The sequence below is a fragment of the Uloborus diversus genome, chromosome 1 (genome assembly GCF_026930045.1).
Source record: "Uloborus diversus isolate 005 chromosome 1, Udiv.v.3.1, whole genome shotgun sequence".
Classification (NCBI taxonomy): domain Eukaryota; kingdom Metazoa; phylum Arthropoda; class Arachnida; order Araneae; family Uloboridae; genus Uloborus; species Uloborus diversus.
In genome coordinates this window covers 76831787-76940166 of record NC_072731.1, presented here as the reverse complement: position 1 = coordinate 76940166, position 108380 = coordinate 76831787, and the positions used below count along the sequence as shown (strand labels likewise).

General features: G+C 33.7%; 1 protein-coding gene across 1 annotated transcript; it reads left to right on the top strand.

Moving 5' to 3' along the window:
• Positions 1-8399: 8399 nt before the first annotated feature.
• Positions 8400-98503, top strand: LOC129234662 (protein lifeguard 1-like). Its single transcript, XM_054868704.1, has 13 exons — positions 8400-8644; positions 50820-51134; positions 51865-52013; positions 52198-52262; positions 54904-54957; positions 59326-59376; positions 59943-59982; positions 70852-70889; positions 71021-71108; positions 78313-78402; positions 94358-94405; positions 95974-96168; positions 97635-98503. The coding sequence occupies exons 2-12, from the start codon at positions 50834-50836 to the stop codon at positions 96124-96126; spliced, it is 1077 nt and encodes a 358-aa protein (XP_054724679.1). The 5' UTR covers positions 8400-8644; positions 50820-50833; the 3' UTR covers positions 96127-96168; positions 97635-98503.
• The last annotated feature ends 9877 nt before the right edge of the window (positions 98504-108380 follow it).

Here is a 108380-nt window from a genome sequence, read left to right as displayed (position 1 = left end):
GGTTGATTTCAAGTGAATAAGAAAGCTTTATTTCTTGAGAATATCATACAAAGTTAAAACTTCTTTCTCTGTTTTTTTTTTTTTTTTTTTTTTTTTGACAAATAAACTGACTAATGAAGTTAAGAAGACTGAAAAAAGAGTTGTTCGGTAAATGGCCAACTTTTTTCTTTTGAACATTTGTTTGTAGTTCAGTCAATGAGTGCTCAAAACAGGGGTGTAGCGTGCATGGAATATGCAATAATTTTTGAACTTCAGAATATTGTTAGGGATGTTTAGTAAGCAAACATACTAAAAGTCCCCGACCCTGGGGGGTGAGCTGAAGATGGGAGGGAGGGGGGGAGAATTTTGGGTTTTTCGAGAAAATGTCGGAAACGGTGGAAAAAATTTGTTTCAAATAAAAATTCAAGCTAAATAAACTTCCTATGAAACTGTTTCTACAGATATTTGTCATATTTCCAATAACTTTCTGGGTATATGTTATGAAAAATCGATGATTTTCGGAAAAATTCTCTCTTTTTGTCAACTATTGCCTCCCAGGATCAGTATTCGTGAAAATTGTCAATGACAAAGTTGTAGAACTTTTTCCTTCAATTCGGTATGCTATTTTGTTATATTTTATTCAACAAATCAAAAGTTACAGAGTTTCAAACACGCACTTTCGTGGCAGAAAATGGAACACTTGCCATTCACAAATTTCAAACTGAATCAAAAGGATCGCGCACTTCCTCTTTCATAAATGAATTCGACAATCCTGATGGACAATAAGGAAATATTTGTGGATTACTACAACAAAAATGATATTTAAGGGGGGGAAGGGGGATCGTGAAGTTGTGACTTTGTGACATAAGGAAAGAGTAAGAACTGTGACATAATTTTTTTTTTTAATACGAATATGTTTTTAAAAAATAGTTTATGGAAAGTACTTTGTGACAAATGTGGAAGGGGTCAAAAAAGTTGAAAAAAAGTAACATCATATGGACACCCCTTACCAAGTAAGTAATCGGACGGAGATTTGCAGAACTACCAGCTCCATACTATGGCATTATTTAACGAAAGTGAACTGAGGAAGTGCAGAAAGCCAGCACTTCCTCAGTAAGGAATTCGTTAGGTTGCGTTCGACGAGCTCGACCGAGAGCGACCGGTTAGTTAATCACGTGACAACTAATGATCACGTGCTCCAATCAACCAATCAACTGCTTAGAATGGTAACCGCCGTGGTAACCGGTTGATCATAGAACGATTCGGTTAGTAACCAGTTATTTACCGGTCGACCGGTGAGTTTCGTCGAACGCAACCTTAGAAGTAATTAATAAGCAAACATACTGAAAGTCCCCGACCCTGGGGGAGGGGGGGAGTTAAAGGTGGGAGGGGGGATCCAAATTTTGTGGTTTTCGATTATATCTCGGAAACGGCAGGAGAAATGTGTTCCGAATAAAAGAGAAAGTTAACTAAATTTATCGTGAAATTGTTTTCATACATATCACATTTCCAGTGGGATTTTTCGGTATGCGTTCTTAAAAACCAATACTTTTCGGGAAATCAAAATAAAATAATTCGGTAATTCAAAAGAAAATCTCGTTCTTTTTGTTTCAGGGTGTTTGTGCCAAGCAAGCGCTCAAGGAATCTTACGCAGTAATTATGTGACAAGGAAGCTAACGGTTTTCTGTGTCTTGAAAATCCACCGGCTGAATACTTGAACTGCAGATTCAAACCTAATACCTAAAATAACCCCTTCGACATAAAACGACGTTTTTCGATGTTTGCAAAAAATTTCTATTTTTCTCCTAAATTGCATATTCATTACAAAATAAACGCTTTTAGTTATGCTGAACTATAGCCCGGTCAAAATAGACCAAAAAAAAAAAAAGCGAAAGTTCGGAAAAATTCCCATAAAACTGAAAATTGGTACAGACCTTGAGAACATACATGAAATGTCAAAAGTCCTCATCGATCCCAGTGGAGCTAAAAATTTTATGCAAGGTCAAAGGTCAAAAAATCAATTTTTCATATATGTCTCTTAAACGATAATTGTTAGCGAAAAAATGGAGGTTAGAAAGTTTGAAAGGTATGCAATTGTGTACAAACAAGTGGGGATTCCGAGGATGGGTCATGGGGGTCATACCTTCCACCCTAAAGCTACTAAATATAGGTTAAAATGGCATTGGAGACATATTAAAAAAAAATTCCCTTAGACCCCTTATTTGTACCCCTATTTGGTACTTTGACTATGAAATTAACACAAATATAGTTAAGGACAACACTAAAGTGAAGTGTCAGAAGTCCCCATCGATCCCGGTGTAACTAAAAATTTTATTCAAGGTCAAAGGTCAAAAACCGATTTTTCGCAACTATCTCTTAAACGGTAAGTGTTATTGTAAAAGTAGGGGATACAAAGATTGAAAATTAATAGATAACTGATAAATAATTAATAGATAATTATGCACAAACGGGAGGGGATTCAGTATATGGGCCAAGGGGTCATACCCCCCTCTCCTTAAAGCGATAAAATAAAGTCGAAAACTGCAGTTCAGGGACTCAAATTTCTAAAAATTCACCCTAAAATCCCAATTTTTGTCCAATATATTGCACTTTGACTATGAAATTACCATTGAAATAATTACAGACATCATTATAAACGAAATTTCAAACGTTCCCTACGAATCCCAGTGGAGCTAAACGTTTTATTCAAGGTCGAAGCTCAGAAAATCAATTTTTCACAAATATCTCTTAAACGGTAAGTGTCTTAAAATAGAGGATACAAAGTTTGAAAACTATGCACTTATGTACATACAAGCGGAGATTTAGAGGCTGTGCCTTGGTGATCTTACCCCCCAGCCCTCCCCCCCGTAAGCGACAAAATTAAAGCTGCATTTTGATGACGTATTTCGTTGACTTTAAACCCCCTATTTGTGCCCTAAAATTACTTTGATCCCTTTCTGATAACGAGTACTTCCAAAACCAGAAGCTGGATCTGCCCTAGGTGTTAAAAAAGTCCAATATTTGTGCCCCCCCCCCCCCAATAAATGATAACATTCATAAGGTATCGCAGTTTTTGAAACTTGGAAATAGTATTGAAGCTCTTTTTCTTTCTTTCGAGTGACCTCGAGAAACTACACTTGACCCCTATGCCTATCCCCTCTTACGATTCACACACCCCCTTCAAATTGAAAAGATCAAATTACATTCAGGGGAGAGTGGATGCGCTTGGATTCCTTTGCATGAGCAAAGTCAGTCGCACAAGTGCTCCTATTAACAGGGAGTGATTCTTAGTTGTGAAAAGTCGGGTTTATTGATACTATTTTTGATATGAATACGTACCCTTAACAAATAATTCTTCAAAGATGCCGCAAGATTGCTTCATTTGCAATAAATCTTTGACTGACGGTGAAATTGTTACTGTTGAACGCGGACTAAAATCTTTAATTGGTTCAAGTAGTGCAAGGAACGATGGGTTTGTTGAATGCTTGAAAGACAAACAGTCGGTGGATCAGTTCATGTAGTGTCGCAAAATGTACAACCGAAAGTGGGCATTGCGGCAGCTAAAAGACAACAAGAGACAGAGAGGCCAGTACATCTCTGAGTAGTCCACCCGTACTAGAGTCCTATCAGGTGAGACAACATTTTGTTTTAAAAAACTGTTGCTTATTTTGTGGTGATGAAGCAAATGAAGAGACTGAAAAGAAAAAACAGCAGAATATACGGCGTAGAATTTGTCAAATTGCTACTGTTTCCTTTAAAGATAATATTCTAAAGATTGCACATAATCATTCAGATGACGTAGCAAAAATTGTTATTGCACGCATACAATATGAATACGATTTAGTTGCTGCTGAAGCCGGAGTACCATTCTTATTGCTACACTTCATTTCTAAAGCGTTCTGTAGATCTTTAAGCAGGTCGTCCTAAAAATCCCGCTGTTACTATGGCGATGACAAATATTTGATTATATTGAAAATAATGATGATTGTCAGTTTTCACTGTAAGAACTAAAAAATATTTGTAAAACTGAAATCCCAGATGATAAAACAATCAAAAACTGATTAAAGTTAAGGTATGGCAATAGAATGATTATAACCGAGAAACGTGGAAGTTTAGCAATGATTTGTTTACACTCAGCACGATGCTATACTGAACAAAGCTTGGTACGAAAAAAAAAAAAAAAAAACAGCAAAAGACGAAAGATTTTGGGTACTAAAGACTGCGGCAGAAATTATTCAAGAAGATATTCAATCTGTCGTGTGCGATACTAACAATTATCCCCCGCCATGTCAAATGTTTGAAAATATTAATAGTGACATTCCGGAGTCATTGACTTATTTTTTGGAGCAAATTATCTTAAAAAGAAAACGATCTAAATTGGAACATTTGAAATTAATATGTACTAGTGTCAGCCACTGTATTATAGCTGCTGTTCGTCCTAGATCTTTCATCTCGAGATTACAATCGGGTCTCTCAGTTTTTTTTTCCATCGACGATTTGGATCTAAACGTTTGATACAAATTTTCTCATCTTTTGGTTTAAGTGCTTCGTATAATGATACTATGGCGTATGAGGCGGCTACAGTTTTTAACCATCAGCCACATATTTTACCACCAGAAACCGGGACATTTATTCAATACGCAGCAGACAATGCTGGTATTAACGTACACACTTTAGATGGCCATAACACTCTACACATAATGGGCATAATCCAAATTATTACTCCTAGAAGTTCAGTTTTAGCAGAAGATCCTTTATCGCGAACGAAACAAATTATTTCAGCGAAAGATTTTGCAGAAAAAGCTCATGTGCCAACAAAAGAGTACCACAATAATGGTGTAGTAGGATATAGTAAAATAACTGTTCAGAATTTTGCTTATGAAAGTGATACAACTTCTTTCTTACTCCGGAAAATAGATTTGTTATGGTTGTATGGGAAATGGAATAATTTATCGCTATCAGTTTGGAACGGTTATATTGAAGGTTTAATAAAGAATAATATGGATTTTTCAATGTCTAGAATTTTGTTCTTACCATTTATTCACCAACCTGCAAATGACTACAATAGTATATACACTACTTTACTTTGTGCTTTGGAGAATACAAAGCATTACTGGTTACTTTTGATCAACCTTTGTATGCAAAGGCTAGAGAAATTGTTGCTGCTGCACCTGAAGAATCTGATTAGGGATAATAGGTACTGAGAGGCATCTTATATCCGTTAAATAAGGGATAATGTTGTACTTGTTTCACCATTTTCACCTAGCTTGAACCAGAAAAAGTTGAACTTCATATAAAAACGTCTTTTCAACATATTGTATAATTTACAAATTAATATGCGCTTTTTATAATAACAGTTATGTTTTTGAAATAATTGCAAAATAAAAAAAAAACTTTTTTTGACCTTTGACCGTGCATAAAATGTTTATATTAAGTGGGATCGATGAGGATTTTTTATATTTCATTTATAATTGTGTATTTTGTGTCTCTGCCAATTTTCAGCTCTATGTGAATTTTTCCAATTTTTTAAGTTTTTTTGTTTATTTTGACCTTTGACCTTCCATAAATTTTTTAGTTCAAGTGGAATCGATGGGAAATTTTCATATATCATTCACAATGATGCATTTAAAGTCTGTACCAATTTTCAGCACTGTACGAATGTTTTCAATTTAAAAAAAAAAAAATTCAATTTTGACCTTTGACCTTGCATAAAATTTTTAGCTCCACTCGGATCGATGAGGACTTTTGACATTTCACTTATAATGATGTTCTTAAAGTCTGTACCAATTTTCAGCTTTATGGGAATTTTTCCGAACTCGAATGTCTATTTTGACCGGGCTAACTAGTCAAAAAAGTCAAAACAAGAAAAAAAAAAAAAAAAAAAAAACGATTGTCTTACATAAAACTGGTGAAAAAATATACTTCGACATAGTCCTATATTTTAAGAACCGTATCCGTTATCAATCGGGATTCAAAACGTCGATCTATGTCGGTCCTATGTCGATATATTTTTTTGTGCTACTGGAGAGAAGATAAACCATATTATTGAAACACGAAAAAGGGAAAGATTTTAGCTATATTATTAAACATTTTTATTTTACATGCATGCCATGGACGATAAAGTAACTTTCAAAAAATCCTAAAACATTTTCTGAGAAAAAATACGGGATGTGCTGTATATCAACTTGTTAAGCATTAAAAGAGGTTCAAATGAGCCAATTTTTAGATTTTTAAAAAATGTTTTTTTTTTTGAGTAATCTCACTTTAAAAGTCGCTGGTTTTTCAAAATTTTCAAATTTTATTTCCAAGGCTGTATGCATCTACGTATTACAGTCGAGTCCCGACTTACACGAGGGATTCGTTCCACGACTCCTCGCGTAAGTCGAAATTTCGCGTTGTGGAAAAATATAAGTATACAATAGTTTTAGAAGCATGCCAAATTCTTTTAGACAGTTATAGACACCCCTCAAACTGCTTTAAAGCATTACTTAACTATACACTAGTTTCTTACTTAAAAACCTGAACTTTTATTGTATTTAAAAAATAAAAAAAATGTTTTATTCAACATGAAATACTTTAAAATGCTCAAAATAAAGATCAATTGGAAGGAAAGACATAAAATAAAACAACACGGTACGTGCAGTGGTGCAGTAAGTAGTAATAATAAAATGCTGCACTATAATAGTACTGTACAGTAGATACAGTAACAATATTTATCAGTTAAAACATGAAAATAATGATGATTTATGCTTTATGATCAGATCGTTATTTTTATCTAATACATTTTTTAAATACTGTTCCTTCACCTTTTCTTTTATAACTTTTCAATTTATGGCAAACAGCTCCTCTTCCTGGTCTCTTTATTCCAAACTAGAAGAGCAGCTTCCATTTTCATAATATTTACTTTGATAGAATACTCTGCAAGCTTCAATATTGAAACTAGGTTCTGAACTTTTACCGATATCTTTTTTTTTTTTGCTTTGACTTTTAATTGTACGTATGGAAGATTCATTCATACCAATTGTCGCGATACCGTCGACGTTTTGTAGTTGTTCTAGCATATTAAAATATGATATGAAACTATCATACAAGGGCTTTAGACTGCCATCATCTCCGTTTAGTAAAAAAAGAAAAAAAAAAATTTCACGGAGAAAAAAAAATCATAAAATCGGTTAAAATACAGTTTTTTCGCCCCCAAAATAATTTATTTTCTTCATCAAAAAACCTAATAACTAAAAGTTCAAAAACGATGTTTAGAGGATATATGGGTCCTTATTTATTTACAGAACAAGAATTATTCAAATAGATTAAATACATTTGAAACAGTATCCGTTTCAAATGGAGTGTTTTGCTGGGGTTTTTTCCAAAATGGCGGATTTTGTGCAGAATTTTAGTAGGCTGTAACTGAAGAAAAAAAATTTTTTTCTTGCAAAATCCTTTTGGGATATTTCATATGTCCCTTAGTTGTAACTACTGTAATTTTTTCAAAATAATCGGTGATGGTCATGTGACAGGCCATGCCTGATCTGAAATGGAATGACTCTCACCAAAAATTTGTTTAGGGTTATAGTTTTAACATTGTGCGAGCAAAGAGCCCTTGGCGAGATTTCGCATGTCAGTTGTAAACCATTTTTATTTTTTATCATGTGTGGAATAAAATGGTAGAAGGATGACACAATTCGATAAGTTTAAAGAAATAATGGAAGACGAATTAAAAACAAAACTACCACTATGTATCCATGAGAATTTTATTGATGATGCAGGAGAGAATTAAATCATAATTTAGAAATTAAAAACATACGAAACAGAAAAAATTTTTATTATCCGATTCAGCAATTTGAGAAATAACTCAGCTACAAATGTTAAACAATTAGCGCTAGCCGAACAAGACAAAAGAGTATCATCTTCCTCTTTTGATAACACTGGTAAACAAAGGTTTTATTACATGAAATATTTTTAGTGTTCTTATGGCCACAATGAAAACGTAGATCCACGAAGAATTAATAAATATCGAATTCAACATCAGGGAAATTGCTGCTTACAACTGTAAACTACGAAATTTGCATTAATTTCTAACGTTTAGTAATGTTTATTGAATTCTCATTTCTTTCTACGTGGGCCAGAATATCCACAAGACTTTAAAAACTAATTTTAAAAGAATAAAACAAAAAAAGTCATGCATGCAAGCAAAAACTAGGCTTATTAACATTTTCTACGCTACGGCGTGCGTTTGTTTTACCTTTTTCATCCGCCATTAGACGGTGACTGCAGTGTCTTCGATTGGAGTTGCGAGTTGCTTCGTTGGAGTTGCGAATATGAACGCGGCTGCTGCATAGGTTAACAGCGGTCGATCGGTTGCTCTATGCGAACATACCCCATGACGTAATCATCGCATTTTTCGACGTCACCCGATTCTTCTTGATTGATGGTGTAGTTTTGCCTTCCGGAGAATCTGGCACTATGTTGATACCTTTGCGTATCCATTGATTTAATATATCGATCTGTTTTCATATGTCGTTTCTGGGTTTGAGGCAACAAGATACATTCAACTTTTAAATGTAGAAACAGACAAATGCAAAAAATATTATTTAATCTTGTTTGACTGACGTATTTCCAGGTACTGACGAACTGACGCAAGTTCAAACTCCTGTTCTTGCTTGAAGAAGTAATGTATACTTGGTTTGTTTGAAAAAATTCATGTATCTAAATACGATTTTAGAAACAAAAATCTGTTATTTACTCATCTTAAAGTGACTTATATTTTCAATTTAGCTTTAACTTTTTTCTTATATCTTATATTCTAAGAGTGAAATAAAGTTAATTGTTTTAACTTTGTGCTTAAAACGAAAGTATTACAGACATTTAAATAAGGTGAAAAGTATATATGACTAATGACAAGTTATATAAGCTTGAGTGATTCATGCACACGTCTCGTCTCCTTCAAAGTTTGATTTTAAACTCTATTACTTTTTATCGAGCATCAATGTTGGGTCTTTTCTTGAAGCTGTCTGTCTCAGTTTCTTGAAATGTTAGTCAAATAAGACATAATGTGATGGAAATAAAACATTAGTAAAGTGTTCGAATTTTTTCCGTGCGTTGATTGTTTGAAGTGGTTGATTGAAATTTAACATTATTTATTATGTAAAATGGGAGGGTTTAGTCTGCTTTTAGCATATATGTGTTGCTATCGCCACGGTTGTCCGGATTTTCAACCTATTAAGAAAAAATCGGAAGAGTCTACCCCTGACAATATATCATTTCGTCCACTATGTTTCAGTAACCAAGAAATTTTAGACTAAATAACTTAGAAATAACAAATAATTTTTTCAATTCTTATGCTTAAAGAAACATTTTTGCATGAAAATATCATACATTCAATTGTGTGAAATATTGATTAGTTTATTTAAAAGCTTTTTTTTTTAAATGGTTGCTTGAAAACAGAACATTAAGTTTTATTGCATTTTGTTGTAATCGTAAAAATGTGCCATTTGTTTTAAATTATAAAAATTACAATGTATCCATATCAAATATGAAATATCATATAAGAAAGCTGCGTTAATAAAGAAAACATTAAATTGAAGTAAAATCAAGTTTGTTATGACATTAAGTTAATTTAAATTAATTTATAGCTGAGCTTTTTTTTTTTTTTTTTTTTTGGTTCAAAATTTTGTTTACTATATTTTTACTTTTGGTTTAATATCAAATTTAACTTGAAATGAAACTTCTTGTGGTATGATATGCATTTCCAAGTGTGTTTATATTTTTTAAATATTAATCTTTTTAAAAAAAATTCCAACATTTTAAAAATTAAAGTCTGTAAAATGCAATAAAAAATATTAATTTAAAATGATTACATTACAATTATTACATTAAATTACATTACAATTTGCTTTATAAAAAAATTTAAACAGCATACTCCTTACGTGAAATACACCACCAGCTGAGTCATTTCCAGCCGAGGACTGCAGTTTCGTACTTATTAGCACTCAACCCCGCATAGGAAACTGACTGAGCTGGAGATGGAAAACCTCTTAAGGAAGCCAAGATTGCGAAACAAACTGGTAGTTAATATAGAATTAGCAGACCAGACGAGTGACCGAAGCAATGGTTCGGTTCAACTCAAAGATTGAACGCAAGGCGAGGTATATTCAGTAAATTACCACCCATTAGCCAAGGCTAAAGCAAAAATATGTGAAATACACCACCAGCTCAGTCATTTCCAGCCGAGGACTGCAGTTTCGTGCTTATTAGCACTCATCAGCCCGGCATAGGAAACTGACTGAGCTGGAGATTTGGTCACTCGTCTGGTCTGCTGATTCTATATTAGCTACCAGTTTGTTTCACACTCTTGGCTTCCTTAAGAGGTTTTCCATCTCCAGCTCAGTCAGTTTCCTATGCCGGGCTGATGAGTGCTAATAAGCACGAAACTGCAGTCCTTGGCTCGAAATGACTGAGCTGGCGGTGTATTTCACGTATTTTTGCTTTAGCCCTGGCTAATGGGCGGTAATTTACTGAGCATACTCCTTATTTGGACTATGCTATTCAGTTTTGTTCGCCTTATCTGAAGAAAGATATTTCTGTATTTGAAAAGGTTCAAAGAAGGATAACTAGACTAGTAAGGGGACTTTCAGATTTAGACTGTGATACCAGATTTAATAGGCTTAATATGTATAGTAGACTGCCCCAAAGTTGTGTAGGGGCAAAAAAAATTTGGAATTTCAACTTGCATACCTTGGATAATTGTGACATTTTATGCAATAACTGTCTTGTAAAATTTTAAACCATTTGAAGAGCATTAAGTGACAGCTCAACACCCTTAAAAGTTTTTAAAACTTTTAAGGGTGTTTAACCTAATTTATTGAGAAATATTTTGTTTCTCCAAGTTTTGTAAAATTTACACAACACAAAAACTTTCTCTTATACTTTTCTTTTAATAATGCTCAATAATTAAAATTTTAAATCTTCTTTTTGCTAAAATTACTTTTAAAAATTTTTAAATTCTACCAACAGAAATTCTATCAATTTTCAGTTTGATTTCCTCCATTTGAAAAATGTGTTGTTCTTCATCATTAGTAAGTTTCAAATTAAAATCTCTTGCTAATTTAACTGCTCGCTCAGCACAATCATTTACTACCTTCATTGCCGACACTACTTCCTTTAACTTTATCATTTCTTTTTGCTCAGTTATGAAATTAGTATAAAATTTCATTACAATAAACAGATTCCAAGTTGGTTCTGTAACAAAATCCAACAATAGTTCACTTCGAAAAGAATTAATATCTAAAATCCTTTCTAGATTTTTGTTGCTGTAAAGCTTCAACTATCACATCTTTTTTCTTTGGAGGCGCGAGATTTGAGAAAAAACCTAATCCAACTAAATCTACCCATAGGTACCAAAAGTTGTCCTTTAAATTTTTTAATTGCTAGAAGAGTCACTTCACTATTAGTTTCTTTATAGTTCTGGTATTTGTAGAAGATATAAGTCATTATGCGGCTTATTGCAGCGACTGGGGGCATTGAATCAAATTTTTACATGGATTTGTTGCCATGAGCAGACATTCTTTTTAATGCTTGAATCTCATATGATGCTTGAATTCCTTGCGAAAGCACAAAATCTTCAAGAAGTAAATTCCTTTTGCCATCCATTTTGCCCAATGAAAAGCACCAGGTGAACTAAATGTACTACAAAGAATGTGATCAGCCTCACTAAGAAGAATCAGTGATAGCTTTAAAAACTAAATAATCCTGACGAAGTTGGATTTCCTCTTTTAGTTGTTGCCTAAGGAACTATACAACATGATTTTGTTTATTCTATAACCATTGCTTTTCATTTTTTATTAAAACATAATCAGTAGTGTGTTTATCAATTGATTCATAGTTTTCTTGGCTAATAAAAGGGCAAAAATCTTTTAATCGAGCAAAAATGGTAATTTGTGGTCCTGATGATAGAATACATTGGCGTCGTCAGCTGAAATTTATTGTGGGGGGGGGGGGGACCATTCTGACTCTGTCATTTTCAAATTGCGTTAAGAAAAATTCGTGTATATATCTTAATATATAAAAATCTTCTGTGCTGACGTTTGTCACCATAAAGCTTTTAAACGGCTGGACCGATTTTGGTCAAATTTTTTGTGTGTAATTAAGTTGTGGCAAGCATGGTTTCGAAGCACGATGGATAGAATCGGAAACGTTTTTGTTAAGTAATTAATTAAAACATTGGATGCTTATATCTCCCAAATGATAAATATTTATTTTAACCTATTGTTGAGCGAGAACCTGAAATAAATATTTAACCAGTTGCCAAAGGACAATAAGAAAGCCAACTCTGCTTTTTGTAATGAAATTTCCTACTGTGATATGTCAATAATTGAGAATAGATAAAACATAGAGAGAGTTGAGCCTTCATTTCTTGAAAGCAGCGATTTTAGGTCCAGTGATATATTTTAAAGTAAAGTACTCGGAGAAATCGGATTTCTTTCACTAGGTTCACGCAAAACGTGTAATTTTCGTCGTAGTTAAACCAAAGACCATGTGACCGGATCGGTGCTTTAGGTTTTCCTAACCAAATGATCGGATAGTACCGTACATAACAACATTTGTTTCTTGGTTCAAATCCATCTGAGTTTTGGCACCAATGGCAAGAATACTTTAAGGATTATCAAACTAATCAGTACATAATTAAAAGAAAAGATGGTGGAACTTGAAGACGAAACAAATTATATTTTTGTCCAGATAAATTACAACAGGGTATTTCTGTACACACAAAATCAGTGCAGTGGAAGATCTTTATCTTTGGTAGAAAGAACAAATTAGGCAAATATATGAAGTTTTCGTTCAAAAGATGGGATCGCTATAGGTCGGAGTTTGCTTCGCTCACTAAACGGCTAGATTACAGGAACGTGGTGGCTTGGTGACATCGACCATAACAATACAGTTGCTTGATTATTCGTTTACTACTGTTAATGTAATTTATTGTATTTTTTGTTCATTGGGAGAAATATTTTAAATTGCAAAGAACTGTGTTTGGTGTTTAAAGAATGTTTAGTCATTTTAGTTGACGTTTTTATTTTACATCAGGAGGGGGGTGGGGGTGATTTTCGCTTATTCAGGATACTGTTTTTATCTTTATCATTTTTTTAAACGATATCCATTCGATTGTTTTATTCTTTTTCATATGAGGGACGTTGCAGCGAGATTTCCCGTTTTTCTAGATGGGTAGTTAGTTTTTTTATACTTAATATCGGAGGATGATTTTTATCCTTTGGGTATGGCTGATGGAACAAACCGTACAATCTATGAAGATCTTTCAAGTATGCGAGAAAAAATAGTTGATGAAGTAACCACTCAGTGTGCCCTAGATAAATCAAGTTGTAATAAATATACGCATTCTGACACCAGGCAGCTTAAAACATTTTCTATTTTCTTATTTTTTTCAACAAAACGGTTCAAACACTTGATAGTTGATTGAAGTTTTTCAACTTTTCAATTTACGAAGTTTGATCAGAACAACCTCTGTTGGGTCCTCTAGTATTTATATATATATATATATATATATATATATATATATATATATATATTAGGGTGATCCTTATTTATATGGGGAAAAAAAAAATTTGGAATTCAACAAGTGACGCCCCCTAGTTTTGTGACACTATAATAAAAAGTAACATGTGCAAAATTTGAACTCGATCGGTCAATAATAACACGTGCCCCTAGGCTGTTGAACTTTAACACTTTTGATAATTTTCTCACAAATCTTCAAAATTTTACTTCAGTCTCAGTACATCGTTTCTCCTAGGTTTGCAAAATATTTTTACAGTGAGGTAGCACTAAAATTAATCTTTATAACTACTTTATATCATCTAAAGATTTTCCGTTGAATAAGAATGAAATAATGCTTTTGAAACTTTCCTTAATCGTACACTTTTCTCAATGTATCTCGATAGTGTGTATTTTTTACGTTAGTCTTGGACGATCTGTAAAATAAATTGTTTTTTTGTGAATCATATTCAGTAAATTAGTTGCGAAATTCTTCGATTAATATTGTGCTACTCTTTCAGTTGTATCATTCACAATTTTCAGTATTTTAACGATCTTTCTTCCCTTTAAAGAGTTTCCTTCATTTTGCCGTAAATCAGGATCAAATAGAAAAAAATCTTTTAGTATTTGTAGCTTATCAAACAGTTTTATTGACTCATAATTGATTCTATGAAGAGGAAGATTTTTACCAAGAAATTATTCCAAATCGTCTACAGTTATCTGAAATTTGTTAAACAGTCATCAGACACGTCTTCCTTATCACAAGCATTTTTTGCACTAGTGTTTTCTTATCTTCAAAATTAATTCCTTCATCCAATACGGACAAAGCTACTAGTTTATCCCCTAAATACCATAAATGATTCATAAATTTTCCAATCACTGCTTCTGCTGCATGTTTGTCGTCATTTTGTACGCTGCTAGTTTTTCAGACATATTATATTATTCAAAGGAGCCTCAATTGGGTTGCTGCGAAAAACCATATCTTCATACATCATTTAATTGCGAAACAGCATTGAAGGGCTTTCTTTTCATGTAAGGTCAATTTAAATTGTTTCCTAAATATAACAATTTTCAAACAAATACTCCTTTTGCCACCTATGTGGCTCAGGGATAAGCTCCAGGTTGCCAAAAACATATCCCTGTAGGAGGAAATTCACTAGGAAATATTATTACAAGTTATGAGAATTATATGTAATCTTTCTTAATTCCGCTTTTTACAAACAATAAATAATATGTTATCAACTTCGGCTTTTAGAATTTAAGTGGTATGTGTACTTGATTGAAATGTTATAAGTTCTGAATGATGGAGATCTTTCAACAAAATTTTGAAGCGCTTAAATAATTGAATATCTGATCTAGAGAACTAAGAAAGGCAAGAACTTCTTTAAAGACACACTCTACTGTACGATTTCAAGTGCATGATGATGGCAATCCTAATGTAATATATAACCGTTCAGTTTTTGCTCTAAAAAATTGCATGCACAATTCATTGGTATTGCAAGTCGTTGTATCAAACACTACAGCTAGAACAGTTAGTAATTAAGAGCTATCATATAAGATATTATAAGCAACTGAAGAAATATCTAAGGAATTCGGTGTAGCTATTCAATAGTAGGACCTGAAACTATCAAGGTAATCCTTTCGGCGTTCTTTTACCAGTTGCAACTGGATGTAGCTTTGTATCCCAGTGAATAACTACAAAATCTAAATTTAAATTCATGAAATTTAATTTTACCACTCGAAGAATTTCTCTTGCCCTCTTAAGGAATGTACCATTGATCACTAGGTCATTTGGATTCAAATTTATTGCATCTATATAGGCTGTAAATAAATGAACACCATCTTTATCCCTAATATAGCATTTGTCTAACAGTGATGAAAGGCGAGCAGATATCAATAGTTGTCAAGCTTTTTTGCATTGAGGTAGACCAGCTGTAGGCTAGAATTTGATGATAATAAAGGACTATGTACTGAAGTAGAAGAAAAATAATATAAAGTATAGATTTCTACATTGTTCTGATCTGGATATTTTTTTAAAATGTATCTTTTAGCTATGGAAAATACAGTATATTTTTATGTTAGGAATAATCGAGGATTTTTCGAAATTTATATTTTAAAAATTGTATAAGCATTTAGGTATGTTTATAACAAATATAATTGCAATTACTTATATTTATAGCATCGAAGCCTTGCGACTCTATTTGCCACACCTATTATATACACAGTGAATTTTGTAAATCAACACCCTCAAAGCCTAGAGGAGGCAATTTGTTGCTGTCAAAGATCATTCATTAATGGCCTATAGAATCCCTTGTGGCCATCTTGGTGGGAAGAAACGTTCCCCTGCTGCTGGGTTCGAAGCGCAGAAGAGCGGTACGTTTGACCCAAGGCCATTGGTGTACATGTACCCGCTGTAACATGTTAAATTTTACAGAATGAAGGTGAGAAAATGGTCGGTCTGGAAGTAGCAACACCTGTTGAGGTTCAAATTTACTTTAAATATAAAACGTTAGAATTATTTTTACTTAAAAATGAAAAAACCCGCAATTTTTTCTTCGAAACTCAAAAAAGGGGGCCCTAGGGGCACGTGTTAATATTCATGGATTGACTTAAAATTTTGTAGGAATCATTTATTTGTACAATGGAACAAATTGAGGGGGCGTCGCGTAAAATATCTGAAACTTTAAAAATAAGGACCACCCTAATATATATATCTATATATATAAAAATCTCGTGTCACAATGTTTGTTCGGGGTAAACTCCAAAACTACTGAACCGATTTTTATCAAATTTCATAACTATCTGTAATTTGGTCCAACTTAAAAGATAGGATGGTTTTTATAATTTTTAACTGCAAATAAAACGTTAATTACACATAAATAGTGAGTATTAATTGTTTAGTTCTGTAAATTCTTAATAGATGGCGGTCTAAGTTAATTAATCGATATACCTCTAACATCGTTTGACCTACTACTAAAAACACTATAATAAAACAAAAACCTCCGAAACGTTGCATATTGTTTCCATATAACGTTTCCGGATTTTACAGGTTTTTATTCACTTTCTGAGGAAGTCAATTATCTTTGTCAAGAAGTTTCCTGAAATGCTACAAATTGCAGATTTCACACAGTTGTGAAAAATATTTTTGTCCACCAGTATCAAGATTAACTGAACGTATTTATTTGGTGTATCGGTTTAAGCTCGATAACGGTCAGTCCAGATTGACTCAGCTCCCAATGAGAGTGAAATGATAACTGGATCACGAAGTTATGCAAGAGTTGCACATGAGTTACATTCGAGCTACTTGCTTTAGATTCTGGATTAGCAATGATTGCATTTATGCTTCGAGTTCTTAGTTGGGAAAGAAGGAAGGGGTTCCAGATTATTATATTAAACCTACGTTAGGCTTCTCTGAAGATGCCAGAATCATAACTGGCTTTAACCAAGAAGACTACTGAATTCTTCAAAAATATTCCAGGATAATTTCTGGAAGGTTACTGAATTTAAAGGGGAAAACATTTATTTTCTTTATTTTTTCCGCCAAGAGATTTTTAATAACATTAACTCTTGCAAATATACTTTCGCAACAGAAAATTGCAGTGACATTTGCATCGTCAAGCATTGCTGCTACTTTTTTTTAGATGGTAGACGAACAGCACATTCAGCTTTAAAGTTGCCCATTACATATTTATAACAAACCAAACGCAACCAAACATTTAAGAAAAAAACGCGGAACGGCTGTAGTGTTGCAAAAGAGTGCAATTATAGTTTGGGATAAGTGTACTGTGGCTCATGAGCAAAAAGCATTCATTCGAAGCACATCATAGGATTATGCAAGATTTGGAAGGCAACGATAAACTTTTAGTATTATTGCCTGAATACTGTCTGGGGACTTCCGGCAGACAATACCAGTTATTCCGATGAAATCAACGGGTGTTTAAAACAATCGTTTTTATAGCGTAATATCGAGATGATGCGATTGACCACGAATATGCGAGTACAAACGCAAATGATGTATTCGCACAAGTATTTTCTAAGCAATTTCTGGGTATTGCAAACATTGAAACTGAAATATATCAAAATACACAGTACATCAATTAGCCCGACAAGTTCTGCACTGCAATTGAGACGAAAAATGAACTAATTAAGAGTGTATTCCCGAATAAAATATATTTTTTTTTACTATGACTGTCTGTGTAATCACGCTATTTGGGAAGCAAAAAAGTTAATGTAGACCCAATTAACTTTTAAATGCAACAGCTGTTGCCCGTTAATTTGAAAAAAAAATAAATCAATCGATACAATTGCTGATTAGAACAAATCAGGAAAGTTTCCAACTGAATTTTAAATTATCTGGATATGACAGGAACGACACTACACAATTTCCAGTTGAAAATAAATTCACGAATTAATCTTCTCCAGAATTTAAACACACCTAGGCTTTTACAAATATACACGTTTAGTTGTCAAAAGGGTCACTGGAAATGTTCTTGAAGCAGCAATTTTATTGGAAAAGTTTAAAGGAGGAATTATCCTGCTGCCATGCATTCCATTAATATCGTCAGAATCTCCAATACAGCTTAGAAGGCTTCATGTTTCGCTTTGCTTCGCCTTGGCGATAACCATCAATAGATCTCAAGGCCAAACAATGGCGGTTTGGACTAGGAAAATAGGTGTTTCTCCCATGGGTACAACTACATGTAACCTGCTCATGTGTGGAAAACCATCAAATCTGTTCGTCTTAGCAAAAGATTAACCAAAAATATTGTGAACAAATTAGTACAAAGATAATTTTCAATTTTAATAATTTAAAATAATCGAAACAATTGTTCGAAATAAATGTTATCTACCTTATTCATAAAATTCTACTTTTATAGCTTATCAATTTATGTATAAACTGTGCATACAAAATCTGTATATTGGTTAATGCTTAATTTCAACATTCTGATACTTTACTTACCACTTTCAAGTTATTTTGCACCTTTGGACGATGTGAGTACACTTCAAAAGATTTCCGAAACGTTTAAGGATTTCAGTGGTTTTTATACACTTTCTAGAAAAATCAAGTATTATTGTCAAAAAGTTCTCTGAATTGCTACACGTTGCAAGAATGCAGTTTTCTTACTTTTGTGAAAAATATTTCTAGCTTCCAGTTCAAAGATTAACTGGTCGTATTTAAAAAGTGTATGGGCTTTAGTTCGATAATGGTCTGTCCAAGCTGATTAAGTGCTGATAGGGAGCAAATAGGCATGGACGATGTTGTTTTGCAAGAATTGCAGGCGAGTGCAATGCGCGATACTTGCTTGAGATTCTTGCTGGACTTCGGCCATGTTTGCAATACTGCCGATGGAATAGTTTCAGGAATGTTACTTAATTTTAGCGGAAAACATTCCTGGTATTTATAAGGTATCTTAATTGTAGAAATTGGGCATATCAGCTGCCCATCATTTTCCAGGAACATTTCTGAATTATTTTTACAGTGTACTTACTAAATTTAATGAACGCAAGTATAGATAGTAATGGTTTTACTATAGAAAATTTAGTTAGTTCCTACTTCGGGCAAACACGACCATTCTCATTTCCCAATCGCAGCGTTCCTATATTCCTATATTTTCCTATATTTCTGGAAAAGGTTCCTATTTTCCTATAATTCCTATATTTTCCTATATTTTCAGTTTCCGCTTCTTTTTTTTTTTACTTTTCCCCCGACTTTTTGCTACTGCATTTCCGCGAGCGACGCGCAGACGCCATTTTATCTAAGCAGGGCTCCCAAATGGTCCGCTTTTCCCGCCAAAGTTCGTTTTTTATGGTAAAGTCCGCTTTAGACCGCTTTTTAACATTTCAGTCTGATTAGTCCGCTTTTACATAGTTTTTACTTAAATATCACATTTTAAAAGTTTTTCCATTTCGTTAAAAGTTACTGTACACCCAAACACGCCGCCGCAGCGCGTGTTAAACCAAGTTCGTACGCCCATTAAAAAAACCTTGAAAGGTTATTGGGAAAAAAAGGTCTTTTTTTTTTCAAGTGCTTGAAAACCTTGAAAATGTATGAAAAGTTTCTTTATTACTTGAATTCTTTAAAAAATCATTGGATTGTGTTTCAATAGTGCAATTTTCTGAACATATATATATTCGGTTTGATTTATCGCGAAAAATTGCTTTCGTGTTTAAGGTTTCAATCCCTTTGCATCTTGTTAATATTTTGATGTTTTTACAATCCAAAGTGATTTTGACATGACCTTAGCTTAGCTTATTTTTCGTTTAATTTCAATAATTAACGAAGGAATTATTTTGGAAACTATGGCAACATTGAACTTACTCGGATTTCGCGGAAAAATGCTTCTCGCGTTTGAAATTTCAATCCTTTTGCATCTTGTAAATATTTTGATGTGTTCCACAATTGGAAGTTATTTTAACATATGCTACCTTAGTTTAGTTTATTTTTCGTTTAATTTTGGTAATTAAAGAAGGGAAAAATTTGGAAACCATGACAACATTAAACTTATTTGTACTTCGCGGAAAATTGCATCTCGCGTTTGAAATTTCAATCCTTTTGCATGTTGTGAACATTTTGATGTTTTTGACAATTGGAAGTTATTTTGACATATGCTACGTTAGTTTAGCGTATTTTTCGTTTAATTTCAATAATTAACGAAGGAATTATTTTAGAAACCACGGTAACATTGAGCTTATTCGGACTTCGCGGAAAATTGCTTCTCGCGTTTGAAATTTCAATCCTTTTGCATCTTGTAAACATTTTGATGTATTTGACAATTGGAAGTTATTTTGACATATGCTGCTATAGATTAGCTTATTTTCCATTTAATTTCAATAATTAACGAAGGAAATATTTTTAACCCATGGCAACATTGAACTTACTCGGATTTCGCGGAAAAATGCTTCTCGCGTTTGAAATTTCAATCCTTTTGCATCTTGTAAATATTTTGATGTGTTTCACAATTGGAAGTTATTTTAACATATGCTACCTTAGTTTAGTTTATTTTTCGTTTAATTTTGGTAATTAAAGAAGGGAAAAATTTGGAAACCATGACAACATTAAACTTATTTGTACTTCGCGGAAAATTGCATCTCGCATTTGAAATTTCAATCCTTTTGCATCTTGTGAACATTTTGATGTTTTTGACAATTGGAAGTTATTTTGACATATGCTACGTTAGTTTAGCGTATTTTTCGTTTAATTTCAATAATTAACGAAGGAATTATTTTAGAAACCACGGTAACATTGAGCTTATTCGGACTTCGCGGAAAATTGCTTCTCGCGTTTGAAATTTCAATCCTTTTGCATCTTGTAAACATTTTGATGTATTTGACAATTGGAAGTTATTTTGACATATGCTGCTATAGATTAGCTTATTTTCCATTTAATTTCAATAATTAACGAAGGAAATATTTTTAACCCATGGCAACATTGAACTTACTCGGATTTCGCGGAAAAATGCTTCTCGCGTTTGAAATTTCAATCCATTTGCATCTTGTAAGTATTTTGATGTGTTCCACAATTGGAAGTTATTTTAACATATGCTACCTTAGTTTAGTTTATTTTTCGTTTAATTTTGGTAATTAAAGAAGGAAAAAATTTGGAAACCATGACAACATTGAGGTTATTCGGACTTCACGGAAAATTGCATCTCGCGTTTGAAATTTCAATCCTTTTGCATCTTATAAATATTTTGATGTGTTCCACAATTGGAAGTTATTTTGACATATGCTACTTTATATTAGCTTATTTTTCATTTAATTTCAATAATTAACGAAGGAATTATTTTGGAAACCACGGTAACATTGAACTTACTCGGACTTCGTGGAAAATTGCTTTTTGTGTTTGAAATTTCAATCTTTTTGAATCATGTAAATGTTGAAATATTTTTCCCAATCGAATGTTATTTTCCCATATGCCACCTTAGATTAGCATGTTTTATGTTTAATTTAGTAGAAAATAAATGTTTTATGGGAAACATGCCAACATTGAACTTGGTTCGTGAAAATATGCTTCTGTGAGCTTTCAATAGTTTTGCATCTTATAAATATTTTTATATTTATGACAATTAGAAGTTATTTTGACATGATACGTTTTAATTTTTATTTAAATAACTAAAAAATTAATAATTTTTGTGTTTAATTCGAGTTTATTTAGTTTTTCAAACTTAATTTTGATTATTCTTTGCTTATTTTCGTTTATTACTGTTTTTTTGTGTGTGGGGGGGATATTAAATTTAAATAATTTAGTACATAGCATTTTAAAGTAGTATTTGTATATGAAACAAAGTTGAAGTATGTAATTTCATCAAGTTGAATTTGTGTACATCATTTCATTGTCATGATGCCTGCTGTTGTTCTCATGTGCCAGCTAGGCTGGCAATTTGGGGTGCGCTGCTTCATTTTTCCAACCGCACTGTCATTTGGTGTGAAGTCCGACTTCCACAGTACACACGTCATAAGGACCAGTTTATAGGGTAGGCAATTATTCACAGCATAACATTAGATTCACACAAAGAAAGGACAAAAGAAAGTACGTCCATGCCCGAGCCGGGATTCGAACCCGGACCTTCCTGTCGCAGTCAGACTTCTCTGACCACTAGACAAGGCAGGCGGCATGATGCCTGCTAAGGGGGGATTTGTTCCCCCCCCCCCCATAAAAGTTCAAAGCACTCATGGCCCTGCAATCATGGAGTAATTTTTTAATGTAAGCTTTATGATTCTTGAAAATATACTTTGAATATGAAAATTGCAAAACTAAGCCTCATGTGATCTACTTCCCTTTGTGATTGAGCATTTCAGACATTTTTAGGAAAACTTTGAATACAGTAGATCTGTTTGGTGTGTGATAGATTCATATCAGTTTTGAAGGGTATAATGCTATTAAGAAGCATTACAAGACAGAAAAACACAAAAATAATTTTAAACTAAGGAAAGATGAAGCACAGCTTCATCTATCCTTCTGTGGGACTACCAGCAACCCCCCCCCTCCCATCCAAATGTTTGTGTAAATAATATTATTATTCAATGGATAAAAAGAACAGTTGTGCAGAAGATAAAGGAATTGTATCATTAAAAATCTCAGTATTATGGTTAATTAACAAATTATCTTCATGGATTTAGCAGCAGGCAGCTAATTTGCCTTTTGGTGCTTCCTTGAAATTAAATGAATGGTCCTCCCAAGGTCATCTTTTTAATCCTAACTGGTCCTCTTTTTAATTGAAAATGGTCTCCTTCCTTTTCTAAAGCTAAAACCGTGTTTCTTCCTGAGTGGAGCAGCGTTTGACTTTAGCTCGTCTCTGCAGCTCAATTCTGAGCCCATGAAGCTCCTGCGCAAGTCCTCAAAACTTCACTTTCGAACTCGGCGTCGATGAACTTGGGCGATCATGATGGGCGCATGGGCTGTGTAGGTTTTGATGATGTCATTCTAGGAAGGGCTCTCCGGCCACTTACCGTTTCAGGTCTCCACACGCACGATTTTTTTTCTTTTTTTGGAACTTTGCGTTTGGCTACGGTTGCAATTATTGTTACTTGCGGGATAGCTCATCTCAACTTCGATTGTTTTGGTTTTAATTGTGTGGAATGTAGGTGCTGCAGTTCGCGTATCAACTAAACGTTCATTTTAATAATAATGCCTCCGAAGAGGCCGCACAGCCAAGTTTTCAAAAAAGAATACGCAAAGCTGTTCTTGATTTTAAAAGAATTGAGGAAGTCGGAAAGACATGCACACTTTGGGGTCGTTCCAGACACAAATTGGGTCCGCTTTGCGGCCCCTTCACAAATTTACGCATCGTAAAAGCGGCCCCATTCACAAAATTCCATGTTCAAAAGCAGCTCATTCACAAAATAAATATACAAACAACATAATAGGGTAAATCTGGAGCTATCATTTTTTTCCAACCGGAAAGCTACCGGACCAGCAGCTACGTGTGAAACATAGTCGCCATATTTGGTCATTCACGGGATGGAATCAGACAAGATGCTTAAGTGCTTAAAATTCTAAGAACAAAGCAGAATTGTATTTTTAGACTTATTTATGCGTATGTATTGCACTTATGTCAGGTAGTGTTATTACATGTTTGTAATCAAATAGTAGTGCAGTCGAACCTGTTTATCTCGAACCTGCCTATCTCAAAAACCTCTCTGGGTCGAAGTTTTTCATTTTCCCTGCACATAAAGTATTAATTCAATGTTTTCCCCCATGTTTGTCTTGAATGAAATTTTCTGAAAACCTGCATAACTCGAATTTCGACTTAAGTGTCTTTCTTGAATTCCATCCACAACAATCTTTATTGACTGGAATTTGGAGACAGAAAGCACTTTTCTTAATATTAGCAGTCACATAATCCTCCAGAATTAAAACTTTATGTACAAAAAGCAAGTTTTCCAGCAATTAAATCCATTCTGAAACTGAAAGGAAGGGGACAATGTTGATTAGTAAAATTGCTCCCAAAGTTTTACTTTCGAGTCATTGCTCCAATTACTTATTTTTAGAACTTTTTTCAAAACTTCTGTATCTCGAAGCCTCCATATCTCGAATTTTTCTTATGTGCCGTAAAATTCGAGATAGACAGGTTCGACTGTATTGCATTTTGAAAAAAAAATGTCCTACTGGCCTGCCTTGTTATAAGAATTCCTGTATGTCCTCTTTTTATTTTCAAAATGTTCCTATATTATTTCGAAAAAATCCTATATTGTTTGCAAAAAATTCCTATATTTTCCATCAAATTCCTATATTTTTTTCAGAAAATTCCTATATTTTCTATCCAATTCCTATATTTTTTTCAGAAAATTCCTATATTTTCCTATATTTTTGTTGGCAAATGTCACTTCTATCCCTGCCAGTGATTTAAAATCAACGGAATATATTAATTTGATTGTACAAAAATAATTTCCATTCTCAGCCACAGCAACGCGTGGCTGGGTCAGCTAGTATATGTATATATATGTGTGTGTGTGTGTACACTGGTGTGCAAAAATTAAGGACAAAGTCGAAAAATTAGCATATCAGCTGAACGAAGAGGCAGAGCGGACAGAAAGACCAATCAGGAGATTAAGTAAGGTGATGTACGGTAGCACATGCGCAGATATGCAGGCAGACGTAATGGGGGAGTGTCTGAGTAGTATAAAGCATCACGCCGAGTTGCTGCCTCAGGGAGAAATGGCGAATAATCAATCTGTTAGACGACATCTGGATGCTTTTATCGAGGTTGAATCATTGGGAAGTTGGAGGAAGGCCGCAGTGTGACAAGTTTGGTTGCAGAGTTCGGAATTCCTCACAGCATCGTTTCACGACATTGTAGACAATTTCAAACTACAGGAACAGCTATCCGGGGGTTCGATAGTGGTCCTCCACGAGGAACCACACCCGCAGATGACCGGTATATTGTCTTACAGGCCAGAAGAAACAGGCGGCAGACAGCGGGAGAAATCGCTAGACACGTGACACAGGCGACTGGACGACCGATATCGCGTTTTACCGTGGCCAGAAGACTGCATGGTGGTGGTCTGTTTGCACGACGCCCTATACGGTGTGTACCTCTAACGCCTGCCCATCGGAGAAGGCGTTCTCTGTGGTGCCGGGAACACCGGAATTGGAGAGACAATGAATGGGGAAGAGTACTCTTTACAGATGAGAGCAGATTCAGTCTGAGTAGCGATTCTCATCGCATATTCATCTGGAGAGAGCGGGGAAGCCGCAATCATCCCTCGAACATCATTGAAAGGGACAGGTATGGAGGTCGCGGTGTTCTCGTTTGGGGAGGCATCGTGCTTGGTAGTTGTACAGACCTTCACATCTTCGACGCAGGTTCAGTCAACAGGACCCGTTATTGTAACGAGATTCTTCTTCCATATGTGCGTCTTTTTAGAGGCGCTATGGGTCCGCAGTTCCTTTTCATGGACGACAATGCACCATGTCATCGCACAGTAGCTGCCGAACAGCTCTTAGAGAGTGAGGATATTGAACGTATGGATTGGCCGGCACGATCTCCGGATCTCAATCCCATCGAGCATGTATGGGATTTTCTAGGCAGACGCTTGGCAGCTCGTACCATACCACCAGTAACGATTCGGGAGCTTTGATTGGCGCTGCAAGACGAATGGGCAGCAATGCCTCAACAACTCATTGACACCCTCATTATCAGCATGGGCAGACGCTGTGAAACCTGCCTAGCAGTCGGGGGAGATCATATCCCGTACTAAAGACCGGATGTTTCTTGCTGGACGCCCATCACAGGGATGTTTCGGCCTTCAGTCGCATTGCGCCATGCTAATTTTTCAATAAAGCTTCTTTTTATCCCTCTGATTTCTCTTTTAGTAAGTGTTGCTTACATTACAGATGTCCTTACGTATTGGGGATCTTACGGTATTAATTGTGTTAATTTGGAAAGCTTTTGTACAAAGTTATATTGAAAAAACCGTCTCGTCCTTAATTTTTGCATACTAGTATATATATATATAAAGAGAGAGAGAGAGATAAAAACTTGACATCAAATAGAAATGTGTAATACAATACTTTTAAACGGGTACATCTTGATTTACATATTACACAATAAGAAAAAAAAATTAAATACCAACAAATACATTTTTTCTAGACTGCACATGGGAAACGAATATCCGTGCCATTTTTTTTTGTGATCAATTTCGTCCAAGATGTGTTTGTGAGCGTAACATAAAGCAGCATGATTGAACCACTTTTGTGTCATAGTCGACCTTAGATACAATTTCAGCTTTCTCAGCGCACTGAAGCTTCTTTCAGCTTTAAACGACGAAGGGCGGCACACCAAGAGTAGCCGCACCAAATTTTCAACATTTTGAAGCAGTGGACAGTTGAATTAACCGTACTTAATGAATGAAATCATCAAAAACGAAATCCAGCTTTATTGAATCAGCCACTTTATGGAATCAAAGCTGTTTAGAACAAAATGTGACTCATATAAGCCGTGACAACTGTATAATTAAATATTTATATTACATAGTGATAAACCCTGCAGCTCTAAGTTCTTGGCACAAGTTGGATACGAAGGAGTTTAATTTGATGTTTCTTAATTAAAAAATTAAAGTATATAATTCACCGTTATGACATTCACAAACCTACGAGAAACACAACTACAAAAATAAAATAAGACACAAATAATTAAGCTCTCATGATATCATATTTTAATAATGCAACCTTTTAAAGTATTTTCTTAATTTTTCAGGTTTTTTGTAATAAATGCGCCAAAACTTTGCTTTTTTGTTAAACCCTCCATACACTCAATGCATATGAAACCAAAAAAACAGCAAAAACCATGCCCATGTAAATACATTAATTTCTGATTTCTCAAAATCAGCAGGGAAAGTGCCCCTCCTGATCCTCTTTAAGTGACATTCCTGCCTTAAGAGGCATACCCCACAGATGGAAAAGTACTGGCCTACACAGAGAACAAACAGCATTTGGTGTATAATTGAATTCTGATCAGCGGACAATGGGAAAGAGATAGAGAAATAAACTGCTTTTTTCTGACACTTGACAATAAGTTTTAAAATGGTTATTTCAATAAAATTTGTTCAGTAAAGCAGGATTATTAATGGATAATTTTCTGTTAAGCTTTAATAATTAAAAGGAGTATTATTTATTCCATTAAAATTCATAAAAGATGAAACATTTCACAAAAAAAAAAAAAAAGGAGAAAGTTGAACACATTAGCTCCGATAGGACTCATAATGTCAAAATATTGACTGTAAAGCATACCTGATTAGCAGACATTCGGGGACTACTCGATAGGAGGTCACTGTGAACTTTCATAAACTTTCCTTTCCAAGAAAATTTTGTCTGACGAGTCTTCAAATTTGGAGTAGTTTTTTGTGAAATATTGCATTTAAAAGATATTTTCGTTAGATGTAGTGATGTGGGTAATTAGGAATTTCATTTGGAAAATCGAAAAGTAACCCCATCTGAATAGTATAAAATCGGGGTGCCCCTGCATGTATTACACTAATCAGAATGGTACTTACCTATCACGGTCTTTTGACTTTTTGAAGATGGTTCCGTGGATGTTGATGATGATTCAGTAGTTAAAAATTGCTCAGGTTCGTTTGATGTAGGTGATTTGCTACATTTTCCCGTTTCAAGCCACCTCTCCGTAGCCGTAATCGAATACGTAAAGAAAAAAGTATTTTTACCAAAATAGAAGCGCTCTTCAGGTTACCTGCCAGGGGTCTGGCCAGAGGATATTTGGGTCCGTTAACGGATCCTTCACAAAAATCCGATCAACCAAAACGGACCTTTTACAAAATCCCGATCAAACAAAATGGACTTTTCACAAAATCCTTATCAAACAAAACGGACCCTTCACAAAATTCTGATAAACAAGATCGGATCTTTCAGAAATTGTTTATTGAAAGAGCAAATCTGAAAGCAAAATAACGCATATTTCTGTGTATAAACCGATAATTTTTGGAACCTTTTTTAAAATCAAATTAGAGGGATCAGTTTATACAAAATCGGCTAATTTTGAAAAAAAAAAAAAAAAAAAAAAAATCGGCACTCTTGCGATACTCCTGCAAGCAATAAATAATTGCTACTGCCAAATAAATGTAATGGTTGTTTGTTTTATCACCGCTGCTAATTAGCAGCGGTGTTGTTGTAAACTTTTCTGAAAAGGCATTGGTAAGCACTTTTCTCCCCACTCGTGATTTAATAAACAATAATAATATATATCTGCGAAATGAACTTAGAACTGCAAAGGGATAGGGAAAAGGGGGGATATGGGTGGGGGAAAAATATGATCGCTTCAGATAGGGTTACCAACTTCAAAATTATCACCACTTAGCGGGCGTTGAACCTTTATAATGACTTGATTAGAAAATATTCTCATCATTTTACCAGTTAGTCAATATTTGCGTTTTTACGGGTACGGGTGCGATGTTTAATTGTTATTTTGGGAGAAAACTATATGGGTTTTGATTTTTCGATGCAAACAAGGATGATTAACTTTAAATACTCTTTTAATTACCGTTTTTTTTTTTTCTTTAGATGTCTACATTTTGAAAAATGCTATCTTTTAACATCTGATATGAGAATCATATTTTGTTCTTTTTTTTCAAGCTAACTTCGCTTTATTAGGATGCAAATAAATGAAAAGTTTCTTTATTTCTGTTAGAACTCTCTTTTCAAGTTTTTAAAGCAAAATTCCATTTTCTGTTATGAGTCAAAAACTAAAATGCTGAATAGATGGTTTATTTTATTTTATTTATTTATTTATTAATTTTTTTTTTTTTTTTTTGCGTCAACTGTGTCCACAGATATTAAAGAAATGTTTATCATAGGACTCTAAAATGCATCTTTAAAATAATTTTATCAAAAATATTTCTTTTACAAGCCGTTTTTATACTTTTGATGCCTTCACTTTGAGAATTGCGATTTCTTTGCATCCGCTATGGGAATCCGATTTTTCGAATTTTTGATGATTATTATGCTTTGTTAAGAGGTAAACAATTAAAATATCTTTTTATTTTTGTTAAAATCAGGGAATTTATAAGTTTTAAACGAAATTATGTGCTTTTTAAGAATGTCTTGGGTCAAAAAGTTAAATGCTGAACCCTATTCTGAATTTTATTTTTTTTTTTTTTTTGTTACAATTATTTTAAATACTGCACAGAAATATTTCTAGTATAATTTAACATAATGTAGAATGGTAGATAAATATTGATATTGAGAGAGCGATGCCCCCGCCCCCGCCAAATATCAGAAAAACACCCCAGAATGATTTTCTTGACATAGAAGAGGAAAACACTCAACTTTAAGTTTAATTGATGCAGTTTGTGCCATCTCTAAATTCTAAAATTTTGTTTAAATTTTTTTTTTTTTTTGCGAAATTATTTGATTTTTCACAAAATTAATTCATTTTTCACAAAATTATTTGATTTTTCACAAAAAAACGGACCCTGTGAAAAATCCTGGACAGACCCCTGCCTACTCTCAAGGAGACCAAAAGACCACATGAAATTATCTTTATTTTTGTTGGAACGTTTCCCAATAGGAAAGCTCTTTTTATTTCTGTTTTTTTTTTTCCTGATCATCTTGCGCTTCTTTTTTCATTGGTCATACTGAAGTGACATCACAGTATCCAGCGTTATGCTGGCTTACGATTTGCTTTTTAAATTGCACGTTAATTTTTAGACTCCTCCTCTTTTTTTCCTGTAATGTAATGCTTTTTTGGTCAAATTTGAGATGTTGCAAACACATTTGAGAAACCGCACTTTGGTAAGGTACTTTGAAGCCACGTGTTGAATAATGTCAAAACATATGACACGTCCTTTCCCTTTCTACCCCAAACTTAACCTTTGACCAGCTAAGTGGTCTTCTAAATTTTTGTGCATCCTTTGGCCAGGGTGTTGTTGCCATCTGCAAAAAACCGCCAAAGAGGTCTGGTGTCTCATTTCGTTTGGGTAACATCGGGGTCGCTATAAATTGAATCAAATCAGAGAAACAAACACTGCAAAACTCGAAACAGAAACCTGGAAGCGCCGAGAAAGGAGATAATAAAGAAAGGGGCAGAAATTTAGATCCCCGTCTGACATCTGTTGACTTATTAGCAGAGTCGTAAAAAAAAGGAGGGGGGGGGGGGAGTTGTCCATCTAGTTTCAGTATCTCAAAGTTGTCCCGTTGTTTCCCCCTAAATAATAACAAATACGCTGGAATGACTTTCAAGCTGGGGGGACACGACTATGGATGGTTGACATTGCAATAGGGAGAAGGTGTCCCCTTTCTAGCATCCTCCACTGAAGCTAGTGTGCACATAGAGCAGAGGAATGATTTGTCATTGGAGTTCACTTTCCGACTTTCTGTTCACTATACATCACCTATTTTTTTTTAGTTCATTTTTTTTTTCGTTGTCCATTTCATTTTATTTGATATGAATTAAACATGGTAAATTATGTATAATGCAACTGTTTAAAGTCTTCAAAGCAAAAATAATTTCCCCAAAATAATGAATTTCATCTTGACAGTTATCGAGGGGGTCCGATTTTCAAATATTGAAGGGGTCCGGTCCTCAAATATTGGGGGGTCCGGACCCCTTGGACCCCCCCCCCCGGCCGCAACGCCCATGATAGAATAGTTCAAACACATTATTCGAGAGCCAGGATTTCTAGTATGTGATGTCTATCCCAAAAATAGGAGATGCTTTTGAAACTCATTCTGCATTTAAAAACTTACCTATAAGAGAGGGCGCTACAGTTGCTGGAGAGTGTTTTTACTGCTCCTGAGATAAGTGATTTTTTACTGTAATTGTTTATTTTACTACTTTAGTTTCAGTATTTTTATTGTATTTTATCATATAATTAAGTATTCTTATGCTTTTAAGTCTTATTTTTGATTTACTTGCTTTCTTAAAGTGTTTTACTATTCTGTGTAGCTAAGCCTAAATTGTGCTGATTTCTTGTTAAGCCGGACTGCTCTGTTTAGGGTGTAACTTGTTTATTTTAATTTACTGCTTGCCTTATAGTATGGGAGATAGCGACCGAAATTTTACGACAATATATATAAGGCCAGAATTTTTTTAAATATTAGATTAGTTTACTTAAAAGAAGAAAACGCGAATCTACCAAAAAGTTATCGTTGCAATAATTAATAAAAAATTTTGCAATATGTTGCAAAAACTTGTGAAATTGTCTTATATATATAAGGCTGAAACTCGGTAATATTATTGATTACGTATAAACATAACGAAAAATATATGTCTACCGCGTCCGAAGCGTTGCCGTGCCGTGTCTACCACCCACGCAAGGTGCGAAAAAATCAGTCATTTTTGACTTAAATATATAAGCCTAAAATTTTTTTTAGTAACTGTTTACAATGTATAAAATATAAAAACAAAAGTCTACCAGTTGTGTTATGTTGCAAAGGCATGATAGACGTCACGGAATGTCGACCTCGTACCTCTATGTACCGTTTATCGGGCCGCTAGCGCTCGCTCGAAAAAGTTTGCTTGTCGTCGCGAAATTTTAATAAATAAAGCTGATTTATTTTTTAATAAATAGTTTAAATCCTGTTTTTATTAAAATTTTTAGTCTACCGCGACTAAGAGGTTGCTTAGTCTTTAGTAGACGTTGCTTAAATTATAAAGTAGTTGGAAAAGTATGATTATTTTATCTTTTCATTCTTTATAAATGGAAATTTTTCAATTATTATTTTGTTTCATGATTACAATTTTCTATCATATTTAAATTGATATTCATACTTTTGTTACATTATTCATATATATATATATATATATATATATATACTAGCATTCCCGTATCCGGCATTGCTCGGGTAATGGAATTAGCAGGGGTTAACAGTGCTTGGTGCAACTAGTTTCGAAAATCCCCTATAATACACAGTGCAGTCACATTAATGTGACCATCTGTCAAAAGCCTGAATAACCACCTTTCGCAGAGAGATCTGCTGCGAGACGTGCAGGAAGAGAGTCACTTAGGTCCCTGAAGGTGTTCTCTGGGATGTTGAGCCATGCCGACTCTAATGCCGTGGCCAGCTGAGCTAGATTACGCGGTTGAGGATCCATGGCGCGAACAACTCGATCGAGATGGTCCCACAGATGCTCGATTGGGTTTCAGTCAGGTGAGTTTGCTGGCCAGGGGAGGACGGTAAACTCATCCTGGTGCTCTTCGAACCACGCACGTACACTGGCAGCTGTATGGCACCTCGCATTGTCCTCCTGGAAGATGCCATCATCCTGAGGAAAAACAATGCGCATGTAGGAGTGTACATGGTCCGCAAGGACAGATGCGTACTTGTATTGATCCATCGTGCCTTCCAAGTGAGTCAAGTAAGTCAGGTGAGTTTGCTGGCCAGGGGAGGACGGTAAACTCATCCTGGTGCTCTTCGATCCACGCACGTACACTGGCAGCTGTATGGCACCTCGCATTGTCCTGCTGGAAGATGCCATCATCTTGAGGAAAAACAATGCGCATGTAGGGGTGTACATGGTCCGCAAGGACAGATGCGTACTTGTATTGATCCATCGTGCCTTCCAAGTGAGTCAAGTAAGTCAGTTGAGTTTTCTGGCCAGGGGAGGACGGTAAACCCATCCTGGTGCTCTTCGATCCACGCACGTACACTGGCAGCTGTATGGCACCTCGCAATGTCCTGCTGGAAGATGCCATCATCCTGAGGAAAAACAATGCGCATGTAGGGGTGGACTTGGTCCGCAAGGACAGATGCGTACTTGTATTGATCCATCGTGCCTTCCACAATGAACAGTGAACCCAGAGAATGCCAGGAAAACATTCCCTAGACCATAATGCTCCCGCCTCTAGCTTGGACCGTTCCGGCAATGGTTGCAGGGTGGTTCCTTTCAGAGGTTTCACGCCTTATACGCCAACGTTCATCTGTCCGATGGAGCATAAAACGCGATTCATCTGAAAACGCTACCTGTCGCCACTCAGTGGACGTCCAGCTGCTGTACTGGCGTGCAAATTCTAGCCTTCGTCGTCGATGAACAGCAGTCACCATTGGTGCACGAACCAGGCGTTTGCTTCGGAGGCTCAGACGCAGCAATGTTCGCTGAATAGTAGTTTGGGAGACACTTTTGGTAGCCCCTTGGTTCATTTTGGTGGCCAGTTGCTCAACGGTAGCCCGTCTATCTGCCCGAACGCATCTCCGGAACCGTCGTTCGCCTCTGTCATCTATGACCCGTGGTGCACCACATTTGCCACGTCGCTGATTTTGGACAGTTCCATTTTGATATGCGCGGTACACTTTTACCACGGCGGCACGCGAACAGTTCACAAACTCGGCCGTTTCGGAAATGCTTCCACCCTTGGCCAGAAAGCCAATGATCATGCCCTTTTGGACGTCGGATAAATCGTTTCTTTTCTGCATCACGCCAACGATTGAAATATTTTCCGAAGCCCTCACACACCCTTTATATACGCTCAACTGTACTGTGCTGCCACCTGCCTTCTGTGATTGGTTATTTAACTCTGACGTGGAAAGTACGTGGTGGTCACATTAATGTGACTGGACTGTGTAATTACTTATTACCTATAACTTTTTCTAATTTAGGGAGGATCCCGGGGCCCCTGGACTCCTTACATACGAGTATATACCCTTGTCCTTAACCGATCTTTAACTGTTATTGACGATCCTTTTAAAGTATTGATTATCTTTGCAAACACAGGGCATCCACATTTTATTGAAATACCTATGTTTAAGAAAAAACTTCTTTGTATACAACATTTTTAGTTTTTTTTTCTGGTGCTAAAATTATTAAGCTGCTTGATGAACTGACTTTGGAGCAAGCTACATAACATTGGCCGTGTGAAAAAAAGTCTTCTCTTAAATGGATCCCAGCTACTTTTAATGTCTGTCCTTGTGACTTATTAATGGTTATTGCAAGGCAAACTTTAACAGGAAACTGCACTCTTCTAATTTCAAAAGGAAAGTCCGCCTGTGATGATGTTCTTAAAAACTTCGTTTCTAGTTTTGAAAAAATGAAAGCAATAGACAGAAACATTATGATTTGACTTGAGAAAAGCCTCATCGAAGAATCACGTGAGAAACAAAAACAATATCAAATTTATAGTTCGCTATCGACCAAAAGTTGAGATGAAGTATTGAATAATGATTTGATTGGGGGAAAGCCTTCGAAAATAAGGGATTTGAATTCAAATGACAGGTTTTAATTTCGCAGAAATTAATGGGTTTTAATTAATTTCTCCTGAACTAATTAAGATTTCGAAAAATCCTTTCTTAGTGGTTACTTTCGTAATCATGCGGACATGCCTGACAAATTTCAAGTCTGAAGCTTCAGTGGTTTTGGATGTGCGTTGATATATATATATATATATATATATATATATATATATATATATATATATATATATATATATATATATATATATATATATATATATATATATGTATATATGTATATATACATGTTATCTCAGGACATTGATTTTTATATATTAAGATATATTTTAACTTCTTCAAAAATATTTTGAATCACCACCTTTTCAAATACGTTTCAAAAATGGGGAGGTAAAGCTGTTTATTCATCTACTGCGAAGAAAGGAGAAAGGAAGGACACGCCTTTAATAACCTTGGGTCTGGGGTCTGGGCCTGAGTAGGAGCCGACGCATCCGCCATTTTGGAGCAAACTTGATCCAGTGCTTCGCGGCGATAGCATTGCTGCTGATATTTATATTTCTTTAACATATGTTAAATTGGGTCAACAGATAATAGCCATCTGCAGAACTGAAAAATCTGTCTTACTGCATTTACTGGAAAGTAACAGATTTTTTAAAAAATAATAAGCACTGTTCATAATGCACTCAAAAGTACAAAATAACTTTTCTGGGTCAGAAAGGACAATTTAAGAATTCCTATAGTTTTCAAAAATTTCCAAGAAAATGACAGCACAAACGAAGAAAAGTGCGGTTCTAGTCATGTAGAGAATGTTTTACCATTATCTAGCTTTCAATCATAAATTTGAGTGTTGAAACACGCATTTTTTTTTCCTTAATGGGAACGTTTGGTTTAAAATGACTTGAGCGCACTTTTCTTCGTTTGTGAAATCTTTTTCTTCAAAGAATTAAAAACTACAGGAACACTTAAATTGTCCTTTCTGACCCAGAAAAGTTATTTTGTCCTTTTGAGTGCATTATGAAAAGTGCTTGTTATTTTTTTTTAATCTGTTATTTTAAAGTTTTTCGTTTTCAAACAAAATTTTACTTTAGAATTTGATTTTTTAGCGTTACGTTGTACCTTAAGGTTAAACAAATCATTTAATAAAATTCTGAAGTCTGTAAGTGGTCTAGTTGCCGAGTATACGCAAAAGAATGATTCACAACATATAAGTAACTTGGGATAAAGATCCTAATACGTCTTTTTACTTAGCTCCGTTATCGATTATTGGCATAGATGCATAGATGAGGATAAAAACCCTAAGAAAGCAACATCAGTGAATAAATTTCATTCTTGCTCCAGAGAGGACTTGATTCACAATTTTCATTATGATTACTATTAACATTAATTTGCAAGGCAACAGAATTTGTAACAATGGATTTTATATTTAAACATTTAATGGGGAAATTACATCAAATTTGCTATTTTCCATCCTAACCGAAATAATGATGTTACTTCAGAATTTTAAATTTTCAGCCTTAAGTTGTACCTTAAGATTAAGCAAATCATTTAGTAAAATCCAGAAGTCTCTTAGTGATCTAGTTGCTGAAATATAAGCAAAAGTACGCCTCAGATTACTCCATGACAATCAGGCCAAGTGTAATAAAAGTGCTTAAAAAACATCAATTCTGAACAACCAAAATTTCTCATCTATGATGGATTCTTTTTATTATATCTAATGAAAGAAATTCCATCATCTAATGATATTGAGAAAATTATTAAGTATGTTCAGCAGTATTCGTAGTAATTGTTTTCGACACGTACCCCGTTTCCTTCCGTAAAAGATAACGAACATATCGTCGCCTCAGAGCAACAGTAAGATATCTAATCCCAGAAATAACATTAAGGTATCTTACTGTTGTTCTGTGGCGACGATATATTAAGCGGAACTCACAGAGGTCAAAAAATTAAGATAGGATTCTCTGCAACACGTCCCTCTGACTTTTTGAATCAATTAAAAAATATTACTTTTAAAGAAGATTTGCTAGAATATTTACTAACAAACCGGGAACGAGATAACAAAGCGATTTATTTTGAAGAAATTTGTGTATATTAACTACAAACAGTGTTATAGATTTGAAACCATCAACAGAAAAGTTGTAAAAATAGTCGATCATACTCAATCGTGCCCCAGACCGCGAAAAATCCGACACAAAAACGATATACCATCTTTGTAATTTTTGATGAGCTGCAGCCTCCATATGACGTCCACCTACGATGTTCAGATACTGATGTATTAGTTATAATATTGGCTAACATGAAGTTTTTGAATTCTTAAATAAAGGTCTGGATGGAAGTTGGCGTTGGAAAATCATTAAGAGGTATCAATGTCTCTGAACTTAACAGGAATTTAGGAGAAACCGTTTGTTCCGCCTTGGTTGCTTTACACGCAATGACTGGTTGCGATCAAAATCCGGCTTTTTTCCGAAAAGAAAAAGTTCGACCTTACGTTCTATTTACAAAGTCGGAAGAATACACAGGAGCGTTAACAAATTTGAGTAAGTCATCGCACAATGTAAAATGCATGTCGCAAATTCGAATACAACTCGAAATTTCGGAAGAGTTGTGCGCCGAATGTACAGACAAAATAAAATGGAAAGAATTAATGATGCAAGAACCATGACGTTTTTAGAAGAGTATAAAAATTTTGAAAAAATATAAAGTGATTCTCGAAAACGTGAAGAGTTTTGATCCGTCATCCTTAACCCTATGTTAGTCTGAACTTCGTGAACATTTCCTCAGAACAGCTTGCATTTTGCAAATTTGGACAAATTTTCATTTAAAAAATCTGACAAGCTTATCACCTCTTGATTGTGGGTGGAAAATTGAGGACAACTGAAAAGTTTTTAAATGGTTTACTGAAAACAATTACCGCAAGCAATAAAAGATGTTACATTCGAAGCATAGCCTTCTGCCTCACCACGTCGAATTTTCGAAACATCGCTTCGAGGTGCACTCTCCCATGCTACGAACTAACTTTGTGCCAAATTTCATGAAAATCGGCCGAACGGTCTAGGCACTATGCGCGCCACAGAGATCCAGACATCCTACAGACATCCAGACAGAGAGACTTTCAGCTTTATTATTAGTAAAGATTAATTAATATGTAAAGACCTGTTTATTTCATTATTTTTAATTATTTATTGTTATATAAGATCGATGCGAAAAATTTTTATTTCATAAGTACTTGATCATAAAAAATAAATAAATAAAAGAGGCATAATTTAAAAGGTCAAGACATTATTAATGAAAAATGAACTTCACTATAATTTTGTACATAATTTTAATTTTAATAAAATATTTTTTAATTTCGTTTCAATGTTAAAATTATTTTTCTTAATATGCTTAAATCATTCATACTTTTCCAACTACTTTATAATTTAAGCAACGTCTACCAAAGACTAAGCAACCTCTTAGTCACGGTAGACTAAAAATTTTAATAAAAGCAGGATTTAAACTATTTATTAAAAAATAAATCAGCTTTGTTTATTGAAATTTCGCGACGACAAGCAAACTTTTTCTAGCGAGCGCTAGCGGCTCGATAAACGGTACATAGAGGTCGACATTCCGTGACGTCTATCATGCCTTTGCAACATAACACAACTGGTAGACTTTTGTTTTTATATTTTATACATTGTAAACAGTTACTAAAAAAAATTTTAGGCTTATATATTTAAGTCAAAATTGACTGATTTTTTCACACCTTGCGTGGGTGGTAGACACGGCACGGCAACGCTTCGGACGCGGTAGACATATATTTTTTGTTATGTTTATACGTAATCAATAATATTACCGAGTTTCAGCCTTATATATATAAGACAATTTCACAAGTTTTTGCAACATGTTGCAAAATTTTTTATTAATTATTGTAATGATAACTTTTTGGTAGACTCGCGTTTTCTTCTTTTAAGTAAACTAATCTAATATTTAAAAAAATTCTGGCCTTATATAAATAACGTATTAAAAACTGTCGCTATCTCCCCTACTATTAGGATTTAGTAATATTTGTATCTTTTACTTCCAATGCTTTCTAATTCTAATAATTAGCATTATTTCTCCAATTTTGTATTTTTGTATTGGCTTTTTAAGTGTACCATTTTGAGCTAGAATGGGAGTTATATGCATAATGAAGGAGGTTAAAAGTGGTAAAGGGGACAAGTGGATTTCTTGTGACCTATGTCAGATGTTCTGCTTGTTTAAGGGGAAGGATGAGTCTGAGAAGGATTTCATTTGCACAAATTGTGTTGAACTCTCAGAAATCAGAGTTAGGATGCTTACTTTGGAGGGTGAGTTAGCATTAGGCTGTAGGCATGTAGATGGGGTAAACACTCCAGAGGGAAAGGGGGAAGTTAGCAAAAAGGAGGTAGGCATAAGCTGTGTGTTAGATAGTGGGAATATTCCAGAATTAAAGGAGGAAGTTAGTAAAAAGGATGTGAGAATTAGCTGTGTGTTAGATAGTGGGAAAATTCCAGAGGTAAAGGGAAAGTTATTGCTGAGGCGACTGACTGGGAAACAAAGGGTATAATTTTGGGAGATTCAATGGTGCGTGAGGTGGGAAACTCAATAGGCAGACTTAGACGTAAGGTGGCTAGATGTTGTTTGCCAGGGGCTCGGGTGAGAGATGTAAATAGGGTTGCTGAAAAGAAGGGGGTATTTAATAAAGAGGATGTAGTTACTTTGTGGGTGGGAACTAACGATGTAGGCCATAGTAACAATGATGAGTTTACAAAGGAATGGGATTCCCTGTTGGACAAAGCAACCAACTGTTCGGCAAATGTTCAAGTGGTTGGTTTGCTTCCCAGGTATGGAGTGCATAGGAGTTGGTTAAACCAACGGGCTAGGTGTATGAACCTGGTACTCAAGGAAATTTGCGATAAGCGTAGTATCAGGTTTATTGATGTGTGGAGTAGATGTAAACGAGATTGGATTGCTCGGAATGGCCTACATCTGAGCTCTACAGGGGTCAAAATGGTTAGTGGTTTGGTTTTAGAGGCTTCAGAATCAAAAAACTAAGTTGGAATGGGGGGCATGGTTTAAGGAGCAGAATTCGAAAGGGTACTAACTATCGGGATTTTAGTAGAAACGGAAATAGGGTGACTAATAAGAGAAAAGATTTTAACACTTGGGATTCAAACAATCGTGCAGCATTAAATAAAAGTAAGATGGGCTTACTTAAGGTTTTTTATACAAATGCTCGTAGTATTAGGAACAAGATGGAAGAATTGAAAAGCATAATTATAGACGAGAGGTTGGATATTATTGGAGTTACCGAGACATGGGCTACCGAAAGTGATGATGATTTACCGTATTTTCGGGATTAAGCGCCGCACCCAGTATAAGCGCCGCATCGAAAATTATCGTCGCCGGAAAAAAAAAATTAATGTACGCGCCGCACCCATTATAAGCGCCGCGCCCGCTATAAGCGCGGCATCCAACTTAACGCAACTTAAAAGCGCAATTTAGACGTTCAGAAACTTGCAATAAAATGAAAATAAAATTTAAAAGAATATAATTAACATAACTATATTATTATTACTATAATTAAAATTTTCGTACTTTGGGAGGAGACATTGGTTGGTTATCCAGAGCGCGGGACGCGGACCCTTCTCCTCATGGCGCTCCACGTTTTTTTAAGTGGTCGGCGCCACTATAAGCACGCTTTTTTCAGTGGGTCGCATCCACTATGGATCGGCGATTCAAAATCCTTCGAAATCGCTGTCCTCGCTGTCGGACGCAAATAGTCCTAGAAAGTCTGCATCGAGCTCCGGGCTGTTTTCCTCGTCATCGGAGCCATCGTCCTCCGCAGCAACATCCGGGACTCGGGGAATGATCTCCGCCTCGGTGAAGCCGGAAATTATGGTGCTCGGCTTTACCGCATTCCAAGCTGCAGCTACCCACTTCGCCACTTCCGCGAACGACGCTTTCTTCAGGTTGCCGCCTTTCGTGTATTCGTGCAGTCCGTTCACCATCCAGGACTCCCATTGTTGACGCATGTGGCTCTTAAAACTGTGATTGGGGGCCAAATCCAAGGGCTGCAACTTTTTTGTAAGCCCACCTGGTATGATGGCCAGGGACGCCAAACATTGCCGCGCCGCTTCCTTCACAGGGTCGGTCTTGTGCGCCGCCATGGAGTCCATAATCAACATTCCACTTGGTTGGAAAAAAGCGCCTTTCCTTTTTCTCCAAACTTCGTTAAACCAGTCTGACATCAGGGCCTCATTCATCCACCCCTTCTCGTTGCAGCGGATGACAACGGTGGACGGGAAAGACTCCTTCGGGACCGTTTTCCGCTTAAAAATCAGCATAGGCTTCAGCTTCTCTCCGCTAGCCGTGCAAGCCAAAACACACGTGAATGATGTTTTTTCATGCCCCGTGGTTGTAATGGCGACGCTCTTCTCACCGGTAGATGTGACAGTCCTGTTGGGAGGGCAGTCGAAAGTCAAAGGGACTTCGTCCATGTTGATAAGCTGATGAGGCTGAAAGTTGTTTTCTTTCTTCAGCTTCTCGACGTAGTCTAAAAACTTTTTTTTCTGCTCCATCCAATCAGCTGGAAGACTCTGCCCCACAGTTGTTCGCTGCCTGACGGACAAATGATTCCGCTTCATGAATCTGAAGCACCAATTCGCGTTGCCTTTGAAGTTGGAAATATTCAAATTAGCAGCGATGCACCTGGCTTCTATTCGAATCCGGACAGTCGAAACGGAAATTCCTTTAGCTCTCTGCTCCACTACCCACTTCTTCAGGTCCCGTTCTAAATCCGGCCAGTGAGCTGATCTTCCTCGTCGGGCACGTTTTGTCTTCGGCATCGCTTCGATCGTTGATTTTTCGGACCTCCAACGCCGAACACATCTTTCATCAATTCCGAATTCCCGGGCAGCAGGACGATTTCCGATCGCTTCAGCCTTAGCGATAACTTCCAACTTGAAAGCTGCAGTGTAACTCTTAAGTCGTTTAGTAGGAGCCATTTCAGATGAAACTCGATGTAAAAACTTTAAGAAAGAAAAGAACGCACGAACGACAACAAAAGCGACGATGTGAGTGAATAAAATTGGGGATGGGAGACGGAGAAACAAGTTTTCAATTAGTAGGTCACTTGACCACCCCGAGCAACCCACTTTGTTGAAAGGGGTGATTCCCCTTTAGAAAACTGGAAGTTCCACCCCCCTCCCCTGCTAGTCTTGCTAACAAGCTCCTTTCCTTGACCCTCCGTCCCCCTTCGCTTCGATGAGGCTTCCTCGCCGCTCACGTCATTCAGCGCTCACGTGGTTTAGCGTTTCTCTCTATGGTGCAACACCAGCAATCGCTGACTCACCTCCCCTCATGGCTACCCCTCTTTGCTTTGCTTGTCGCTCATTTCGCAAAACGAAAGGGAAAAGTGTGGCGCCATCTATTGGTAAAATGTTCAACTTTTTTGCAAACTCGGATTTTTTTTAAAACTTGATCGGGGAAAAAAAAAAAAACACTATACCCGCCGCTCCCATTATATGCGCCGCATCCACATTTTTGAAACTTTTTTTCTTGTATGCGCCGCGGCGCTTAATCCCGAAAATACGGTATTATCTATTGCTGGGTATAATTTGTTTAGACAAGATAGAGTAGGTAAAAGAGGTGGTGGGGTTTTATTTTATGTCAGAGACACTTTAATTTGCAATGAATTGGTAATTAATGATAAACCTAATGAGATTGATATGATTTGGCTGGAGTTGATTAGTAATAAGGGCAAAAAACTACATTTGGGGAATATTTATAGGCCACCCAACTTAAGCCAGGGTCAAGACGAACAGATGTTTAGTATTATTAGTGACATTTCTAGCAAGGGGTCAGTCATCATAATGGGAGATTTTAATTTTCCACGAATTGATTGGAATAATTTTTACCATAGTAATAGCAGAGAAGAGGAATTTTTGAAAGTAATTGGTGACTGTTTCTTAGATCAAATTGTAACTCAGGGTACTCGACAGGACGCGATTTTAGATCTAGTTTTCTGCGACATGGAAGGCTCTGTTCAGGGGTTATGTGTAGGGGAACACATTGGAGATAGTAACCACAACAGTATTAGGTTTGGGATTAAATTTGATATGCACAAAGTAGAGAATTTTAGGTTTGTGCCCAATTTCAGAAATACTGACTTTGTGGCACTTTGGCAGAGTTTGAAAGCAGTTTTTTCTTCTGGATTGGAGAATAGCGATGTGAATCTTCAGTGGGCAGAGTTTAAGAAAAATCTAGCGAATACGGTTAGGGATCATGTTCCTTTTAGGAGAAAGGGTGTCAACACTAAAATTTGGCCAATGTGGTTCTCCAGGGAAACTAAAGACGCTCTAAATTACAAGCAAGCTGCTTTTCATAGGTTTAGAGAAACAGGTCACAGTGCAGATAGGCTCCAATATTGTAAGGCAAGGCGTAAATTTAAGTATTTGATACGGATTCAGAAAAGAGAGTTGGAGCAAAGACTGGCAGATAACATAAACAGGAATCCCAAGAGGTTTTTTGCATACGCTAATTCGGGGAAAGTTCGAAATAGTCATATTAGGCCACTGGTTGATGAGCACGGAATTTTAATTCAGGACGATAGTGATATTGCTAATGTTCTTAATAACTTTTTTCGAGTGTTTTTAACGATAACTGTATCTCAACAGTTGACACTAACAAGACACAAGCTATAGTACAGCTTGAGGACTTTGTATTTTCCAGGGATGACGTTTTACTTCATTTGAAAAAAATCAAAGAGACTAAGGCTCCGGGGCCAGATAATATTTATCCGAAAATTTTAGTTGAATGTGCAGAGGAATTAGCAGATGTAATCGCAAACATTTTCAATTCTTCTTATAATTCGGGGACAGTGCCAGAGGACTGGAAGCTGGCTAACATTACACCACTCTTCAAGAAAGGGTCTAAAGGGAAAGCGGGAAATTATAGACCTGTGAGTCTAACTTCGGTGGTTTGCAAAATTTTTGAAACATTGATGAAAATTAAGATAGTAAATTTTCTAGAGACTAATAATCTATTGACTAGTTTTCAGTACGGTTTCAGGAAAGGTAAATCTTGTGCAACTAATTTATTACATTTCTATGACAAAGTTACCATGGCTTTGGACAATAAGAAGCCTGTAGATGTTGTTTACATTGATTTTCAAAAAGCTTTCGATAAGGTACCGCATGTTGCTCTACTTAGCAAATTAGCTGATATAGGAATAGGAGGGAAAAGTTTCATTTGGGTAAAAAATTGGTTGACCAGAAGGAAACAAAGAGTAGTTGTAAGGGGAAATTATTCTAATTGGAGTGAGGTCTTAAGCGGGGTTCCTCAAGGATCAGTGTTAGGACCTGTTTTGTTCATTGTCTTTATGAACGATATTCACAAAAATATTTCTGGGAACATGAATTGTTTTGCTGATGATGTCAAAGTTATGTAGAAAATGAAGAACAAGCAAATCAGCTGCAAGAGGATCTAGATCATATTACGGAGTGGGCTGATAAATGGGGTATGGCTGTTAATGTTGGGAAATGTCAAGTGCTACATTTAGGGCATGGAAATAAGTGTACAAGTTATTATTTGCAAGGTTCAGTCATTAGTCAGGCAGACAAAGTTACTGATCTGGGGGTCCTAATAAGTCAGGATTTAAAGTTTAGCCAACAGTGCAGCATTGCTAGCAACAAAGCCAATAAGATGCTTGGGTTTATCAATAGATCTATTTCAAATAAATCTAAAGAAGTTCTTCTGCCCTTATATAGAAGTTTGGTAAGACCCCATTTGGAGTATGCTGTTCAGTTTTGGTCTCCTTATCTTAAGAAAGACATTAATGTATTGGAAAGGGTTCAAAGGCGGGCTACAAGGCTAATTAGTGGACTTTCCCACTTTGATTATGATTCCAGGCTTAGAAGGCTAAAAATGTACAGTCTTGAGCAAAGAAGAGACCGAGGGGACATGATTCAGCTGTTTAAATTTATTAAAACGAAAGATATTACGGGGCTAAAGTTTAGCACTGAAAACAGTACAAAGGGTCATTGTTTTAAGCTATTTAAATCTCAGGCTAACATGGATATTAGGAAAAATTATTATTTTAGCAGGGTAGTGGAACCTTGGAACAGCTTACCGGAAGAGGTGGTAATGAGCAAAGGAGTAGACAGTTTTAAGAGGGCCATTGATCTTCACTGGGGATTGTAAATTGACTAGGACCAGTTTAGCTGGGCCCAGAGCCTGTTGCTGGTCGTCACTTTTGTATTTGTATTAAGTTAAAATGAAAAAGTTTTAAAATAATTAAAGCTTAATCAAAAATGAAAAGAATGTAAGCTTTAGTTTTTGTACAAATTGGCAACATGTAATTTTAACTTTAGAGCGACAGTAAGTCGGGAACAAAACAACAATGTTCTGCTACATACGATGGCTGCTAAAATTAAGAGGTTCAAAGTTCTAAAAGTACTAAAGCTAATTAGAACTGATTGCTTTTAATGTGAACTTCATATTTTAATTTTCATTATGCTTTAGATGTACAAATGAGTGAACAACAAAAATATTTTTATGTAAAATATTTATTGCATATTTTGTGCCAAAAAAGGGGCAAAAAAATTATTTTGGATGTTCATGAGAGGTCTGTTAATCTTAAAATATTTGGTCAAAATTTTTACAACACCTTTAAAATGTCATTTCGCACAACTTTAGCTGGTATGCATATTGATTTTAGAAAGATTTTTTTTTTTTTTTTTTTGGGACAGTCTAAGAGCAAAGGAGAGTCAGAGGGGATAACCTGGAAATTAGGAAAAAGTACTACACATTAGTAGGGTTTTGGACACTTGGAACAGCTTACCGGAAGAGGTGGTAACGAGCAAGGCGGTGGATAGTTTTAAGAGGGCTATTGATCTTCATTGGGGACTAATAAATTGACTAGGACTAGCCTAGCTTGGCCCAGAGCTGGTTCTTGGTTGTTACATTTGTATTAAATGGAATGAAGCAAATATGACTAATCATTTCTCCAGACACATGGTGCATTAATAAGACACAGGCATACATGGAGTAAACAGGACTCCTGTGCTCTAGGCTTTGTCACTGTTAGCATTAACATTGGAGCAACTAGGTGCAAATTTTAAGGACTATAGGTAGTTTTATGACTTTGAAAAAAAAAGTGCCTAATAAAGTGTAATGAAATGCATCTAAATCAAGTTAACCTTGTTATAATATAGAGTGTAATGAAATACACCTATGAAGTAAACAATGACCATTAAAAGTTTAAACATTTAAAGCTGTGCAATATTTATTTTACTTCTGACTTTGTGATTCTATAATTTTGTGTCATGCGAGTTTTCTCATGTCCTAAAACTCCACACTATTCAGAAAATTTTACTTGAGTCCACTTGTACCCCTGATTTGATTTTACATACATACAATATTTCAAATTAATGACTTTTTTCTTTTGTTTAAATTTTTTTTGTTGTGGTGATAGATATTTTATTGTTAATCAATATGATACAGATTAACCATATTATACAGACTGCATTAAAAAAAAAAAATTCATTCTCATTTGCAGGTTGTTTTTTGGTTTTATATTACTGTATTTTCCTGTATATAATCCGCGGATTATCTGTTAAAAAAGGCAAAGTTTGTGAGGTGCGGATTATACACTACAGTGGATAGTCTGTGATTTTTTACTTCCTTTTGCAAAGTAAAGGAAGTACTATATTCGCGAAAGAATTTTGACCCAAATATAGGCCTTGATTTCCATTTTGCTCGCCCCCAAATTCAGGGTTCGTACGCTCCGGGAATTCCGGGAAAACCGGGAATTGTCAGGGAAAATGACACTGTCAAAAATGTCAGGGAAAAGTCAGGGAGTTTTCAAATTTTGTCCTCCAAAAATTTTTTTTCCATTTTTTTCCCAAGGAATTAACTACCATGAGATCTAGTCTTCGTTTTTATTGTGATTTCACGAAAAAAATTGTAAATTTTTATCTAAACAGACGTTTGCACTTAAAAACTGCGATCGAGAAATGAACGTTTTTTTTTTTTTTTTTTCACAACGAAAAATGCGCCAAAAGATCGAAGATTTTCTTGCATGGAGTCAGTGAGGGGAACGCATTTCTTTCTACTGCCTAAAGTTTTAGATGGGTTGCCACTACATTCTATTCGGTTCAGGGTTCGTACGCTCCGGGAAAACTTGGAGTTATCATGGAAAATGACATAGTCAAAAATGTCAGGGAATTTTCCAAATGTGTCCCCAAAATTTTTCTTTTCCCAATTTTTCCCCAGAAAATTTGGTTTTATGAGATCTAATCTTCATTTTTATCGATGTATTTAAAAAAAATTGTAACAATTTTAAAGCAATGAAAAAAGTGGCGACCCAAAAAATCTTCAGCAGCCGCCATTTTTGGCTCTCAGTAGTTCCCAAGGGAAAAAAAAAATCAGGTGAACAGCAATTATGTACAAACTCAAAAGGAGAGAAGACAATTTACTGCTTCGGAAGCACAACCTGTAGATGGGAAGATCGATCGGGGAAAATAGTTTTTTTTTTTTTGATCGGAAAATCATTTCAGCTACGTGTGAAACGCAGTCGCCATCTTTGGTCATTCACAAGATGGATGTAGATACGATCCTAAAATGCCTAAGTTTAGAAACAAAGCAGAATTGGATGTTTTCTTTAATTGAAAACTGATGAAAATAACAAAAAATGGTCTTCAAATTGTTTTTCTATTGTTATTTAAAATAATTTTCTTGAGAAATAAAAAATTTTGTTCTTAAAACTTAATCTTATCCTGACTGCCTCGGACGCAAATGTGATAAAAACTTTTCAATGAAATGTAGTTTCATGAAGATTAATTATTTTTTAATTGTCTTCATGCGACAAATTAAAAAAGTTATTTCTTATTTTTGGGCATAGCCGCCATATTTGGTCATTCCCAAGATGGAAGTACACAAGACTTTTTAAGTGCCTAAGTTCCCGAAAACGGCATTGGATGTTAATTGCAATGCAAACTATTGAAAACAACACAAATTGTGCCTTTTTTCCGGATAATTTGTAATTATTTTCTGGAAAAATGCAAAATTTAATCTTTATAACATTTTTTTGTTTTAATTGATTTAGACTCTTATTTGCTAAATACTGATTATTTTTCTTTTATTGTATCCTTTTAAGGATTATTAATTATTTATTACTACTTTTATACTACAAATCCAAAAATCCACATATTATTTTAAATTTTTCACTTTGTCGCCATATTTGATCGTTTGCACAATGGAAATAGACTTAAACTTCCAGAAACAGAATTGGATGTTTATATCAATGAGTAACATTGAAAATAACATTAAAATGTGCAAAAAGTTGTGAATTTTTGAAAATTAACTAATACTTTCTGGAAAAGAAAATTTGAAATTTTAATGTAAGCGTCCTTTAATATGTGAAAAAAAAAAAAAAAAAAAAAAAAAAAAAAGATTATTGGCATTGGCCTATGATCGGCGGATGTTGATTTTTGTTACTATGCATTACATGGTATGCCAATTGATGCAACAAGTTAACCATATTTATACTAAAATTTAGCTTTGCATTTTGCTCAATATGTTTTGTGTAACCTACTTATAAGAAAATAAAAAGTATTATAAACCAAAAGCAGATGCTAAAAGGTTGCTGCAGGACTACAGCAAAACGCTATAATATTACGCGTGACATCAAAAAAACCCTAAAATAAGTTGAAAGTACTCTGTTTTCAACAAATAGTGAACAAATTAGAACAATTTTGAACAAAATGTTTAAAAAAAACTTAAAATTTTGACAGAGAAAACAAAGGAAAAAAATCTAAGTTTTTTTTTTTTAATCTAAGGGGAGAAGTTTCAGTTCTTCTGCATTGCAACTTTAAACAATTTTAATTATTTTGAAAATATTGCTATTTAAACTTAAATTTTTAATGAAGCGAGTAACCTGGAATTTTCTAAAAAACAACCTGGAAAACCTGGAAAAGTCAGGGAACTTTTTTTAACCAAAAGTGTATGAACCCTGCAAATGAATGTTGAGTTTTTTTTCAACCCGACCACACATGGATATGGCCTAAGAACGTATTAACACCCGAAATATCCATTTTGATGATCCCCGAATTATTTACAACGAGTTTTCTTGTGACGTATGTATCTCGCATAACTCAAAAAAGGCATGTCCAAGAAAGTTGAAATTTAGTACATAGACTCATGGTGGGGCCTTGGTTGTGCACCTCCTCTTTTGGTTGCATTTGGATGTTCCTAAGGGGGTCTTTTACACCTTTTGAGGGGGGGGGGATCATTGTTAATATCAATGCAAACTCAAGTGGTGTTATAATTTGGCAAACACTTGACAACATATCGCCAAGTTTTTTGCCAACTTGGCGACAAATTTGGCCTCTTTTTCTTAAATTTTAAATTCTGGTTTCATTTTGGCCACTACTGGCGATATTTAGAGAGTTAACCATTGATTCACATTAAAATGTCCAATATTGGGAAAATCTTAATATGTAAAAATCTGTGCGTACGTTTGTCACCATAAGGCTTTTAAATGGCTGGACCGATTTTGATCAAATTTTCTGTAAGTAATTAACTTGTGGCAAGCATGGTTTCGAAGTGCGATGGATCGAATTGGAAGCGTTTTTGTTAATTAACTAATTAATTAAAACATTGGATTGTAAACTCTCCCAAATGATTAATATTTATTTTAACCTTTTGTTGAGCGAGAACTGAAATAAATATTTAACCCGTTGCCAAAGGACAATAAGAAAGCCAGCTCTGCTTTTTATAATGAAATTTCCTACTGTAATATGTCAATTGAGAATAGATAAAACGTAGAAAGATAGAGTGAAGCCTTCATTTCTCTTGAAAGGAACGATTTTAGGTCCCGTGATATATTTTTAAGTAAAATACTGTAATGTTCACGCAAAACGTGTGTTCTGTCGTCGTAGTTGCACCATGTGACCAGATCGGTTCTTTAGGTTTTCCGAAACAAATGATCAGAAAGTACCGTACCTAGCAACATTTGTTTCTTGGCTGAAATCCATCTGAGTTTTGGCACCAATGTCAAGAATACTTTAAGGATTATCTAAGTAATCAGTACATTATTAAAGGAAAAGGCGATGGAATTGAAAGACGAAACAAATTTTATTTTCTTCCAAAAAAATTTACAGCAGGGTAGTTCTGTACACAAAAGATCACTGCAGTGGAAAATCTTTATTTTTGACGGAAAGAACAAATTAGGCAATATATGAAACTTAAAAAGTTTTTGGTTCAAAAGATCGGACCACTAATCAGTCGGAGCTGACTTCTCTCACTGATCGGCTGGATTACAGTAACGTGGTGACTTGGTGACTTTGGCTATAAACAATAGAGTTGCGGGATCATTTGTTTACATTTTAAAGATCTTGTTAAAGTAATTTTTTGTTTATTTGGTGAAATATTTCAAATTGCAAAGAATTGTTTTTCGTTTTTAAAGAGATTTTAGTCATTTTAGTTGAAGAATGTTTATTTTGCATCGAGAGGGGTGGGGGAGGGATGAGGGATTTTCGCTTATTCAGAGAACTGTTTTTACGTTTATCATTTTTCTAAACGATATACTTTCGATTGTTTTATTCTTTTTCATATGGGGGATGTTGCAGTGAGATTTCCCGTTTGTTCTAGATTTGTAGTTAGATTTTTTTCACTTAATATTTGAAGATGTTTTTCATCTTTTGAGTATCGCTGAAAGAACAAACCGTCAAGTACGAGAGAAAAAATAGTTAATAGAACTGCTCAGTGGGCATTAGATAAATCAAGTTGTAATAAATATACAAATTCTGAAATCATATGGGTTTAAAACATTTTTTTACTTCTTTTTTTTCCACAGAACGGTTCAAACACCAGTTAGTTTATTGAAATTTTTTAACTTTTCAATTTGCGAAGTTTGAACAGAACAACGTCTGTAGGGTCCTCTAGTTAATCTGTATAAAACTTTTTTTTTGCTTCAGTTCGCAACAAACTTAGGGTAAAAATATTTAAAGTTCCTTTTCTTACTCAAAGGCTTTATTATCATTAAATTGGCGTAAAAGAAAGTTATGCGATTCACACATCAGCTCATTTTTTCTTTACACCAACGCATCGAACCTCGATATAGGATTCACCACTAGAGACCAACCGTACGCCGACTGAATGTTTATTTTACAAAGCTTGCATGCTCTTTCTCGCTGCCTGCCTGTATGTTGCTTACTTTACCTTGCTTGAATGTTCCTCTTACGTGATTCAGGCCATGTAAAATAAACAAGAATACAGTGAAGGAGGAACCTTTCATTTGCACAAGATTAGACCATTTGCTCCTTTGTCTTGACTCTTTGTTTTTCAAGTAATTAGCATACTATAATCATGATTTCAAGAAGAAATCATTATATTTTAGGCCTCATTTCAGATAAATTTTGGATATGCCTTCAAAGTAGTTACCTTTTCACGTTTTTAGTTTAGTTGCTCAAATGGTATGTTAAATTGAAACTTTTTTTTGTTACATCGTATTATCTGTGGATTGTGCTCAGATTTTTTTTCCGCAGACCGATTTTAGGATCTGTGGATTATAGGCCGCCCGTAGATAATAAGTAGGAAAATAGGGTATAATATTTGCTCAAAATTTGTTTAACATGGTGATAAGTGCTTCATGTTTTTTTTTCAGGCATTTTTTGAGCCATGTCTGCTGAACAGTACCCCCCTCCATATCCTGGCTTTGCTCCTTATGTCGCTCCAGGAGCTGGACCATATCCTCAGCAGCAGTACCCTGGGGGAGATGTCTATCCAAATCAGCAGTATTCTGGTGGAGGAGCTTATCCACAGCAGCAGTATCCCGGAGGAGTAAATCCCCAGCAAAACTATCCGAATGCTGGGCCATATCCACCACAAGGCTATCCAAGTGGAGGAGCATTTCCCCAACAGCAGTACCCTACCTCTCCTCAGTATCCTAGTCAACAGTACCCAAAGCCTCCTGGACAAGGTTTGTTTTTTTCTTAATGCAACATTTTCTTTAAAAAAACGTTCGATTTTGCCTCCATTTTTTATTTTTCAAAATAGGCAATTTTTGTTAAAAGTGAGAATTTTTTCGAAATACCTGAAAGAATATGAATGACTTCTTTAGAAACGACATATTACTCTGTGTAATTTAGGAAGTTTAGTATGAAAGCAAACTTCAAAGTTGAACTGTCATCTTACATGTGGGGTAAAATTTCCAAAATGTTTTTCGGAATAAAAGTAAAAAGGACTCTCGAAAATCTGAATTTTTTTTCTTATTTTAGTTTAACTAAAAACTAAAGAAATAATACTGACACATTTTAATGTAACCCTCAGGTAAATGGTGGAATCAATTGATGTTTTGGTAGTGAAGAAGTTCTTGTATGATGTGTTACTATATTCATTTTAATTATTTAATGCAGAGGCAATTGCCGAACATGTCTGGAACAACCCTAATTCTAACAAGCAATTTTGGAGTAGCTTCGGCCTAAGATAAACCTGATTTTTAAGAAATATGACAGATTATTCTGATAATAATCTTCCTTTCAAAACATAATCAATATTTTAAGGAATAAAAAATTATTTTCTTTGCTTCAAAATATCTGCCTGCCAGAAAAACTGGAAGACCTAAAGTTCTGAAAATAACATTGATACATTCTTAGGGTGCTTATATAAATTTGAAGTTTTCAATCCAATTTTTTAACTTTTTTCTCTAGGTAATTTTGGTCCTTTCGTTCCACCACCAGCAGCAGTGCCAATGCACTTTCCTGCAGCTACTGATTATCCCAAAGATGAAACTACTGAAGTTACTGCTGGATGGTCAGGATTTTCAGATAAAGCAGTCAGGGCTGTCTTTGTGAGAAAGGTTAGTGCATTAATACTCAGCTTTTTAAAATATTAAGATGTTCTTTTACTGCTTCCATCATTCAAATAAATTCTTAAAACTAAAATTTTTGAGGGATTAGAATTCACTTATAGATTGTTTGGATGTATCATTCACTTGTCAATCCCTTAAATTCATAAATTAAATTCATTTTCTTTATTTATAGGTGTATTTAATTTTGATGGTTCAGCTTTTATTTTCATTGGGTGTTATAGCATTATTTGTTTTTCAGTAAGTATTTTACTCCTCTCTATTAATAATAGTGCATTCTAATTATTTACTCTTATTATTAGAGTAAACTCCCAATTATCCTCGAAATTGAGTGGCACAAACCACAAAAGGGCTAAAATGAGGGACAAGTAAGGTGAAAATTGTCCTTCTTCAAAAACTTGGCTGTATTAATGCATAATACTTTCTACAGTAAAAATATATACAGTACTGTTAAAATGTTTTGTATTTTTGCACAACAGAACATAACATCAATCAAGAATAAGTATATATATGATGTAGCAAGCATAAAAAAGAAATATGTAAGCAAATAAATAAATGAAACAAAAACAACAGAAAAGAAGAAAAAACAGCGTCAAAAAAGAAAAAAATTGCAGATTACTGCAGACACGTGTTTCGGCATTACAGGGAATGCAAAAAGTAATGAGCTTATGGATGAAAAGACCTTCGACAAAAGTTTAGCTTTTGTCAGAGGTCTTCTCGTTTCTTCTCTATCTTTCATTCCATCACTTTAACACTTTAAAAATACTGTTAGTTTATTTTTAGGAAAGTTTTTTTTTTTTTTTTTTGCACCCTAGTGTCTTTAACCTTCTTGATTTTGATTTATACTTGATTGAATACAGTTTGTTCATTTTTTGGGTCATTTTAGATTGTTAAAAAGTGTTTATGTATATATTTTAACTAGTGTCTTCTAGTGAGTTCTAAACTTTTCTGTTTTTGCACAGACAAGTAGTGTGTTTCTGGTTATTTACTTTTTATCAACTTAATATTTCTTCTCTTTTTAAAATATTTTTCACCTTTTTTATAGTTTTAAATCATTAAAAGTGCCCGCTCCCCCCCCCCCCTAAATTTTTAGCTTAACAAAATTCACTGTAAATAATTTTTAAAATGTTACAGTGAAACCTGTGTGTATAATTATACATTCTATTACGATAACCTGTCTATAACTTTTTTTTTTGGCCTCAGTAAAATTTGAACAGGAATAATCAAACTGTCTATTACGATACTTTTTTTATGTCTCAATAGTATCATTGTAAACAAGTTTTACTGTAATTTCATTTGAAATTATGTTTTATAGTTATTTTTCTTTTCATTAGTAGATGAATACCAAATTACTTTACCTTTACCCTCATCCTGAATAGTTCTCCTTCCTTTAAAAGATGTCCCCCCCCCCATTTTTGTGTTTTTCCTTTTGTCCTTGTTTTTGTCTCTGTTCTGTTAGAAATGTTTCATAATTATTTTTCTGTTTTTTACTTTTTTGGCTTGTCATTCAAAATTTAAAGAATGCTTTTACGTTTGTGTGCTTATTTGAACAATTTTTTTTTTTCAAATTGTAGAAGTTTTATGTCTTTTACTCCTTAAACAATTTCTCTTCTTTAGCACCTTTTTCGAATTGAAACAAACGTTTGGTGCAATATAGCCCACTAAGGCTCTTATGCCAAAAAAAAAAAAATCAAACCAAATTACTTTCTCCATACATAAATTTATATTTATGTATGCTTTTGTCAGATGTCTTTTCATCCATAAGCTCACTATATTTTGCATTGAAAAAGGCATTCCCTGAAACGACAAAACATCTCTGCAGTAATCTGAATTTGTGCTTTTTAGAGGTTCTTACTTTACGTTACTTTACTGTTCAGCACAAAGGTATTTATTTATCGTACTTGCATGAGTCAGCTTTAAAACCTTTTTGCGCATGCAATAAGACCTGTTTGCAGCCCATGAAAAATTAAATAACATGCAAAAACCAGGTTAAGAAATGTGGAAATGTATTTGTACATTTAACTTTAAAGTTGAATGTACAAATATATTTCCATGTTTCTTAACCTGGTTTCTGCATGTCAATAAGGTTATAAAAGATAAATATATTTTCTCCTGCCAATAACAATTATTTTAAACTTGATTGTTTCCCCTTGGCGTGTGTCATCATATTTGTTGTATTTGTATATTATCTTAACATAATATACAAAAAATATTTATTTACTTTTTATTTTTTCTTCTGAAAACGAAATTCACGTTAGTATTGGTTCCTTTTGGACGTGTGTAATCATATCTTTTCCTATTCTTTCCTACTTTTTAAAATTGTTTCCTAGTTTTCCGATTTTTGTGATTCCTTATTTTCCACTCCCCCCCCCTCCCCCCGCCAAAAAAAAAAAAAAAAAAACAAAATTTTGGGGTCTGTTTTTATTGTACAATAAATATATGAATTAAACTTACCTTTCAGTCAAAATTGTTCCAAATTAGCTGTATATTATGTTGCTGCATATTACAAACAAAGCTAGTATCTATTTCGCTAAGTATGACTCTTTTTTTGTTACGCCAAAGTTTGTAAATTTTTTTAATTTCAGTCAGTATATGGTCAGTATTTAGTCAGTATATGGTCAGTATTTAGTCAGTATATGGTCAGTATTTAGTCAGTATATAGTCAGTATTGGTCAGTATTCTATAAATTTTGGTCCGTAAAGTCGGTATTTTTGACCCTCCAAGCAGTTTTACCCCCTGTTTCCTACATATTATATTTTTACCACCACTACTGTGGAAAATGTTAAATAGCTGTTGTATTGTGAATATTATTTTTGCCTCTTTACTATTGAACTTACTTTTGATTCCTGAAGACAAATTTAAATCATTTTGTATTTTTCAGCCCAAAGGTTAAACTGTTTGTGAGAAGGCATTCTTATTTATATTACGTTTCATAGTAAGTATATTTGAGATTAGATATAATAATTGTTAACATTTATATTATTTCTTTTGAGTATATTTTTCAACACTTGCATATTAGAAACAACAAACAAATACAGTCGAACCTCCATATATTGTTGTTTTCTGTATATCAAAGTCCCAGCGAATTTCCATGTCCATTACATAGAAAAAAAATTTCTATACATGGAAAAATATCTCTATACATCGAATTTTTTTCCAGACATTCGTAGATTTTTCTTTCCACTTTAGGCTGTTTGTCTCAAGAAAAATGAAGGTTAGTGGAGAACATTATGTTCGCTAAAGGTTGATACAAAACTCATAAGGAATCTGAGATTGAGGGGGGTGTAGATAGGTCGCTGTTCCGTTGTGGAGTTTTTAAATTCCCTGAAGTTTATTTCAAATCTTAGTTGCAACCAGTTATATGGTAAAATCAGTTTCAAGTTATCCCTGTTGTCTGTTGATTATCATTCCAAATCTTTTTCGCTTCAGTGAAAATCATTCAAGTTAAGTAGATTGATTTTTTACTTTTCTCTCGATTACATTGTCAAAACGAAAGTCCCCTAATGTTGCGGATCAAGTTGAATTGCCGAAGAATGAAGATGTATGAAGGCACAAAAATGTTACCTCTGGAAAATACAGTATTTCCACAAGCAGAGTGTTAGAAATCGGCGAGCTGTACTGAAACTTACAGAAAAGTTTCACTCAAAGCATGAAACTGCATGGCATTACAGTTGGTTTTTCTAGAAACTATGCAGTGCTCAATAAATGTTTCACACTTATTTTTTTAATTATCAACTTTCATTTAATCCGATGCTTGTATAAATTAGAAATTGAGTTTCATACGCGAAAATTAGCTTAAGCTTTAATGTTTTAGGAGATTTTTGTGATAAACTAAGATTGTTTCTATGTATTGGAATTTCTATATATCGAATTTTTCGCCGCAGATTTTCTACTTTGATATATGGAGGTCCAACTGTATGTGAAAATTATTAGCATTGTAGAAAACTGGAAGTTTTTTGTGTGCTTTTTTTTTTCTCATGGTGGTTCAAATCAAACTATTGGTTGTTTGAAAAATTTATTGAATTTATCTTCACATGTGGATTGTTTTATGTCTAGAGTATCAACATTCATTCAGAACAATATTTATATTAAAGATTTATGACTCAATTAGTTTTCAATAACTTTCTGTTGTAATGAAGCAGTTAAAGATGAGCCAAATCTTAATATATAAAAATCAATGTCCTGAGATAACATATATACATATATATATATATATATATATATATATATATATATATATATATATATATATATATATATCAACGCACAGCCGAAACCGCTGAAGCTTCAGACTTGAAATTTGGCAGACATGTCCGCATGATTGCGAAAGTAACCACTAAGAAAGGATTTTTCGAAATCTCAATTAGTTCGGGAGAAATTAATTAAAACCCCTTAATTTCTGCGAAATTGAAAACCTGTCATTGAAATTCAAATCCCTTATTTTCGAAGGCTTTCCTCCATTCAAATCATTATTCAGTACTTCATCTCAACTTTTGGTCGATAGCGAACTATAAATTTGATATTGTTTTTGTTTCTCACGTGATTCTTCGAGGCTTTTCTCAAGTCAAATCATAATGTTTCTGTCTTTTGCTTTTATTTTTTCAAAACTAGAAACAAAGTTTTTAAGAACATCATCGCAGGCAGACTATCCTTTTGAATTTAGAAGAGTGCAGTTTCCTGTTCAAGTTTGCTTTGCAATAACCATTAATAAGTCACAAATACAGACATTAAAAGTAGCAGGGATCGATTTAAGAGAAGACTTTTTTTCACACGGCCAATGTTATGTAGCTTGCTTCAAAGTCAGTTCATCAAGCAGCTTAATAATTTTAGCACCAGAAAAAAAAACTAAAAATGTTGTATACAAAGAAGTTCTTGCTTAAACATAGGTATAACAATAAAATGTAGATGGCCTGTGTTTGCAAAGATAATCAATACTTTAAAAGGATCGTTTATAACAGTTAAAAATCGGTTAGGGACAAGGGCATATATATATAAGGTGTCCAGGGTCCCCGGGATCCTCCCCAAATTAGAAAAAGTTATAGGTAATAAGTAATTATTATAGGGGATTTTCGAAACTAGGTGCACCAAGCACTGTTAACCCCTGCTAATTCCATTACCGAGCAATGCCGGGTACGGGAATGCTAGTGTGTCAATAAAAAGTAAAATATCCTTTGTTCACAAATGTTTGCTTGAAAAAGTTGTTCAGGTTTGGCACGCACCTGTTAAATATGGAAAACTTAGGATTGTCAGGGAAAATGAAAATCACCTAAAATGGTCAGGGAAATGTCGGAAAAAGTCAAAAATTATTGAAATTTCTGGAAATGTCAGGGAATTCGTACCCAATTTTCCATCTGATGGGTGAAACTGCTGCAAATGCGACATTTACCGCAAAAATGCGGTAAATTCGCAATTCCAGGTAAGCAATTTTCCTGATAGTTGAGAGGAAGAAAATTAAAACTCATTTAAGTACTGAATGGAATAAAGCTAATTTTTAAAAAATACAAAAATCTTTTTTTTTCTTTCTTTTTTTTTGGGGGGGGGGGGGGGGGGGGATCAAGCTTTTCTTAGCTGGAAATTGCTAGTATTTTCTGCAAAGGTTGGGTGGTTTGACTAGTATTTTAATAGCCTTTATTCTGCAATTTTTTCTTTCTTTTTCACCAATGATCATAAAAATTTAAAGTCTCAAAATTTTAGCTTTTATAAGTTAAAACTGATTCTTTTAAAAACATACCAACATTGAAAGTAACTTTGCCGAAAATTGCTTAGTGTGTTTGAGATTTCAGTCCTTATGCATTCTTCAAACTTTTTCATTCAATGGTTGAAAGTTGTTTTAATAAAATCTATGATTAAAATAGCTTTATTTGTTTTTGCAGACTTTTAACTGTTTCAGAATTAATTAGCAATTACATATTTTTGTGAAAATACTGAATTGTAAAAAAAATGAGGAGCATTTAATTTTTTAGTTCTTCATTTGTTTTTTAAAGCTAAGGATTTGTAAAAAATCTTTTAAAACTAAAAATAAGTCTTTTTTAGAAGAATGTGATAAATTATTTTATTCTCATGTATTAAGAATATAAATTTTAAAATTAATCATTATTGCAGAAAATATTCAGCTTTTTTTTTTGAGACAGAATCGACTATGATTTTTATAGATCCTTGCTTGCCAAAGAAAGATTTGTTAGGATTTATCCCTTTATCACATTGCTGATAATTTGTTCACAGAATAGATGTTGATGTTTTGGAAACTTCGCAGTGTTTTTTTTATGGATGTTGCAGAGTGTGCAAGCGCATGTTGGTCAAAATTTTGAAGTAAAGGTCTTGCAGCGTTAAGGTCTGAATGAAGGAAGACTGAAATCAAATGAGATTTCTTCAGTTATGCTAGAATGGTCCTTAAAACATATTATCTAGCTATAGGAAAAGGTTGCAAAGTAAGAAAAAGAGTTTTAAAAAAAAAGAGCTAAGAAATAGAATGCTTGCATTGAAAGGGAAACACACTTATGTGCAATTCAGTTGCAGAGATTTAAAAATAAAAGTATTACTAATTGGAAATATCTGTTCTTTCAAATTCTTCCAAAGCATTTGTAATTTAATTTTAAGTTTGTCTTCATTGAACCCAAATTTTGATAGCAATTATTGGTAATATTTTAAAGCATTATTTGGTTTATAAAGTAGGTTTATTTACAGTAAACATTATATTGTTTTGCTATTAAATAATGTAAGTCAACATTGATTAACCTGGAATTTTTTTCTAAAATCGACTGGAAAACCTGGAAATGTCGGGGAATTTCATTCTCGAACTTTCGTGGCAACCCTGCTAGTTGTATGCAATCAATTTTCGCTAACTTGTGTTTTAAGTTCTTATTTTGAACTAGTGGTACCTGCACGACTTTGCCCCTAGTAAAAAATTAAAAGGTCATTTAGATCGCCTGTATATTTACAAACAATGGATGATGAATTTCTCGCCTATCGGCTATGTTCATTCGCTCTCCCATTCTCTGTCATGATAATTTCGTAATTTACTCATCCATCTTATGATAATTTTGCTCCGGAAAATGTTCTTAAAATTGAAATAGAAAAAGAACAAAATCAAATTTTTCGAAAAATCGCTTCGAAGTGCACACCTTTATGCTACAAACTTTGTGCCAAATTTCATGAAAATCGGCCGAACGGTCTAAGCGCGTCACAGAGATCCAGACATCCTGACAGAGAGACTTTGAACTTTATTATTAGTAAAGATTAACATTACTCTTTTTTTAATATATGTATAAGTATATATTTCACTTCAAGTTTCTTTCCTTTGTAGTGCTATATTTATTGGAGTATATATAGCTCTTGCTTGCTGTGGCAATCTAAGGTAAGATAAAATGTTACTGAATTAGAATTTTGTCTATTTCTGATCTTGTTATAAAAAAAGGGGGGAGAGGGTAGGTATATCTAATAGAATAGAACATTTGTTATAACCAGACAGCCATTTTTTTTAGTTTGGGCAAAAAAAAAAAAAAATGACTGTTTAAAAATATATTTTCTATTTTAAGGTTGATTAAAAATTGCTTGATATTGTTGTTTCATCAGCTGAGAAATAAACTATAAAATGTTGGAAAACAAGGTGTCAGTGTTTAAGATTCTGTAAAAAAAAAAACATTAATACTGTTGACTCTCTATAATCTTAAGAAGCATTTTTATCTGAGTTTTGAACACTGTTTTATATCAGTTTTCCTCATCATAAAAGAGCTCTTGCTTTTCGTCTGGCTGCATTTATTGCAGTAATTCATTTAAAACATAAAATTAAACCAATGAAAAGTAATAACTTCTTTTAGAACTTTATTTGTATGCTGAAGGACATTGAATGAACAAAAAGTTCTTAGCTATTTTTATTAGTATCATTATTAAATTTATTTATTTATTATTTTCAATTTCTAGGAGGAAATATCCTACAAATATGATTCTTCTCTCTATATTTGTAAGTATTTTGTCTAAGTTTATTAACTGTGTATCATTTTCTTAGATGGTTTTTTATATTGAAAATCATTCAAGTAAAGATGCATTGTAGATTTAACCAGTTACATGAATAGCTTAGCTTTAAAATTAAATCTATGTACTGTTGTGTTTAGCAATAAATGTAAAGATGCGATTCAAGCACACAAACATTTATTTTATTTTTCTGCAACATGAAACACGACAGATACATAACATAATAATTTTACAAGCAAGAGTAAAAACCGAAACCATACCAACAGCAAACTTCACACAGTTTGACAAAACTTCAAGAAAGACTAGGTGCAAGATTCAAGATATAATGCATATATTCTTTAATCCCAAAGTGTTAACAAAATAATAAAGATAAGGGGAAGGAGCCTGCTTTCTGCAAGAATCTGAAATCAAGTGTCTAATTCTTTATGGCACTGCTTCCCAAATTGTGGTATGCAAACCCCTGGGGGTCCACCAACCTTTAGTAGGAGGATCTGCTCCCAATTTAAAAAATAATAAATAAAAATGATAAATGTCTTAAAATATGCTTTTGCATTTGAAAACAAAAAATACCAACCACTGGTTTAAAAAGCAAACCCTGTGCATCCATTTGCTACAACCTTTTATGTATCCATATTTTTCAACTATGCGACCACAAAAACTAAGTAAGGAAACCGACTTGACATTCGACTCCTGATACCAAAAATGAAAAAAAAAAAAAAAAATACTGTAAAACTTCCCGTCAAAATAATCATTCTTAAAGAAAGAAAACGGCTAATCAAAAATTCCCAAATAGATTAAACGCAACCTCCATAAATATTCCTAAAATCCTGGAATAAAAAAGAAGATAAATTGCCAGGTGATACTTAAAAGGAGAAAGTTTTATCTCAAAGCAAAAACAAAATTTTATTAGTCACATGCTAAGTTAAAATGAGATAGCGCAAACGATAGTTTTCCGACATGAAAGTAGAGTTCTATTAGGGTTAAAAGAGCTCCTTAATTTTTTCCCAGTGATTTTACAGCTTTTTTTTTTTTTTTGAAATTTGAAAAAAATAAATAAACTGTATGGTGTTTTTTTTTTTTTTTTTTTTTTTTGCCAGCTTTTGAATGGCGTTTTAATTGAACTGATCGGATAATTATTTCGGGTAGAAAGAGCCATTTAATGCCATTTTCGGGCCCTAAAATTAAAAGCCAAATGATTTGGTTCTTTTTAGCGTTCAAACCCCCCCCCCCCCCTACGTTCCTTCTCCGATGCCCAAATACCTCCCGGCCAAATTTGATAGAGATCTGACGTAAGCTGTGGTATAGGGAACATACACACACATATTTTCTTTGTTTTATTTAAATACAGATTGACTTGTGTCTCTTCAATTTGATTTTGTACACCAGAAATTCTAAATAAAGTTCAGCCCTGTAATCTTACCTACCTAATGTTTTTTAAATAAAAATGTTTCCTTCTAATTAGCAATGGTTATTTTACTGAAATTTAATTTCCCAAGAAACTATATGCTCCCCCGCTCCCCAAGAAACAACAAAATTATACATGTGAACCCACTTGTGTTATGTATTTAAGTTTTAGCAGGTTGGCCACATCGAGAAAACAAACCACATTACTTGATATTAGAAATGATAATTTTAAAATTGTACTGATCAGAATTTTTGGTAATAAAATCATGATACAATACTTAACATGGTGTCAGAGTATAAAGTACTCACGTAGCCAGTACTAGGAGCAAAATGTGCTTTTCATTAGTCCTTTTATTTGTAAAATCTAACTCTGGGAGTTTAAAAAAAAATGTCTACAAATCTTCCAACAATAGCAGCTTTTCATTCCGGCTCAAATCCATCTGAGGCTTGGCGCCATTGGCGAGAAGATTTTAACTTTTATGTAGAAGCATTAAAATATGGTAAAGAATCTGAAAACACGAAAACGGCCCTTATTCCACATGTTTGTGACGAATTGAAGAAGCAGTAACGAACTTTCAACATTACGCCTAACAGTGGATCAAACAAGTAACATTGCAACAAATTTTGACGGAATTTGACAAATACTTTGAAGATTATGTGAATGAAGTTTATGCCTCTTTCAAATTCCTGGAAATAAGCCAGAAAAGTGAAGAAAAATTTGTGGATTACTGTTCACGTTGCAACTATGGTGAACTTTCAGATCGAATGCTTAATGATAAAATAATCCAAGGTCTTGATGATAAATTGTTATAAGAACGATTGATTCGGGAAACTTACAAAAATAAGAAAACTCTATGAAATCGTGGCTGAATGTAAAACAGCCGAGCAAAATTAATTGCAAGCGGCAGAAATGGGTTAGAAAGTTGAGAAAATTAATTTGGCTGATGTAAAATACAAGGAAAATTTCATGTATTCACAAAAACTCGATTTCTGTGGAAAAATTGTGGAAAAAATCATGCACCAAGAAGATATCCTGCATTTGGCAATAAGTGCCGAAACTGTGGCGGAAATAATCATTGGTCCCAAGTGTGCCGAATAAAATTAAATAATAGACAACATTTGCCAAGTGTTAATACTGTAGAGAAAACTAGTGACTCTTATTTAGGAAATGTGTACTTAGGATAGTTGAAATATGTAAATATTCTGGAAGAAGGAAAATCAAGAAATGTACTGCTTCACAAATTAGACTTAAATGGAAATGAAGTCACATTGGACACGGGAGCTCAAGTTAATGTCATTCCAAATTGCGAGATATTAAAGGGGGTTGAAAAGTCCATTGGTGAAGAAAATTAAAACACCTGTACTTGACTACAGCGATAGTATTGTGCCGATTCTTAGTGAATGTGTACTTAGATGTAAAACAGCGAAAATGAATAAGATTCTCAAATTTTTAGTTACCTCTTTGGATTCAAGTCCAATATTAGGCCTCAAAGCTTGTGAGGAATTAGGCCTTATTCAAAGACTTGATAATGTACTGAGACCTGTGAGCTATTTAGGTGAAACTAAAGAGGAGCTTTTGAACCAATTTTCTGATGTATTTACAGGAGTTGGTCATTTAAACTGTTCACTCTTCAGTAAAAATAAAACTGAAATATCATTACACCCCTCACATAGCAGCACCCCGCAAAATACCTCTTGCTTTGCATGATAAAGTTAAAGAAGAACTGAAAAATATGATAGATTCAGGAATTATTACAAAAGTGGAAGAACCAACAGAGTGGGTGAAGAGCATTGTTGTCAATACAGCCAAAAAGTTGCGCATCTGTGTGGACCAGGTGCGGCGTTTCAGCATTTCATTTGGGGGGTCAAGTTTCTTAAATATGTATTGCAACAGTGTGGTCCCAAACACACATTAGCTAACATTAAGTGGTCATAAAATCGGTTAATATGAATAAAAATTAGTGTTTAGAAACAATTAAAATTTTGATTCATTTTTTAATAACTTATCATACAAAACATCTCGAAATTGTTTCTACTTTTTGGAAAAGTTTTATTGCATGAATTTTGGAGTTCAGAAGAGCAGGGAATCGTGTTACTAATCTATCAGTGCCCAGTGTCGTGCTGTTTTGCCAGTACAGCTAAATAGAAATTTTTTTTTTCTTTTTGCCCATTGTGCTTCAGAAATAATTCTCTAACCTCCTGAGACATAAAAAAAACTTTCTCTACTAGTTGAGCTGATTGGAATAGTTAAAAAATAATTGAAGTAATAAAGTTATGTATGAAAACACTTTTTATATCTTGCTCTTCAATATCACCCAGGCAATTTCAAAAATTGTGAGGGGGCTTAATTTTTCATCATTTTCACGATTCGAGACTGATGATGAGTTCATAACAAGGACGAAATTCCAGTCTCTAATGTGATAACCGATCTGTCAGTTTATTGCTCGTAATTTTTCTTGCTTCATGCTAAAAATTTTACTCATAATTGAAACATTTTATTTTTTGTTTTTGAAATCCAATCCAGATAATATAGAGTCAACCATACAGAAAAATAATTATCATCAAATCTGGTGTTAATTTCATTTAAAACTGAATCTAATACATCATACAAATATTAAAAAATCAATGTTTGACTTCTCATCATCATGTGGATTTTTGTCTTTTTTTTTTTTTTGGTTGAACTGTGGTTTGAATAGTTAGAATATTAAGGGTAGCCGGTTGAAGATGTTTTGATAGGGTGAACTTTTTCAAAAACTTTTCTCAATACAAACAAATTGAATAAAAATTCAAATGAAGTCATACATGCTAAAGGGCATGAGCTTTTCCACCATTGAAGGAATCATTTTGCAATAATTCTTCCAGTCGTCAAATAACTGCTTTGAAGTTACGGAGATATGTTTTTATCGTTTTAACTCTTGAAAACCATCTTGTGTCACTCCGAGATTGCATAATTATAGAGCCCCATAAAAGGTATTTGTTGATATGTTTTTTTAAATTCAATAACCACATGCATTTTTAAGAAGTTTCTATGAAAGCATATGATGCATGAGCAGCTGAAACGTGTTTCTAGCAGAAGAAAGCGGTGAACAGTCATTAAATAAATATACACTTAAAAAATGAGCGTAAAAGTGAAGGTAAAATATCAAGGAATTTTCTTGTGAAAACCATGCAGCCACACCACTTTGTATGAGCCTCTCATATTGGACATACCATCGATACACTTGGCACACAAGTATGAAATATTTAGCCTATATGAGGAAATGTCCTTTTTAGTCAAAATTAACCATGGTTCTCTATCAGTTTTCTATGTTCTAAAAAGGCCGGAAAATACTTCATGAGTTTCTAAGTCATCATCTAAATAACGGAAACACTTTTTCTAGTCTGGGAATGTGTCGAGTTTTATTAAAATAGTTACTGAGAACCAATGCGTTTTTTTAATGCACATTGATTACTGATTTACCTAAATTGAATTTATCCATTTTCTATCATTCTGTTCAAAAAACTTGGAGGTGCGACCGCCCCCCCTTGACCCCCCTATTTGCCCTATTTGCCGCCCCTGGTCTGGACTCAAGACCACTAAATGAAGCTATCTTACGACCTCACAACCCGATACCAACAAATGACAGCCTTATTACATGACTACAAGAAAGTAAAATATTTATGCTTTTAGATGTAAAGAATGGCTTTTGGCAACTACCACTGGATACAGAATTGTCATTCTTAACCACATTTACAATCCCATGGGGAAGATACAGGTATTTAGTTCTGCCATTTGGCCTTAATAACGCTGCCGAGGAATTTCAGAGAGCTATGGAAGAAACTTTTGATGATATGCCAAAAGTAAACCCATATTTTGATGGTATTGCTCTAAGTTCATCGCCCATTGAAAAGCACTGCAAATTATTGCATAAAGTTTTAATGCGAGCTAGGGAAGCCAATTTGAAATTCATTATCAATAAGACCCAACTTGCAAAGTGGTCAGTTAATTATTTAGGTCATACTTTATCTGACAAAGGAATAGAACTAGATATTAAAAAAGTAAAAGCCGTTGTTGACTTTCCAGCACCACAAGGCTGTGAAGAGTTGCAAAGATTCCTTGGTATGGTGACATATTTATCAAAATTTACTTCTCACCTCTCGAGTTTAACCCATTCTTTAAGCGAACTGTTGGAGAAAGATAGAAAGTGGACATGGGATACAAATATTCAACAAGATTTTGAGAAAATCAAAAAAGCTCTAGTACAAGTTCAATGCTTACAATATTTTAATGAAAATAAAGCTGTGACAGTATCTGTAGATGAAGTCGCAATGGACTTGGAGCCATTCTGCTGCAAGACAGTAGACCTGTAGCATATGGATCTGCATCACTAAGTGTGACACAACAACGATATGCCCAGATTGAAAAAGAGTTGCTTGCTGTAATCTATGGTTTAGAACATTTTAACTACTATACTTATGGAAAACCAGTGATCGTCCAGACTGATCCCAAATCATTGATCGGATTAAAAGAGAAGCAGTATGATACTATATCACCTAGGCTTCAACGAATGCTCCTTAGACTTAACAGATATGATATCAAGCTTCAGTACGTCTCAGGAAAATTATTACTTATTGCTGATACACTTTCCAGAGCTCAATTAAAAGAAAAAAAATTTGAAAATGAAGAAGAGACAGAAGCAAGTGTAAAAATAAATATTCTAACTCAGGCTTCACCAAGCAAATGGAAAGATATTGCAAAAACTACTTTAAATGCTGAAGAATTACAAGATGTTTTGTATCACATAAAAATGGGTGGGATGATAAACAAAGTACTAAGAAACTCGCCCAACCTTACTGGCATTGTAGAGATGAGTTATACTCAACAGAAGAAGGAATTATTTGTTATGGTCAACGGTTAGTTGTGCCACAAGCTTCAAGATCAGAAATACTAAATTAAATAAGTTGCACTTAACTCACAGAGGTGTAGTTGCTTGTAAAATGAAGGCAAAAGAATACTTTTACTGGCCTTCCATGAATATTGATGTAGAAAACCTTATTAACAGATGTAAAATTTGTCAGGAACATCAACGTAACAATCAAAGAGAAACTCTGCTTGAACCTGAAAGGCCATGGCAAAAAGTGGGCTGTGATTTTTTTCATTTGCAAGGTCGACAATACATTTTATTGATTGATTGTTTTTCAAAATATGTGGAAGTTCAGTCAGTAAAGCATAACAGTGCACAAAACGTAACTACTATCTTTAAATCTATTTTCTCCAGACATGGCATTCCGGAGGAGCTCGTGAGTGATGGAGGTCCACCATTTGACTCAGAGTGTGTAGAAATTTTTTGCATGGAATGGAGCATAAATCATTTCATCACGTCGCCATACTTTCCTAGGGCCAATGGACAGGTTTAAAGAGCAGTTCAGACAATAAAAAAATCACTGATAAAAGCAGCACAAGATGGAAAAGACATATACGATCTTGTTAGACTCCAGAACCCAACCATCTTCTGATCTTCCTTCTCCCTCAGAGTTGTTGATGAGTAGACGACTTTGATCCCTTTTGCCATCTCATCCAGAGAAAATATGACCAAACTTCCCATTAAAGAAAGAACAAGAATCTTTAAAGAAACAACAGAAAGCACAAAATAAATATGCAAACATACATGGAAAAGAGTTGCCAATTCTTCATGATTAGGCAAAGGTATGGTTTCGTAAAATGCCAAACAAGCTGTGGAAGCAAGGAACTGTCATTCAATCTAATCATAATTCTCAGTCTTATGTTATTAAAAGGAAGAATGGTGGAGTTTATCGCAGAAATAGATTTTACATTCGTACAGACAAATCAGAACAGTATAGTTCTTCACAAATAAGATCAGTGGAAGATATTTATCCATCGACTTTGGCTAAGGAATCAAATCAAGCAATAAATAAAGAACATTCAAGCATGCCAGAACAAATGGTTCATAAAACAAATGTCCAGCAAACATTCGCGGAAAACCTGGTAAGAAGATCGTCAAGAACTATTGTCAAGCCTCAGCGAATGGATACATTTGAACTGAATTTAATTATTTATTTATTTCTGTAGAAAATATTTTAATCCTTTTTATTTCCCTTAAAAAGTTCATGTCACGTATTTATGTTTTTAGTTTTAGCAGGTTGGCAATATAGAGAAAACAAACCACGTAACTTGATATTAAAAATGATTAATTTTAAAATTGTACTGATCAAAATTGTTGGTATTAAAATCATGATACTATACTTAACAACTTGCAAAGGGCCTAACATTGCATTTTTCGACCTTTAATTTCAAAACATGTCATATGACCTTCCCCAACATTTCTTGCTACGCCACTGTGACAGGAGTACACATTTAATAATGGTCTGTTAAAGGGGTTTGCTGAAAAAAAATTAAGAAACCCATGCTCTATGGGGACTGTCTATAAATATCACAATTTTTTTCTGCACTTTTGACCTCCCTCCCCTTTGTCACAAAGTGTCATACTTCCTCCTCACCTCATTTCCCTATGTCATATGTCATGCTATTTTTCATGAACAAATGAGGCAGTTAGAAGCAAAGGGATGTAAGTGGACAATTTCAAGTTTTGAGTAACAAGGGGGGGGGGGATATGGTGCAAGTTATGCCAAAAATATTTTTGGGGGAAATTTTTAATTTTTTAAAATTTTATTTATTTAAATTTATTTATTGATTTATTTTAAATTTAAATTATTGTTTAATTTTATTTTATTCTGTTTTTATTTTAGTTATTTATTTAGTTTATGTGTATGTGTGTGATGTCAATGAAAAAAAATAATAATCATAAATAAATAAAAAAATAAAAATAAATTTTTAAAAATAAACTTAATAAAAAATACTTTACCAGGGCTACTGGTACTATCTCTTGCTCCAAGATGGAAGGGAGGTTCCTCTACTATTTGTACTGGTTATCTCCATTTTTTAAATTTTGCCACTTGCATCCCTTTGCTTCTCACTGCCTCATATGCTTATCTAAATATGTAATGTCCAAACGATCACAATTTTATGACCCCTGCATGGGGGGGGGGGAAGGGATGCCTGGGCCCAAGCCTGTAAGGAGTTTAAGACTTTTAAAATGAGGGGTGAAACATATTTAGGGACGTAGGGATAAAAAGTATGGAGGATAAAAGTCATTTGTGACAGCCACAAAATTTCTGTTTATGCCCCCCCCCCCCCCGGCACCCCTTCTAAATGTGACATCATTTGTAGACAGCCCCTGTGTGAAGTTCAATTCCTCACTTGCTTTTATTTGTAGGCAGGCGGGATATCAGGGTTTGAAATATCATGGTATGTCTTCAAAATAGTAACTGCATCCTTAAATTACTTTATATTTTCTTACATTGTTATTACAATATGCAAATATAAAATTAAGGGTTTTTTTTCATTATTTATATCTACCTTTTCATTGAACATTTTTATCAATTATAAAGTTAATTTAGCATCAGCCATTTTACTTGTTTATCTTCTGTTAGCTAGTTTTACACAATTATATGATTCAGAAAAAAAATATGCATTTATTGATGCACAGTAATTAAGACATTTTCCTTTTTCTGACAACCGTTTAGTGTTTAACTAGGCACTTTTAATATGAATTAAAATTGTTACATTACTGATAATTTTGATAATAAATAAGCAATGTTATTATGATTAATATAATTTTATATTGAAAATACCATAGTTGAAAAAATAAATATCAAAAATATCAAAATATCTTGATATGTAAAAAATAAATATCGTATATATATACTTATATATATGTCAACAAACTCTGCAGTGTACTAGAGGTGCGACATCGATGGCAAAACATCGATGTTAGAAATTAAAACATTGATGGTATTGATACATCGACCAAAAAACATCGATGTTTTAAAACATCGATCATTTTATTAATGTATAAAATACATTTTTGAATATACTACACTAATTTAAGCAATACAAAAGAATACGTATCCGACGAATATATTGAAAATACTGAACCTCAAATCATAAATATAATTTAATAAGAATAATTTCGCAATGTCTTGGTACTATAGTAGGGCAAAAATTGATAATAAGACAAGCACCGATTAATACAACTAGTTATAGTAATAAGGAAATATTTTCAAACTGAATGAAACTAAAAGTAAATTTACATCAAAAAGGAATCTAAGAAAAATCTTAGATTCCTTTTGATCCATCTGTCATCCTCTACGTGTAGGGGATGTATTGTACATCCGTACAATACATCCTCTACCGTCAGTTTAATGATGAGAAAAAGTTGTGCTAATTATTTAAAAAATACAAAATTAATTCTAAAAATTATTTTTAAGAGCAAGAAATATGTGTTGTACTGTTAGTTAATAATTAAACATAAATTGTAAGTAATAGAGGGACGACTTGTTGGGGGAAGTCGATAAGTAACCCCGAATATTGGTGTTGACAGTTTGGAGAAAAAGAAGTTTGTTTACTTAGTCTACCAGAAGCGCATTTCTCTTTTCACAGACTATCCCACTAGTCAGAGAAACATCTCTTTCGGATGGAACAGAAATTGCCATCACTATCAAATACTTTAAAGCAACTTTTACCAGCTCTCTCTTACCAGTTATAATTTTCACCCTAGTAACGTATAGGATATCCTTTTAGTTTAAGAACTGGGGCCTTGAAATAAACTGCAAGTTCTGGTACCAGACTATCAGTGTTAGGTTCTTCCAATAGCTTTGACCTTTTCCTCACTTTCTAGTTAATCTTTTACTATCTTGTAGTGATTTCCCTGAAAATCATCCTCTACACAGAAAAATTGATCTTATAAAATGGGTGCAAAAAAAATGATTTTTTTTTTTTGGCAAGTCCATAAGTAAACTTAATTAGCGAGAAAATTGGAGTAAATTTTATAATTTTCAATCAAAATGCAAAAACATCAACATTGAAACCAAAACATCGAAGTCGCACCCCTACAGTGTACCATAATTGTTTCTTAACTGTATCTTTTTATGGTATTTTATTGTATGGAAAAATATAAAAAATTTGTATTTAATAAAAACAAAACTTAGAATTTCATTTGCACAATAAAATTACCTTTCTGCTCAAGTAGGCTTTAGCATATTGCATGACAAGTGATAAATTAACCGCTACACATAATTGCATCTTTCTGCTTATCTCTATAAACCAGTTTCAAACTCATATTTCTACTATTGGATTCTATACTGCTGTTCTATCATATTAATTTGTTCTCCTGTGCCCTCAGTTCTCGCTATTTTATTGTTTTGATATTAACAGCATGAATAGTTTGGTTGATTTCTGATATTTACTTGCTCGCACCTTACTGTTTTTGAATAATTTGTCAAATTAAACCCCTGTTTAAACTTTTAAAACTTTCATATTTGCTGCACATTCATGTACATGTTTATTTAAATTTATTTTCATGTTTCATATTTCTAAAAAATTTTTTTCCTTTAGACAATGTCCATGAGTTACATGTTAGGAACAATGTCGAGGTAAATTCATATTTTGATAATCACTTAAAACTTATTGAATAGTTTATAGTTCTTAAATTTATTGTTATTATTTTCTGATCAAATGTGATTTTACATTAAATGTAAAAGTATACTTGAAATATTCTTCACAGCTTTTATGATACTGAAGTAGTTCTGATGGCTGTTGGCATTTGCGCTGGTGTCTGCTTAGCTGTATCTCTCTTCTCGTTTCATACCAAAGTATGTATACATTTTTTTTTTTTTTTCAGTGTTTTCAATATATACAAATTGATGCTTCGGTTGATGTTTTGTTTCATGATCTTTGACTTGATTAAAACTTAATTGTAGTGATTAAGAATCCGTGAATCTTTCCAAAAGAGAAAGGGTATCTTTTTATATTTTTGAAACAGGTTTCATACTCTATTTGGATGAAAAAATTCCATGTCTTTTCCAGGACTTTTTCTTGACTTCATAAAAATTTTCATGACCTTGTTACATGAAGAGAATAGTACTATATAATATCAATCTTGCCCTTTTTTTTTTTTTGGAAATGAGCATTAGGAAAACTTCTATGTGAATGCCACTACCTGATGGAAAAAATTATCAGCATACACCTAAAAAACTGAATAATTCTTGCCTGTTTTCATCATATAAGTTTAAGTTAAGTAAAACTACAGTGAATGATGCTTAAATGTCGACTATTTTTGCTATAAACAGGCAGAATGATAATGATTGGGTAAAAGGTTGAATGAATCAGTACTAAGTTTCAATAAATTTGCTTCAAAAGTTGTCTTTTAGTGTCAACTTGACAATTTTTTGGTTCTTTAAAATAAAGCCATTCTTTAGTAAATTCATGTTTCTTAACCAGATATTTATTTAAAAAAGTAAAAATAAAAACATTTCATAGTAAATAAATATTTTGATTTAAATGTACTTGTTTACTTATTTGTACATTTTCAAGTGTATATAAATTAATAGGTTCAGAAATTTCAGAACATGTTTCAATATAATGACACTAAACGTACCAGTGGGTCGCATGGATTAGTTTTGCGAGCCGTATATTGGGCACTACTGTTTTTGAGCATTAGAATTCCCCTATTTCTGTATTCTATCGCCTAACTAAAGATTGTCCAAAACCTTCAACAAATTGAGATAAACGCTGATAAATTTTAAAATAAAGATTTGGGAGTGATGGAAACGAACTTGGATGCAATGTTTTTTGAGATCGTTCAATTTTTCAGTTTAAATAGCTTTCATGGTGCAATACTAAATCACTCAAGATTTCTAATGCTCTTTTTAGCTACTGTTACTTTTTCCCAGAACTTTTTTCCATGACTGGAAATAAATTTCCATGACTTAGACTTAAAATTTCAATTTTCCAGGTTTAAAATTTGCTTTTTTTTCCCCCACGACTTTCCAGGATTTCCATGACCCGTACGAACCTAGTTGAAAGTATTGACCATTAACTGCTAATTTGTGCAGATGTGTTTTCCATTTTTAAGTTGAATCCCCCCCCCCCCATTGCCCCATCCTATCACAGAAAAAAATAAATTCTGTGTGCTACAACTAGTGATGTAAATTACCCGGGTATTTATTTTTAGGGGTAAATACCCAGGGTATATACCCAGGTAAATACCCAAAATGGGTATTTACCCGGGTATTTATTTTAAAAATTTATATTAAACTAAAATACTTTTATGTATGTATTTCACTGTGTATATTTATATAAACCATATGCAAAACAATAAATTTTTATCCAAAAATTGTATTTTGACCACATATTTAGAGAATTATTGTGTGAAACACAACTTAGCAATCTAATATGATATTCACATTTAATGTGTTGGATATGTCTAATCAATGTTGATAGCGAAATTTCAGATGTAAAAAACCGTTCTACAAAAAGTAAAAACTGGTTACCAAAAAAAGCAAACATCAATTGAGGCAGTGAGAAGCAAAGGGGTGTAAGTGAACATTTTAAAGTTTTGAGTAAAACACGTTTAAAGACAACATCCTAGGTAGGCTTTCATTGAATTTTTTTTCTAAATCATTCCTTTAATTAAAAAAATATAATGATAAATTAAATTTTTATATTTTTAATGTTTCATTTTACGTTTTATGTTTTAAAAAGAAAATCATCACCTTTTTATACCACCTAATTTTTTTTGCAAAATGTGCAATTACTAGGGGATTTACCCTGCCTTCAGATAAATACCCAAAACAATATTTACCTTCCCATCCTACATCACTAATTTCGTGTATTGAAAATAGTTTGACAGGGTTCGTACGCTCCGGGAATTCCGGGAAAACCGGGAATTGTCAGGGAAAATGACACTGTCAAAAATGTCAGGGAAAAGTCAGGGAGTTTTCAAATTTTGTCCTCCAAAAATTTTTTTTTCCATTTTTTTCCCAAGGAATTAACTACCATGAGATCTAGTCTTCGTTTTTATTGTGATTTCACGAAAAAAATTGTAAATTTTTATCTAAACAGACGTTTGCACTTAAAAACTGCGATCGAGAAATGAACGTTTTTTTTTTTTTTTTTTTTTCACAACGAAAAATGCGCCAAAAGATCGAAGATTTTCTTGCATGGAGTCAGTGAGGGGAACGCATTTCTTTCTACTGCCTAAAGTTTTAGATGGGTTGCCACTACATTCTATTCGGTTCAGGGTTCGTACGCTCCGGGAAAACTTGGAGTTATCATGGAAAATGACATAGTCAAAAATGTCAGGGAATTTTCCAAATGTGTCCCCAAAATTTTTCTTTTCCCAATTTTTCCCCAGAAAATTTGGTTTTATGAGATCTAATCTTCATTTTTATCGATGTATTTAAAAAAAATTGTAACAATTTTAAAGCAATGAAAAAAGTGGCGACCCAAAAAATCTTCAGCAGCCGCCATTTTTGGCTCTCAGTAGTTCCCAAGGGAAAAAAAAAATCAGGTGAACAGCAATTATGTACAAACTCAAAAGGAGAGAAGACAATTTACTGCTTCGGAAGCACAACCTGTAGATGGGAAGATCGATCGGGGAAAATAGTTTTTTTTTTTTTGATCGGAAAATCATTTCAGCTACGTGTGAAACGCAGTCGCCATCTTTGGTCATTCACAAGATGGATGTAGATACGATCCTAAAATGCCTAAGTTTAGAAACAAAGCAGAATTGGATGTTTTCTTTAATTGAAAACTGATGAAAATAACAAAAAATGGTCTTCAAATTGTTTTTCTATTGTTATTTAAAATAATTTTCTTGAGAAATAAAAAATTTTGTTCTTAAAACTTAATCTTATCCTGACTGCCTCGGACGCAAATGTGATAAAAACTTTTCAATGAAATGTAGTTTCATGAAGATTAATTATTTTTTAATTGTCTTCATGCGACAAATTAAAAAAGTTATTTCTTATTTTTGGGCATAGCCGCCATATTTGGTCATTCCCAAGATGGAAGTACACAAGACTTTTTAAGTGCCTAAGTTCCCGAAAACGGCATTGGATGTTAATTGCAATGCAAACTATTGAAAACAACACAAATTGTGCCTTTTTTCCGGATAATTTGTAATTATTTTCTGGAAAAATGCAAAATTTAATCTTTATAACATTTTTTTGTTTTAATTGATTTAGACTCTTATTTGCTAAATACTGATTATTTTTCTTTTATTGTATCCTTTTAAGGATTATTAATTATTTATTACTACTTTTATACTACAAATCCAAAAATCCACATATTATTTTAAATTTTTCACTTTGTCGCCATATTTGATCGTTTGCACAATGGAAATAGACTTAAACTTCCAGAAACAGAATTGGATGTTTATATCAATGAGTAACATTGAAAATAACATTAAAATGTGCAAAAAGTTGTGAATTTTTGAAAATTAACTAATACTTTCTGGAAAAGAAAATTTGAAATTTTAATGTAAGCGTCCTTTAATATGTGAAAAAAAAAAAAAAAAAAAAAAAAAAAAAAAAGATTATTGGCATTGGCCTATGATCGGCGGATGTTGATTTTTGTTACTATGCATTACATGGTATGCCAATTGATGCAACAAGTTAACCATATTTATACTAAAATTTAGCTTTGCATTTTGCTCAATATGTTTTGTGTAACCTACTTATAAGAAAATAAAAAGTATTATAAACCAAAAGCAGATGCTAAAAGGTTGCTGCAGGACTACAGCAAAACGCTATAATATTACGCGTGACATCAAAAAAACCCTAAAATAAGTTGAAAGTACTCTGTTTTCAACAAATAGTGAACAAATTAGAACAATTTTGAACAAAATGTTTAAAAAAAACTTAAAATTTTGACAGAGAAAACAAAGGAAAAAAATCTAAGTTTTTTTTTTTTAATCTAAGGGGAGAAGTTTCAGTTCTTCTGCATTGCAACTTTAAACAATTTTAATTATTTTGAAAATATTGCTATTTAAACTTAAATTTTTAATGAAGCGAGTAACCTGGAATTTTCTAAAAAACAACCTGGAAAACCTGGAAAAGTCAGGGAACTTTTTTTAACCAAAAGTGTATGAACCCTGTTTGAATAAATTTTCATCATGAAGTACTGGGGAGAATATGCAAATGAGCAAGGCAAAAGAAAACAATATTTTGACTTTTTTTTTTTTGCTTATTAATGTGAAAATTGTTTCTATATTTGCCACGTTATCACTTAAACAGCAATAAAATAAATAAATAACATAGTTTTAATAACTTTGCAGTTTATTTTTCCAAACATCTCTCATTCTTCCTTTCTTTTCTTTTTTTTTGGATATGACTAACCTAGATTGTGATTTTGAAATCCTGAAGTTCATCATTGAATTGCTTATACTTCTCCAATTATAACATTGAAAAGAAAGATTCTTTGGTTTACGATATGTTTCTTTCATAATTTCATCAAGTCTTTCAATAAAAACTACTATAAACTGTGTAATACATATGTATGTATCAGTTTTATCAATTATTTCATATTTAGATTTTATTTAAAAAATTCTCTTTCACTTTTTGCATTTTTTTTGTAAAATACCCAGTTTTTGGGTTTTTACCCAAAAAATCTTTACCTACCCGCTGGGTATTTACCCGGTGCACATCACTAGCTACAACTCAGGTTTTTTTCTTCACTTTTTCCTTTTTGTTTTGATGCCTAAAACTGCTGAAAAACACTAAGCTAATTTTTTATTTACCTGATTATTGAAATCTCAGGGCTGGAAAATACTCCAATTGTGCCCAACTGCTCCCATTTTGAAATCCTGCTATATTCTGCTCCTAAATTGGTGAAATTTGTGCCAGCTTGCGCCAAACTTTAAAGTTTTGTTTTTATAAACTCTCCAAAGTTAGGCATAGATGTTAAATATTTCTACATTCTGCTCCCGAAACACTAAAATTTAACAATTTAGCTCTCATACTGGAGGATGCTGAGCCCCCCCCCCCCCTTACAGACAGGGTTCGTACGGGTCATGGAAATCCTGGAAAGTCATGGAAAAAAAATAACAGAATTTCAAACCTGGAAAAGTCATGGAAAATTGAAATTTTCATTGAAAGTCATTGAAATTTATTTCAAGTCATGGAAAAATGTCTTGGACAAAGAGAAAGGAACAGTAGTTAAAGGAGCATTAGAAATCTTGAGTGATTTAACAGTATAGCACATAAGAGCTATTAAAAGTGGAAAATTAAACGATTCAAAAATCAAATCCGAATTTTGAAATCTCATTGCATCCACTTGTGTCGCAGCCGCTTGTCATTTTTTTCGATGTGATTTTACTGCCTAGACATCCCTTATTTTGAATTTTCTTTTACTTTCAACACTTCTTATGTTTCATATTTTGTAGCAGCAAAATTTCACATTCTTAGTTTTGCCACACCCACTCAAAAAAAAAAAAAAAAAGCAATTCAGTTGCATGCGAGTTCGATTGCATCACTCCTAAGGACTTTATTATTAAATTTATCAGAGTTTATCTTAATTTGTTGAATGTTTTAGAAAATAAAGATCTTAAGTCAGGCGATAGAATACAGAAAAAGAGGAATTCTAATGCTCTAAAACAGTAGTGCCCAGCATACGGCAAGCAAAACTAATCCATGCGACCCACTGCTACGTTCAATGTCGGGAATTAAACGTGTTCTGGAATTTCTGAACCTATTAATTTATATGCAATTGAAAATATGCAAATTTGTAAACAAAACAAATATACTTTTGTATAAGAAGATTGATTCATTACTAAATGGTTTTCTCAAAAAAGATCTGGTTTAGAAACATAAAGAACTAAACTATGTTGCTTTACTTTAAAGAACCAAAATACTGTCAAGTTACGTGGATGATTTAAGGCACTGTTGCACTAAAAGGCAACTTTTGAAGCAAATTTATTGAAACTTAGTGATGACTCATTCAACCTTTGTCCCATTTTATATCATTCTGCCTGTTTTTTAAAAAAAATCAGACATTTAAGCATCATCATATTCGCTTCACTGCATTTTTACTTTACTTAAATTTATATGATGAAGATAAATAAGAATAGTTTCGTTTTTTAAGTGTGCACTTACATTTTTTCCATTACGAGTAAGTGCTTCAATGCGGCTGTGGCATTCATATAGACCTTTTGCTAATGCTCATTTCCAATTATTACCAATTTTGAGATTAAATAGTGCTATTCTCTTCGTGTAACGAAGTCATGAAAATTTTCATTGAAGTCATGAAAAAGTCTTGGAAAAGTCATGGAATTTTTCGATCCAAATAGAGTATGAACCCTGTACAGAATTTCAAGGGAGGCATGACCTTTTAAGAAATAAAATAAAACAAATCTAATTGCTCAATTTTGTGGTTACTTATAAGTATTTTCGACAGCATTGCTTTTTTTGAGCTTTTAGTGTAGTTTTTATCCACATATATGATATCTGTGAATCTGAATTTTTTGCTTCCAGCAGACATCAAACCAAAATATCAAGCAAAGCATTGAAAGTGATCTGTTGTGGGCTTTGTCATCAATACAACCTAATATTTATAAACTTGTATATGGCGAAGAGTGGTATTCTACATCCCATTTATTTTGTGAAAGTGACTGTTCTACAACGTCTCTTTTAGATGTTACATTATCTCAAATTAAGTTTCAAAAGTCTGTTTTTCCGATTGTACTATTTGTATCAACCATATATTGTGGGATGAATGTTGCAAGTAGATAACTATATTTCAGTTGTTTTCATACTGCTTCGAGAAAAACTTAATAAATTAATGTTTTTTCATGACTTTGGCAATTTTATTGTATGGTACCCAGATCCACGGACTTGTCTGCAAGACTGTGTTAATCGAGCCCTGCAAATTGGCAAATGATTTGAATTTGAAAATTCGGTATTGAAATTTCAACGAAAAATAGTTGTAAGACATATTACCTAACTGAAAAAAAAATGTAAAAATATTTTAAAATATTTAGTGTTTAGAAATTTATGTTTACTATTTTTGTTTTTTCAGTTTGATTTTACTTCTTGTGGTGGACTATTGTTCATTGTGGCAATAGTTTTCTTCCTGTTTGGCATCATTACAATATTTACCTACAATAAAGTATGTACTTATTTCTTTTTGAAATGTTCAGATTAACCCTTTGCAGTCCTTTTTTTTTCTAATAAAAAATGTAAAGGGATTATAAAATGTAACTGGAGAGCGTTAAGAGTCATTGAAGTATCCTAGGATCAAGATTAAAGATGCCATTTTAAGTCCATATAAATTATATAACAGTTTAAACCAGTATTGACCAGTTTTTAGCAGTTTGTGTTTTTAACTCTGGTTTTTACTGTCATGGTTTTTGACATAATTCTCAGAAACTTAACTACTGGGACTGTAATGATTTTTCTAAAACTTTTCTACCATACTCATCTTGAAGTGAGATGTACTTTCCAGGATTTGACACAGATTCAGTTTTCAAAAGCTATCAGAAACTTAAATGAATCTGGTTGTATTTCAAGAAAATATAAGCTCATTTATGAACAGAGGATACTTATATTAGTTTTCAGAAAAAATTAATTACAAAAGAGAAAAAAAATAGTTTCATCAAAACTATTTTGATAATTTATAACTTACTTTTACTATTACTCATAAAAAAAAGACATTACATAATTTCTGACATACAAAGACAAATGTAACGACTAGCAACAGGCTCTGAGCCCAGCTAGGCTGATCCTAGTCAGTTTATAAGTCCCCAATGAAGATCGATGGCCCTCTTAAAGCTATCCACTCCTTGCTCGTTACTGCCTCTTCCGGTAAACTGTTCCAAGTGCCCATGACCCTACTAAAGAAAAGAAGTAATTTTTCCTAATTTCCAGGTTAGCCTGAGATTTGACTAGCTTAAAACAATGACCCCTTGTTGACATCTTACTAAACTCCTATATAAAGGCAGAAGAACCTTCTTAGATTTGTTTGAAATAGATCTATTGATAAATCCAAGTGTTCTGTTGGCTTTGTTGCTTGCAATGCTACACTGTTGACTAAACTTGAAATCCTGATTTATTAAGATACCCAGATCAATAACGTTTTCTGCCTGACTAATAGGACTCGACCGATGCATCGGCGCCGATGGTTCAACAATTTAGCCATCGGCATCGGCGGCCGATGCTAACTTGCAGGAAACATCGGCCCATCGGCCTTAAAAAACATTGAAAAGCCGATGGAATTGGCCGATGTTTTTGAAAAAAAAAAAAGGACCTTTGTTGTTTTACTTTTTAATACAAAGTAAAGGGAGTTATTGTTTTCATATAAAATTGTTTACTTAAATTTCAGTATGAATTTCTATTTTAATCACCCCTGAAAGAGTTTTTAATACTGCATTCAGGTACCAGACAAGTTAATTATTGCGTTGTTTCTTGCGGCTGGATGTACGTATGGATCTCTCATAAGTCATAACTCAAAAATGGTAAGCTGCAGAAGGCTAAATTTTCGCATATGGGGTGTGCGTACGTTCCAGTTGTGCACTTCCCTTTTTGTTTTCGATCGGGTGTTCAAAAAAGCCTATTTACTCATTTTTTGTGGCTATTAATTACTTATTTCAATGGAAAATTAATATAGCCTCTCAGACTGACGATCATTTGGTGATGTATTGTCGAATTGGAGGCCATGGAAAAATATGAGATGGCGAAACCGGTTTAGTTTCATTTTGTTAGACTCCCGTTAAACCGACGGTAATTTTTAATTTTTCGATATTTGTAATATGAATCACAGTAATGCAATCTTTTCTGTATCGCTTCGGCGGAGCTACAAGTTTGGGGCCCTATTTCTCTATCACAGAAGTTGTAAAACATTTATCATAAGCATTTTTGTAACTCCTACGGTGCCCCTATGGTTATGGGCCTCTCGCGCAATTGCAACATTTGCTATTTTTTAAATCCGCCACTGCACGTCAAAACAAACTCGGGTGCAAGTTTTAAAAGGGTTTTTCTGCTCAATGTTTATGATTGTTTTGAACTCTATTTTTATGACTATTTTTTGTATTTCCGAGAACACTTGCGTGCCCCTCCTCCCACTCCCTCAATTTCTGAAATTAAACTCTAGGTTGTACTTCTTAGTTGTTTAAAACTAACGCCATTCTCAAAATTGGAATTTTTTTTTTCAAGCTTTATATATTGTTTAGGAAGAATTTAGAGCATTAACCCCTTCAGTCGGAATTATGAAATATTGGACCAAAAATGTTGATAATTGGTACACAGTGTACTATGGTAAAGGGTAACTTATTGACAAAATGTTGAGTTTGTAGGAGAAAAATTAAAAGAGTTATGGCACATCCAATATTCCTGACTTATATTTTTGAAATCAATATTTCATATACAAAAACGATAAAATACCGAACAAACTTTATTATAAAATGTTCTACAAACAATTATAAAACATAATATAAGTGTTTGAAACTATTAATTAAAGATTTGTATATTTTTAAAAAAATCAGGAAAAAACCTCGCTGTTCAAATGAAAATCCATTGTTGGGCCACTCTCTATCTCTCAATCCTTATATGTCAGTGTTGTCAAACCCAAAACGAAAAATTACTTCAAATTATAATAAGTAGAATGTAAAGAGTCAACTACAAAATAATCAACTAATTAAATCAATTATTAAATGATTAGGAGCTGTTTAAAATTATGTCCGGTATATCGGACACCAGGTCTGAAGGGGTTAATGTAAGAAATTGATTAAAGACGTTTTGAATGGTGACATAATTCGGAAATCAAAGGCACTTTTGAATTTTTTCTTGGGAAGTGCTGAAGTAGATTCAGAAACTCTTCCGAGGCGTTGGTGGTAGCGGTTCTGTACTAAAAAAATGAGGCTGAAGTTGGGGCCGAAGTTTAAATTTGTGAGTTACACCAAAATCAGAGGGTGTCCCCCCAAACCTACCCTCGTCGTTTCAAGCATTTCTTAAATATTTAGCGATTAATTATTTTGGCTAAGAAATGTCATTTTGCGTATTTCTTATACTTGTTTCAATGATCCTTCAAATCCCTGACAATCTTATCAATTTATTTCTGTCAGATTTTTTTTGAGCAATCACGATTGCTTATTGTTCTCATTTGACTGTCCTTGACGTTAGGCTGATTTGATTTCCTCCCCCCCCCTGCACTCCCGCCCACGGTCCTCTGCAGGCGCGGCTCCTCCGGTCCTGAGCAATGTCCCCCGAAATTCGCTTCTCCTGGTCAGTGCCCCTGGTCACACACACGCCCATGTGCATACACAAAAGTATGCACACACGAGCCTACACATGCACAAGCACCTACACACAGAGAGACATACACGCCTACGTGTGTGCACAGGTCTACCCACACACATGCTTACATATGCATGCGCGCCTACACACACACACACACACACAAACACACAACTATACACGCGTAACCGCTCAGGAGAAGGGCAGGTTTGGGGGGTCAGGAGCAGTTTCTGGAAACAATAACTCCAATAAGTAGGGTCCTGTCGCAACTCGTGATTGTGAAAAACATAATTTGAATTAAACATATCAGAATTCAAATTAATTTTTTAGTTTTTTTTTTTGCCAACGGCATTGGCCATCGGCCATTTGGAGGAAAACTATCAGCCATCGGCCATCTTTGAATAATTGGCCAACAATCGGCATCAGCCCATCGGCCAAAAAATGCCATCGGTCGAGCCCTACTGACTAATGATTGAACCCTGTAAACAATAACTCGTACTTTTATTTCCATGACCTAAGTGTACTTGACATTCCCTACATTAACTGCCATACCCCACTTATCTGCCCTCTTAGTAATATGATCTAAATACCCTTGAAACTGTTTTACTTGTTCCTCATTCTCTACAATCCCCATAACTTTTACATCATCAGCAAATCAATTTACGTTTTCAGAAATGTTGTCACCAATGTCATTCATAAAAAATAATAAACAGAAGAGGCTCTAAAACTGATCCCTGAGGAGCCCCGCTTAAAACATCACTCCATTTAGAATGATTTCCCCTCACAACTACTCTTTGCTTCCTACCAGTGAGCCAATTTCTAACCAAAAGTAAAGTTTTTCCTCCTATTTTTATATCAGCTAGTTTGCTGAGAAGAACAACATGCAGTACCTTATCAAAAGCTTTTTGAAAATCAATATAAACAACATCAACACACTTTTTGTTATCTAAAGCCAAGGTAACCTTGTCATAGAAGTGCAATAAATTAGTAGCAAATGATTTAGCTTTGCTGAAACCATATTGCGCTAGTCAACAGACTATTTGTCTCTAAGAAATTCATAATCTTAATTTTGATCAAAGTTTCAAAAATCTTGCCAACCACTGAAGTCAGACTTACTGGTCTATTATTCCCTGTATTACCTTTAGACCCTTTCTTGAAGAGTGGCGTCAGGGCCGATCCTAGCAGGTGTGCAGGGTGTGCACCGCACAAGGGCGGCCAAAGCAAGGGGCGGCCGCGGGCCGCATCATATAGTTCTTATAATCAAGCAAAATTCCTCAAGAATTCCTCACAAGATAACTTATACTAAGTCGAATAAATATGCTGAATTTTAAATGTTCAATTATCAAAGTAAGTGTCGATTTCCCGACAGCATAGCATAGTTTAAGAAAAATAGAATGTTAGGGAACATTTTGTTGGTTCATTGTCCATTAATATCTACTCTTTACACACATTCTTCATTTGGTTGCAAAATTTGTGACAGAACCGGTAATCAGGCATGGATACAGGGGAGGAGAAATGAGGGAAATGGCCCCCCTCCTAAAGCATGAAAGGGTGCCTTCTAAAAGGAGCACCGAGGGTGGCCACTAATGTTTACCCCCCCCCCCCTAAACTTTTATAGACCTAAACAATGAAGACATATTTTTTTTTTAAGAAGCTATACTGATTAGATACTCTCGCAAACATTTCAAACAACAAATTCTGTGTTCAACAATCGTGGATGCGTGGAGAGAAAGTGGAAAATTGCGACTCCCCTGAGATTCAAACATATTTGAATGACGAACTAAAATTTTGTCATTTTCCTTCTTTACGGCAATTTTTTCTAATTAAGATCCCGAATGAACTTCCCGGTTTCTGATCAGGTAGGAGGACAAGGCTCTTGCACCGGGAAGCAAATTTAAATGTGACTGTAAAATGAAGAAAACGAAGATCTCAAAGGATGCCATGAGCTCCTTGACGAGACTAAAGAAGGCTTAAAACTGCGTTCCTAGGACTTAAATTTCGGAAAATTTCGCTGGTTGAACCACCGATCTTAAAGACCCAATTAAGCCTCTGATTCACCCCTTCCACCTGAACTTAATCAAACATAGTCTAAAAATGTTGGCTCTAAAATCCAAAATGTGTTTTAAGAGGACAGCTTTTCCTAATGTCATCAAAAATTGCTTAGTGACATTTTTCGGATTTCTTTTTCAAAATTTTTGCGATGGAGGGCCCCGAAATCCATTCCCAAACATTACTACCAAAGACAGTCTCAATTAGCGTCTTTAGAGAGGCCACGAATCCCAGCCCCTCTCACTTAACGTATTAAAAAACAAACTAAAACTGCGTTTTTCAAACATCGGTTTCAAGAATTTTCGGAGAAGGACCCCTTTCCTCCCCCTTTTCTCCAACCCAATCACTATACACCTCAAAATTTCGTTTTTAGACGGTTTCGTGGAGCCACGCCTAAACTAGCCTGAAATTGACTTACATTTTCAAAAAAACAGTTCGTGAGGGCACACTGAACCCCCGCTCGCTCTTGAGTCTCATCGTTCTCAAACAATGCCTAAAATACGATTTTGAGACTTCAATTTCTAAGAAATTCCGGATTAGAACTGCCTGGCTTATGTAACTCTTTACAGCGCTAGGGTCTACCCATCAATGGTCGAGGTGAGGTGGACAAAAGTCAATAACAGTATTTTTTAGATATTAATATCGAAAAATATCCGCCAAAGTTTCCCAGTTTCGTTAACGTCACCAAAGATAGCATATAATTGCGCTTTTAGAAATATCCGCTTGGGAGCCCCAAAACCCTTCCTTCCCAAAAATAGCCCATAATGGATTTTAATTCTGAAAAATATTTCGGTTCAGAACAGTTTTACGTTACCCCTATCGTTTTCAAATATAGCCAAAAATGGGGTTTTGAGACAACAGTGCCGAGAAACTCCCGGAGGAAGGCCGCCAGATCCCCTACCGTAAGCAAAAATAGCCTAAATTTGCGCTTTAAACTTCAGTTTCGAAAACTTTCGATGGGAGACGATTGAATCTCCCTCCCTCTAGCAACGTCAACAAAGGTAACCCAAAATTGCGTGTTTAAAACTTCAGTTTCGGAAAATTTTCGGGAAGAGCGCTGATCCTTCCTAAACTACGCTCACCAAAAATAGCTTCAAGTTGATTTCAATTTTGAAAGAATTTTAGGAAAGTGCTCCAACATTACTTTCCTCTGAAGTCTCGAAAAAGTTCCTAAAACTGCGATATTTGACGTCAATTTTGAAAATTTCTCCATGCACCTTGAATATACCCGACTCTTTTGTTCTTGCAACCGAACACAACCAAAGATGAACTAAAACTATTTTTCGATAAAACCAATTTCAATAATCTTCTCGGAGCAATCCCCCTTCCTCTGATGTCACCGAAGACAAACAATAAAATGCGTTTTTAACGACTAGTAAATTTTGGCCTTTTTTACTTTCTTCAAAGATAAAAATTGTACCTAAGCAGTTTCTTACTATAAAACTTTTCTTCCTTCTTATAAGTCCATCATTCTTCTGTTTATTTATTTATTTATTGGAACTTGGTATATAGAAATTTGTAGAAAGATTTATATGAACGTTTAAAGATTAGTCAAAATATGCAAATTACTCTTGGGGGGCGGCACATTAGGTCTTTGCACGCGGGCGGCCGACACCCTAGGATCGGCCCTGAGTGGCGTTATGTTAGCCAGCTTCCAGTCAGGGTTATTATTTTGTCCACTTTTTTGTAAAAAGTATGGGACGCCGCACAGTGGTCGATTTCACAAATCTAGCTGGACAAAAATACTTTGGTTTGTCAAACCGAGTTAAAAGTTTTAATTTGGTCGTTATATTGATAGTAAACATAAAACTACATAAAATAAATGCGTCAGTAACTAGAATTTTCACTTAAAACTACATAAAATAAAAGCGTCAGTAACTAAAATTTTCGTCATCTTCAGCAGAACTACTGTCTGAGGAACTGTAGTCGATCTTTTAATTGTTTCTCAACAACAATGCAGCTTCTTTAGATAATAAATTCTCACGTTTTTTAGAGTTGTTTCTCAGCTTTGTAATTAAAGGGTCAGACCTAATAAGTAACATATGTATTATGTCTTCCAAAGTTTTTTTCTTGAACATTTTCATGAGAAATGTTCTCGGAAAGCTTTGAAATCTTTATTTTGAGCCTCTTGCGCTTCTTCAGAAAGTTGTCCTATTGGTAGAATGGCATGCTCAATAATTTGTCTTCCATGAATTAACAATTTATGCACACTAGCCGGCATAAAATACTAGTTATATAGTTGAACATACAGTTTCGCAGTGTCAAAAGTAAACTTTTCAAATTCGTCTTCATTTATTTCTTGTTCACTAGAAACGGCTTGTAAAATTATTGAAAAACGCTGTATAAGTCCAATGTCTAATCCCATTATATCGGATGACAAAGTCGGATTAGCAAAAATTTACGAGCAGTGTTTCCATCATTTGTTGTTCCAGAAATTTGCTTCGGCATATCTACCAAAAGGCCCATTTCTTTTCTAAATCTGTCTTGAATATATTTTTTACGCCTTTTTACCGTTTCCTTATCTTGATTTCTTACTTGCCATTTTTTCACTTCAAGTTTATATGACAAATGAAGAAGACACTTGAAGCATCTGATCCAAGCATGTAAACCTGATAATCCAAATCTGAATTTTGAAGGATCTATTGATTTTTGAGTATGTTTCTCAAGCGCATTTATTTCTTTAGGACAAGCTCCGCAAATGTAACATTTTTGATTAGATTGTTCATTTAGAATGCTATAAATTTTCCTGTCAACCATAGTCATTACCAATGATTGTCCCACCAAAAATTCTCTATCATTAATTTTTATTTTTTAAGGACAAAGGCTTGCTATTTGAGATTCTGTTTTATCAACTTCTTTCTTGATTAATGTTGGAATCTCTTTTTCAAAAATTACTTTTATTGGTCTGCAATATCTGGTTGAAGATGGCCGAAAATTTTTCCAGAGCTCCTTTTCTTGACTTTTTATTTGAAGTGGTACTAATGAAATAGTAAACACAGATGAATCATCGTAACAGACTTCATTGCTTTCGAATTGCTGTTTAAAAGTGCTTTGACCAGAAGCTCCATCACATCCATATTTAAAAATCATATTTGCGGAAGAAGTATCTACTGTTAAAAGTTCCTCGAATTTTTCACATTCACTTTGAAAAAGCCACAATATTGTATGATTTATAAGTGACTGAAGATTCATTTCGGCAGAAATGTCAGTTATATGTATATCATCTGGATAACATTTTTTCTTTGATTCTAATACTTTTTCATAACATGGATATATATTTGCATTCTGATTTTTAGCTAATTTGTGTGTTTCAATGTACTGACTTTTTGTCAGTTTTGTATTTACATAGTAGGCTAAAGCTTGGTCAGGAGTTAGTTTCACCACTTTATTTGTTACGGTTCTTTTTAAAGCCGTTTTAATTCTAGTAGCTCTTTTTGGTGACACATTTACTTGTTGTAAGAGTTCTGCAGCATCTCGTTTTCCTGAAGAACCAAGACTAATTTGAGCGGCAAAAAATAATTGCTCTGAACTACTATCTTGAATAACAGATACGACGTTATGTTTTTTAGTTTTAAGGCTTGAATTTTGAAAAGTTGTTGTAGGTCAACCGCGAGCTGCAAAATTTTGCTATATTTTTGAAGATCCTGGAAGTCTTATGACAGCTTCTTTAACAACTCTTTCATCAAATATAATATCACTTTTTAACCAAATAGAATGTTTTCGCAAGAAAGTTTTCTGTGAGGAAGAGCAACGCTTCCATTTGTCTTTTACATGTACACAAAAATTATTTACAGTATTTACAACACTTAGCTTAATATCATTCTTACAGTCATTCAAGTTTAAAGTTTCAATCACAAAATTATATACACTATTCGAGTCCTTGTTTAGAAGCCAAACATCAAAAAAAGTTTGCTTTTTTAATGAAACCATTAAATCAGGATAAATTCACATGCATTAATGATAGGAAAATGTATTTGTTTCACTTACATATGCAGAGGCGAACGTTATTACTACCATCTGCACTCCATTCCAAAAAAAAAACTTTAGAATAGTTATAAAAATTACTTATAGTTGCCAATATAAAAAAAAGTGTTTAAAAATAAATAGCAGACAACATTCAACAGCAGACGATAGTTAAAAAAAACATTACTGAAGGGATAAGGAAGAACCTTCATCAGAAAGAATTTGGTTGTTTTGCCATTCTTTCCTTCTGTAAGCTATCAGGTTGCTAAGATTCTAAAACGTTTCCAATTCCAGGTGGTGTTCTCTCCTATTAATAAACTTTCATTCTCTTCTCTTAAAGATCCTATTCACCCTCGTAATTGTTGTGGAATTTATAGAATTAATTGTAGTTGTAAACTTGCCTATATTGAACAGACTCTGCGTGCTTTAAAAATTCGCTTGAAAGAGCATCAAAATTATGTGAAAAAACAACAATTAAATAAGTCTAGTATTGCTCAACATTGTTGGGATTCGAATCACTCTTTTGATTTTAACTCTTATCAGATTATCCAAAAATGCCCCAATTCATCAGATCTTGACTTTTGGGAATCCTTTCATATTTTGAGGATCAGTTCTAACTTAGTTAACGATCTTAGTGCAGTTCCATATTTTTCCAACATTTGGCTCCCATATCTTTAATACTGTCCTTTCCCCATCCTCCCCCCTTTTTTCCCATTCATTTTTATCTATCTTCCTTTGTTTATTTTTACCTTTTTGTCTTGATTGCAACCCCCCCCCCAATTTTCTTCTATTTATCTTTATTTTTTCCTTTTTTCGAATATTTTTTGTTTCTGTTTATTTTATTTCATGGTTTTCCATTCAGCTTTTCCTTTCTTGTGGTTCACGGTTATTGATAATTTCTTTTCTTTTTGTTTAAGCTTCGGCTTAATCTTTGTCCAATTGAATTCTTTCTTTCTGGGTTCGTATCTAAGAGAAAGCTCTTGGCCTTTGCTTGCATTCCTATTGGTTCCTGATCGGTTTATAACTTTGTCATTGGTGTTTGGCTAATCCGCTGTTTTTATCTTTTAAGCTGCATGCTTATCTGCTCTTGGCTTTTGTCGGATGTCTTTTCATCCATAAGCTCATTATTTTTTGCATTGAAAAAGGCGTTCCCTGTAGCGCCGAAACACGTGTGTGCTGTAATTTGCAAATTTGTGCTTCATGTAACGTTGTTTTGTCTTACTTTAATGATCATCTTTATTGAAGAGACATTTAATTTTTGGCACCATGATTCATGAAAATTGATAATACTCTTATGGCCGAATAGATCTGGCTATAGTATTTTGCCCAGATGTTTTTAGATATACCAGGTACATAAAAACGACGTAAATTAGAAGGCGGAGGCTCGTGGAGAATTTTTTTGCTGCTCTAATAACTTTTGATGAAATGGTGTATAATTTGTCACTTTTTATCTTGGAAAAAAATGCATCTAAAACTCGCATTTAATTAATGAAACTGATAAATAATATTAACATTGGATAACACAATGACAATATATAAACATAAATAATTTAAAATTAGGCAGACAAATTTTAACGATAATCAATTATCTTCCATGTAGAAGGTCACAAAATGCACTTTTGCTAAACGCGAACTTCAACCCATTACAGAAAAAAATTCAGGAACTTCCCGTCCAAATTAGACTTGGTTCCCTGATTTATAGGTATTTAAGTTTCTAATAAAATATTAGTTATCGCGAAATAACAATGATGCAATTTTGATTTTTGTCGAGCTAGATTCAATAAATCGACCACTGTGTGCCGTAAGAAACTGGACGAAATGAAAAATAATCTGATTATACATACATAAATTTATTGTTGTAAATATATTAGTATATTATTCTAATACATTTTCTATTATGAATTAATCATTTAATTAAAATAGAACCATTAGCTTTGGAATTTTATAAATCTAAAAAAAATATTAATTACACATTGGTGCAGCTAATTTTAGATCATAATTTACTTAAAAGTAATAAAATTTAAAAATGTGAATAAGCTATTGGGCATGATTCGACTATTATATACAATAGTAGAAAATAAACTCAATGGGAAAGTCAAATGAAATGCTTGGAGACATACATACAAAACAGAGATTTATTGACTAAAAATATTTTAAACCTGTTATATTTTTCGAATTTTTATTGATGTCATTCCATAGAAAAATATTTATGAACTCAGCATATTTTATGGAATGTTAATTTCATACAAATTAAGAAAAATTTCTTCTTTAGTAGGGTTGTGGGTACTCAGAACAGTGTACCAGAAGAGGCAATAATAGGCAAGAGGGTAGATAGCTTTAAAAGAGCCATTAATCTTCATTGGGAACTAATAAATTGACTAGGAACAGCCTAGTCAGAGCATATTTCTAATCATCACATTTGTATTTGTATTGCAAGAACAGATTTCACTTCATGCCAACATTCCTTTTATTAATATTAGGTAGTTTTTCTTTTTCTTTTTTTTTAAATTTGATTTTTAATGTTTTGAAACTCTAACCTTTCAGCTGATGTGCTTGTTTTATAAACCCTATTAAATGCTTTATAATTTATTTTTAACACTCATTTGAATTTTTAACACACTTACATAAACTTCAACTGATCTTACTTTTTTTTTTTTTCACTTTAAAATATTTTACAATCAATTGTTTATATACAGATTTATGTATGCTATTTTTATATTAAAATATTACTTGAACAGGAAAAATCTATATAACTATTTATTATTTTCAAACTTCAAATTTTTAACGCAAAACTTTCAATTTACTGATGAAGTGACAAAGTTCAGGACAGTTTTTTCTGGGGTGGACAAAATAGGACAACCCTGCTTCCAGTCCTCTGGCACTGCCCCCGAATTATAAGAAGCATTGAAAATATTTAAAATAACACCCACTAATTCCTCTGCACATTCAACTAAAATTTTTGGACAAATATTATCTAGTTAAGGAGCTTTAGTTGCTTTAATTTTTTCAAATGAAATAGAATCTCCTCCCTGCGAAACACAAAATCCTCAAGCTGTATTCAAGGATTTTTAGATTTGAAAAAAAAAAAAAAACTTGTTACTAATTGTTTTAGTTATTGAAAAATTGGAAAATTTTCTTTCATTTTTAACAACCAAACTATTTTTTACAGTGTAAGAAATTTAAAATAAAATTATGAATGCATTTAAAGAAACTGAATTAAATTTTTAATTTAACTCAATAGATGTGAAAATTATAGTGAAATAATTTTTCAGAATTAGGAAATCTTCTGTGTTTATTTAAAAAAATGTTTAAAATGATTGAATTTGACAGTAATGGGAGTATTAGAGTTTTCAACAGATTTTTGACATTTTCAGACAGGCTTATGATAGTTTTAGACTTGTTTTTGACATCAACATGGGCGGATTTATGGGGGGGCGAGGGGGGTCAGTGCCCCCCCAGTCTTGGGAGGACTTTATACAAGGTAACAGCACACCTTCAAAAATGTGAAAAGAAAAAAATCATGATTTTTTTCTTTTTTTGAAAAGTTCACAAGTGAAAATGAAGAGAATAGTGACTTTCCTTTTCTGTTTGGGGGAGAGGGATGGGCAAGAGTAAAGCTGTCACCAGATTGTTGAAATGTGTTGAAAACGACGACTTTGAATTGAAAACCATTAGAGCAAGTATATGAGTGAAAATATGAGTAATCAGCCGTTATATTTAAAATAATCAACGATTGTTTCAACAAATTGGAAACTAAAACAAAGATTTAAAAAAAAAAAAACGGATTTACTTATAAACTAAACAAGCTTGAGGGCACCCGCTTTGTTGAAGGCCCCAACTCCGGAAAATTTCATGATTTGTTCTTTAAAGAAAAGAAGAAAAGTACTTGAAAAAATAAATTCCATTTTAAAGTGCTTGAAAACCTTGAAAATTTGGAAAAGTGTGGATATAAAAAATTTTATAACAAATGATGGGGGGTAGGGGAGGAATACCGAAATGTGTCAAATTTAGCTCCTTGCCACATCCTGCATCAAAAATATAAAAATCATGGTTCTCACGTTTCTGTAGCATATTACTTGAGATAAATTTTTGTGGCTCACATGTTTCATATGCTGTTTATTTAATCCTGAATGCAGTAATTTTGGAAATTATTTTCAATTACTTGCGTTTATCTTACTTCTTCTGCATATTGTTAATCTGTTTAGCCCAGAAGGGGAAAAAAAAATCACTGCCTCTATTTTTTTTCATTTTTTGCACTTCTTGTAATTGAAAATAAAAAGTTGTTGTAATGAGAAATCAATAGGTTTTTTTTTTTAACTTATACTGTTGTTGTTGTTCCTGATGCACCCAAGGGAGCCACCTTGGGGCACCCAAGGTAAGGAATAACGAAGGCGTTAATCCGCTTTTGAGGCTAATATGAGCGGCTTTTGTTTGACTGAGCCCCATTTTAGGTGGAAGTCCGACTTTTGCTCAGACACATACAACAGATAGCACAATTCAGATTTATTACCATACAAGGAAATCAGAAGAACATCCAGGGAAGCAGGCGGGAATTGAACCCATGCCTCTCTGCATGCAAGCAATTGCTGAACAACACCGCTCGGACACCGAGGCTCCAAACTTAAAATAGTTGTTTCTTACAAAGTTAGAACAATATTGTAAAACAGTACAATCAAGTACTAAATTTCAGAGACTGGAAAGGCCAATTTAAGTGCCTTAAATAATTTTAATTGTTCTTGAGTCCTTGAAATGGATTAGATGAGTCTGAAATTCCTAAGCAAAGTGTGCTTCAACTTAATTTCTTATCAAGTGTATAAGTTATGAATTGTCCAAATGGGCCTATTTTCTATATCCATACACCATTTCTTTTAAAGCAGTTTTTTTTACTATTGATCATTTTGTTTTTAATTCCGTGTTGTATTTGTCGGTGGGTTGGAGGCGTGATCAAAAACTGATTGAATTGAACCGACAGCCAAAGTAAGCAAATAACAATGCATCTGAGAACTGTTGAATTGATTTGTCAAACCCAAAAACAATTTTTACTGTGCATTATCGTAATTTGCAAAAGAGTATTTTGCTATTTGTCTCCGAGATTTTAGTAGTTCCAATTACCCCTTCTAAGGCTTCAAAATGCAGAATTTTGTATCTATTTTACAAAATTTCCTGCGGGGGAGAATCCCCCGGACCCCCTAAAATTACAGATATTCTATTCCTTACTTAAAAGGGACTCCATTTTCCACCTTAGACTTTATGTATAATGCATGGGGGGGAGGGAGGGCTTTCAAAAATGGCCTTTTTTGCCACTGATAGAAAAGTTGATCAGACTACTAAAGAGACCCAAACCCTGAAAAAGTTTAGGGGCAGGCTAAGTCTAAATCCAGCCAGTTGTAATCAATACAACTAATAATACTAAAAAAAAAATGCTGCCCCCCCAGGAACTCAGTTCTAAATCCGCCTATAGACATCAACAACCCAACACTGGTTCAAACGCATGTTGGATACTGTTCAACGTAGGATTGCAACAGCAAATTTTTAATGTCAGACAGAGTCCAACGTTGGACCGCAAAGGGTTAAAAACAAGTGTAATTTTGTGTGTGCTGTTGCTCAAATATGCATTTTGTGTCTATTTTACTCAAATTCTTTTCAGAGATGGAAAGAGGGTCTTGGGAAAAGTCTGGGAAATATGGTTCTGGAAAAAGTTCCTGGATATATATATATATATATATATTTTAAATTGGAAAACTAGTGTCATTTGAAAGTTTGATATTGAAAAAAAGTTTGCTTTTCATGAGTATTGTAAAGTGAAATGTATTTCATATTTCTCTGGCAGTTTTTTTTTTTTTTAGTTATGCTTTGTCTACTCCATTTTAATCTAGTTTTTGTTAAATTTTTTTTTTCTTTAGCTGGGAAGAAAATAACTGTTTTCCAGGACTACTATGCATTCAATCTAATGTTACATATTATTCTATTGTAGTTAATTTAAGTGTTTATGTCCCCAAAAAAATTTTCTCCTTTAAATTTTTTTATGGCTTTTTCCTTTTTTCAAATGGAAACGTATGTTTTTGAAAAGATTTGCTTAATTTTCTTCTCCATTTACCTATGGTTTCAACGATGCTAATATCTTTCACCTTTAATTTTTGAGATACAGATCCTTTGTCGAGACTTCAGGTCTTTTTTTTTCCGGTTGGGACAAACTGAAAATGAATTGTTGAATGAGTGAAGTGAATTGCTGAAATGAAAATATTTGAAAACAAACTTTGGAATTGTTTCTGATTTTCCTTCAAAGAAAAAAAATCTTCATTCAGCTTTTTGTAGAGTAGGGATGCAGGTTAATAACAAAGTTGATAAAAGTGAAGCATATGCTCAAAACAGCAATGTTTGTGTTTGTTGATATTTGTTATTTATTATTCTTAAAATTTCTGAATATTTTGTACGAATTGTGTTCTAAATTTTTCTAAACCTCTGAGGCAATCTTTTCTTTTAAAATGGCAGAAGAACTGTAATCATCGATTTCAAACGCTTGAAAATATTGGAACAGAGGAAGGGGTTCAGTTTGTTTTGAATGAATTAAAACAACTTCATTTTGCTAGAATCATTCTACGAAACCAGTCCAAGTGCTTGATCACGTTTCAGTAATTCCCTACTTAGATTGCTGATGTTTTTGTTTTTTAATACTTTTTTTTTAATCCCCAAGATTTGAATTCATCATACTCTTTTAATAGAACATCTTCCAAATGCATGTATTACATTGTAATTTTCAGTTTATGTACTATTTTTAAAAGTTTTCTTCAATTTCAAATGTGATATATTTTCCCCTCTAGATTATGTTGACTATATATGCTGCTGGCGGAGCACTATTGTTTACACTAGTAAGTTATTAATTATAATTTTTAGACTTTATTTAAAAACAATTCTCTTTATGTCCATATATTCACCAATAAGCTCACACCCTAGTGTTTTTAAAGTTAAAATAAACTATAAATAAACATTTTAAATATATATTTTTGCAAGTTTGCTGAAGATTGAAGGTAGTAATAGAAACAAGCAGGCATTAGGTGTGCTTTGTAACTTAAAAATGTCATTTGATGCCTAGATTTCCTATTTTAAGAGTCAAATTTGACCCCCAAAATTTATAATTATACAGTGGCGTACCTAACATGGGTGACACCCGGAGTAGTAATTTGTGGTGTCCCTCTCCCTAAAATCACAAAATAATAATAATAATAATATTCTTTGAACACTATACACATGAAATTTATTCAATTTTCAGAAACAACTACCTTTGAGTTATAATGAAATTTTAAGTGTGCTAATGTATAAAAAGCAAATAAAAACTATGAATGCTTTTTAGCCTATCTCAAACACATTGAAAGATAATGAGCTTCAGTTTTTTGCTAAAAGGGGAAACCACTACTAGGTCTAAGTATTGCCATATGAATCTAATCCTGAGTATCACTCCATGGTCTGGTGGAAAAGAAGTGGGTTTGAGGTCCCCCCCCCCCCCCCCCTTACCGGAAAATTTTTGAGTTTGCAGTCTTGAAAATGAATTTTAGCTGCATATTTTTGTTTTAAAGTATAATTCCACTTTGGGTGTCACCCATCAGACAAGTGACACACAAGCCCATACGCCCCCCCCCCCCCCACAGCAATACCACTGAATCACATCAAACTTCTTCCCTCCCATCATAATCTACATTTGACTTCAAGAAAAGCTCTTTTAAATTTTCACATGTTAATTTTGCGTGTGTGTATTATTTTGTGTGTTTTTTTTTTTTTTTCAATCTAATGTAAATTGAATTCATCAAAAAGAATACCTAGATTTTTCATTCTGCCTGAAATTTATTTATCAAGCGTTATCATAATGCCTGGATTTTAATTCATATTCTAGCACAACACTTCTCATGCTGGAATTTTACACAAAGCTGCTTTTTCCCTTGAGTTTCATGGCCAATTTTAAACTTTTTGTATTGTATTTCTTAGTAACATGAAATTTTACTTTGAGAGTGTTTATTTCTTTTACATCCCAAAAACATCAATTAGTCTACTATTGCTAATTTAACCGGGCTCAGGTGGCAAGAAGGGGGCAAAGCTCCCAACAGCAGTGCACTTCAGTAGGTTGAGCTGCTTCAGGTAACTAAGTTGTGGTAACTGCTGCAGGTGGATACTGCCCTGGTGGCTAGTACAGTTGGCTCTCTGTTTAACGACTTTCAAGGGAACACAAAAAATCGTCCTTAAGTAGAAAACGTCCTTAAATAGAATGCTTTTAACACTACAGTGGACCATCTGAGACCGTGAAAAGCCGTCGTTAAATAGAGAAAGTCGTTAAATAGAGTGTTGTTAATCAGAGAGCCAACTGTATCTATATATTTGTTGCTTCATTTGATTGTGCTTATTCATTGATTCAATTTTTTCAAAATATGTTTATTTTATTTTTCAGTTTTTGGCGTATGACACTCAAATGTTGATGGGTGGTAAAAAGCATGAGTTAAGCCCTGAGGAGCATATATTCGCAGCCATGCAGCTGTACTTGGATATCGTCAACATCTTTATGTATCTCTTAATGTTGTTAAATTTGGGTAGAGGAGATTAATCCCTCACAGCAAGCAATTCTATTTCAAATGCTTGCTCACAGGTAAGATTAAAACACTTTCAAGTTATTTTACTATACAGTTTTATAATGAAATTGTTGTACAAATATTAAAGTTTACAGAGAAATTGCTTAAAAATTTGTGAAGCAGATAAATACACTCAGAAAATTGAAAATAGCGCCCCAAGAAGCAAGCATTGGATTTAAGTGAAATTTAATATACAGAATAATACAGATGAGAGATACACTTGATCCCAAGATCTAGACAATTAAACAAATACAGGCTAAAAAATGAGATAAATACAGTGCTACTTTAATAGCACGTTGGACCCCCTTTTGCTGCAATACATATCGCAGTACGGTCCGACATTGAGCTAATTATGCGTCTGATGTTGGGGACAAGTTGGGGGAGCGATCCGGCCATGGAAGTGTCTCAAAAGAACATAAGAAGTCTTAAACAACTCTAGCTGTATGCGAGCGAGCATTATCTTGCTGGAAAATTGCTCCTGAGAGGCCACTTAGGAACAGTCCTAGATGTTTTTGCAGTATGTCATAGAATGTCATTAATATAATGCTGACCCGTTAAGCCCATTAAGGTTCCATGTACCACAACTAGAGTGGACCGACCATCATAGGCTATAGCCTCCCAGACTACTATGATCGCTGTTTGGGCAGTGTGTCGTGCGATAGAAAGGGTGAAGTGGTACCTTTCTCCAGGGCACCTTCACATCTGTGCACGGATACTATCTGACCCCTAATTCATCACTGAGCACCACCTTTTGCCAATCAGTGACATCCCACATTGCTCTGGCTTCGCACCATTGCAGACGAAGTTGCCATGATTTGATGATAAAGGGAGTGCACAAAAAGGGCACTTGGACTGTAGATTTACTCTCGCAAACGTTTAGAAATGGTTCGAGGAACAACTGCTACCCCTACGTCTGCTTGCATGTTGAAACGAGTCACTGTGGGATCCTTTGAGCGCTTGCCGCACGATCCTCCCATCCTCTTTCCTTGTGATCTTCCTGGTCACTCCAGACCTGGTTTTTTGCACGTAGGTACCATCTCGTGTTCACTGCCTCCAACAGTTTCTAACGGAGCACTTAGAATGATTCACCTGTGCAGCAATTTGGCTCGTCGACCAACCTGCAATTTTCATGTCGATGTTCAAGCCGCTTTCAAACTCGCTTAACTGTGAGAAATGCTTTGTAACTAGTCTGCCTGGCATCCTTCACTCATTAAGGTTCTCTGACAATACGGATATAATCGTAACATTTATAAATCTTAGATTATCCACTGGTTTATACAGCACATTTTTCCCAATTAAATCTAGAATAACGGGAGGGGTCATTTTGACCCCAGGATTTCCCTGCTGCTCTTTTTGTATAGCCTTACCAGTCCCGACAGATTTAGATAATTGATGCTCTACTGCAGTTTGTGTTTAAGTTTTAACTTGATGTTGTTATATTTTGCTTACATTTAGACTTTATTCTTTTCTTTTTCCTTTTTAGGAACACATTCATATGTTGGGAACTGTACAAAGCAAAATCTTATGATCAATATACCTTTGAATGGTATAAAATTCATGTGATCAAGATAAATGTACTTTTCAAATTGAGATTTTTTCCCAGTCTTTACTTTTTCAGCAAATGAATTCTTCTGTGAGCTTGAAATGGAAAATGAGATGACTGAGTGTATTTATTTCCTTAACGTAATGTATAGTTTGAGTTGAGAGTCTCAGTTTTACTTTGTCCTGTTATTTGATATCTTTCTTGCTGTAGTTTTTTAATATAAACTAGCATTTATTTTGTATTTGTTAAGATTTTTCTAAAAGCTTATTAGTCACTACCTGAATTTTTGTTTACCTGCATAGTCTCTTTTTTAAATGGAAAATGTTAAAACATTCCTGTTATAATGATTTATGACTACAGTGGTATGTGTATGAGTGACTTTTTTCTGACTCAAGATCTCGCTTATATACTTGTTGTGAAAATTGTATATAGCATGCTTTGAAAATTTAATGTAACAGACATTTTTGTTTCTTTCAAAGCTTATTTGAAACTTTGACAACAAAATTATTTGAAGAATTTATAATATGAAGTTCAGAAATTAGTATATTAGGAAGAATTTTCTTCAAATGATATCCTACTTAATTACTATCTTCTATTTTTACATGTTGAAAAAAAAATGAATTTGCATGTTATAACTCATTTTAAAGTATGTGTAGTATGTTAATGAAACAGATGTTCCAATATTTATTTTCTTTTATTGATGAAATTATTAGTCTACTTGTGATGGATAAGTTTACTATACATGTGAAAAAAAAAGTTTCAAGTTTTATTTTATGTAGATCTGTACTCTGATGCATTTCACATGTAATATGTTTATTTACAATAAATGTTTATCACAAAACAGACTAGTTGAATTCTTATTGAAAAGTAAATAATTGTAAAAATGTACCTAAAAATCAGAAGATTGCCGTTTCTTCAGATACTTACTTTTTTTCAGGGTTCATACAGTCCTGGATTACAGTGAAACCTGTGTATAACGATACTGTCTATAACAATATTTTTTTTCAGCCCCAGCAAAATATCAGCATGAATAATCAAACTGTCTATAACGATAACCTGTCTATTACAATATTTTTTTTAGGTCCCAACAGTATTGTTGTAGACAGGTTTTACTGTACCTGGAAAAGTCAGGAAAATGGATATCCTTCAAAAAGTCATGTCAAAGTAGGTTAATTCCTTTTTTTTTTTGTTTTACTACCGATCCGAGAAATCTATTCTGTTCGCAATAGTGGATTGTCACTAAACTCCGCTGAAAATTGTATACCTTTCAGAAAATCTTTTATTATGAAGACGGACTAGTCACTTGATTCTTTCCCTGAAAAATTGACCTTTTTCTCCCCAAGTTGAACCTTCTTACAACTCTTTCTAATTGACAAGTAACATGCTTGAAATATTTTTACCATGTTAGCCGCTGTTTACTAAATCATCCTGATTTTTATGCAATTTGAAACCCAATTGCTGCCTTCTAATTATCTTCTTCTGGCACTGCTTAGCATCATTCACAAACTTCTCTGAATTAAAATGTACTGTGTACTGGGGTGCCTCCCTCCCCCACAAAGAGCGCCAAATTGAAAGCCCCCCCCCCCCCTACTTCAAAATGAATCTCCTTTAAATACTCCTTCCCCTAAGTGTGCACCCCTGCTGTGCAACACCCTTCTTACTTTTCTAGATTTCACATCTCTTTCCCATACTCTTATAGTAGGGGAGATAGCGACAGTTTTTAATGCATTATTTATATAAGGCCAAAATTTTTTTAAATATTAGATTAGTTTACTTAAAAGAAGAAAACGCGAGTCTACCAAAAAGTTACCGTTGCAATAATTAATAAAAAATTTTGCAATATGTTGCAAAAACTTGTGAAATTGTCTTATATATATAAGGCTGAAACTCGGTAATATTATTGATTACGTATAAACATAACGAAAAATATATGTCTACCGCGTCCGAAGCGTTGCCGTGCTGTGTCTACCACCCACGCAAGGTGCGAAAAAATCAGTCAATTTTGACTTAAATATATAAGCCTAAAATTTTTTTTAGTAACTGTTTACAATGTATAAAATATAAAAACAAAAGTCTACCAGTTGTGTTATGTTGCAAATGCATGATAGACGTCACGGAATGTCGACCTCGTACCTCTATGTACCGTTTATCGGGCCGCTAGCGCTCGCTCGAAAAAGTTTGCTTGTCGTCGCGAAATTTCAATAAATAAAGCTGATTTATTTTTTAATAAATAATTTAAATCCTGTTTTTATTAAAATTTTTAGTCTACCGTGACTAAGAGGTTGCTTAGTCTTTGGTAGACGTTGCTTAAATTATAAAGTAGTTGGAAAAGTATGAATGATTTAAGCATATTAAAAAAAATAATTTTAACATTGAAACGAAATTAAAAAATATTTTATTAAAATTAAAAATATGTACAAAATTATAGTGAAGTTCATTTTTCATTAATAATGTCTTGACCTTTTAAATTATGCCTCTTTTATTTATTTATTTTTTACGATCAAGTACTTATGAAATAAAATTTTTCGCATCGATCTTACATAACAATAAATAATCAAAAATAATCAAATAAACAGTTCTTTACATATTAATTAATCTTTACTAATAATAAAGCTGAAAGTCTCTTTGTCTGGATGTCCGGAGGATGTCTGGATCTCTGTGGCGCGCATAGTGCCTAGACCGTTCGGCCGATTTTCATGAAATTTGGCACAAAGTTAGTTCGTAGCATGGGAGAGTGCACCTCGAAGCGATGTTTCGAAAATTCGACGTGGTGAGGCAGAAAGCTATGCTTCGAATATAACATCTTTTATTGCTTGCGGTAATTGTTTTCAGTAAACCATTTAAAAACTTTTCAGTTGTCTTCAATTTTCAACCCACAATCAAGAGGTGATAAGCTTGTCAGATTTTTTAAATGAAAATTTGTCCAAATTTGCGAAATGCAAGCTGTTCTGAGGAAATGTTCACGAAGTTCTGACTACCATAGCGTTAAGGATGACGGATCAAAACTCTTCACGTTTTCAAGAATTACTTTATCTTTATTCAAAATTTTTATACTCTTCTAAAAACGTCATGGTTCTTGCATCATTAATTCTTTCCATTTTATTTTGTCTGTACATTCGGCGCACAACTCTTCCGAAATTTCGAGTTGTATTCGAATTTGCGACATGCATTTTACATTGTTCGATGGCTTACTCAAATTTGTTAACGCTCCTGTGTATTCTTCCGACTTTGTAAATATAAAGTAAGGTCGAACTTTTCCTTTTCGGAAAAAAGCCGGATTTTGATAGCAACCAGTCATTGCGTGTAAAGCAACCAAGGCGGAACAAACGGTTTCTCCTAAATTCTTGTAAAGTTCGGAGACATTGATACCTCTTAATGATTTTCCAATGCCAACTTCCATCCAGACCTTTATTTAAGAATTCAAAAACTTCATGGTAGCCAATATTATAACTAATACATCAGTATCTGAACATCGTAGGTGGACGTCATAAGGAGGACGTCATATCAAAAATTACAAAGATGGTAAATCATTTTTGGGTCGGATTTTTCGCGGTCTGGGGCACGATTGAGTATGATCGACTATTTTTACAACTTTTCTGTTGATGGTTTCAAATCTATAACACTGTTTGTAGTTAATATACACAAATTTATCTTCAAAATAAATCGCTTTGTTATCGTTTCCAGTTTGTTAGTAAATATTCTAGCAAATCTTCTTTAAAAGTAATATTTTTTAATTGATTCAAAAAGTCAGAGGGACGTGTTGCAGAGTCTCCTATCTGAATTTTTTGACCTCTGTGAGTTCCGCTTAATATACCGTCGTCACAGAACAACAGTAAGATATCTTAATGTTATTTCTGGGATTAGATATCTTACTGTTGCTCTGAGGCGACGATATGTTCGTTATCTTTTATGGAAGGAAACGGGGTACGTGTCGAAAACAATTACTACGAATACTGCTGAACATACTTAATAATTTTCTCAATATCATTAGATGATGGAATTTCTTTCATTAGATATAATAAAAAAAATCCATCATAGATGAGAAATTTTGGTTTTTCAGAATTGATGTTTTTTAAGCACTTTTATTACACTTGGCCTGATTGTCATGGAGTAATCTGAGGCGTACTTTTGCTTATATTTCAGCAACTAGATCACTAAGAGACTTCTTGATTTTACTAAATGATTTGCTTAATCTTAAGGTACAACTTAAGGCTGAAAATTTAAAATTCTGAAGTAACATCATTATTTCGGTTAGGATGGAAAATAGCAAATTTGATGTAATTTCCCCATTAAATGTTTAAATATAAAATCCATTGTTACAAATTTTGTTGCCTTGCAAATGTAATGTTAATCATAATGAAAATTTTGAATGAAGTCCTCTCTGGAGCAAGAATGAAATTTATTCACTGACGTTGCTTTCTAAGGGTTTTTATCCTCATCTATGCATCTATGCCAATAATCGATAATGGGGCTAAGTAAAAAGACGTATTAGGATCTTTATCCCAAGTTACTTACATGTTGTGAACCATTCTTTTGCGTATACTCAGCAACTAGACCACTTACAGACTTCTGAATTTTATTAAATGATTTGTTTAACCTTAAGGTACAACGTAACGCTAAAAAATCGAATTCTAAAGTAAAATTTTGTTTGAAAACGAAAAACTTTAAAATAACAGATTTTTAAAAAAAATAACAAGCACTTTTCATAATGCACTCAAAAGGACAAAATAACTTTTCTGGGTCAGAAAGGACAATTTAAGTGTTCCTGTAGTTTTTAATTCTTTGAAGAAAAAGATTTCACAAACGAAGAAAAGTGCGCTCAAGTCATTTTAAACCAAACTTTCCCATTAAGGAAAAAAAAATGCGTGTTTCAACACTCAAATTTATGATTGAAAGCTAGATATTGGTAAAACATTCTCTACATGACTAGAACCGCACTTTTCTTCGTTTGTGGTGTCATTTTCTTAGAAATTTTTGAAAACTATAGGAATTCTTAAATTGTCCTTTCTGACCCAGAAAAGTTATTTTGTACTTTTGAGTGCATTATGAACAGTGCTTATTATTTTTTAAAAAATCTGTTATTTTCCAGTAAATGCAGTAAGACAGATTTTTCAGTTCTGCAGATGGCTATTATCTGTTGACCCAATTTAACATATGCTAAAGAAATATAAACATCAGCAGCAATGCTATCGCCGCGAAGCACTGGATCAAGTTTGCTCCAAAATGGTGGATGCGTCGGCTTCTCCACTAAGGGAGCCTTACTCAGGCCCAGGCCCCAGACCCAAGGTTATTAAAGGCGTGTTCTTCCCTTCTCCTTTCTTCGCAGTAGATGAATAAACAGCTTTACTTCCCCATTTACAAAATGTATTGAAAAGGTGGTGATTCAAAATATTTTTGAAGAATTTAAAATATATATATATATATATATATATATATATATATATATATATATATGAATAATGTAACAAAAGTATGAATATCAATTTAAATATGATAGAAAATTGTAATCATGAAAAAAAATAATAATTGAAACGATTTAAACTATTTATTAAAAAATAAATCAGCTTTATTTATTGAAATTTCGCGACGACAAGCAAACTTTTTCGAGCGAGCGCTAGCGGCCCGATAAACGGTACATAGAGGTACGAGGTCGACATTCCGTGACGTGTATCATGCCTTTGCAACATAACACAACTGGTAGACTTTTGTTTTTATATTTTATACATTGTAAACAGTTACTAAAAAAAATTTTAGGCTTATATATTTAAGTCAAAATTGACTGATTTTTTCGCACCTTGCGTGGGTGGTATACACGGCATGGCAACGCTTCGGACGCGGTAGACATATATTTTTCGTTATGTTTATACGTAATCAATAATATTACCGAGTTTCAGCCTTATATATATAAGACAATTTCACAAGTTTTTGCAACATATTGCAAAATTTATTAATTATTGCAATGATAACTTTTTGGTAGACTCGCATTCTCTTCTTTTAAGTAAACTAATCTAATATTTAAAAAAATTCTGGCCTTATATATATTGTCGTAAAATTTCGGTCGCTATCTCCCCTACTATTAGTGGTTCTTCGTCATTTTCTTATGGTCTGTGACTCAAGCACAAAATTATCCTGATAATGACTGCATTATAATCTTTAGCTTCTCGATTTAAAGTATGAAGACATTAAAAGCTTTATCAGAACATAATAGCAATGATTTCTGTGCAGGGCGGGAGCCACTTAGTATCATATATTTTGTCTTTGCAAAATTAACGGATAAATATCTTAAGTAGCAACAGAACTGTTCCTGAATTTCCTCTTGGTTAAATACCTAGCTTCTTTCGCAACAATCCTATGGAATTATCAAAAGAGAATTTAGAAAGCTACTGTCAGTAGAACGAGTTTGGAATTCACACTTGTTTTTCAAACGAATCATGGCAGTAGGACATTTCATAAATACTTTTATTATTTTGAATTAGCTTACATGACTACCGTAAAATGGTACAACTTTGTGCCAAGGGGGGCAACAATGGGCCACTGTTGCAATAGTGATGATTTTGCTCTCTAGTGGCCTATTTTTCGAACTTACGAGCTCCAAAAAAAAAAATTACCGGGTAGTGTTACCATTTAGGTAGTTAAATATGCTTCATCAGAGATTGCCATTGTTTGTGTATGCTTCAGATAATTAAGTCGCTCTTAGTGCGTGATTCGACTCATTCGTGGAAGAGCCAAAAGTCTCCTTTGGGCAGACCACTAACAGTTTTCCAAGATCTGGCAAGTTCAGATTTGCTTTACTGGTTTGTCAGTTCTGAATTAAGCCGCTTGTTGACTTAAAATGTCTCGTAGTTTTCACAAGCTCTCAACGTTTATCGAAAATGGGAATGTTGGGGTATAACAATGGGCTACCTATTTTTCACAGTTTTTAGTGGCTTAAATTTCATTTTATTCTCTGTAGGGATGCTTTTGTCATATTTTGAGTTATTTATTGTAAATAATGGCAAGAAATGAAAGAAGGCTTGGGGGGTCGCCCGTACAAGGAGTTTTTGAAGAAGGTGCTGCCTGAAAGCTGAACCAAATACAAGCTGAGATAATTTTTAAAAATTATGTTTTGATGAGATTTGGAATAAGAAATGTGATTTTGCATTTTAGTTTTCAAAATTTTTTTTTTTTTTTTTAAATCTTGTTTTAAATTTGTCAGACCTACGTATTTTCTGAGACCTATGCATAGGTACCTAACCTATAGTTGGTGAGATTTTGCTAGTTTTCAAGTGTTTCTATGTCAAAACCAAGGTAGATAATAAAGAACGTTACCTACGTTTACCATGTTAAACTTTATTAATCAGTCAAAACCACAAATGATGATTAAGTCTTACAAAATTGAAAAAAAAAGGGTAAATGATGGTATAAAAAAGTTCTTAGAATTCTTAAAATTCCTTGTAGTCGCAGACAACAATAGGCCAGATCAAGTTTCCACTGTGTTTTCTAGGTTAAAATGAGGTGGCTGATAGTTGTGCCCAGTAGGGATACAAATATGGGCCACAGGGAAAAAATTCCCTTTCCTCTCTTTTCCATTTTAGATTTTTTTTTAAACATTTCATTTGAAAGACGAGATGTAGAGCTACTATTGCTAAAGTCCTCAAATTTCTAAATCAAAGATATACATGGAATTCTTGTTGAAAACAACAAAAAGTGGCCCATAGTTGGACCATTTTACGGTACCTTTATGACTTTAACAATACTGAGAAAACCAATTCAACTTTCCTTCTGTTAGAAAGCAACTCGAATGCAACTTATTCAATCTATGACAAATGTTTTTGATCTTTTGTATCTGATGCTCAAAAACAAAGTTTAAAAACGCATCCCAATCATGCACTACAGTTGAACTGCATTTCAAGGATTACTTTTATTAAGATAGCCCTAATGTTAGATTCAGTGGCGTAGCTAGACCCGACTTTCGGGGGGGGGGGGGGGGTTACTTCTTTTATATATATATATATAATATAATATAATACATATATATATATATATATAATCGCTTGGATTTTTTTTCTTTTCTTTGTTTTCTTTCTCTTCTCTCTTCTTTTTCTCTTTTTTTTTTGAGACTAACGTTTCGGGGGGGGGGGGGGGTTGTCCCCAAACACCCCCCCCTTAGCTACGCCCCTGGTTAGATTTATTTAACTTATTCATTGCTGGTGTTCTTTTTGCCTGAGAAACAAGAAATCTCATTAAGCCCCAAGTGATGAAAAAAAAAACAATCCAATTATATCATTTTTACAAGTTGATATAGAAAGACGTGACATACAAATATTTTATCTTAATTTTGTAACAATACATGAAAATCTTCATTCTTCATACCTACAGCTTTGGAAACAAAAACTTATGCTTAATGTTTTAACTAACCATCAAATAAATAGATTTTAAGAAACTTAACTAGAAATGAAAGAAAAAAATTCAATGTTTAACATAATTAGTTTATTCCATAATATTTTCTATACACAGCGTGAATTTTCAAGTTTTCTAAGAGTTCAGTAAGATGAGTAGAAATCTGTATGAAACTTCTTGACATAATTTAAATTCTCAGCTTTTCAGCGATTCAATAGCAAGAGGTGCTGAAAAGAAAGTGAATAAATATTTAAATATTAATTACTTTTTCCTCACGATTTTATTTCGACAGTTATAGCAGATTTATTTTATAGGGAGGGGGGTAGTTAGGTTATAAGTTCTGTTGTATTAAATAATAACTAATGGTAAGTCTGCAAAAATTCACAGTTTTAAACTTTATTCTTACCTAAGAGTATATAGTATGCAGAAAAAAACTTTGCCAACACCATAATTGAAATTTATAAAAAATAGGTTCAGCTTTTTTAGAGAGGGCAATACCAGGTAAACCAACTACTTTCAAATACTGCTGCTAATTAACCTGCTGCTCTATGTTTTCTAAGTTTAAGTTTGTAGACATAACATATATATTTACTTGAATGCTGAATTAAAATGAAACATTTACGATAATTAGTTTTCATTTAATTAATGATTTAAAATTATGTGGTAATTTGGGTACATTACATTTTACTTAACAGAAGGGCAAATAATAATTTTATTGAACTATTAAAATTGGCACTTATGTGCAAGTGCATTGTCACTAACTAAGGTTATATATGCTAAAAATGAGTTGGAAGATTGTTCAAATATGCTTAAATTTTCTGCAACAAAGAAACTACTTCCCGCCAAAAAATGTTTTGTCATTTTGTGCTTTTTTTTTTTTTTGAAGCATGCTTATCTTAATACCTATAAAAATTAGTATTAGAGGCATTCCAAGGTATTTGGCTGTTATGGACTCTACACTTCATAAGGATGTTTTAGCCTTCTACTCATGATTAGTGCAAATAGTAAAATTAAACTTTTTGTAAATTATTAGTCCTATGTGTAGTTATGTCATAACATTGAAAAAAGTTTATTTTTGTGTTGAATTTCTAAAGATATAGGAAGATATATAGCATGTTACGGACTCTACGCTAAAAAGACATGGAAATTATTGCTTAAACTATCTTCAAATTTTCTGTGAAAGTAATAACTACTCTTACCTAATGAAGGTTTTCCACTATGTCTCAGTTTATCTATAATACATTTAAGCACCAAAATATTTTTTTAAAAGGTAAAAAATATTTTTTACGGAATTATTTACTGAAGAACTGCACAATTATGAACATGTTACGGACTCTACATATTTGTCACGTTCGAGTATTGTTTGAATTATTGTTTATAGAGTGTAAACAACAACAATACTACCTCATTGTTCAATAGTTACAATGATAGAATCAACTGTTATGACTATTTTTTCATCATATATGTGAAAAGTGCCCACCTGGGGGGGGGGGGGGGGCATGCCGCAGACTGTGCCATTGAAGTTTTTTTAGGGGGTGTTTTGAGAGGTATTTTTCTCATTTTTGGGGAGAGGTTTTTGATATTATGGGGGAGGGGGTCTGTGGGATATTTAGGGGAGGTGCACCCAAGCTCTAGGGGTGGGGGGGGGGGTACGAGATTGAAGGTGGCCTCTTGTTGGAACAGACCAAGTGATATGTTGATTTCTTCAGTCTTGAATTTGATATTAGAAAAGATAGGTTTTAATGCAAATTTCACTAACAATTCAACTTTTATAGTAGAACCTTGGTTATCTGAAGTGATCAATACCAGACCATCTTCGGTAAGTCGAAATTTCGGGATAACTTTTTTTTTTTGGGGGGGGGGGGGCGGGACATGTTAGGAAGAAGATGTTTTTAACCCAATACTTTTTAAATTGCATTTTTAAAGTTAAGTTAAATTTTCTGTTAATTTAATTTAAAAAGGCAACATTTTTTGCTTCAGGAATCACATATATTTTTAAGCAACAAAATTTTATTCATTTCCGGTTTAAATAATTGCATTTAATTAAATGTATGATAAGTCTCAGTCATCTATGGCACGAAAGATCTTATATTTTTGTTTAATGGCCCTAATATTAATGTACGAAATGGCATCTGACATGCCTTACTTTGTTCCTTTATTTTAACGTGAAAGTGATTTTTTTCTTTTTTTTTTTTGTACAATATATACTCCTATTTTATACTGGAAATTTTTTAAATGTCACACTGGAAATATACTGAAATTCGGGATCACCAGATCAGTCAACATCCCATAAGATAATAGGGTAAA

Bases quoted from the DNA above. Each gene is read 5' to 3' on its own strand.
- LOC129234662 (XM_054868704.1), top strand. From the start codon at position 50,834: ATGTCTGCTGAACAGTACCCCCCTCCATATCCTGGCTTTGCTCCTTAT. The intron at 54,958-59,325 runs GTAAGTATATTT...TTTCCTTTGTAG, and splicing joins TATTTATATTACGTTTCATA to TGCTATATTTATTGGAGTAT. The intron at 59,983-70,851 runs GTAAGTATTTTG...TTTTTCCTTTAG, and splicing joins TGATTCTTCTCTCTATATTT to ACAATGTCCATGAGTTACAT.